The 144179-nt window shown below is 46.0% G+C and overlaps 1 protein-coding gene across 1 annotated transcript; it reads right to left on the reverse strand.

The window, feature by feature from the left end:
* Positions 1-18789: 18789 nt before the first annotated feature.
* Positions 18790-87505, reverse strand: SYNDIG1 (synapse differentiation inducing 1). Its single transcript, XM_068397223.1, has 3 exons — positions 87026-87505; positions 73182-73319; positions 18790-19076 (listed from the first exon to the last, which is right to left on the reverse strand). Exons 1-3 carry the CDS (start codon positions 87503-87505, stop codon positions 18918-18920), a joined length of 777 nt encoding a protein of 258 aa, XP_068253324.1. The 3' UTR covers positions 18790-18917.
* Between the last annotated feature and the right edge of the window lie 56674 nt (positions 87506-144179).

Below are 144179 nucleotides of genomic sequence, written 5' to 3' on the forward strand. Positions count from 1 at the left end.
GGGGGGGGTGGGTTGCAAAATGCGGCTGATGCAAAGCAGCCAAAGGGATCTCCTCTGGAGAGCTAAGGTAGCAATTTGGCCAACAGTCGCTTACTTCTGCGGGTCGTCTCTTGCCACCTTCTAACTCTGACCTTGTTGTTGTAGGCACCTCCAGCTTTGCCTCCAAGCAGCCCCGAGTGTGCGGCAGACTCCCTGGGGCACCCAGAAGAGCTGGCGAGACTCTCAGAGGACAGAAGGTAAAATGAGCTTGCTGTGGTTAACATCAGAACTGAGTCCAGTGGCTCATGCCTTGCCCTATCTAATAGCACTGTGGGGTGGAAAGGTTTGCAGGGTCTCCACGGGACTTGGCGAAGAAGAGAAACCGCAAGAGAAAAGAGGCCTGGGGAGAGGAGAGTGAGGGCTGTGCAGGAAAGAAGAGGAGAAGGAAGAGCAGAAATGTTTCTGGGGCTGGGCCAACGCAAAGACGCAGGAAGGTGCAGAAGGTCAAGAAGCCCAGGTGTGTACCAGGCTCTGCTGCTCATATTTGCCAACTCTCCACACTGCTCTAAGTGAGTCCAGCTGGCTGGCAAGGGATGGTGATGGATGGTGCTGCGTAGGGCTTCGGAAGAACTCTGTGGCAGCTCTCTAGGGGCTCCCATGGAGCCCTGCTGCGTGGCACAGGGGCACTGTGCACTTCTGCACATGCACAGGTCTCTGAGGGCACTACCCACGGGGACAAGGCATCAGAGCCATCCCATAGTCGACGCCAGCAATAGCTCTCTCTTCTGGGCAATAAACAACTCTTTGTAAAGGGTGCTCCCCAAAAAAAGGGAACCAAATCCTGCCTCTTCCTGCCTTTCTGCGTTTCTCAGAGCTTTCTGCCTCTGTCGTTGCAGGTGCTGATTCATTTTCAACAGAGGAACTGCTGTGACTCCTTGGCGGCCCCCCCTGCAGTTGGTGTTTGGAATAAAATGATCTTTTCTCTCTTCTGACTATGTCTGCCATAGGCTGTTGTGGAGTGAGGAGCTGTTGTTTTGGGATGAATCCTCGGGGAGGAATTTGGGATCATCCCTTGTCCCAGCATCCCTTTCCAGCGGGCATCAGGGCTGAGTTGAGGTGCTTTAGGAGGGAAAGCAAAGACCAGAGTCACACAGGAGGGTGGAGGTTGGAAGGGACCTGTGGAGGTCATGTGGTCTGAGCCCTCTGCTCAAGCAGGCTCACCTGGAGCAGGTTGCACAGGACTGTGTTTCCTTGAGTTTTTAATATCTCCCAGGTTGAAGACTCCTCAACCTCTGTGTGCCAGCTTTTGACCACCCTGCCAGGAAATAGTTTTTTCTCAAGTTCAGCTGGAATATCACTTGATATAATTTGTGCCTGTTGTGTCTGGTCCTCTCAGCGGCCGCTCGTTAGGAGATCCTGGCTCTCTCATCTTCGTTCCCTCCCAGCATATTGTTTTATATATATTCATAAAACACACACCCCTCAACAACGCCCCAGGTTTTCTCTTCTCCTTACTGAAGTGTGCCAGCTTAAAAGCACCAGGGAAAATTTCACTTCCTTGAGGCTTGTTGTCTTTTCTGTAATTGTCCTGGTTTCGGCTGGGATAGAGCTTATTTTCTTCTTAGTAGCTAGACTAGCATTTTGTTTCGGATTTAGAATGGGATTTGGTATGAGAAGAATGTTGATAATACACTGATGTTTTTAGTTGTTGCTAAGAAATCAAGGAGTTTTCAACTTCCCATGCTTTGCTGGTGTGCAGGTGCACAAGAAGCTGGGAGGGAGCACAGCCAGAGCAACAGAACCAACTTGACCAATGGGATATTCCATACCATGCAACATCATGGTCAGTATATAGATGAGAGTTGGCTGGGAATCTCGCTCTCACTCTTCTGGGATTACGGTTTCAGGATTTCTCTCCTCCAGGATCGCTAGCCATGTATGGGCTGGGCACTGGTCAGCAGGTGGTAAGCAGTTGCACTGCGCATCACTTGGTTTTATATTATTATTATTATATTATTTTATTTTATTCAATTATTAAATTGTTTTTGTCTCAACCCATGAGTCTCTCTACCTGTCCAATTCTCTGCTCCATTCCCCGGAGGGCAGGGGAGAGTGAGTGAGCGGCTGTGTGGTATTTGGCTACCTGCCGTGTTAAAACCACAATGGTAATGTATGTGTCGCTGGTGTGACCACCATCGTACATAGTCCCTGCAGTGCTGCCCTGTCTGTGGAAATGGCTCAGAAAGGGAAACGAAGCTACAGACCAGCTTGTGCACAAAGAATAAACTAACTGGCCTAGATCTTTTCAGCTGGGTGAAAAATGGCTGAGGGGAGACATGCTAGGAATGTGAAGAATAATGAATGGCAAGGAAAGGCTATGAAGGGACTGACTTGCATTTCTATTTCCAGCAAAAGACCCAGCTGTTGTCTAGGTCAGAGTGAACACAAAGAGGTGGTTCTTCATAGACCATGTTGGGCAGGAGTGTTGATCTGCTTGAGGGTAGGAAGACTCTGCAGAGGGATCTGGACAGGCTGGATCAATGGGCCGAGGCCAACTGTATGAGGTTCAACAAGGCCAAGTGTTGGGTCCTGCACCTGGGTCACAACAACCCCCAACAACCCCATGCAATACTACAGGCTGGGGGAAGAGTGTCTGGAAACCTGCCTGGTGGAAAAGGACCTGGTGGTGTTGGTTGACAGACAGCTGAATATGAGCCAGCAGTGTGCCCAGAAGGCCAACAGCATCCTGGCTTGTATCAGAAATAGTGTGGCCAGCAGGGCAAGGGAAGTGATCGTCCCTCTATACTCGGCACTGGTGAGGCCGCACCTTGAATACTGTGTTCAGTTTTGGGCCTCTCAGTACAAGAACGACATGCAGGTGCTGGAGAGAGTCCAAAGAAGGGCAATGAGGCTGGTGAAGGGTCTGGAGCACAAGTCTTATGAGGAGCTGCTGAGGGAACTGGGGTGGTTTAGTCTGGAGAAAAAGGAGGCTCAGGGGAGACCTTATTGCTCTCTACAACTACCTGAAAGGAGGCTGTAACGAGGCAGGTGTTAGTCTCTTCTCCCAGGTAACAAGTGATAGGATGAGAGGAAATGACCTCAAGTTGCACCAGGGGAGGTTTAGATCAGATATTAGGAAAAATTTCTTCACTGAAATGGTTATCAAGCACTGGAACAGGCTGCCCAGGGAGGTGGTTGAGTCACCATCCCTGGAGGTATTTAAAAGATGAGTAGATGTGGTGCTGAGGGACATGGTCTAGTGGTGGACTTGGCAGTGCTAGGTTAACGGTTGGACTCAATGATCTTAAAGGTCCTTTCCAACCAAGCCGATTCTGTGATTCTATGTACTTAAACTATTTGCTGCTAGACACTGTCAAACTTAAATGGTGCACAATCACAGCCTTTTTTGTTAAAAATCCTCCCAGGAAGAATTCCTCTTAACGGTAACCACACTCAGGAAGTGTGAGCCCCATTCCTCCACCTGATTTGGGAGAACTGCCCATCTCTTACTGTGCAACAGCCTGGGGCAACAGTTTTTTTCTCATCCAAGCTTGGCGGCTCTTACAACTGAAAAGAGAAAATGGGCTCATATTGAAACATGAACATTTTAATTTATGCATCTGATTGATATTATGCTGTAATTAAATTATATTCCCATGGTGCGTATAACATCAGGGTTGCAGTAATACAAATAATTAGTAATTAACTCTAATCAGTTCAGTTAGCAAATGGCAGATTCCAGATGAATAAGCTGGCCAACAGTGTGTGTGGTGAGGAAAGCCAAGGAAGAATGAAGAAAAGCTAATTTGTGCTGATGGATAAGGAGAGAAGTGAAAATAACAGGAAATTGATTTTCAGGAGAACTCGCCTGCCAAAGAAAACAAGCATGCAATCTTAAAATATCCTCTAGGCAATAGTCACCACCCTACAGCTCAGTTCTTGGAAGATACTCCACTTTGACCTGTCACACCCTGCCCCGAGTCCCTCTCAAATGCTCATGCCTCTTAGTATACTTTGGTGCTGAAGTAAACGAAGGGCCAGTAGAGCAACACGCACAGACTGCCTTCAGCCAAAGGAACCTTCCTAAGCTGCTTCTTAGCTGACAATCCCTTGATGATGACAAGTGATAATGGCACTTCAGTGCCTCCTCAGCATGTCAGCATCACCTTGGCATGGGAATTTGGGAATGGGTTCTAACCAGTTGCTCCCACTAATCTCCAGGTAACTGCAGTGCTGCAGAGGCAACTTTGAGCTGCAGAAATGGCTGGAATAGGAAGGCCCAGGCACATGTGATGGGAAGAGCAGTCTGAAAACACACTTGGGCATGGGACTCGGGAAGGACTACAGAACAGGTCATAGGAAATGAGAGTAAGTATCTTGATGGTGCTGCAGATGCACAGAGCCTGACTTGAGCACAGTAGAGTATGTTTCCCAAGGCTTCCTCTCTAATCAGCAGAGAATCACAGCCCTCCAACATGTAATTCAGAGCATTAATCTCTTGCTCTGAATTGCCCTCAGGAGACACTGATTTGTCTCTATTAACTGCTGCAGGAGTCAGCAGAGACTGGCCCTGTGGGCTGAAGCTGGTTGTCAGAAATCCCTTTCCCTGAATGAGTCAAACAGGAGTTCAATGTTCTGCTGCAGTACAGGCCCCAGAGATACAGTTGTGATCTTCATCTCAGCTCTAAAGATGCTGAACCAGCTCCTGAGCAACAGGAGAGCTTAGCAAATAGTTGCAAATACTTGTAGTTCAGGGTCTGGCGAGATCCCGAAGGCAGGAAAAAGGCTGCTGCCTGTTGACCTTGCAGAAACAGATCAGCTGAGGGCCTCATGTCTAACCTTCAAGAAGAAGATTGATGGACTGGATGGGAGCCAGGGGCTTGGGCAGTGTACGCTGCAGAGAGGGAGTGTGTGTCTTGGTGCAGGCAGCTTCTCTTCTGAGAGCACCAGTGGGGAGCTGCTCCACTGTGTCCTCACTGCCATGAGGCCCCAGCTCTGTCAAGCGTGAGCCCCATCAACCAGCACTGAAGCCTTGTTTCTCTGAGCTTCTGTTTCCACTCCAGATGTGTGGGAGCAGCCTGTGTGAAGGGAGACGATGGAATGAGAAGAGTAGATGAGGAGAAGGACATAACCAAAGGATTCAGATCACTCTCATTCCCTTGCTGGCAGGGCTAGGTCCTCCTCTTCAAACTTGGGGAGTCTTTAGGGTAGGGGAAATTTGTGGAAGGTGTATGATAGCAAGCAAAGAGGCTCTGCCATTGCACACACTGGGGAGTCTTTCCCGGGCATAAGTAAATACTCCTGGAGAAATAGGTAGCAGAGGCCAAATCCCAGCACAGGAAGCCTTCTCAGTGCTTCCCTCACACTATTGCTGAACAGGGTCAGCTGATGCTACCTCAAGATGTGTTTTGGCTTAGAAGTAGCCTGATTCCTCCTTTACATCTTCCATTGACTGAGAAACTCACCCCATTGCTCACTCTTTCCCTCCTGAGTCCCTGCCTGTCTTTCCACCAGGTGTAGGCTGAGCCTGGGCAATGTGGCTTGGCCCTACTGCCAGCTGTGCTGTCTTTGCTTCCCTTCCACAGTTTAATGCACAACACAAGGAGTTAGGAGACTATCCTGCTGACCACACCACGGTGGCACAAGGAAGGTAAAAGCAGACAGGTCTGCCTTTGCATCTGGCTATAGCAGAAACACAGCTCCACGTCCCTGCTGAACAGGGGCACGCAGCACACCCAGGATCTGACATAGATGACTAGGGACATTCTCTCCTTTCTTCTCAGTGCAACAGTGTCTGTGCTGGTTCAGCATGTTTTACCTGTCCTCCTTCTGCCTGAGGGCATCTGTACATCAGTCTGCTAGAGTGTCTAACTCCAGGATCATGATCTTCACTGCAGAAAAAGAGGAGTATGTGCTTCCAAGGATAGATTATTCAGTGCAGAGAGCTTAGGACAGCTATTCTTCATGGGGCCAGGGAGAATTTATCTGCAGATCAATGAAGTATAAAATGATCTGGGAATGGGACTTCCTATGTGGTAGATACTACTACAATCTGAATATCTGTTTCTGGCTCAAAACAGAGCAAAATATTGCATTTTGGCAGTTTCCCTCCCAAAAAAGTAAACAAACAAAATATTTATAACAATTTCAGTTTGGATCTGTCAAACAAAGTTTCAATGAAAAGAAAATTCAAGATGCACTCTTGTCAGCTGGACTGCAGTTTGATCAGTATCAAATATTTTATAGACAAATAATTTCAAAATAAAATACTCTGTGTTACATCTCAGAAAGGTCAGTGTGAAATATTCTGCCATTGTGAAAGGGTTTCACTTTTTATTTTCTCAATTATAAAATGTCCTTGAAACCAACATCTTCCTGCAGCCAAGTTTTCCTTTTGATTAAATGGCATTTTCTGATGGAAAATGTTCTAAGCAAACATAAAATGATTAGAAAATGTAACCAGCTCTAATTGCTGCTGTGTGCCAAGAGTATGCCAACAGGTCCTTTCTTGGAGGGTGGCAGAAAAAGGGAGGTTGCTTGGGCTTCTTTTTGTTTGATGATTCAACAAGTGGCTGGCTGCTCGAAAGTTACTGGTAAGAGTTCATGGACAAGGCTCCATAAATGGTCAAACGAACTAATCAATCAAATGAAATAATGAGGGAAGATGAGGACAGGTCATAATGGGTAGACTCATTTCAGTTCATTTCCAGAATACTACAAAAATATGAAGAAATGGGAGAAAGAGATACATTTGTGTGTAGCATTTAGGGTGGGAGCAATGCTCTACAGGCCCATATAACGTTATAGACAGTGGTTTATTGAGGTGTTTGCGCGTAATGCAAAGGAGCCTTGCAACAATGTGTATATGTGCATTTCTCTACCTGAACATGCAAAAGTTTATTGAGCAATTTTTGCAATTTGATGAACCAAGGATTGCCTGCATTTTCATGTCTGTCTCCTTTCTTGGTTAGAGAGGGTCTCCACAGCTTTTATGCGATGAGCAAAGTTGGCATAACAGGTATCTGCAGTACCCCAGTCTGCTGCTAGATTCAATGCCAGTCATTGTTCTGAAGGCTCAGGTCACCTAATTACTTCCAGATATGACTTTTTCTGCAGCTTCTACTTAAACCGACTGTTTCCAGAAGTGCCACTGTTAGGTGTCATCTTAAAAGTTCTTTTCCTCTTGCATGCAAGCAAGTGTTCAGCCTTCATGAGATGTTTTGGGTTACTTATTTCATGGTTCAGTTTTGTGGGTTGCCACTGGCTACCAACAACGTTTGTCCCTTGCATACCTGTGGCATGGGAGTTTCTTGGGGCTACTGGAGCACATTGTCCCTGGGACCACTCCTCATGGGCACAGGGAACCAGGACTTGGGATTCCCAGCCTTCTGACTGAAATCCAACAGGTCATCCCCTCTGGCTTTCCAGTGTTTCACAGAGGAGTAGAAACCAACAGTAGTGACAGAAAATTCCTGGGATCATCCTTCCTACAGGGATGCTGGTAGACTTTTTCCTTAACCACGCATGCCGCAAGATCCTGAGGAAAGAAAATGGTGCAGTAGTTCATACTCACTTTTTCCTCAGCGATGGACCACCAAGCACTCAAATAAAAGGTTTCCTCCCATCCCTAATCGCACAGGGGTTGTATCTGTCACCCAGGGAATGGAATGGGGCACACACAGCTGGTGGGGTCCCAGAGACATGCCATGGGGTTTGGCTACAGGAGACGCAGGTGATAGGACACTGGCTCTAGGTTGGTTCTCATCACATCCAGATTGGCAGATTAGCATCTGTAGTTGATGATATTCACTGTTCCTCAAAAGGGCTTGGGAATGGGAGGAGGAAGGAAATGCCCTTTTTACTGTGCCATGGACCAAGGAATTCGCACCTTCCGTGAGCGCAACAGAGCATTGCACAGCTGGGGAACAGCCTGTGATCTGCAGCCAACCCAAATAAGGACACAGCTAAAGAAGAAGGGAGTGATGTACAGAGCCAGACCTTCACTGTGGGAGACCATAGAAGAATTTTCTACCAACACCAAGGGACTGTACAGACCTTGCTGCAACACAGAAAGCTGTTGGATGGAGGCCAAGAGGAAGAGGAAGGTCCTGCCCTACCTAGACATTGGGAATGGGGATGATTTTTCTACAGACCATTTTATTTTAACCTCTCGTGAGATTTTCTTGTTTGACTAGTCCACCTCTGCTAGTCACAGCTAGGGATACCCTCAAAACAGCTTGTTGTGGACCAAGGAGGCGGTTGAGCACAAATGCTGTGTGACTACATACATGCTTAGAGACCTCTCAGAGTGCCTCTTTGAGACCCAGTTGCTTGCTGTGACTGTCCAGCAGTATTTTTGCATGCATGCTACTTCCTTTATGTCAGTGTAGCAGTTGTACCTATGTCTTTTCTGGTCTCCAGGATGGCTCACTTCCTTGATGAGGCTGTTACGTTGCTTATAACCAAAGCACTTTAGTAATAATACAAGCTGTTGCTTCATTAATCTGTTTTTGAAAGAAAATCTATATTACTTAGCCTGCATATTGGCTCATTTGAGCTTTTATTTATTTATTGTGATCAGTCTTGCATCTTGGGTATGTCTCAAATGAGTAGAAAGTAATGAATATGCCAAGACTAGAGCAGATGTTCTTAAAATACAATGGATAAACCAATTCTAGGACAGAATGAAGAAATGTGATCCCAGTTCTAAATGTGAGTCAATCACAATCCCCTGGGTGCTCAAATTGTCCTTCAGTTTGGGGGAGATTCAAAGAGAAGAGTTGCAACTTCTTCTGTATCAGCGAAGAGCACAGCCAGCAGTGTGAGGTGAGTGATTAGAGTGATTACAGTGATAATAGTGACTATAGTCCCCTGTACTTGGGACTAGTGAGATCCTGCCCAGTCTGGGGCTCTGCAGTACAAGAGATGGAGGAACAAAGTGGAGTGAGTCTAGTGGAGGCCAGCAAGCTGGTTGGAGGCTGAAGCACAAGGCAGGAGGCCAGAGTGGAGACCTTCAGAAATCCCTGTGAACCTGAGTTATTCTATGGTCCTATATGCAGACCACCATCTCTAATTCCTAGAGATTTCAGATGACAGGATGACTCCAGAGAGTTGGTAGACAGCTCAGATGAACTGCTGGTCCCTGAAGTGTAGTACAGCCTCTATTAAGGCTTATCTAAACACACAGAGGAAATCCATGGCCAAGCTGGATCGAGACCTGCCTTCCTATAGGGCGCGAGTCCTTTCTGCTGCAAAATAGTGGGCAGCATGCTGCTAAGGATGTGTCAGTACCACTTCCATGCACGACCATCAGCTTGTCCTCACCCAACGCTAGCAAAAGATGCATTGGGCAAAGGTGGCAGGGAGAAAAAAAGCAGGCAGCTACTGACTCAAAATCATATAGCAGGGAAGCAGCAAAGTCTAGCTCTCATGACCTATTGTCCGTTTTGTAGATGATTATTGATCAGTATTGTTGTTTTTTTTTCTTTTCCCCTGTTGAAATCCACTGCAGCGTTCCTCTTAATAGAGAACAAGTCAATTGATTTCTCTGTGTCTTTCTGTTCGGTATCTCACATATACATATATGTGAGATATGTATATATATATGTATGTGTATATATGTATATATATGCATGTACACACCTGTATGTGTATGTATATGTATGTGTGCAGTTGTTTGTGTACATATATGGCACTAAGAAATGACATGAGTCTGAAAGAGGGGGAATACCTCTGAGTTTCCTGGAAGGACAAACTGAATCTGAGAGGCATGCAAATACCTGACCTTGTGTTGGGAAGGGAAGGTTACTGTAACCCACATGGTGTTTCACTTCAGATGCTTTACCTTGCACAAGCACAGCCTGATACTTGTCAGGAAAGTCTGTAGAGGGAGGGTTTTCACCACAGCAAAATAGCCCATCATAGAGTTATCAGCCAAGAGAGGGTGGCTTTCTCCCCAGGCACGTGGCACTGTGGTTGTGTGCAATTGTATATTGGAGGTAGTAAATTACAGAGTCTCACCTACCTCCCATCTCATAAAATATGTCTTCCAGAGCCCTTTCCCATGCCTCTGCTTCCTTCCACAGACAGCTATACCCTGAAATGGCTAGAGCAGCCTGTCATAAGTACACTTGGACATGTCCAAAGAAGGAAATGTGATGGCATGAAGGAGTAGCAGGGTCACCAGAGCTGCCTCATGATCAATAAATATGAGACATATGTTGTCCTCACCATATCATCATAAACTGCAACAGTGTTGGCAGCTCCTGCTTTCATTCCCTTGACACAGCTGTGATCCTGATGTCTGCAGCACTGACTCCCACCCATGATGTCTGAAGCAAGACCCAATGTTCTGTGTTGCACAAGAGAAGTGGGACCATGGGCTGGGGTGACCAGACTGCCTGACGAACCACACCGTGTTGGCAATGCAGCAAAGCCACACAGCTGGCAAAAAGCATCCTTTGTGCTGGCCTGATACAGAAAGCAGAGTTGGTGCAGAATGCTGAAAAGGGCTGGATTGATTTAGTTGAGAAAACTGACACTGTTCTTGTCCTCCATCTCTGCCTCTTGTCTTGGATTTGAAGTTGTCTGAGCCCAGGACTAGCTACTTGGGCTGCATCTTGCCCTGAAGAAACCAGGCACATAACAAGGTCTCCTAGGTGCAGCCCTGCTGCAAATATTCCCCCTATCGTCTGGTATTGCTAACAGACAAGTGTAACAAACTCTGAGACTAATGAAACCTGTCCTCCTGCAGACTGTGTGTATCATGGCCTGGTGTGCACTCTGACAGAAGCTCCACCACTGTCTGGGGCTTTTAGCAGCCTGAGTGTGTGTTCTCTGATGTCTAATACACAGTGCACTCTCTCTCTGTGCCCTTTCTCTGGGGACAGTGATTGGGTACATCTGTCGCACTGCTCCTTACCATGAAGTTTACAGGCACTTAATTGCATTAAAGATATCCACACCCTCTGTTCTGTTGAAAATGGTTACTAAATTAAAAAGTTGCTCAGGTTAGAAACACCCTCCAGCCAGCCACCATTGTATGCACTGATGCAGGAAGAAATTAAGGGGAGATTACAGAGGAGCACCTGGTTGTTGGCTGCCTGTGAATTTCCTTTGCAGCACACCAGGTGGCCTTTCCCAAGCTGTGAAGAGTGCATGGCAGCCAGCCCAGAGAAGGTGGTTGCCACTGCCATGGGCAGGCAGGCTGGTGTCTGCTCCCCGTCTGTTCCAGCCTTAGTGTACAGTGATGCTCCCAAGCAACCTCAATATGGCCTCTTCTTGCCTCAGCAGGGAGCTCTTGCAAGCTAGCTGTATGGTGGATGTTGTGTGGAAGATAGGAGAAATTAATTTCAGACTGACAGAACAACAAAAAACGCTCAAGGCTAGGAAGAGTCCCAAATGAAGGCACCGAGAATCAATGGAGGTATCAGGGGGTTATGAAATCCCGTCAGATGGCAGATGTAATGTGTAATTAGTCTCTGACCCAGCACATTATTTGCTGAGAATCTCTCTGTTCCTTTGAGCTCTGAGACTTTCAAAAAGAGGGTTTTATTTTTCCCTCTCAGTGAGTCTCCAGAGCCCCCCATGCATCTTTTGAGGTTAATCCACAATGACATCCTACGTTATATGATTAAGTTGGAGCCTTCGAACCCTGCGCTTTACAGCTTGATGTTTTTCCTTGTAATAAATCTTAGCTATCACTACAGCTTGTCATCTGGTAAAGATATCAGTGCCACTTCTTTGACACCTTCTGATTGAGCCAATATGCGATGAAGGTCTCACTTCAGAGAGGGAGAGAAGCAATGAGGCAGCTGTAGTCTTTGGGAGACGGGCTTCTCTCCTCTCTCTCTGGGATGGAGGAACTCTTTTGTAAACTAAACAGGATCTCCCTGTGTCCAAACACAGCAGTGCAAAGCACTCTGCTACCCCAAAAGTGATGTTTATTAAAAATAAAGTTGCCTTTAAGCCTGGAGAGAGCATAAAAGGAGCAATGGCTTCTGAATAACAGGTAATTTTAAGGGGCAAGTTCAAGCTGAACTGAATAAAAAACACATTAACTCAGTTTCAAAAAGCTACTTTCAAAAAGGACAGCACCCAGAGTCATTTTCTTGGTGTCCCTCTATAGATAAATAAGCTTTCAAGGGTCTCTTTACCTGCCAGTACTTCCTCCTGACTTCTTCCAATTCATCATTCACAGAAGATGTGGGATCCCTCTCTCTCCTCCCTGGTCACACAACCCTTCCTTTCCCAAAGGAGGGATTACAAACAGAGAATAACCATCAGCAACAAGCAGCCAACAATGAATAATGATTGTCTGCAGAGTGCTTTCTTAGTTCAACAATTGCTGACAACATTTCATAGCCAGTCTTGAATGGTATGGCTCTAAACAGCAGGAGTAATTGCTGTAGCAATTTATGAAGATACTCCTCTATCTGACCGTGATTTCCCAATTCATACAGGTTTATACACTGTGGCATCACTCAGAAATACCAGCATCATCTGGGTAAGACAAATGCACGTACTGGTCTTTCTGCCAAATTTGCGTGAGCATGCACAATAGGAAGTTCATGCCAGATTTATTCTGGCTGGGGCAAGACAGGTGGGACCTGCTCTGACACAGAGCTTATATGTGGAAAGATAACATGACAGCTTATTTTGTGATACATCTGAACCAGTGGAGCTGGTTGTCGGCCCATGGCCTGTAGCGGTTTGGAGCTGGTACTCAGAAGGCAAAAGCTGGTGGTGTGGTTTCAGTTGCAGAACACAGGCTGTTCTCTGGGAATAAAAGGACATGAATCTCACATGGCTGTCCAGTTTCAGAGCTGTGTTTCTAGCTTAAGCAACAGGGACTTGTGATTTCATTTGCACACAGATCCTCCTCCCCCTTCTGCTGCTGAAAATGGCTAGAAATCCCCCCATGTGTGTTTGAAAAGATGTTTCCCGACTTTGCCAGCCGAGGGTTTTCATCAACATCAAACAATGTCATAGGCAGCCCAAGGCATCACTTTTACCTTTGTTTCTTGCTGTTCCACTTGCTCTCAGATATCTTACAAGAGCCCAAACCACCTTTCTCTCAGCTCTTTCTAACTGGGCCATCAGGATGGCAGGACTTTACACACCTCCCAAGTTGATGCAGAAAGAGGTATTGGTATGCAGTAGAAACATTTATTTCCATAGCTGGCATCTTCCAGGAGCATCACTGCAGATTGTGAGATACACAGCCCACCCAAAACTGGGGTGAGCCTCTTTTTTCAGAGAGGCCAGGTATGCATGCAAACCTGAAAGTGTTTGACGTTCCTTGTGTGCGTGTGAATGTGCACTGACTTCTTGTGAAACCATATGTCTTTGCAAGGTCACCCCAGTCACCTGCCCTGCTCCTCCAGCTCTTTGAGCGTCAAGCCCCTCTCTGCCAGGATGGCCCCATTGGTGTGCTGGCCTGAGGCTGCTGGCACAGGACACACCACAAACCTACAAGGAAGTTTGTTTCAGGTGCTCAGCTAAAGCAAAGATAGATCCTAAAGTCTGTCTCTGCAACAGGCTGCTTCAGTGTCTCAGATGGGTGGTAGTTTGTAGCTGCCTCCTCAATCCAGTGCAGTGAGGTGACATGGACAGTGTTTTGAGAACCAAGAAAGGCAGCAGCTGAAATGCTGTATCAACTCCTCACAGCCCACCACAGACTGAGCAGAAGATACTCTTGCAGGAAGAGAATGTGAGGCAAATGCATCCTCCTGCAATCTGTGAGACAGCACCAGCACACCCCATGTGGTCCTTCTCGCATGGTCCTTGTTGCTCTTCCACCAGCTGCCCCTGCTCAGAGGTGGTTCCTCTGCTTCAGCCACATCACAGCATGTGGCAACCCCAAAGCCTGAGCTGAGGAAACCCCTAGTCAAATGCTACCTCTGCAGTATTTCCTTCAAATTTCTCCTTCCTTCATCAGAACCTTCCTGACACTGAGGAGCAAACCCATCCCACCCAGCAGAAGCTCAGAGTGTAGCACTGCTTTCGGTGGCACTTTCTAGTCTTCATGCCATACATTTTTCTTTGGAGGATTATATCTGTTCTACCTGCCAGAGATGTTGCAGTGGGCTATGCCAACATCACTTACCTTAGGAAGAGACAGGTCCTTGTTCAGCTCCTGGCTGACCCACAGCCTAGGGTAAATATCCATGCTGTAGATATTCAGCAAACTGGACCCATACTAAGGCATGAAAGCTATCAATCACTGGGGGCTTTATCCCCACTTTGGGCTGCAGTGAGGCCCAGGACTACCTCCCCGGGACGCAAGCCCCCTTTAGGTTCCCTGCTCACCTCCCTGGACTGCCATACCAAGTATCAGCCTCATGTTGCATGGTGAGTTGCTCCATCATGCGCAGCACAGAAGCACATCCTCAACTTTCAGCCAGGTGACGCTCTCAGGAGTGCTCTTCCTAGGCAGGTCTTCCACACAGTGCTGCTCCTGTTTACTGTCCCTTGGGGGTTCCTGGAGTCATGCAAGCCTGCACTCCCCAGTTTGGGATGCTACTTTTTAAGACTAGGTGCAAGGGCCTCTATGGCATTTTTAAGGCTGCTCATTTGGGAAAGTTTCTTCTAGCTCCGCAGCTGGCTTTTGCCTCTTAGGTCAATATTCAGCCTGCACAACCATAATCAAAAATCATAAGCCAGACCCCTCAACCATAAGATTGGTTTAAAAATGAAATTATTGTTATTGTTGGGCATGTGTAATGGCTTTAGAGTCTCTGTATTTGCTTTCTGATTTTTTGAACTCCAGGTTAAATTCAGATTGGGGCTAGCAAATATTAGTTTCTTTCTTCTTAAATGAAAAATCTGAGCTGCTTCTTCAATACCATGTGCTCCAAAGTTCAGGCTTTAAGAGAAAGAGCTAATTTCCCACAAATCATGCTGACATAAGGGAAGAGCACGTTACACACGGCAATCCACTTCACAGAATCACAGAATCACAGAATCACAGAATCACAGAATGTTAGGGATTGGAAGGGACCTCGAAAGATCATCTAGTCCAATCCCCCTGCCGGAGCAGGATTGCCTAGATCATATCACAGAGGAATGCGTCCAGGCGGGTTTTGAATGTCTCCAGAGAAGGAGACTCCACAACCTCTCTGGGCAGCCTGTTCCAGTGTTCGGTCACCCTCACCGTAAAGAAGTTTTTCCTCATATTTATGTGGAACCTCCTGTGTTCCAGCTTGCACCCGTTGCCCCTTGTCCTGTCAAGGGATGTCACTGAGAAGAGCCTGGCTCCATCCTCATGACACTTGCCCTTTACATATTTATAAACATGAATGAGGTCACCCCTCAGTCTCCTCTTCTCTAAGCTAAAGAGACCCAGCTCCCTCAGCCTCTCCTCATAAGGGAGATGTTCCACCCCCTTAATCATCTTCGTGGCTCTGCGCTGGACTCTCTCTAGCAGTTCCCTGTCCTTCTTGAACTGAGGGGCCCAGAACTGGACACAATATTCCAGATGCGGCCTCACCAGGGCAGAGTAGAGGGGGAGGAGAACCTCTCTCGAAGCCCACTTCCTTGGCTACGTGGTTCTTTGGGCTGATCTGTGTGTCAGGGGCAAAGCATAGGAGCCCATGGTGAAAGCCAAGTCCTGTCTGAAATGTGTTATCTTGCCCAAATTCAAGCCCACTGAGCACCTGCATGTTGCAAAAGCAAACATGTGTGCTCACAGGTCTCACTGCACATCTTGCATGCTGTGGCATTTAGGGCCCTCACACAGGGGTAGGGTGGTGTCCTCAGAGTTCTAGCTTGAATCCCAATCATCATTTCTTGTGATGAACCATGCCCAAACACACTTAAATCTGAGTTATTTACCAATGGATTAGTTGTTGATGTGTGGTGCTCAGCGTTGAGGTCTTGGATGGGGCTTACATGGCCCCCAAAGACTCCCAAGGTGGTGATGGATAACAGGAGCTCGTGCTCCCCAGCCTGGATGTCACCCATGGGCTGAGTGACAGAAGAGCTCTTCTGGCAAAGCATGGGGCTTTTGCTGCGAGTTGATCCCTCCCATTGACATGTAGCTCCCAAGGACCTCCAGCGATGCACATCACCTACCCATCTGACTAGCACAGGGGTCACCACGTGGAAGGGCTGTATCTCTGCCCCGTAACAGTGCGAGACCTTGGCCTGGCTGCTGAGAAGCATGAGGCAGAGGGAGATGCCCACACCTGAATGCACAGCACCAGCAAGCTCTGCTGAAACTCTCAGGACCCTGAAGAGCTCCTGTGCTGATGTACCCCATACTGCTGCATCTCCTTCCCCCCCCCCCCCCGCCCCGCCCCAGCCTTTGTGCTTATTTTAGATTAAAAACAAATGGGAAAAGGCCCAGACAGAAATATCTTCATTTAAGTTAAAAAAATAACCAGTATTTCCAGTTCTTGTCTTTGCTTGTTCAATAAAGGCTTTCCTAGCCTTAGACAGGGGCTTTCCTAGCCTCAGACAAGGTTTTCTCTCAGACAGTGCATTACTACATTATGAACTGAGATAAAATAAGATCTGGACTGAGATATATGTTTGACACAAGTCCCAGCTCAGCGTACATAACCTTGTTGTCATCCAAGTCTAGCAATACTTCACCCTTAAAAACAACCAAGAAAGAAACTTCCTGTTCTTCCTGAATGGGAAGAATAGTTTGAAATGGGGCAAATATGAACCAAAGCGATCACAGCCATCTGATTTCCAGAGCGAAGTGAGGCAAAGACTGCAACACACAACCCAGGTTGGTTTTTAAAGCCATGACACACCGCTTTGGAGAGCCTGCTGTAAGTACTGTAGCTGGAAACCCTGTGCATCCTCCTGGAAGAAAAACGAGGCAGCAAATTGTGCCCTTGTCCCTCACTTACCCAAACCCAGACACTGCCCATTGGGGCAAATACTGAGGGGGGACTCTAACTTGCCCACTCACTACTGCCTTGCTTCAAAGGGAAGGGGCCTCCATGGCAGTTGCTAGGAAAAAATGTTGAAGGGGAAGAACCACAGAATTGACTTTGTCAATGATAATAGGGCAACCTGGGCAAAGACCTGCATTTACTGTGCCCTCAGCTTTAGCAGTGGCTGAGAACTGATGAAGATGACTAAGAGTACCTTGCTAGTCTCCAGGCTGTGTGAAGCCCAACAAATCAATGCAAAAGAAGAATTGTCAGTGAGTGCAACAGGCTTTTGGGTCCAGGTACAGTATGGGATGATCCATACAGGTATTTCTCCAGGTAACTGAACTCAGGGTACTGGGCCAATTTTCACTCAGTCTAACGCTTCACATCCGTCCAAAGAAAGCGTCACACGGAGCATCAGCAGCTGTATACCATGTGTTTTAATAAACTGTATAACTAGCAGAAAAATAGTTTTGGATGTGTTTGTCCCCCTCCCCGCTAAAATAAAAAAACTCAAGTTGAAACCAAAATAACGCCAACCCCAAAACAGAAGAAAAAAATTGTCCCAGAAAGAGCAAAGCTGACACACAATACAGAGTTGGAAAAAAAGGTCTTTGATGACATTCTTGGGTAAATAAATTATGTTTGTAAAACACAAGGTAGTGAATAATAAAATGCTTATTCTTTTGTTCGGTTTCTCTCTCTCTCTGTATATATATATATATATATATGTGGATACATATATATCTATGCTGATGATACACCCTTGGTGGGATGAAATGGTACATCTTTAAGACAAAAAAAATAAAAGGGTGACTGTGGGGGAGGAGTAAAGAAGAAAATAAATGTTATCATTTCAGTCAGTGAAGTAGGGACAATGCTCAGTTCCCTTACAATGTACCATTGCGCTGCTCATCAAGGGACATGCTTGTCTCTCCATGGCTATGCTGTGTCCCTGGTCCACGGATGAGCTGGAGCTTGTAATCTGAGTGGTTTCCTTCACTGCTCTGTGTATGAGCAGTACCTCAGAAATGTATGAAGCATTCCTTCCCCTGGTTAATTCCCATGCTTTACCATGATTTTTAATTTAAAATTGATTAGTATTTCAGTTTGCATATTATCCCTCAGGTTTCTTGCATTGACTGCTATGCAGGTCTCCACAGTAAGGCAGAGCAACCCAGACGAGCAATATGCCACAGGAATGTGCCATTATCATGATGTGACTGGATGGGGGAATTCATTTTACAATGGATCCCATGCTACTTCTGACCTCACACTCAGTCTTCGGAGCCAAGTCATGCAGTAACCTCAGCTGTTCTGCATTGGATGGGCCTGTAGGTCATATCTTAATCCAAAAACAAGGATAGGAAAGAAAAAATATTTTTTATTTCCTTTTTTCCTTCCATGGAAACCTACCCACACAAGAAGAGTAGGAATACCATTCTACGCTGAGTTCTCTGCTTCATTCCTAGGCAAATGAGTCCTGCATTCAAAAAAAAGAAAACATATTCTTCCTCCTGTTGTTATACTGCTCTTTCAGAGAACCAGCCATTGTCCATGCTTTCCCAGATCTCAGTGCTGTGCTTAACAAGAAAACTAAGCACAAGCTCTTGCTGGCTGCAAAGTTCAGGCGACCAAGAAGGTATTAAGAGAACAGCTCAGTTTGCCAGCTTCTTGTAAACACCATATTGCAAAGAAGGCAAAGGCAAAACACCCCTCTCCACACCTCCCCCAACTGCCTTCCTTCTGTTTTTCCACCCTCCTTTCTTTTTCTCTTTTTTTTCTTTCTCTCTTTCTCCCTTTCTCTCTTTCTTTCTTGTACAGGGGTTCATGAAGAGAAGCAAGACTTGTGCATCACAAATGATGGAACTATCCCCACCCCAGCCAGTTTCCCACCCTACAATAATGCACAAGCCCATCTTACCCTGTACCTGCCCCCAGAAGGTGTTTGTTTGTCTCTTGATCTTTTTGGAAAATCATGCAGTCTGATCTGCTGGGGAGTTCTGCAGTGCAGGCGTCGAGTGACTGGTTCTCCCCCTTTCCTGAGGCTCATAAGTGATTGTTTTTGGACAGATAGGCAATAAGAGCCACAGCCACCCCAACGTAGATGCCAGTTCCGATTGTGATGGACAGCACAGCCAGGAAGAGTGCTCGCCGGGAGCTGGAGCTTGCATGATGGAAGTCCCCCTTGGCTACTGCTTTGTTTGTCTGCAAGATATACAACAACAACAATAAATAAACAAATATTTATTTGTTTCATCTGGAAATAAAGATGTGATGCTCATTTCTTGGCTGAAACATGATCCTGGGATATGGCAGTAAACTGGCTGGAAATCAAATACTTTTTTTAGTCGAATGACGTTATTTGCACAATTAGGATGATGATGAAACCAACAGGATCTCAAGTGGTACTTTTAAGTGCCTTTAAGCTTAAACATGTCCTAGGATTTAATACTATGTATCATCATGATGATTTCTGAGATGGCTCAGCCTCCCCTGAGAACATGGACAGATGGGCTGTGAGCCAAGGGTCTTCTGTGTCCCCTCCAGACACAGCTACAACCCTGCTTCTGCGAGGTGGCTGGATTCCACCCTGGCTGGGAAAGGTAACAAGGGAAAAGCCCTTTAAACCTGTCACTTGCACAAAAACATTCTTCCAAGTCAGGTGAAATGTTTGATCTGTTCTTACCTGGACAAGGACAAGAGGGGCTGAATTTTCCTTTCCAGTGCAGTGCATTTGAGCATGCTAACTAGGTGGAACAACTGGCCCAGGTTCATCACCACAGAGAGGCCAGGCACCACCAGTTACCTTGCATCCACCTCAAGCCTGAGCTTTAGTGCAGGACAAACACCTAGGAAAACAGAGCTAGTAGACACTCTTTCAGCCTTGATTCAGAGGAACACTTAGGCATATGAGCAGGGCAGTTCCCTTGATTATCAGAGGGATGACATACATGCTTAGTGTGGTCATTGGTCTTCTCTCTTGGGGGTGGTGCATTCAGCTGGATGTGTCAGCTGAAGGAAGAATTTCCATTTTGATGGTGTTAAAGTGGCTTTCGTGCCTCTTGCTATGGTTCCCAGTAGCTCAGAAGACTAATCCAAAGTTCTGGCAATTGTATCACATCTTCTGTGTAGTTTTGAGGACCCAAGAGGGTGCCTTGAATTCAACCTGATCAGCTGGACTTCCCAAAGTTATATGCAAGGCATTTAGGCTTGAGCACAATGAACCTCTCAAAGTTACAGCTTGTTATTACAGCTGTCAATAATGAACACAGAAAGCAAATTTCAGCTGAGTGGGGATTGTCTCCTGTGATGATCCCACAGTCACACTGACATCAGTGGGATGGCCACTGTGGAAAGCTACAGCTGGAGTTTGAGAAGTATTCAAATATTGGTTCTTCTAACTCACCTTCCAGGCACCTTTGAGTCCAGGAGCCAAGACAAAGCAAAATCCCTGCTCAAAATAGGCAAAGGAAAGCTAAAATTGGACAGGACTGATCTAGCCATTGACAAGACCACCTAATGCCATTTCAGTGGGTCTCAGTCTTGCAGTGTAGTGGAAGGAGAACGTCATTTTTATAGACCGTGGTGTGATATCAGCAGGGTCTCCTGCCAGCCAGTAACAGATGTGTCACCTACAAGAAAGGTCTTGTAGAAACATATGAGGTCCATAAGTTCTGAGACAGTCTTTGTTCCCTCCTTACAATGATTGAGGAATTTGTAATGCTTTAACTGTATTTCTCCACAAATGCTCAATTTTCTGGGACACTTTCTGCTTTAGTGTCATCTATTGCTCTATTTTTGTCTTTTTTTACAATCTTGCTACTCAGAGCAATTTACAGCAGCCAAATGACAAACTTCCATGCTGAAAAAAAGGCTTCTGGCCTTTCTGTCAATGACTTTATTAGGAGAACCAACTCTTCTCATTCATCAACCTAATTTTTAAGTGTAATGCCTTATAAATGTTTCAGGCAGAAACACTGTCAAACAATACATATTGAAAGAGAGAGAGACAGGCTGCAGGCAGGAGGAAAATGCTGATTACAAAACAGCAACATATAAACAACTCCCAGGTTTACACCTAGTGTCATGTCCTTTAGTTTAGATGGAGAAGGCATCCTACTCACTTTTGCTGAGCCAGGCCACTCAGCAGGGTGACCAGGGATTTCATGAGCTTCATTGTCTTGGACCTCCAAACACGCAAAAGAAGAGCCCTTTCCAGAAAACTGCAAGGGGCTTGGGGAATAATAATAATCAAATAATCTGAAAACTTCACAGCATGTCTTGATTGGATTCAATAAAAGAGGTCGGGTTTACCCAAAATGATGTGTTGAGTGACCCAAAGGGATTCAGCAGGCTGATTTGTCAAGCACTAATAGCCTTTTTTTCTGATAGGATCTTCAACCTAGCAACAAACCTGCTCACAAAGAACAGCTTTTTTTCTTGATGAGCTCTTTGAGGACAGCCCTGACCTTTGTGAAAGGACTGGACCTATGGTGAAAAACAAGCTTCTCATTAAAATGTTCAGCCCAGCCAAAACCAGATGTCTTGTATTAGTCACTTGCTGCCACAGAGTTGCTGAATTTTGCAGCTCCTGTCATTAAGATATAGCTTGATTTTGCTTGGGGAGCAGACCTGCGTTTTCACAGAAGTTCTAGTTTCCAGCAAATTACCTAATCTGAGTGGGTTTCTTTTTCCTTTACCCTAATGCGTATTTTGTGACTTAGCAAAATCAAATCCCTCCTATATTGAATTCTGAATGTAGAGTGCATTGGTAAGGGCACATGGGAAGGACAATCTTATATTCCTCCTTTATTCCATTCAGAAAGGTTTCCATTGAGATGAAGAAATCACCAACACAGAAACCATCCTCCATCAGTGTAAAACTAGTCTGAAAGGATTTGCTTATCACTAAGAAAAATCTTTGTTGCTATTCCCTAATTAGCAAAACCATCCCATTACTCCCCGATATCACTATATGCAAATTACAGCACTTCCGAAAGTTTAAGCTAAACAGATCTGGAAAATAGTTACTATACAAAATGCAACTGAGGCCAATTTTAATAGGTTAGTATCTGGCAACTAATAAGCAGTTTTTCTTGAATTTTTTTTTTTAAACAAGGATCAGATCTTTGGTATCTCTGTGCACTTTGAGGAAGTCCCTTGGTTTTGGTGCCCAACCAACAGCTTATGACCCAGCCCATTTGATGCCTAACAGATAGAAGTGACACTAAGTTTGGGGGCTTCCATGCCAGGGATGCCTGTGCTCCAGCAAACTCCATGTGGGAAATGAGGACAAGAAATGTCTTGTGTAGATCAGAGAGCCCAGTCAGACCCAGTCTCACCAGCTTTTCCTTGACATGGTAGAAAAGGTGAAAACAATGGTCATTAAACCTAAAAAGAAACCAAGACATCTAAATGCAGCCAGTGCTCAGGCTGTTCGATTGTCTTCATAGTGTCTGTACCTCAGGTACTGTGAGCTGAAAAATAAAACTTGTCTACTTAGAAGGACTGGCCACCTAAGCCCACAATCAAACACCGCAGACAGACAAGCAGACACAGCGATTCAAGTCTCCAGAGGCAAAATAGGTACAAGTACAGAGAACGGTATCTGTTGTGGACCCTTCTTGGTAATTGCTGCCAGCCACAACACTGGGACCTCAGGCATAAAAACAAACTCAGTCTTTGCTTTCGACACATATTTTTGGGTCAAATGATAAACGAATTCACAATGCCACTGTGGTTAAAATTCCTCAGTAAAAGAAAAAAAAATCCATTTTAGCTAATTTTAAAAAAATAATGTATTTCAGATAAAAAAGTTAAGCAAGAAAAATACTCCACCAGATTTTGGTTAAAAATGAGATCACATTTATGGTCTGCAACCAACTGCAAGTCAGGATGTGTTAGACTGATGCTGTCTCCACTTCCACTAAACAGCCCCAACAGATGACCACAGTGCCTGTGATGGACATGCTCTCTGCAGCCCTGGGTGCCACAGGCGCCCTAGTCTACACAGAAGCCTTGCCTGAGATGACAAATCCCTGCATCCATCCAGGCTTTTCTGCTCAGTTAGAGGTGGGGATGGGATAACGTGCACCACCAGGGCCCTTGCCAGGCCCCTGGGGCTGATGTGCCAAATGGTATCAAGGCACTGTTTTTCCAGCCACTCATACCCAGCCTGGAAATGGATTTCCGTGCCCTACTCTTCACAAACTCAGCTCTGGACTCACTAAAGCAATATTTACTTTTGTTACTTCTTTTTTCTGAAAGGCAAAGCCCCAGCTATGAATATGACTGGGCTGAGTATTCATTATCTGATATTAACGAGCCCATTATGTTTGACTCTGGAGGGTAATGCAGCCAGGGCTGGTGCAAGAATGAAGATCCAATGCCCTACTAACAAAGGGCTTGATTCACTACAGCCTCTTCAAGCTATGTGCCTTAATTTAAGTAGTAAGGAATACAAACAGCTGTTCTAATGGGCTTAAAAGTGGCTGCAGAAGTAAGCACTTTTCCTAATCAACATTGTATGATCTGTGGAGTCTTACTGTACTTCTATCCGTTTGCTTCTTCCTTTCCCAGGCAAGACTGTGGCTGGCAGCCAGATAATTGATGAATCAATTTAATACAGTCTCTGGGCAGCAGTGGGACCAACAGGTTTGATAAACAGAGCAGGGGACAAGTGCAAGACATGGGATGAATTATGAGTGGGGATAATTCATCGCATAGCACCAGGCAAGTTCCCTCACTTGCACAGTCAGAAGATGAGATACTTTCCTTGCAAAAGGTTTGTATCCCTGGACTACCCCTGCCTCCTGGTTTTCCCTTGGTCTGTGTCCTCTGGATGCCCAGATATGACTATCAACTGGCCAGCTAGTGGCAAAGGTTGTGATGAAGGCTGGGTACTTCAAAGTTGAAAACAGGGCCTTGAGCAAATACCAGCCCCAAATCAATCCTCTCTGTAGAGGCTTTGGAAGTAAGCCAGGAAAGTGAGGAGGGGTGGGGGAAGAAGGAGTAAGGAGATCTGGAAGGTTTATCTTACTTTGTTTAGCTAACAAAATGAATGTCTTCTTGTTTAGAAACAAGCAACTTCCCTGGAGTTTCCACTTGAGCTTCTGCAAAACATATTCATCATGTCTCTGGGCCGCATGTTTTATAGGCTGGGAGAAGATGAATACTATACCTCCACAGCTTCAAGGCCAAAAAAAATCTGCTGCATCCCACAGTGACTCATATATCATACTCACAAAATACCTTCTGGTACGCTGTATCTGGAAACAAGAAACACATTGATCACAATTATTAATTCTGCCTCCTCTCCTTGAGGCTGGAAAGCAGGAACAGCTCCACGTAGGAAGAGAAGAGGGTATCCTGACCCCTTTGGTCAGGTGATGGGAGGATTTCTTTTCACTTCATGGGAAGCAATGGCCAGCAGGAAGCAGGGATGCACAGGCTCCATGCAGCCACTGGCCAGACCCTGAGTCTTGCTTCTTCAAGTGGCATGCAAAAAGAAAACGCTTCTACTCCTGTATCTTCTCCTATCTTTCTTCTAGTCAAAAGCTCTGGCTACTGTTTTTAACTCGCCCAACTTGTATTTCTGTTGATCTCAAATTTCTGGGCAATATCTTCCACCTTCAGGCTTACACCACTTATTTTCACTGACAGTGAGAAAAAGACTCCAGAGTCTTTGCTAAAGATACAGATGGGAAAAGGCTGAAGTCAGGATTTGCCTCTGAACCATGAATGACAGCAGGGAGGTGCCAGTCAGCAGGAGAAAGCATGGGGCTGGCAGACACCTAGTGTAGGGGTTGGGATGTGGCAGGAGAATTTTCAGTCCTGAGGAGAGCATCAAAGGGACTATGGAGTCCCAACAAACAGATCCACAGGCAGAAATAGAGATCTAAATAAATGACAAATGGTTCTTTGCAAATTCCATTGTGCTCATAGTGTAATAAAAACTTCGGCCTGTGGCAACTTGCCTTTCAGGTACTGAAGAGCTCTTCTGGAGGTTTCCATCATTTCTGCTGGGAAGTTGGCCCAGGAAATGGACATGAGTCTCAAGCAGCCACTCCCTGTCTGGAACTTGCTGTGGAAACAGTAAGGAGCAGGCACCACCTGAAATGCAGGCACTTCTAAACAGATACACAATCCTCCTAGTCTCAATGCTGTACTTAATCTCTGCTGATGATTAAGTTTCTTTTCCTCTTCAAAGGAAGGCATCCAACCTAGTCTAAGCTAGCCTTCTGACTGCAGTGTCCAAAACCAATTGCTGGATCATCTTCAGGGAATTCCCATCCACACTCCTGTGTTAATAGGTAGAGACTAGATAACTTGCTTGGGATTGATATCTCCTTCAGTGAGTGATCAACCCCACCCTCAGCATTTAGAAGATAAAAAGCATAAGATCTTGACCACATCCTGCTCCCTCACTGTCTGGTAGCACTGAGATCCAGTTGGGATGGCTGATAAGGACCTTGAGACAGCAAATGCCTAGCCCACATGGAACCTCCCCTGGGGCAATGCTGAGGTACTATGAGTACTTGGATAGCAGTGACGAAAGGATGATACAGGGATGTCACCAGAGTTCATTAACACATGGAGAGGGGATAAGCTGGCATATGCAGCTTCTGCGTTGCTCGAGGCTTTGCCAGATGTCCTAACTGCTCTGCTGCACCTCAAAGTGACAAAACAAAATCCAGTGTGAAAACTTACCCCTGAAGGATTTCTTTCAACAATGAATCCTCATTCTAGTAAACAGGCTTGTGCCCTCAGTGGCCAGAGCATAGCACTGAGTACATTGCAGCGGGCACTTGCTGCTTCCCATCAGCAGCCCCTCTGACTTGCCTCACCCCCTTTGTTACCATGACTGTTCAGCAAGGCAATGACACAAACAGGCTCATCACAGTGCAGCAGGCAGTGAAAAGGACAGGCTGGTGGCCATCCTGTGTCCAGAGTAGTCTCTTGTATTGAACTTCAAGGACAAGCGTAGTTTAACCAAATGTTACTCCAGCAAGCCCTTCAAGTGGCATTTCCTTCTTTGTGAGCATCACCTTCTTTGCACTGCAACAGCATAGGAACTTCCAGCCTGGCCAAAACCCCACCAAGCCCCTGAATGGTGATGGGGCAGATGAAAACAAGTGGCCTGAATAAAGGGATTTTTGCTGTCACCAAGTAAAAGGATTTCTGCTGCCACCAAATTAAATGATGCTGTGTCAGTGAAAGGAGACGTACTGGGATCAATGTTTATTCCTGGAAACCCATGAAAGGCTCAGGAGAAGAGAGTGTGAATGGGAAGAAGAGGGTGTAAATGGAGACCAGCATGAGTCTACCTCTTCTCCACGATCAACTTGCATAACATCTGGGTTTGAGCCACCGGATCATTTTGGTATCAATGTTTTCTGCTGGAATTTGAAAATATGATGTAGGTAAGGACGTGAATCAGCCCCTGGCTGGTGCTGCCTGTGGCGTTTGATTGTGTATTCAAGTGCAGATAAAACTATAAATGTCCGAGTGAGATTTCGGCACTTGGAAAAACAAGAGCATAATAATGAGAACAGCAGGCGCAAAAGGCCTGAATGAGCAGAATGCAGAGAGATGTTTTTAGACAAGTTCCACAGCAACAACAGTTCATTTGATTGCACTTGAGAGAATGAGACCTCAGCCTGTGATAGGATTCCTGGTGTATATAGAAGTTTGGTTGTTCATGATAAAGAAGATGATTTCCCCCCTCTGCTTTGCTTCTTGCCCTTAAGCAGATGTTGCCATTTTGTGATGAAAGAGAAGAAAATTTAGGCAAGGTGACACGTGATGAAGCCTAGTTTGCACACATACAAACATGTGCCCACACAGACTTACACACAGCTGACATGGGTTTGTGACCACACACATAGACATACACATGATCTGTGTAGAGGCTGGATGCAGCTACCTAGGTACCACTTAAGTTTATCAACCAATTATTAGTGACCAATTCAGTCCCAAGGGGTTCCTTTATTTTTCCCATTTAGATGGCTGTTTGTTTCTTCTTTGTTTGAAGACACAGAGTTTAAAATGTGAGCATTACTTAGGAAGGGAAATCTGGAAGCGACTCCTCGTTTTCAGATTCCTTTTTGTGAGTGGCAAGAAGTTGACTTCAGCTCAGGGGACATCACAAGGTACTTTTTGCCCATGGTGCCCCTACGTCTGTCGCAGGATCTGGATTGGGACTGACTGGACAGTGCCACAGATGAGTTTGCATTTCAGGACTGTCAGAGTCTCCTGATACTGTATCTGGTGTGTGGTCAGCAACAGAGGTCACCAAGAGGCTGTGGACTCTCAGTTCTTGGACATATTCAAAACCCCACTGGACATGGTCCTGAACAACCTGCTCTACCTGACCCTGTTTGAGCAGGGAGGATGGTCTAGATGATCTCCAGAGGTCACTTCCAGCCTCAACCATTCTGCGATTCTGTGATTTTTGTGAAGACTTGACAGCTGTACAAAGTTGTGCAAGGTGTTATTCGACTGTCAATTTTCTTATACACAAATATGCCTGGAGAAGTTCCTCTCTCTGTTTCACAGGCAAAAGCAGGGCTTTTAAAGCCCTGTGATAATTTTGTTTGGGCTTCTCTGAAGGACCTGCTGGAGGTAGGTTCCTGAAGTTGGAAAAAGCTGCATTCATATCCTTCTACCTCCATCTCGTTATATAAGGTTGGTATACAGAGTGGATTCCCTCTGTCCACATCCAACACCACTGCCCCATGACTCTCCAACTCCATTTGTATCAAGGTGCAGTGCATGGTCCCAATCTGTGTAGCTGTGGATCTCAGACCTCACCGTTGGGACCTTTTTTGTCCATGAGGACGACCACATGACTGCACACCAAGCCATGTGGGTATGTGTCTCATGTGGAGCAGTGGCATCAATCCCCAGCTCCAAGTTCGGGGCTCATCATTTTGGCTCAATTTGCTACGCCTTGGGATAGATGAACAGGCCATTATGCAGTATCCTTCCAATTCAAAATATTCACAATACTAAGCAAGAGGGACATTGTGAGGCACCAGCTTGGTGCCATTTGCGGTGACCTGTCTTTATTTTGCTCTGGTTCCTTCTGTCTGCCTCTGGTCTTGTTCCTCATTTTTGACAGGAGGAAGACCATGTTTGTGGATGCTTTACATTCACTGTAGTGGCCCTCACCTCTCTTCCCTCCAACACGAGTTACACAGCAGAAGAAAGGGTAGAAGATGCTGCCAGAGAGGATCTCAGCCCCAGACCCCCACCTCCCACCCTGGGAACAGACAAGAAAGGGGTGGTGGGACAGGGATGTGATGGGGGTTTCTGCCTTGGGCACCCTGAGCCACATTTGGGGAAGGACAAGAATGAGAAAGAAAGTCAGAGACACTGCAGGTTTAAAAGTGTCTCTGGGGTGGTTTCTCCTCCTGACAGAAAGAGATTTGTTCAGAGAATGAGTTCTTCCAGTTCTGAACCCTTAATTTTCTCACCTGCAGGTTTCCCTATTTGAGCTGAAACTAAATCTCTGGGTTTTAAGTGAATTATACAATCTCCTATCTAATAGGTCATTAATGACTTTTTGAGGTAAGATTAAGAATTCTTGAGGTAAGATTCACCCTTGTTTGTTGATATCAGTGGCTTTCTCAACTTTGTGTCACAATCAACCACGATTTCTCTACATGTAATCTGTATTACATTGTTCTTTATCTACTCACAATTTCATGTGTTGATGACATTAATATTAGCTCTGTCTGATCTGTTGTTGGCAGAGCCTGGTTTCCTTGGGACAGGTTTTTTTTTTCTCCCAGGTTGGTTCCCAGCACATGGGGTGGGTACCACACATCAGTTATATGGAAGTGTCTCCAGAGGACTGTTCCTTGGGGTACTGTTTGCCAGGCAAGCCTGCAAATGCTGCAATTCCTCTGGTCCTCACTGATGCTGTGGTAGCATCTTTCTAGGCAGGAGACCAAACCCAAGCTATTTCTGAGAAACATTTTGTCATTTGAAATGTTAACTAGTAAGGTAAGAAGTTATCAGGTACTGTGGACTCTGCAGCATCCGACAGTGAATGTGAGGTAACTCGCTCCTCTTCCTTCAAGGAACAGGTTTATCTTGAATGAACACAACTTTTCGATAGGGTACTTCAGGCACATCCAGAGAGTCATCAGAGATCAAATGATGAAGACTACCTCTTTCATGTGACAAGACCCTGTCTCCTCTTTCCATTCCTTCCACTTTCTCAAAGCCCACAAGAAACACAGTATTGGGAACAAGATCCCAAAATTGTGGGGGTTTTTTGCATCAGTTACTTGTTGTCTTTTTTAAATCTTAATCCTCTTTTCTCCTCCTCCGTTGCACCAAATGTCCAACAAGGGTCAGCTCAGTCAGCTGCTGTGACCTGTGGTGGCTGAGGATTTGCATCTCAGTAGGTAGACGGTGAGGCTTGATGACAAGGAGACTTGGAAATCTAGCCTTACTTGTTGATGAGGAGTGCTCAAGATAGGTAGAGACATAGCATACTGTTGCACGGAGCCTGGATCACTCACTGGCATTAACCAGTGTGTCTCCAACCTCTCTATTCTTCACTCTGGTCCCTTGGCTTGATTTAAATTAAAGAATAATGCCCAGTTTTTATTCAGATTTTTAAATCAGCCAAACCACCTTCACGTAAAAACAGGGAAACTGAGGCAGGGATGCAGAAGTGGGGTGTTCCTGCAAGGAAAGGCAGAAGCTGCAGCAAACCCAGGCCTCTGAAAGGTATCCCAATGCCACTAAACTTCTTTTATTTTAACATCAATCAGAAAGAAATCTAACTAAATAGCAAAGAAGGACTTCAGAGAGTGTCTACAGAGAATACCTGCTGGTTTAATTGTATTGCTTTGAGAGGCAAATCAGTTTACACTCACAGAGCTTTTTGTATCAGCCAGCTCTGCAACAGGTTAACTTCCAGAGTATGAACGAGGCTGTTCTTCCCTGCGAAGAAAGACTTTGTTTTTGAAAGTCTTTTCAAAAGGAGCTTCATTTAGGAGCCCCCAGTGGAAAGTGACTCTGAATTAATTTGTGGTGTGCTATTAGAAGGATGCATCTGACACAGTGGGAAATCCTGAAGGGACCCTGCCCTTGCAGGAATGCCAGGTAGCTTGTGTATCCACGCAGCTTGGATGGAGGGGGAGAGCTGCCCAGCGTGAGGAATGGGATGGGTTCAGCACCCCTCGCCTTCCCTCCTGCTTATCTGGACAACAAATGTACGTAATAATCTATGGGAGCCCTACTGCTCTGCTTACTTGATGAGCAAAATTGGCCAATGGATTGAAAGTTGTCATTGAGGTCTGACAGACAGACGGACTGGCAGACAATTACTAAGGCCACAAAAAATAATACAAGCTGCAAATTTCCCTAGTGTATGAATTATGTGTGTATGGTATCAGCAAGGAAACACCTATGCTTGATTTGCTATTGATTGCATCGGGAATGCCCTTGAAGGTGATAGACCTGTAAGACAGCTAAATAGCAGCAAGCTGTAAATTCAATTCCTGCAAACCACTGGTGGTCTACTTTCCCAAGGGCAAGTAGGAAGTGCCAGGCATGGCCCTCCAGAGCCCAGGGGAAAAAACAGGACCCAAATTTCAATCCCATCTCTTTCTGCCCACCACCCTTCCCTGACACCAGCAGCAGCTCCCTGCTCTCATAGTCAGGAGCCTGTCTCCCGACTTTGGCTCCAAACCCAGATGACAGCAGCAAACCCAGAGGGGTGTCATGAAAGTCTTGTTTCAGGTGTCTCAGAGCTCTGGGATTCCCTGTGAGCAGTGACAGAGATATAAATGGTCTTGGGTAAAATTAACTCTTTCTGGCAGACACTTACATGTCTTGCTTTGATTTTAAAAATTTGGTATGTTGCCTTTCTCTTCTGATTAAAATTATTAACATCTCTTCCCTACATAAAACAAAATGTCTTGGTCAAATAAAACATTTCATTTAATTGTATATACTTTCATTTTTTTTGATGCTTGATTCCCTGAAAAATGTTGAAGAAGAGCATAAAGGAATCTGCCATCTCCATATACTGCTACCTCTGACACCAGAGATGTGAAACTGTATTTTATTTCCCTATTGAACTCAGCAGCAAAGTGTTTTCTTTCAAGGGATTGTCTCAAAGGGGAAATTCTATTAGAATCTGTATTTCTGAATTCATCATTGAAATTTTACCAATGCACATATCGTGGATATTATTTGGGAACAACATCAAGAAAGTATTACATAAGTATATACTTGCTCTGTTCTTAAAACCCTCTCTTCCTATCTCCTTACAGCACCACCAGAGACAGGTTATTGGGTTGGATGGACCTCTGGTCTGACCCAGAATTTTCATCTATTCTTAGGAGGGTTCAACATCATTGGTTTATAATGCAGGGTGATACACTGAGTTAATCCGTTATGTTAATATGCTATTCCTATATTTATTTAACAACAGACTGTTGATTTTGCTGACATAAAAAATGCACCCATTTAGTGTAACAGCTAAAGTCACCGCATTTTGACCAAAAAAAATCTGTTTATTCTTCACTGAAGTATGCAAAAAGCACTGTGAACTACTGACTCCCATAAGTTTGCTGCTCAGACTTTTGTTTCCATTTTTACCAGAAAATTCTGAGCTGATGACATGTATGAGAATAAGGCAGTGGGTTTCTGTCTTTCTAATAGACATACTTCTTTTATAACAAAATTTAATGATTTTTTTCTCTCTTTCTCTTATTTCCTCCAATTTTTTCACTGTTATCACTGCTTTTACAATAGGTTCTATATTTACATGGCAAACAAAAATTTATTAAAGTCCCATGAAAGATACGACTGTGACATTTCAAATGGAAACTCAGGAGGAAGGTTTTAAAAGCTCTGGAGGAGAAAAGAAGAAGGAAGAGACCTTTTAACAGCTTTAAAATAATCCAAACTGCATTTAAGAGATACAGGCAAGGGACTAAGCATGAAAAGTGACATTTCTTTCTGACCAAGGGCAGAAAACAGTGTTACAAAATGTGTTGAACACAAATGTGTGCGAAGAGAATTTTAAAAAAAAAAAGGAAATTAATTTAAGCACTTTATATAGATAGTTTTGAAATATTTCACATTGCTTTTGAGCTTTTCTTAGTTTATATATATATATATATATATAATGAACCAAACTTTTCATATGAAAAATTTCTTTCCAATAGAAGAAAGGGATTTGTTCTGCTTGAAAATGTATTGATATAGGATGCTCCAACCTTTTCAAAATGTTTTCTGAAAATCTTCTGAGACATGAACGTTCTCAAAACAACTCTTTTCTGAAATGCATACTATATATATACACACACACACACACAATATCTTAACAAATCAAAAAAACTTTGGGCGATAAATTCTTATTTGGCTCCAATACCAGTCATTATGCATTAAATTTTTAATTGCTTTTCAGTAACCAACACATGTTGCATCTTCATAAATGTGACCCTTTCTCAGGAAGCTGCTCCTCTTGTTTGGGCTGGGATGGCCTGAAGTGAACAAACTCCTGTGGAGTAGTGACTCCTCCGAGAAGACATGGTCTGGACCAATTAGGTATTTTGTGCCTGCTGCTGGGTGCAGACCTGAAGCTGACTGCTGCCTTGGAAAACACCTAGAAGGGTAATACTAAGGAAGTTATTCCTGGCTAGGCTGTTCATATTGTGGGGGAGACCTGGAAACTGCAGTTTTTTGGTGATGTGATCACTGCAGTACGAAGAAAAGATCAACCATCCTTCATGCCTAGCCCCCAAAACCGTCCTTGGATGGGAAAAGAATGAATAAGGAGAAAAAAATGTGCTCTACGGCAGGCATCTTACCCAGACACCCACCAACATCTACTAATGCCAGCAACACCTCTGCACAGGCTGAAGAAACTGGATGGCATGCTCCTCTCTTGACTCAACTCCATACTCAGTAGAGGAGGACTCAACAAGATCTCATTTTTTACTACAGGAAAAGTTCATCATCTGATCTGAAACAACTCATCTGTATTTGTCACTATTGCTGTTGGCATGGAAATGGAAGGTTTAACCTTGTATTAAGCTGTCAACACCCTGAAATGACTTCTCTGTCTTTCCTATGACTCAGCGTCTGCAAGACAAGAACTCCATGTTCTCCAGTAATAACACATCGCAGTGCTGTCATGCCAGCAGATACCAGCCCCTAATCTCTTGTGTACAAAAGTCCTCTTTCCTGTAACTACAGTACTCCCAGGCAGACGGTCCTGTGTTTCAATGGTGCAGTGGCTTGCATGTGTGGAGAGCTTTATCTCAGCTCTTGCCCCTCCCCTGTAGACTTCTTCCCCTTTGATCTCCTGTAACTCAGTTCTGCTTCTCTTGTTGTTCCTCTGTTCCTGGTTCACTCTCTCTTTCTTCTAGCCAAACAGCAACCCTGCTTTTGCATTTTGTGGACACTACCTCCACTTTTTTAAATGGGTGCAGGCTGTCTGAAGGGTGGAAGGTGTGGTATGTTGCATTCTTATGCAGTTTCAGCAGGAAAAGAGCTCTCTGCAGAGCTTGGGCATGGGTATATAGAAGACATCCAGGCAGCACCACTACCTTCCCAGGGGTGGGCAGTTGGAAGGAGCCCAGCAGCAGCCAGAGCGAGCTGGAAAGGCTTTGCTCATCCTTTTGCTGCACAGTGACAGGGAAGAAAGTCGGTGAGAGATCAGGAGAGCTCTCCAGAAAAGCTGCTGCCGAGGAGTGAGTCACCTGCCTGAGAACTAACAACAGCCTCTCCCATCCCAGTTTGTCTGCTGGCATCACAGAAAGATCAGCGAGACCCCACACCTACAGTGCCTTAAGCAAAAGAGTAAGTGAGTGAGGGACCCCTGCAGGTCTTGCAGCACAGAGCTGTTGGTTTCACCTCCATGATGGCAAGAACATCCTGCTAATATCCCTTCATCGTGCCTGAGTCAGCTCTTATTCCTGCCCTCAGGAAGAAAGCAAACTGGCTTGAGACATGTATCCCCAAGGATTCTCTAGCTTTGGTACTCTCTCTTCCTCCAGCATCTTACTAACACCTGCAATAACCACCTTATAATATTGTTTTCTTGCTGCAGGCTTGCTCCCTGAATCTCCTATTGCCATATTAAGAGAAAGGAGCAGGATGGAGCAGAGCTGAAGCAATTCTTATATTGGCATGTTGGGACCATTTTATTTTTGATTCATGGGGCCCCCAGTCAGAATATTTGCTGCTTTGATGATAACCGGTGGAAGGAAGAGACCATCCCAAAGGTCTCTTCTCCCTTTAACAAACTGCTCCACAGGGGTAGGGCTCTTCCTCGGTGGAAACACATTAACATACAAACATAAGTCCTGATTGTCCAACAGGGACAGCACAGATTGCTAATAAGGATACTTCTTAGTGGCTCTGAGGGGTCATCAACAACCTGGCCAAGATTTTTAATATCAAATTGTTCTAGAGTGTACAAACAAGAACATGAAGTCTACTGCTTTTCTCTTTCCCTCTCCTTCATCCTGTTGCATATGTACAGCAAATATCTCGCTCTGCGCAACTTAATCGACATTCCTGCGTCTGCCAGAAGCAATGAAAAATGAAAATCACAAGCTCCCCTCTCCAGCCAGTTGGCTTGTCTAGCAGCAGGCAGGTCAAGCTTGAACAGGGGCTGCTGCAGGTGCCAGGTGCCTGTCAGCAGGAGGACGGTGTATTTGTGTGCACTTCCCTGCCTGCACATCCTACGCCCAACGGGACTGCTGCGGAGAGGCAGGGAGTGTACAAACACATCCACTGCGGGAGGACATGACCCATGTGCCACACTCCTTCTGTGAAGAGGGATAAAAGCCTCGACAGGACACCCTGGTTGAACAGAGGACTCGTTCTGTGAAACGCAAACCTCAGGAGTCAGAGCAGGCTCCCTTTGCTTTGAAAGGACTTTGCTTCTTGCTCTCCAGTCCCTTCTCTTTAAGGTACTGGGACCAGAGTGTGCTGCCCTGGGCATCTGTCAGGATGACAGTTGCTACAGAGAAAAGTCCCTTTAGTTTGGCCATCTCGTGTCCAGGACTACTCCACCACATACAGCCAGGCAGAGGAATGCTTTTCCTGCAAAACCCAGTTGAAAACCCTTCATGACTGTTAAATACAGGATGCCACTTTTTGTGGTAGGGATCAGCGTGTCACACCACTGCAGCATGAGTTGCCATCGATCAGTTGAGCTGCTGACAGCACCCTTAGGGGGGGTACCCTCAGCGGGGGTACCCTCTGCAGGGGCACCCTCAGCGAGGGACACACTCAGCGAGGGTACCCTCAGTGCCCTCTGCCTGCCCCAGCCTGCAATAACCACTGCACAGGGGCAACAGCCTGCATCGCAAGCTGAGCTCTTGGGCTTCACCTCAGCCTGAGGCAGGCTAGGAACCAGAGCACCTTGGGATCTGACAGCTCACAGGCCACATGTCTTGAATCTACTCACGCCAGGCTTTTCCCAAGAGCTCAGCCATCTGGGGACAGCGCGGAGGGTGCAGGCAATGCCAGACTTGTTTTAAACCTGCCCCCTCAGTGGGTCCCTGAGTAAGAACAGAGTAGTGAAGAAGATCTGGTCTGCGCCTGGGGACCAAGTCTTCAGAACTTGCTCACAGTTATTTCAACCACGTGGTGAGGGAGATGAGGAGCAACAGACCCATCTCATCAATGCAGCAGTAGTTTTACACAAAAGGATATGGGAGAGGATGGGCCACGTCCAGAGGTGGTAGCAAGTGAGCAGGGTGAAAGTCTGGATGCAGATATAAGCTGGGTGGATGCTTAAACATCTTTCACACTGCAACAGTGGAGCTACAAAAGTAGGGCTGCGCTAGTAAGGCATAAAGACTATCCTGGTCTGATATCTCTCTCTGATTTGTCCATCAGAAGATTTCAGCAGGAAGTCATTCACATGGGGAGGGGGTTTGATAATTATTTCAGAGCTTGCTCACTCTCCTCTCGTCCTCCCCCTTCTCTCTCTTTCATCTCTCCGCTCCACTGGGCTAGTACATGCTTCATGACTGAAATACATCCTTTCTGAAAATATTCTGCGAAAATATTAATGAACAACTGTTTTCATTATTTGCTCAGTGCTAAATGACTTCATGATAGCTATGCAGCCTGAGGTCTAAAGCAACCATCTGCCACGGTGCCCAGTGCTCGCCCCACCGTCTCCTTCTGCTCCCCCTCTGTCTCTCTCTCACTTTTTTTAAGCTGTAAGACCTCAGGCACAGGCTCATGCATTTTTCTTATCATTTCCAAGGTGTTAGCTTTGATTTGTAGAGCACCTAGCACAACAGAGATCCTTGTCCTGGACAAGTGCTGGTGGCAGTAAAAAAGATACTGACATTATCAAGAGCATCCTAGCGACACTAAGTTAATTGTCCACACTTTTCCCCTCCACTAGAAAACAGCACAAGGCCAGGTTCTAACTCTTTTTGGAACAGGGTACAAATGTTATTACAGAGTGCTCTCTGAGCCTTTGTTCCCTTTCAGTTCAGAGATGGGGTTCTCACAGTATCAAGGATGCTAACCACAAAACCACTCTGAGTATCAGGTGAGATATATTGCACTTTTGCTTACATTTCTATCTCCCACTACAGAAAAGCTGTCTGCTGATGAAGAAAATATTTCTTTCTAGTATAATTATAGGCAGAGCTATTCCTGCTCAGTGAAGTTACCTTGTGGTTCCTCTTGCAAACTACAGCACCATATGCAAAACTTTCAGAGATGGGAAATCACTCTGACAGGGCACAGCTCCACCACTCCTGATGGGAATGAGTGCTGCATGACTTTGTCCCTGACTGCCTCAGCAAGTATCTCTGTGACATTTCAAACCTCCAGCTGAGACAGATTTAAGATGTGCTCTGTGGTGTCTGCATGCCAGAGGGTGAACAGCAGTTAAGAGAAGTACCCACTTGAAGGAACCCTTTCAAGGGGTGTGAGCAAATATGTGCCACAGGCTGGTACTGAGCAGAAAGAGGGACTTCAAGTGTTCAGAGACATCTGGGATGATGGGGAAGGACTGGAGTGCCAGGAAACAGGAGGTTTTGAAGCCATAAGGCCTCCTGATATCTCTGGAAGGTGCTGTGGAACAGCCACAACTGTCTGTGATGCTGGCAGCCTTGGGCAGCAGGACAGATTGCTAGTGGTGATCACACCACTAGAGATGCCTTGGTCTGTGTGCCCCTACATCTCCATTGTGCTGCCTCCCTTCTTGCGCAGGACAGCAGATTGAAATTTCCTTTCTGCAGTTCAGTGTTGGGTAACATGGCAAAGAGCCCTGGGCAGGGGAAAGGGGATGTTGTGGAGACTGGTGACAGTAACCTGCAGAAAAAAATGTTCTGTATAGCTGCCTCTTTAGTGCCTAACACAAGGGGGTTCTACACCCAGCAGTGAGACATCAGTGAGGTCATGTCCCTACTGCCAGCAGATGACTTTCATGTGCCCATACTTGGCCCATGTACACAAGGATATAAGGGAGACCTTACAGCAGCCTTCCAGTACCTGAAGGGGGCCTACAGGAAAGCTGGAGAGGGACTTTTTACAAGGGCATGTAGTGATAGGATGAGGAGTAATGGTTTTAAACTGAAAGAGAGTAGATTTAGATTAGATATTAGGAAGAAATTCTTGACAGTGAGGGTGGTGAGACATTGGAACAGGTTGTCCAGAGAAGCTGTAGATGCCCCTTCCCTGGCAGTGTTCAAGGCCAGATTGGATGGTGCTCTGAGCAACCTGGTCTAGTGGAAAGGTGTCCCTGCCAGTGGCAGGGGGGTATGAACTAGATGATCTTTAAGGTCCCTTCCAATCCAAACCATTCTATGATTCTATGACTCTATAAGGATGATGAGGGGCCACCAGTTCATTTGATGGCAAATGAACAATCACAGTCAAGCATGGGCTGCCCTGTTCACCCCTGAGGAGGGAGATATGTGTCTGCGAATGTAGTTCCCCTGCTCACTGAAGGATTAGCTGGGTAAAGGAGCATAGCATTGTGCTTTGGGGCACATCTTTGCAAGGAAAGGAACTTGGTCTCCCTCCCAGCGCTGTGTCCTGACTCAGACCCATCAAAATTCCTCGCTCAAGTTCTGTGGTGCTTTTAAGTCGGGCTAGCCACTGGAGCTGTTGACCTATCATCCATTGGAGGCTGCTAACAACATTTCTCTTGTTTCTTCTCCTGAGAAGGCCCAGAGGGGCAATATGTTCCCCTGGTGGGAAAGACACACCTGGAGGTTCACCTTAATGGAGCACAAACAACCGGAGGAAGTGCTCTCCAGGCTTCTGGGAATGCAGACAGGAGACTCAGCCCCAGACAAGGCCAAGGATGTAGCGATGGGTGTGAGTGATCAAGGTTCATACAATAACGTCTTCTGCTGGCTAAAAAACTGGATGAGATGTTGGGCGTGCAGGATCTTCACAGGGAATGAGAGAACACGTGCATGGTTTTGTGGATCAGCCCAGGCAGCAAAGGTGCTAAGCTGTTCACTGGGTGATGAACAGGGCACCTTTAACCCCATATATGTACCAAAGCAGGGAAGCTGCTTTCTGGAACATCTAGGTGGGTAATTCTCTGGCCATCACCACTTTTGGGCTGGACAGTGTGTGAACTGTGAACCAGATGAGACAAAGGCAGTGACATGGCTCCACAAAAAGAAAAACATCAATACTGAAAATAGAAGAAGCTGTGTCAAATGAGCCCTTCACTATGGAGAAAAAGTGTTTTTATTATTTACAAGCATGTGGCTTGGAGCAAAGCATCACGTCATGACAGCAGTCCTGACTGTGTTTCAGTTGCCATCACTGCTGTTGGAGCAATTAGGCTGAGTCACTTCAGATTTAAAAATCATCTTGCTTTCTCTTTAACTTCATATGAGAGAGAACTAAGGTTCTGGTCCTTGACCACAGTAAGGAAAGTAATGAAAGGGATGTCTACAGCAATTTCAGGCCACTTTACTGTCTGCTTTCAGATTCCCGGTGCTGTTGGAGAGCCTTAAATTATTTCCAGAGGAAAACACTGGCTTTCTGGAACACTGGAGTGCTAGTGCAAGGGTATATCTTCTCAGACAGTCCTTTGCTTTGTTTCTCCCTCTCTCTTGGGTCCCTAAACGTTTCCATTTTGCAGAAATGCCATTGGGAGGGTAAAGCAAGGGAGCTGTGCTTATCTGAGTGGAACAAGGCTGATATTTGCATCCATCATTGTGTTGTCTCTCTGCCTTTCATGCAGCAGCATCTGACACCCCTATAACATTGTGGCCCTGCACACAAGTTGGATGGAGGAGTGTGAATCTACATCACCAGTCTTACACCCTTTGAGGGATGGCTGCTCTTTGATACTTCTCAGCAACAGGGCTTGTGAGGTCCACTGACTGGCTCCAAGTGGGGTCCTGAGCTCAGGCCCTTTCCCCAAGATGTTCTGTTCCCTTCTGGCTTTTCTGGGGTCTGATCTGAAGATAGGTGAAATGGATGGGACACTTCCCAGTGGCTTGAGCAACTTTGAACAGGTTCCTTAGAGAAGCTCTTTAAATCTGATCCCCTAGAGAAGTCCTTTAGATCTGAACTCCTTTATAGGTTTGTGCTCATTTTGAGGCTAGCTCTTTAGATATCTCCCAGCTTCAGTCCGGAAAATCACTACTTAATCTGGCTGGGGTGGCAGAAAGGAGCTGGCTGAGTGTACACAGGAAATTATAATCCTCTTGAAGCTGTCCATGTATGACGTCTTACAGTCTAGGATTATATGATTATGAGAATGCCTTTGGTCTTCAGCTCTAATGCTAATTTCTTCCTTCTTCAATTCAGCTGCTCCCTTCTAACACTGGATTTCCTACTTCAGCAACTGCAAAGACAGACTGACTAATTCAATTACAGACAAGAGCAGTGCTCAATTCTCCCCTTTCCTTTCATAGTAGGAAAGTGCTTTCCTTTCATAGTAGCAAAAGCAATGTGAAGCTTATCCATAATTGAGCCTTGCTGGAAAGGTTATTCCAACGGGTTATCAACCTTTTCATGTCACAAGGATATTTACCTAGGGGTAGCATTTCTCATGCTCAACTTCTTTTTTTACTTCCATTAACTTTTTACTGCGATTTACTGTTGTGTGTGCAATTTCCAACAAAAATTCTGAAGTTCTCAATGCCTCGTCAAAAGAACAGAGGTGTTTGGGAGAATATGGGGGGCTAGGGAGAGGGGACCTGACACAAATGCATGAACACTTCCACTGGGCTAGAAGTGTTCATTCACAAGGAAGTCTCTTTTTGAGCCCCACTGAGCACTTTTTTCTGTAGCGTACAGGCAGATGAGGTGGGACATGCACATGGTATTGCCAAGGATGGGAAGCAAGGTGGAGTGATACCTACAACAAAGCATAAAAGCTGAAATGCATCTCATGGACTATGTGCCACAAGGTTCTGTTAGCACTTAGAAAATAAATATATATTTAAAAGAAAATATAATAACTATAGAAAATTGAACATGGGCATTGCTGAAATGATTGAAATCCAAGCAAACAAGGATATGCAGACTTGTGTAAACTCAAAAGAGGTAGGTGACAGTAGTGGCCTTTATGGCCCAGTGCCCCCCTCCACTGGCATCCCTGTCCTTCGTGCACTAGGTACTCTGCAGAGCAGAGAGATTCTCCCTCCTTGGAGCACTCCCTATCAACAGCTATCAGTTTAATTTTGCTGCCAGAAAGTCAGGAAGGAGTTCATGCCTGAAATTCCAAGGGCAGGAGCCATTTCACATTTGGAAGAAGGCCCTGTGGTTATCCAGATCTGATTCAAAGCCACTTTGCTTCAGGATGCAAATGCAGGACACCACTAGCACACCCAGCGTGGCCTAATGGCAAAAGAAAGGTGAACCAGGTTTAGTGAGATAATTATAGAAACTAATTTTCAAACTGTGAACTGAAATGTGCCACTCTTGACCTTGGATAAAACATCCATATTCACATTCCGCGTCAGTTCAAGTCTGTATGTGCTTATAATGGGATTTAAGTTAAACAACAGGGAAAACTTCTCCTATAAAAAAAGAAGCTGCCCTCTCAGTGCTGTCATCCTAAAGCTGAGTGGCAAAAGATAATTTTCCACATGTTGGAGGATGGGGATGAACTTGGAAAAAGCAGCTGCACAATACTTTATTGAAACATACTGAACAGCCAACATACGGCCACTAATACCTGGCAATATTTAAATATATGTTGTGGTTTAACCCCAGCCAGCAGCTAAGCCAAATATTTGCAAAATCAGGACTTGTTCATGTGTTTTATTAACTGACTGTTGCCACCATTCTGTGGCTGGCTGAAAGTTAAGATAATTTCTGCAGTTTTGACATACAGACTGATCACTGTGTAGAAACACCAGTTTTAAAAGCAGCAATTTTTAAGAGGAGAGCTCATGATTCAAATTATGGTGAGTGGATGGAATTTCAGTAGTTTATTTTCATCTTTTTTTTCCCGTTTTTACAAAATATGTGCATTTGTATAGTTGTGGCTTTCAAGGGTAGAAGGCATTTTTAACCAGTGCTGGGCTTCAATTGGTAGAATAACTGCATCTCACAGAGTATTGAATTCTGGCTACGCACAAGAGTAATGTTAGGAACATTCCTAGGACTGTATCTTAATTAAGGGTCTCACGTTTTATACTCACTTGCATTACATTGAAATGAATAATGTATCTATTGAAAGAAGGAACAGTTTTGATCCCTCTAAAGGCAATGCCTACTTTGAAGTGAGGGGATGAGTGACAGATAAATCAGCAGTGTAAAACCGGTGTCACTGTAAATATTGGGCAATAGCTTTAATAATATAGTTGGTTAATAATACATATTGGTTTCTTTCTTGAAAAGGATATAGTTATTTAAGTTGCAACTGCTGCTAAAATTTTTTATTATTCTAATTCCCTTATTAATTCCAGGCAAGCTCTCTTCTAGCTTGTAAAGTGCCAGAACACAATATGTACTTTTCTTTACATGCTACAGGAGCACAGGTGAGCAGGCAAGAAAGCTCTTGGAAGGGTTCCCCAGAGTCTAAAGATACACAATCTGCCAGCTTTCAATGTTTCTGCTATTAAAAATAATGCTAAATTACCTCCGTAATAACATTTTTTGGATGCCAGGTGCCACGAGATTGCTGAGGCATATAAAGTAAGTGGCATTTTTGGAAGATGCATGCCCTCTTCCTCTCTCAGCAAGTCAGGCTTTTCATGAGCTTCTGAAAGCAGGGCTGTATGATGGCTACAAAGTCATGCTTCAGCAACACAGCCTACCCATGTGGAGCCAACCTGAGCATCCAGGACATATGTCTGCAAACCAAAATCATGTGAAGGTCCTCCAAGGAAATTCAGGGATGTTTAGGCTAGAAATCAAGGCTCATATCCTGATGTGGGAAAGCAGAGTCTTTGTCTAGTGCCAGAAGTTCTACTTCTGAAATCAGATGGATGAGTTAATATGCTGGATGGGTGGTAGTTACTGCATTGGCTCATGGGCTTGAACCCAAAGATGTTTAAAACCTGTTGCCTTACAGGCATGTGAAGATTTTTCTGCTGCACAGGGATACCTGTCTAGCTCTGAAGTAGAAAGGTGGATGACTGAAGAGCAGTCTATTCTTGACAATGCAGAAAATCTGTCAGACAGATCTCTTCATTGCCAGTCTCTGAGCGGATCTGGATTTATCTGTCTCCATGTGCCAAACCTGGATATTGCTCCTTGCAAGTAAAGAGTGGAAAGGAGAGGTTAGAAATCTTGCCGACAGATATCCCGCTAACTTGTTGGTTGTCTTGCGCTGTTTACTTCACTCTTCTGGGACAAACAGGGATTGGAGTTGAGTCTCTGGGAGAAGAGCCACCAAGCGAGAGAAGTCAAGGATGTGCCCTGAAGACCAAGTCTGCATTTATACCAACTATTCAGGAGATCAGTGATACTTCCTCTTCACATGCATCTGCATGTTAGGATAGCATTGATATTTTTATTTTACATGTAGCTGCTTATCTGGGAGTTGAACAGTGTCAAACCCAGAGAGGACAGAGGTGGCTAATTGCTTATGCCAGTCAATATTTTAGTGAAGGAGAGAGAAAGTGAAAGAGAGGAGGGGGGGAGAGAAAGACAAATCAGTCTACGGAACCGTAGCATAGGGGAAGTACTCTGTAATTGCAGGAGACTGAAAAAAATAAAAAGCCCTGCTGCAATTAAAGGCCCAGAATAAATTGCAAGAGAACACGAGCAGGTCTCTTTGGTGCTGCTTAACTTCTCTGGAATTTGAAATCTATTGTCATTTGTATGTTATATCCAAAAATCTCCTCCTGGCAAATTCAACAGAATGGGAAGGTCTTCACATCACACAGTGGACTGGCAAGGGTGCTTTGATCCAGAAAAGCACTGAGCATTTGGTCAACTCTGACTTCTACCCTGCCCTACAGCAACCTTCTCAAACCCATGGGAATGCCAGCACTGAGTCTGTCTCACCAGCACCAGGGGCCAGTGGCAGGGGTGTTATCCTCCCCTCCCTTTCTTCCTGCTTCACTGATGCATCTGAAGGCAGAGGAAAGAAAAACAGAGTCATATGTGCAACTGGGTAAGAGCATACAGACAAGCAGAGGGAACACACAGTGATGATGAACTGCTCTAAGAACTACCCACTGACCAGCAAGAGACTCAGGCACCATCAAACAAGGGCAACAGCAGCCAGAAACCAAATGCTCTGCACCTGTAATAGCGTTAGAAAGTCCGTGTTAATGTTCTGGCACTGGAACTTGACTGTTCACACTTATAGATAGTTAGAAAAATCCTTAGTGTGGTTTTGGTTGTGCCAGATATCAGTGTCCCAGACGATGCCTCTGCATGGTGAAGGAGTTAGAGCAGAGCAGGACCACGCCTAATGTTCATCTCTGATGCAATGACTCTGATGGAAGGTAAGAGAGCAGAATGGGCCTACGCCATTCCTGACCACAGACTTCAGAGCTGGAGAACAGCCCTTGGCAAATTCAATTTATTAGCAGAGATGTAGTTAGTGTGGTCTAATCCACTGGTTCCCACTTCACTGGATCATGGACCACCACCTATCCTCAGAATTTCTGGGAAAGTGCCATGCCAAACTCAACAGTTTAGTCATCACTGGTCTCATGGGCAGAGTGATCTGGGATACCCAGGTCATGGCCACATGCCAGGTTCAGCAACCACTTCACAGCTTTAAGTGTGGATAGCTCCCTTCAGCTCTTCCTGTGCTTGACTCTTGAGACCGGGCCATGGGACATATCCAACCCTTGCTTGAATTAATTGCAAGGGGACATCTTGAGTGCATACAAACTTATGTGCACTTGGACACATATCTCTCTAGTATCTGCTGTAAATAAAATCACTGTAAATCAGATGCCAGCCTTGAAAAGAGTTCAAAACCCTTTGGATCAAGTTTTGAGTGAAGAAATTACAGCTTTCCTGCCATTTTCAGCCGATCTCTGTGCCAAGTGGGGGTGGCATTTGTGTTTTGCAAATGCGCCTGGGCTATTTGCATGGAGCTGCAGCTCTTCTCACTGCTGTTAAGCTTCCTTTGAAACTTTCTGAAACAGTTTTTTTACACCCACCCACACAGAGAATGACACACTCCCAGGGCTGTTCAGGGAACTTAGCAACACACTTCTGCTGGGAAGCCACACAGGCAGCAGCAGCCAGATCTGAGACATCTCTTGATGCATGCACCAGCTCTTCCCCCCTCCTTCCCTTAGACAACTGCGAGGACACTAACACACCTTCTCAAACAACGGGATCTACCCTTTGCATCAGTAATCTTAGTGTGCAGTGCATGGAGGGAGGGGAAAGCAAAACCTCAGGTCACACAGCAGAACCGAGAACAGCCTTGGGTTCGTTAGACCCAGCCTTGAGCTGGGGTGGCCTGCTCTTGCTCTGGTTGGTGTTTGAGCGTAAACAGGTGGAACTGGCGGCTCCTCAGAGCAAGGATACTTGGTGATGAGGCACAGCTGCAGCTGGGAGAGGATGCAAATATGGTAAAGCACCAGTCTAAAGTGCACTGGAGTTTGTCCATGTCTTCGGTGCACAGTGCTACCTTTGCTTGCTGCAGAGGCACATGGAGGGCTTCCCAAGATCCTTCCATGCACACAGAATTCAGGACAGGCTTCTGCAGGAGGGGAAGGGATGCAGAGGGCCAGTGTGTGTCAAGGCTTTCAGGACAAATTGTGACCCAAAAAAACCTAGGATCCCCTATAAGCTTAAGCAACATTGGCAGCAATATATGAGGGAGGTCCCTACCATGGGCCCTTCTAAGGGAAAGCAATAGATGAGTCCTTGTGGGATAACAGAAAACTTACAAGAGGTTTGGGGCAGAGAGAGGCAGGAGAGGTAGACTTCACAGGTGCACCAACCATGACAAACTTTGCTCTTTCCCCAGGCTCTTCCCTAGGGTCTCCTCTGGCATCCCCTCACCCAGTCTACACAGCTGGTGGAGTGAATGCCTGCCTCTTCCAAGCAGCAAGCTCCTGGAGACCTCTGCCAGCGCTCCCCCAGTTTCACCAGTGGTACAACAACGATGTGCCATCTGTGGGTCAGACCTGAGGTGGCCCAAGGACAGGATACTTCCAGGCAAGTTTGATTCTGTGGTTCCATCTTATTGAAACAAAGTCCAAACAATGTTCAGGCTGCTTTTTTGGTACCCAAGAACCCAAGTGAGGATTGAACGTAGTGCTCTCATTTTGTGTGTATTGATCTGAATCCTTGGAAATCTCATCTCTAATGCTGCCAGGCTTGGAGGAGAGACTGCTCTTTGATATACAAAAAAATCTGGAGATCACTGCTTACTCCGTCAGCAGTACTGCTGTCTCTCAGCAAGTCTGAACCAGGAAAAACTAAGAGCTTGCATAACATGAAAGAACAGTCATGACAAGTGAGGCAAGGCTCCCCTGTACATGGTCTCCAGCAGTGGGAAACAACTGATGCCCTGGGAAGCATAGAAGTGCAGGGCAAGGACATCATGCTATTTCCCCTAAACAGTCCTCTAGTTTTCAAGGAAGGTTGCTATGGAACAGGGGTGATTTAGAGATCTCAGATCCCTTTGTTCATTTTGTTCCTTTGTTCATTTCTTTTTGCAGTGAAGATCTCAGCAGAACCGTCAGCCTGGCTAATACAGTTGCTGATAGATCTTAAATATTAATAAACATATATGCCTTCTGTAATTCGAAGCAAAGCTCCAGATAGGGGTGCTGCGAAAGCAGCTGTTTGCTTGCATGATCTGGTTGAAGAGGACGTGCATGTCAAAAGGGGGATGTGCAGAATGCAGAATTTGCAAAAGAGGGTGACGAAAATAGCTGTGGCTGCTGGCGGAGCACACAGTAAAAGTGCTCCTGTTGTAAGTGGATAAGTTGCAACAGAGGAAATAGCTGTCAGCTGGCATAGATATATAACCCCAACAGCCCGGAAAAACAGACCCCCGAGGGGGAATTCGTCATAGCCCTTTCTTCACCAGTAAACTTGCAAGGCAGATGCCTAGATTTACAGAAGCAAGCAGCAGGGCCTGGCTGTGAATTTTCTCCCAATGTGTTTTCTGTTTATTTGCCTGTATATGGAATTTGACAGAACATGACTGCTCTCTGTGAAGTTTTTCCTGGAGGTGTGTAAAAAAGTGCCAAGAAAAGGAAAATACTTCATTTCCAATACTGTGCTGCAGTGCTGCTCCAAGGCAGCTACGGTCTGCCTGCCGAACGTCTCCCTCATCCAAGGACCAGTGTCCCCACTGGGACTGCCTCTCCACCATGATGCACCATGGCCAGGAAGCCCCAGGATGCTCCTGCAGGGAGTCCTGTCAACACTCAAGAACAGGAATATAAAGTAGGATAGTAATTCTGTACGGAGACATGTAGCCTTTCAGCTGCAAACTTGGGTTTTCTTTTACAGAATCACAGAATCACAGAATGTTAGGGATTGGAAGGGACCTCGAAAGATCATCTAGTCCAATCCCCCTGCCGGAGCAGGATTACCTAGATCGTATCCCACAGGAACGCGTCCAGGCGGGTTTTGAATGTCTCCAGAGAAGGAGACTCCACAACCTCTCTGGGCAGCCTGTTCCAGTGTTCAGTTACCCTCACTGGAAAGAAGTTTTTCCTCATAAGTATGTGGAACCTCCTGTGTTCCAGCTTGCACCCATTGCCCCTTGTCCTGTCAAGGGATGTCACTGAGAAGAGCCTGGCTCCATCCTCATGACACTTGCCCTTTACATATTTATAAACATGAATGAGGTCACCCCTCAGTCTCCTCTTCTCTAAGCTAAAGGGACCCAGCTCCCTCAGCCTCTCCTCATAAGGGAGATGTTCCACTCCCTTAATCATCTTCGTGGCTCTGCGCTGGACTCTCTCTAGCAGTTCCCTGTCCTTCTTGAACTGAGGGGCCCAGAACTGGACACAATATTCCAGATGCGGCCTCACCAGGGCAGAGTAGAGGGGGAGGAGAACCTCTCTTGACCTGCTAACCACACCCCTTCTCATACACCCCAGGATGCCATTGGCCTTCTTGGCCACAAGGGCACACTGCTGGCTCATGGTCATCCTGTTGTCCACTAGGACCCCCAGGTCCCTTTCCCCTACGCTGGACTCCAACAGGTCTGCCCCCAACTTGTACTCATACATGGGGTTGTTCTTGCCCAGATGCAGGACTCTATACTTGCCCTTGTTATATTTCATTAAATTTCTCCTCACCCAACTCTCCAGCCTGTCCAGGTCTCTCTGAATGGCTGCGCAGCCATTGTTTTTCTTTGCCTAGTGCATTCTCACCAAAGCATTTTTTCTTGTTGTTGAACTCTTTTTTGCAGGGAGCTAAAAAAAAAGAAACACCTCTGCTTTTGGACGAGCTGTCAATCCCTTTTTGGTGTCCATAAATATATCAACACAGCCTGCTGGTACGAATTGATAACTATTCTTAATTGTTCAGTACGGGTTTACTGAATATTAAGAAACTCACATGATAAACAGTTTTCCTCCTGCTGGAGGAATCTACCTTTTATTTTCAGAGTATAGAGGGTTAATGTAATAAAGCATCAAATAAGTAAATGTTACTCAAAAAATACACAGTCTTGAACTCAGCAATCCCACAAAAGCAGTTAGCTCACTATCTAGGAAAGTCGCCAAAATAGTACATTATATACAGTTTCCATATGATGTCAGACCAAGCAAGTTACAAATGTGACAGAGCCAACTCTGTGAGATTACCTTCACCAATCAAAGGACACAAAACCTGCAGGAAGAAGTGAGACATAGAGTACCATGTAAAGATGAACACTATACTCGAAAGCAAGGGAATCAAACAAAGTATGACTGTGTAGATGGCACAAAGAGCAGCTCACAGATAACAAGAATAATTCAGAAGCAACCAGCCCAGAGCCCTGATCCGTTCCATTACTCAGAAACAGAGTATAGAACTTAAGTTAAAAACTAAACCCTAGAGTCTTAAATGCATTTTTTTATGACAAATGAAGAACTGTCACTTGGTAAGGCAGGGTCTCCAGATCTGCAAACTGATTTTTAATCATCAGGCTCACCTCTTTCCCATCTCTTCACGAAAAGCATTGAAAAAACTGGAATTTCATCCCAAGGCAAATTTTTGAAGTCTGGAAAGACCTCTCAGGATAGAAAATTATTTTTTTGCTCCAGTTGATGGAGACTGGTGGGAGGAGGCAGGCAACAGGTATTTACTGCAAACTCTACCCTGGTCTTTGAAGAAATGAGCTACTTTTCAGTCCCATGCACCTGCCTCTGTGGCTTGAAAGAGTGCTGCCATTATGCTTTCTGACAAAGTTAGATAGCAATCTTGACAGGAGTAGTAGCCCACTCCAGGATTTGTAAATAGGCTAGTTCAGAAAAGGCTGCGAACACACCAGTCATCAAGTAGCCAGTAAACTAATTCAAGACTGAGAGAGACTGCTGCTGTGAGAAATTAAGCATTATTATGCTTTTTTGTCACTGAAATTAGTTACAGAGTACAGAGCAGAGGCATGTTAATAAATCAATTCCAGTGCGTATCAAACCAGCATCAGAGAGGACTTTAGCAAAACCAATGATAAGCTTGTAGAAATCTTAAGCTCTGCCTATAAAAGCTGCAAAGCCATTCTTGACTGTTCATCCAAATTGTTCTCCATCCTCTGCCCAGGTAAAGTGATATCGTATTTTCTCCTCTTTACCTCTAGAAAGCCAAACCCAGACCCACCTTACTGCAATGTAGGACTGAGGTTTTTTTAGCCATCCTGGAGCGTATGTGGAGAAGAATTTATTCCCCCCTTGTTTGCACCTGCCTTTCGCACCTGCCTTTCACACACTTTGCGAGCATTCCTGCATTTCTCCCTGGTCTTCTCCAGACATTCTCCTCTGCTCTGATCCACAGCAGCAAGAAGCCTTAGCTGGCATTCAGGAGCTTGTAACACTGCCACACACTGAAAATGTAGGCAACAGCAAAAAGGAAGGGCTGGCACAGGCAGAGATAATAGTATGTATTATGCTGAATTTTATGTCAGGACCAGAAGGCTCTTTATTACACAATTTTCTTCTTTACAGCTCCCAACAGAGTAGCAAATGCATATATTAGACTGTAAACCTCTACAATGCAATCTATGTAAATCACAAATATAAAGCCATGTAATGTTCCCTCACGGTGATCCAACATCACCATCATCAGCACTGTCAAAGCCAAGGGAGACTCATTATTGCCTTTGCTGGCATGTCTTTGCTAGCAGAGACAACAGAAAGGACTTCTCCCTTGCTTGGGCTGCACACCCCAACACGAGTGGCCTAGACAGACACTGCTGGCTAAGGGACCATCAGCTCATTTTGTCACAGAGACACTGGCATGAAAGCTGACCCACAGGACTGTGTAAACAAAGCCCTGTTAAGTCATCCCAAAAAGTTCCTCTGCTGTCTCCTGCTGGAGTTATCTGGGAGCTGGAGACTGAGCTAAGCCCTGGATAGTGGGAATCCCAAATGCTTGCACAATGGTTAGCCAGAGCTTACTGATTGGAAATTTCCTCCCGGTCAGGAGAAACTGAAAGGGATTCAGTGAAAGGGATTTTCTGAGGATGGGGCATAGTTAGTGGAAGGGACCAGGGTATCTCTGGGCACAGCCATTCCCAATATAAGGAGACTTACTCAAGAAATTTTAGATGAACAAAGGAAGTGCCAAGACAAGCATTACCTTTGACTTGAGGGAGAATGAAGCCATGACAAAATGAGTTTAATGATCACAGAGGACTTGCCTTTATTCCTAGCTGGGGTTTTGCACGAGAAATTAGTTCCCTGCTCCCAACCTGTACACAATCTCCCAGCACTGCTATGTCAACACTACCATGGAACAGCAGCTGATGGAGTTTGTCACTGCACCATTGGCTTCCCCTCTGAGGTGCTAGGTCATCATAACCCAGTCTTGAGTTTTGGGGGGGACGCTACACTGGCCTTCAGCCCATTCTTGCTCATTTTCCCACCTGGGGCTTGAAAGCAGGTGTGCAAGAAGCAAAACAGAGGTATACATACCACTGCTTGGGAATGCTTGCAATCCAGGATGCAGGTGGCATTTTTCTGATGTTGGGGACATTTGTGCCTCTTGCAGCACCTGCAAGGAAACTGCTCACAGACAACTCTTCATTTCATGCTCACCTCTGAGGAATCAGATTCACTTGCTGTGAAAGATGCCGTTTGAAGATGTTTCACTGGAGGAAAACTAGCTTGTGAACCAATCATCAGGAGCCCTGCATGCCGAAACGATCACTGACATATAATTTCCTGTTAAGAGGCATTTGCCTCCTGAGGGCCATGTTAATAGAGTCCGACTGGGTGTTGATTTGGTTATCCGTCGCTGCTAGGTGTACAGATACCATTTTGCACAGGCAGGCAGGATGCATGTTAATGATCCTTCCTCGCAGGGGCTCAGAGGCAGCAAGCTCTCACAGAGATCCCTGCCACAGAGAGCTAATCAGAGAAGTCAAGGCATCCCCGTGGGGGAAGCTCAGCGGGACATTGGTTGTCCCAGTCACTCCTGCTACAGAGGGAAGGCTTAGCCCATGTCCACATACTGCTGAGGGCACAGCAAAAGTGATCCTGGGAGCTGAGGAGTGAACTCATCAAGCGTCCCCAGAGCAGAATAGATGCACATCATCAGAGATGTATTAGGTCCTCAAGTGTTGTCCTGGGGATAATGATTTCCAGTGGGTTCTCATGACATTAGAGAACACACGTGGCCAGAAAACAAGCCAGCTGAAAAGGTAACTGTCCAAATGGATGTGCTGGCATTTGCTGATGCAAAGCTGTATTGCCAGCTCCTGCAAAAAGGCTCTCGGGACAGCAGCCAGAGGACCTAGGCTTACAGTCAGTAGCAACAGCAGAGATGTCAGAACAGCAGTAATGAATGAATAAGAAGGGGAGCCATGGAGTATGACTGGCTTGTGTGTGATTTCAGCTCCTAACTGAAAGGTACTGGTGCAATAAACATACCACTCTCCTGTAACTGCACTTAGGAGCCCCAGATGTGAGTTGGGCCACAAACTTGTAGCCCTGAAAGATGGTCCCTGCCCCATAGAAAGGCAGTGATGTGCAGGTATTTGACACGCGTCCCTCAGCCTTTTCTCAGGGGCATCAGGGTCCAGGTATGCCAGGTTCTGTACAAAGGTGCAATAACAGACCCTTTCGCCTTCGCCAGCTTTTGTTCCAAGGCCTACCTCTCATTAGTCTGGATTTCCAGCAGATTGCCTTTTTTTCTAGTAGCCGTATTTTTGACTATTGAACCTGAGGCGTTTCCAGTCAGATGCCCCACACCAGGGATGCTCTGGGGCTTTATTGTTCCCAGTGAGTTTAACCAGTGGTTCATAAAAACCAGTAGCTCTGAAAATTAGACCACTAAATCTAAAAGGAAGTCACCAAAAGCGACACATGACAAAGCAGTTGTGGAAAGTGATGTAAGCAAGAAGACAGGGGGAAAGGAATGGGTAGGGGTGGAAACAAGCTCTTTCCCTGTGGAAATACTCAGCCCAGAAAGGCGAGATCTGTTTCAGCCTCATTTGATGACAGGTGGCATTGACTTCATCCACATTGACTTCATGGTCCCTGGTCTCAGACCCGGGGTGACATACACAAATGGCTGAAGAATACCTTAGTACTCCCATTCTTTAAGAGAACATCGTGTCTGTCTCTAACGTGGTTTTCTTGTTTACCATTCTAAATAACAGCCCAGTGGTGGCAGATAGATGGGCAAGATGAACTTAAAAGTCTTTGCCACGCCTAATGTCCATGATTTTATGAGTCATTTCAGTCAGAAAAAGAGGAGATGAAACATTTGCATGGAATTAAAAAGACATGACATCATGGTTCTGTTTCCTTTCTTTGGAATTAGTAATAAACTGAATTATGCTCAGCCACTTATCATTAACAAAAAAATCCTTAACTTGCCTTCTCCAAAATACATTTCCCCTCTCTCCTAAATCAATTCACCGGAGAAAAGCAAGAGGCTTTCTCTTGTATACGCAAAGCAGAACAATTTGGTCTTTGAGCAAGTAATAGAATTTCAGGCATCACAAACAAATCAGCAATGTCTTAGCCATACGTACATCCAAACAGCAACTGAAATACTTAACTGCAGCCTTTAGTAGCACTTTTTGTTCTGGCTGCTTAGTTGAACATCCAGTCCTGCTGGGCTGGCTAAAATGCCCTGGTGAGATCCTCTTGGCATGGTTCAGGCTACTGCTCTCACTAGCTTATTTCATTTTAAGGTGAGAAGTCAGGATTTTCCTCAGTGGACTTCAACAGCACAGTGAAACTCTCAGTGACACATAATTTCACATGTAGTGATGTTCACCCACAAAGGGGCCTGAGCTGGTTCAAGGACTCCATATCATTCACAAGCATTACACAGACAGGGGCTCATGCTCCTCCCAGCACATGCTTCTCCTTTCTCCACTCCCTTGGAGCACAGGAGATCTTCCTCCCAGCCTGACACCTTCCTCCCACCTCCCTGTCAGGAGGGAGCCTCCTCCCTCCTGACACCTCCTAACCCCCACCCTGCTCCAGGTCTTTGCTGCAGAAAATGAGGATCACAACCTGCCAAGAGTGACGGAAGGAGGAACACTGCCCACCTTCTGCTTCTCCCATGCTCTGACACTGGCTGAAGCACTGCCTGCTTACAAGAAGGGCTTTGAGACAATGACACAGCAGCAGACGATGGCAACCAGCTACGAGCTGCAGTTTCATCTGTAAATGCTTGCTGTCACAGTACAAGGATATTGGAGTACAATTCACCTCCTCTTGAAAGACCACCCCTTCATTTCCGACAGCTCAGTGACCCTTGGGACTTTACATGAGGAGAGAGGAGATGGAGCTTCCCAGTGCAAGCACAGGTTGCATGAGTTGACTTGCCCCTTTTAGAGTGATTAAAATGCTGGCAATGCAGAATTTCCCAGCTCTTATCAAGGTTGCTGCTTTGATTTTTCTTCTCTGCTTGTCTCCCAAAACAGTTCTGCTATGCATGTGGTGCAGAGAATAAATAAAAATAGTTACTACACATAACACAGTATTTGCTTCTGTAGCTGCAAGGCTGTAAAACCAACCCCAGAGATGTCACACCTAAACATTACATCTTACCTGGCTTCTTGTCTTCCCTACATTGCCAGAGCTTCCTAACCAAAATGGACAAAAATCCTTTCCCCACACACGGCCAGATTTTCCTTTTTCTCCTTAGAAAAGTCTCCCTTTGTCCTTCCTGCTTTACATCACTCACCAATGCCCTTCGCACCCTTCCAGCACTGTCCCTAGTCCATTAGTTGTTGCACAGTCTGACCCCACCTCCTACAGGTTTTCTACCACTAACTCTCCCATTCAGAATAAAAGAGCAATTTTTTTTTTCAGGTGTTCACAAGCACAGGCTGAAGGTAAGAAGTAGACACCAGACACCAAACTCTGCAAGGCACCATCTTAACCTACCTCCGCGATCAAGTATGAGGATATGCCAAAAAGGCAATATACCAAGCAAGTCTCCTGTTTAAAGGAGTAGATGGCCATTTGCTCCTGCTGTTGAATAACTCTTCTGAACTATTCATGGCCAAGTAGGTTTCAGGTCTTACAATATGTGTCATCTTGTGAAAGCTGAGACATTACAACTCACCTTATTTGTACCCCCTACAAACAGGAATGACTTTCCAAATCAGTGATCCGTGTCTCCTGGAGACCTCATGCTCCAAATATCATTTCTCCAGTCTCTGCAAAGGTAGAAGGGTAGGTACCTGTTGTCAGGGCTTTGAGTGCAGCAATGGGCTCTACAGTCAGGTGCTGTGGGACTGCTCCCTGTGATGATGAGGACACTGCCCTGCCTTAGTCACCCCTGGCTCCCTGTTCCCCTTCTCTTGTGAGGTGGTCCTGATCTTCCTGCTCCCTGATGCCTCTGAGCAAGGGAGATCACCGAGAAACTGTTTTCATGGAATGAATGGAAATTTGTGTAGAAAAGAGGTATTATATAGCCTACCAAAGTTTTACCCTCTGATTTACCTATGCTTGTGGCATCAATTTGAGGTTATTCTCAGTGTTGAGATTAGTATAATTCCCTGCTCTGTATGGTCATGCTAAAATGGAAGCTCTGGGATCCCTAACCTGGATGCCTGAGAAAGACCTGAACTAGAAAACATCTCCATCTCTGTTCAGCAAAAGAAATACCAGGCAGGTTACCTAGTCATCACTACTTGCAGTAGCACCGTTGCCTTCAATCTCCCAGTTCTCTCCTAATTAATCAGGCGGTCACTCAGTGCAAAAGCGGTTGTTCCCAGCAATCCATGCAGAGGTACAGAGCCACATCCCTGCAGAAGCAGGGAAAGCTGCTCCTGCAGCTTTCAACACGTATCCCCAGGCTGGACACCTAATAGGATAAGGAGCTCACATATTTGCCAGTGTTTACAAGAGGTGGCATTTCTACATTTTACCCTTGATCCTCAACATAGCAATTGCTAGGAAGAATGATCTTGCTTCCTTTGCTAACAGATGCAAACATACAGCGAAGGCTCTGGGTTGGTGAGGTATGGGCTGGTAGATTAAAAGAGAAGCTGAACATACTGGAAGGGTGATTTAATGCTGACAATACTGTCACCACCCTGTGCTCATACTGGAGAAAGCAGATGATGCACATTCTGCCAGAGATTTCACAGAGGTTGTGATTTTCCTTTGCACAGAGCTATGACAGCAATCTCTCAGCTTAATTAGCAATTGCTGAAATATGTCACACTTGGTAGGAGGTAAATTATTTTGGCCTTATCAAATAATTTTCAAACATGCTGTTTCCTTTGTGGTCACAAAAACATTACAACCTCAAATCCGCAAGGGAGCTGTTACAGAGAGGGGAAAAAAAAAAGGTTTTGTGATAATAGCAGGGCCCTGTAACAGAACAGTGAATGCAGGGAAACAGGAATCTCTGCTCCAGGTTTCACTATGACATTACTCTCTGTGAGATTGTTCAGGTCTGGCTGACTTCCCAAAATGAGTGGAAGTCAGCCACTCTCAAATCACATTATGGCAAACAGCAAGTCAACATAATCTTCACACATATCCTACTTCAAAAGCAAAACGGAACCCCCCAGCTCCAACTGGAGCTGCAAGTCTGACCTGCAACACTGAGAGAAGTTCAGATTCCCACTGCTTGATCCTTTGTTCCCTATAGACATCCTGAATTTATACACTTGATGCCAAATGGTGGCATCTTTAACATCTAAAGCTAGAAACCTCAGATATGACTCTGATGCCTGCATCGGCAAGCCTGGCCTGTACAGAGGAGATGGCTGTTTATCTTCTTTCTCACTGTTCTCCCCCTTGGCTTTTTTAAGAACTAGCTTGGACTTATGGTTGTTGCACTCCCAAGAAGGACACGTTTGAATTCCTTGATTGCCTTTGCTGTGTGGAAACTTTCCTGAATCCCTACTAAACACTACATCACCTACTGACTCTTTCCTCTTTCCTTTTCTAGGGGGCCTTCTCTGATGTGCCAGGTGACCAGAGAAAAAAAAAATCTCTCATCTTCAGTGGGTTTGCTTTTGACACTTTTCGCCTATGAAGTGGCTAATGAATACAAGGTTGCTTTTTCAATGCTGATGAATAACTCAGCAGCTTGAATCCCACTGGCTTTCAATATGATCTGTGTTCCTCTGCTTCTCCAGGGTTTAAAGATAAGCAGGAATGTCCCTGGCACCAAAAGACATGCGCTGGTCTCAGCACTGCAAGTGGCACACTTCCACTGACGTGCCCTGCCATGCCTGCTCCTCACAGGGCTCCTCAGGTCCACGGGGCTGGTCTGCTCATTTACCCTGAGAAAAACATCTTCCTGTGTGCAGCACATCATGAAAGGCAGATTTATTATTTCCCCTCTGACACAGCCACACTCCAGTGCCCCCATTCCAGCTCTTCCAGCACTGTCGTTTATATGGTTCTCACTCATCTCCTCAGCAGCATTCAGGACAGCACAACAGGAAAGTAAGTTCAACCTACAGATTGGCAGTGGTATAACTGCACCCAGCAGGATACGGTTTTCTCTTTCAAGCTAATTGTAGCAGAGCGTGTCAGTATATTTGTGCCTCCGGAAGGACAGATTACTCCCTTCTACACATCCTCTTATATCTGGGAAGATCTTTTCTGGCATAAAGGACATTGATACTAAGCCTGCATTACAGGGGTGAGCTGCCTGAAGTATGCTGCTTTAATTAAAACAGTGTAACTTCTGCTTGTAATTAATCCCTAATGGGTTTTAAAGATTGGATCGTTCATTTATCTTGGGCCACAGTAAACGGGAAATTTCCAGTCCAAGGAGTGCTGGACCCAAGGGCCAGAGAGAGCAACACCAAAGTGTTCAGAGCCTGACTGCAAGGACAGCAACACAGGGAAAGTGAGACTGTGCCATGGCCAGAGTGTCTTAGTCATGGTCCCTTTCCAAAGCCAACCTGTAGGTGCCCCTCCTTTTGTCCTCTGCAAATGAAGAGGAAGCAAGACTCAGGCTCAGCCCTTTTTGAGGCAAAGCTGTACCACAAGTCACCACCATGCCAAATCCAGCAGAGGCACAGGCAGCCTTCAAATGTACTTACTGCTGCTTTATGTACTGACAGGTAAAAGAAACGCAGCTGGAACTTGTGCCATATTAAATACATTAGAGGTCAAATCACCATATAAATTCAGGACAGTATAGGTACTTCCAAGAGCAAGTGAGTGCTGTTATTGCAGTATTCCTACCGCAGCTCGTTCCTGCTACCAGGAGGAGCAATGTCCCCTCTCAGCATATTGGCAAAACTGCTTGATGAGGTAAGGAACCTCCAGTAACAATGAAAGTCGCAGAATTTCACTGGTTTTACTCAGCTCCCTTTTCTTGAATACTGGAAGTGGTCATCTGCCCAAGCGTGGGCTGTCCTGGGTACCCAGCGGTTATGGACACAAGGGATCCTAGAGAAAGGCATCATCTGCAGAAAGCTGCATCATCAGGAGATGCAGGAATGCTCTTAATAACCCTTCCAAGATGAAGGCCTTTCTGCTCCTGAGACCCCGGTTCCCTCAATGAAGGGGAGCCACTGTTAAGCCTCATTTAGACATAGTGTGTATGGAGCAAAGGCTGAGTTGGGTCCCATGTTCACATAGGAACACAGGAACCCTGAACTGAGACACACCATCCCATGCCACAATGAAAAGTTGTTCCTTGAGCTTACCTTGGATTTTGCTTAAATGCCACTTCATTCTTCTCTGTTTTCAACATTTCTGCTAAATAACTTTAAGAAATGTACAGAGAACATAAACCTACCCTTGCAGTTCATGAGCAAAAATAGGCAAATAATGTTACCAATTCCCCAGGCTGAATCCAATGCCCCGAAATACTCTGAGATTCCTTGCTGTTAATAAAGAAATGAAGGGGAATGAATACTGCTCGTTCCTTTTTCAGCCAGAGTGCATACATGTGCTGGAAACCTCTACGATGATCTGTTTTCCAATCAGCACAAAGTGTGTATTCTGGTTTTGATGTTATTATACAACACAGAAGTCATTAGAAATGGGGAAGGGAGTCATAAGGAATCACTTCTATGACACAATTAGAATCAGAATATCTGAAGGCTTGAAACAAGGTTGACAGGGGGAAAAATGCTGAAGTGTTGACAGAACCAAGTGAGACACGGAAGAAAATGCCCATGTGATTTAAATATTCATTATCATTATGTGAATAATGAAAGCCCTGGGAAACAAGAAATTTGTGTTCATCACAATTTAGGAATAGTCACTGAATGTCACAGGACAAGGTGGTCTTCACCAGGAAGTAAGGAAAGCTTTCAAATATAAGTGAGACATCCTGAAGACACATCAGGAAAGGCCCAGATGATGCTCAGGGTGAGTATAGCTTAAGCTGAGCCAACCTGTCACAGCTGTGTCACCCTGAGTTCAAACTGAGACTAGGTGGATGCACTGAAACTTTAGCAAAGCAATCTGGACACTCTTTGGACAAATGCTATGGCAAGGTCCCATAAGGTCACTGAAGTTATTGCTTTACAATAGCTTCTATGTAAGTGCAAGCTCCTAATTAATTGCTTAATTAGTTGCAGTCTGTAGAAACCTGCTTAGAACAACACCATATGTGCGACAAGGTCAAGGAATGAGGACACATTCAGCACAATTACTGAGTGTGGTGTCTTGAATGAAATCCAGAAATCCCAGTCTGGGACAATTACTATTTAAATTAGTTCAAAGGCCCACATGTCTCTGGACACCAAATCCCATTTCCTGGGTTACCACACCTGGGAGGATTTGGAAGTTACTCTGCCTGCCATTATCAGCCCAAGGACCACCTTCAGCTTTTGTAGCATGTCCTTGCCATAGCAAAGGGAAGTGCTGGGAGCAGCTACTAGGCTCTGAAGTGTGGACAGGGAACCCTCCACCAACTTTTGGTCCACACTGTGAAGAGAGGACATGATCCCCCATCAGACAACTGAGCAACAAAAAGTCCAAATCCTGGCCACAGGTGGCTCCCTGAATAGACCTGGGAGGAAAAGATTTGGTCTTTCCTGCTCCCACAATCACAGTTCTGTACCTCTTGCTAAAGCCATAAGGAGAGGTTCCTCATGGTGATACACCTCATGATGCTGGGATGGACACTAACATCCACTGGCCATCTTTGGGACCGGGGTATGGGAAATCTGGGCAACAGCTGGTTTGAATTGCATCCTTTCTCTTGGACTTCATGATGGCAAAATACTTACTCCAAAGAAGGCAGGATGAGGAACATGGTCGAGCAGGGATTGACAATTCCATCTCTCCTGCTCAATGCTGTGACTTCTCTTCTTTTAACCCTGGCCTCCCTCACCCATTTGGAGGAAGCTGAGTCCCTCTGTGAGCATGCATGGACTTGCATTCACCCAAGCAACCATGACTCTTTCACACGTCTTGGAAATAATACAAGAAATGCCAAGATGTAGAAATGTCATTCATAACTCATTGCCCCATAATGAGTGTATTTTAATACTAAACTGGCACGGGGGAAGGGAGAAGAAAGATTTTTACAGTATGAAAAAGTTGATGTTTTTTCCCTCTAAGCACATAAAATACTACATTAGTTTTATTACCAACAATATATTAAGATCAGGTGTCTTGATAGGTGCATTTTAATGTCCTGCCTACCTCTGTGGATACAGCCGGAGGCAAAGCATCCAGCAAATGCTGTTGTTTAGATTAGGAAACAGTGTTTGGGAACAATGCAATAATATTACATAATTAACTAATCTTTAACTTCTTAGAGAAAGATTTCAACCATTTTAGGCACAAATGAACCAAGGGCTGGAAACCGGGTACCACAGAGACCGGGAAGAGGTACGGTAAAGACTGTCACGGATCAAGGCCAGAGCTATTGAAGGAGGAGAGTACCTGTCTACCTGTATGCACCTGGCAGCCTGAATTTCTAGTGGCTGCCTCAGGGAAGCTGCTCCTGCTGGGCTCAATATTTTGTCCAGAGTCATGGGAACAAAGTGCAATCTCTCTATCTACTTTAATGGGATGGGTTCATTTTTTGTTGGTCTTGTTAGCTCTCAAGCTTTCTGGCTGGCACAGAGCATAACTTTACAGAAGTCCCCTTGGACACTGCCACTAGCAACAGAAATCTGTCTTCTCCTGTGCTGCCTTCCAGGGCCCCATGATATGACTTCTTTATCTGTTTTAGCTTTAATTTGAAGAAACCCTTGTACTCAGTGTGAAAGTCTGTAGGCTCACTGGTGGGACAGCCATCTGCCCTGGGGAAAACCTCAGCACATAACCATGAGGGAGGTCCATGCTGCTCAGGCACAACAGCTGAAAACAGAGTCTTCTCCCTTCCTGTCTCAGATATTGTACCAGTTTATACAACAGCTGTGTTCCCTTCCCAGGTTCTGCCTTGCAGTGGGTCCCGAGACTCATCCATTTTGATACAACAGATAATTCAGTATTTATTTTAGTCTGAAGAGCATAGTCATTACTCATGAAAATGCAGTGTCCAATTTTAGATACAAACTGGACCATTGTAGGTAGGTCCTAGTCCCTTCCTTTTCAGCTGGTTCTTGTAGTTCATCCCAAACTAAATATATAAAAACTTTATTTCTTTTCTGCTGCTGGGAAGTCAGTCAATTCAATGAGGAATTACAATTGTCTGCAGGCATCTTCGGGTGCCTAGATCACTAGACTCAAGTCTTCACTTTTAAGTGTTTTTCTGCAGCCCATTTGAAATAGATATGTAGATTGTAATCAGAAGTGATCAATTCACTTTGCTGTGCATCCAAGTAAAGTAATAATTCAGTAGCCCTCACCAGAACAGCTGCTGAGAGATAGCAAGCTGAACATTCCAGATTAGAATATAGCCCTGGGTCTCTGGTACATGATGTTGATCTCCGAGAAGAAGAAAAAAAAATACCTGAGTATTCTGCAGACCGATAAAAGGTTAACCTTAATTCTTTGCTGTTGAAAACATCCATTCATGTACTGCTGCATACATTAAACTTCAGATGTGCGTGCCTTCTTTCATTTGCTTTTGTTTTGGAAAAGGGTGCCATCACAGTGCGAGATGAAAGAAAGGTCTATTATATAAACAGCACCCAAAGAACTGCTCTAGACACACACTCTGTTCTCCTAGCCACAGGAGAATTCAAGGGAGATCATTTACCACCTTGGATGTGAGGAGCTTCATCACGTCACCAGGCTTCTGAAACAGCCACAGTAGCAGCATCCAAAGGTTTTTGGCTTTTCTGACAACCGAAGCAGACATTCGGATGGCTGTAACAGGGGGACCATGCTCCATTCCCAGATCTGCAATGGGTCTCTTCTTCTCGCATGCCTCCTTCAGCAGGGTGACCTACTAGGGAGGTGCAAAATCACGTGCCCTGTTTTTGCCCTTGGACTGGGAGCATGCTGCTTCTGTGTCTTCTCCTGGAATATGATATGTCCTGGACACTCTACCTTTGCAGATGTGAAAAAATCAAGTATTTAGCTGGGACATGTGAGGATTACTAACAAAAGCCACTCCATGTGCCTGTTAACACTTCTAACTCCATGTCCCTGCTAACAAAATGCATCCTTGCTCTCTAAGCTAAAAACTACCAAAAAAACACTGCCTACAACTAAAAAGTTGTTTAAACTTAGTGAGAATTGCCTAAATGCCAGGGGGCCTGAACCTCCTGACAATTGCTATGGAAGATTTATTACCCTACTCTTCAGATGCCTACACCAGACAGGCCTCTGAATGATACTGTGAATACTACAGGCACACCAAGCTTAGTGGCAGGCGTGTTGAGGATGCATTATCCCTGCTCTGAAACAATCGTCGCCAACTCGTAAGCCTGTGAAATAATGAGCCAATAGATGAGCAACAAAAAGTAAAAGCAGGACAAAAAGAGGGAATAATGTTTTATATCCTTGGAGCATAACTATATTGATATGTCTCTGGGCTCTGGCTGGCTCAGCATAATGTGTGAGCCATAAATGTATGGCACAGAACAATTAGCATACAAAGTTTGCCATTGTGCAGGATGTTCTTGCTAATAAATAGATCCCTCATCTCCTCAAACATTTTGAGTTGGTCTCCCTTCTGTCCCAAAAAATTCCTTGTAATTAAACACCTGCATAATGAATTAAACTCTTCAGAGAATGTTATTTGTGAGCTACCTTTCCAATTACTTAAAATTAGCTTAAGGGCTAAAGCAATCTGGCTATTCATTAATCTAACCCCTTTTTGTAGCTGTAATTCGTGAGTTGGAAATGTGACCACAAGATCAAAAGGACAAAGAGGAATGAAGAGGAAATTATACAAGACACTTACAAAGTTCCCTAGCCCAAGACCTCACCCACAGCGCACTGAAATCAGCAGCTGCTGACACACAACGCACTCTAAATGGCCATTTTCTTGTGCGCACAAATATCTCTCTTCTCAGGAGATGCCTACCCCGAAGGGAAAAGTCAGCATGGCAAAGTCTACCCACACTCAAACCGCTGGCTGGGAGCCAGCTCCTGCCTGGGAAGCAGAGAATTAGAGGTGCTGGTAGTTACTAAACCCCACTTCAGAGCAGCTGCCACGGTCTTTCCCTCTTCTCTGAAAGGAGCACAAGTTGCAAACCTTGAGTGTACTGAACCGTGTGATGAGCTTTTTGCAAAGCCAAGGGATGTCACCCAAATGTCCCTAATCAGGGGCCAGAGACATCCATTTCAGAGCCGCTCTTCCAAGAACAAGAGATCCAGCACTCTCACACAGTGACATATGTTCCTGGCTATCTCAGCAGGTAGTTTCTCTCTGTATCACGGTTGAGAACAGCAGCCATGTTATTTTATGCTGGCACAGGCTGTGCTGTTCAGTATTCACTACCATCCTCTGCCTGGCAAATCTGCCATCTGCCTGATGGGAGCAAGGGGAGGGGAGTGTGGACAGGCAGCCAGCAGCGACCTTCCGCAGACCAGCCCTTTCGAATACAGCCTGGTCCGTGCCCTGGCCGTGCACATGCTCTGCATGCCCCATGGGCTCTGCTGGCCTGGGGCGTTAGCCTCTGAGCATTTGCCTTTCACTCTGAGCCTGCACGGAGACACTCAGTGCCAAGGGAGAGCTCCAGCCCCACACAAAGCTGTCCTAGTTAGGACAGAGATTACCATACCAACTTATTTAGTGCTCATAGCTGCAACCACCTGCCTCATGAACATGCCCACGTGTGTGCCACGGTGGCAGAGAAAGCCCCTTGCAGTATTTGTGCAATCTGACATTTAATCCTTCTCAACAGGGGAAATCTCTAACTTGCCTTTCTTCGAGCAAGAACTACCTGGAGGAGTAAGCTGGCCCTACTCAAGCTATCGCATCCCATGCCATGCTCCTAAGTTAACTCTACTCATCACAGCCTCTCTCCCACTCTCAGTTTCCCCATCCAACACAGCATATTTCCCTCTCTTTGATGCCCTTTATTCCTCCTCAGAAAGGCTGAAGGATCCTCACTCTCACTACTGGGCAGACTGGGTGCCTGAGCCCATGTACTGGAGTGATTCACATTATACAGATGTGTGTGTGTATGTATATATATATATATACATATATATATGTTCTCACTAGTGGCCCTCCATCCTGCTCAGAGAGAGGAGCAGGATGAGCCTGCTGGTGCTGTCTGCATTTGTGTGAGTGCTCTGAGTGTCCTTCTGCGATCTGCGTCGCCAGCCATGCACATATGTAAATATACAGTGTACACGGTGTATGTGTGCTCTGTGTGTGTGCTTGCTGGGAGTGCATCTTCAGCCTTGCCGCTGTTTGGACCTGTGGGCATGGAGCGGCAGCAGCTTCGCCCCTCTTGGGCTGCTGTATTTGGCATGACGTATTTTTCTCTAATAGACTCTGCCTCTGTGTCCTATGAACGTGCACGGTCGGCAGTTTACTGGGCTTGTGTCTGTTGCTTACGGACCAACTCATGCTGCGCAGTCAGGGAGACCAGTGTGCACAGCACTGCTCCCCCCACCAGGGGCAGACCCACCTCCGGGTTAGTGTCAGTTGTGTCTACAGACCTGCCAAGGGCAGGGTGCCTGGGTCACACACAGGCAGACCCTGCCCCAGCCCCCTGAGTGGACAGGGTAGACGAGGGGTGAAAGCCATCAGCTGAAAGTGATCAGCATAGGCCATGCTCCCCAGACCTAGGCTCAAATAGAGATGCAAGTCAAAGCACAAGCTACGTATGTCTGAAGAGCCATATGCAATTACAAGACAGCTGTCTTGTGGTAGCTAAAATTACGGTGTCATTCAATGATCTTGAAGTGCTTATCCTTGCAAGCGCTGTGTTTTAACAGGAGTGCACGCATACGCACTCATACACAGAGACAGTTTGCAAGCAAAGCTCTATAAGCAGTTTGCAAGCAATGTTCACCCCACATTTCCTCATCCAAAATCTTATTTTTAATGGTTTCAAACTCTGCCAAACTTCAGAAATCTAACATGCCAGTCCTCCACAGCTATTTCTGTGTTATGAAAATGGCTGGGAGAACTCTGCGCTTTCTTAGGGTGATCACTGAGGAAAAGCTCCAGAGCATACAGCTTGTCCCAGCGAGAAGCTAAGTCTTGTGACACAAGGGTCTGAGAGCCATAGGCACCTAGGGGTGAAGTCATGTAAGCGCAGATTGCCCCAGCATCGCTCAGGGGACCTGCACCTCCGTGTGAGTCCCTGGCTTGGTCCCCTCCTTGATAAGACAATCAGCAAATCAGACCTTCCACACAGAAGTGAGTGGAGAGGGGGTGATTTACACCAGCTGAAGAGTTGGCATGTCAATAAATAACAAATACGAACTCAACAGAATCTATATTCATCAGCTATTAAGATTGAAACAGGCTCAGAGGAACCCATAAGTCACAGTGTCTCCCATCTACCTTGCAACCGGGACACAGCCCAGTGAGTGGTGGACCTCACAGGGCCAGGGCGCTCACACAAGGACAACAGCCATACCATTGGCCTTTGGCCACCTCAGCAAAACACCGGCACAGAGCTCTGCTGGGAAGATTTCTGCCACAAAAGTCCTTAGCAGCTCCATATGAGGAGGAACTAATTTTGACTTATTTTGACTCATTCCTGACACAAGACAGTTTAGTTGTCCAGAAGTTTTATTCAGAACCTTTTACAGCTCAAAGACTACACAACTTCATCAGAAGGGTGCCTGAATGCACCTGCACTCACATGCACACACAGGGCCAGACGAAGAATGCAGAGACTTGCTTTTTGAGTGATCAGTACAAGCAGCTCAAAGCTTTGCATGACTGACAGCAGAGACAGGGCTGGGTAGCCTCAGAACACACCCGGTACCCTACATCCAAGCTGTGTGACCCAAAGCAACAGCCCAGCTTCAACTCAGGGATTGTGTGATTTGGTATCCTGGTCCAAGACACCAAAAAAAGGACTTTTTTTGTATTATATTTAAGGAGGTTAAAGCTCATCTTCTTTTGACAGTCAGGTCTTTTGTACAAGTGCTACTTAATCCAAGAAACGATGCAGTGCTGAAAATCAAAAAACCTCTCTTGAAAATGCAAAAGCCCATTGTCTGCTTTGCTATCATTGCTTTAGCAACGCTGACCAGCACATCCTGCAAGTATACAGCTTGGCCTGTTACTGCACATATAACAAGTAAAGAAAAATACTCCAGGTTTTAGGTTTTACCTGTGCCTTTTCATCTCAGGTACAAGGGATGCAGCATCACCAGTACAAACATATTCTCATGGCTGTGGATGTCAACTTCTTTACAGTCTATTCTATTCTGTTTTCTGATGGAAAAAAGTGGGGCAGAGAGGAAAACAAAACAGGGTGCGCTGGTAGAACATGGAAAGGTCTTACCAGCACCACCACACAGTTTGGAGAAGCGTGGCACATCACACCGCTGTCCTGCCTCACGGTTTTCCCAGTTTAGATAGGGACTATGAGCCACATTTCTAATGAATAAACAACAGATAACACCTGGCTGTTATTTTCCTGCCCTTTTCAGCAGTGGCTAGACATCAAAATCCGATGCAGAAAAGCAAAGAAAGTGAAATACATTCATGTGCGCTGAGTACCTAATCTCTGGTCTCTGATAAAGGTTAAGTTCATACTGCCTTCTCTCTCCCAGTGGGGACAGGAACATTATCTCTCTCTTCTCCCCAGTGACCACTGAAACATGTCAAAACACAGTTTTTTCAAAGCCTCTACCCCTGAAAACTGGATAGAAAATAACAAAATGGTTTAGAAGGTATGGTGAAGAAAGAGAAGCTACTCCTTTGCCTGATCACGTATGCCTCACGTCCGTATGAGAACCGGAGAAAATCCTTTTACCCACTGCGCAATCTCTACTTTTCTTTAAAGACAATCCCAGCGATGGTATTTGGACCCGTGCTGACTCAAGCAATCTACGGGCTGGGGACATAATTACAGAGCCGTGCATCCCTCAGTCACTGTGTGAGGGAGGTAATTATGGCACTGAGTAAGCGCAGCGGACGGGAAGCGATTGCTCTCGTGCGCTTGGATTGCAGTCTGCTGCCTGGCAGGTCTCACGTGCTGCCAGGGAGGAAAGCGGGTTTGGAGGCAATTTCACAGAATGTTCACAGAATCACAGAATCTTAGGGATTGGAAGGGACCTCGAAAGATCATCTAGTCCAATCCCCCTGCCAGAGCAGGATTACCTAGATCGTATCACACAGGAATGCGTCCAGGAGGGTTTTGAATGTCTCCAGAGAAGGAGACTCCACAACCTCTCTGGGCAGCCTGTTCCAGTGTTCAGTTACCCTCACTGGAAAGAAGTTTTTCCTCATAAGTATGTGGAACCTCCTGTGTTCCAGCTTGCACCCGTTGCCCCTTGTCCTGTCAAGGGATGTCACTGAGAAGAGCCTGGCTCCATCCTCATGACACTTGCCCTTTACATATTTATAAACATTAATGAGGTCACCCCTCAGTCTCGTCTTCTCCAAGCTAAAGAGACACAGCTCCCTCAGCCTCTCCTCATAAGGGAGATGTTCCACCCCCTTAATCATCTTTGTGGCTCTGCGCTGGACTCTCTCTAGCAGTTCCCTGTCCTTCTTGAACGGAGGGGCCCAGAACTGGACACAATATTCCAGATGCGGCCTCACCAGGGCAGAGTAGAGGGGGAGGAGAACCTCTCTTGACCTACTAACCACACCCCTTCTAATACACCCCAGGATGCCATTGGCCTTCTTGGCCACAAGGGCACACTGCTGGCTCATGGTCATCCTGTTGTCCACTTGGACCCCCAGGTCCCTTTCCCCTACGCTGCTCTCCAACAGGTCTGTCCCCAACTTGTACTCATACATGGGGTTGTTCTTGCCCAGATGCAGGACTCTACACTTGCTCTTGTTATATTTCATTAAATTTCTCCCCACCCAACTCTCCAGCCTGTCCAGGTCTCTCTGAATGGCAGCACAGCCTTCTGGTGTGTCAGCCACTGCTCCCAGTTTTGTGTCATCAGCGAACTTGCTGACAGTGCACTCTATTCCCTCATCCAAGTCATTAATGAATATATTGAATAGTACTGGTCCCAGTACCGACCCTTGAGGGACTGTCCGCTAGACACAGGCCTCCAACTGGACTCAGTCCCATTGACCACCACTCTCTGGCTTCTTTCTTTCAGCCAGTTCACAATCCACCTCACTACCCAATCATCCAGACCACACTCCCTCAGTTTAGCTGCAAGGATGCTGTGGGAGACTGTGTCAAACACTTTACTGAAATCAAGATAGACCACATCCACAGCTTTACCATCATCTATCCACCGGGTTAGCCTCATAAAAGGCTATCAAGTTGGTTAAGCATGACTTCGCCTTGGTGAAGTCATGTTGACTGCCCCTAATGATCCTCCTATCCTTGATGTGCCTAGAGACAGCACCAAGGACAAGTTGTTCCATTGCCTTTCCAGGGATGGAGGTGAGGCTGACCGGTCTATAGTTACCCGGGTCCTCCTTCTTGCCCTTTTTGAAGACTGGAGTGACATTCGCTTTCCTCCAGTCCTCAGGCACCTCTCCCGTTCCCCACGACTTAGTAAAGATGATGGAGAGTGGCCTAGCAATGACTTCCGCCAGCTCCCTCAGCACCTGCGGATGCATCCCATCAGGGCCCATGGATTTATGGATGTCCAGATTGCTTAATTGGTCCCTGACCCAGCCCTCATCAACCAAGACAGATTCCTCCTCTATCCTGACTTCTTCTGGGGCCTCAGGGGTCTGAGGCTCCTCAGGACAGCCTCCAGCAATATAGACAGAGGCAAAGAAGGCATTCAGTAACTCCGCCTTCTTTTTATCCTCTGTCTCCAGGGCCCCCACCTCATTCATCAGTGGGCCTACATTGCCTCTAGTGTTGGCTTTACCTGCAATGTATTTGAAGAAGCCCTTTCTGTTGTCCTTGACCTCTCTTGCAAGGTTTAACTCCAAGGAGGCCTTAGCTTTCCTAGTTACCTCCCTACATCCTCTGACAACAGACTTATATTCCTCCCAAGTGGCCAGCCCCTCCTTCCATGATCTGTACACTCTCTTCTTCCACTTGAGTTTGCCCAGCCATTCCCTGCTTAACCATGCAGGTCTCCTGGTACCCTTTCTTGACTTCCTACCTGTTGGGATGTTCTGATCTTGAGCTCGGAAGAAGCAGTCCTTGAATGCTAACCAACTGTCTTGGGCCCCCTTACCTTCTAGTACCCTGTCCCATGGGATTTCCCCTAGCAATTGCTTGAAAAGGCCAAAGTTGGCCCTACTGAAGTCCAGGGTTGTGATTTGGGCACTTAAGCGTGCTGAGAAGCATCCAGTGGGATTTTTCAGGTGTATGTCTATGCCAGCCTGGCACAGCTCCATGGAGGTTACACAGAAGATGGACAGAAGTGCTGTACATACTCTTGTTTCTGCTCTGGCCTGGCTGGCATCTCTCGGATACTTTGGTGGGGCCTTATTAGGGGTGAAGGGCTCCACATGACCGCCCACATCCCACAAGAGAGCAAGTACAAAGTGAAGTTCATTCACACTAGCACAGACTTAGGTTTCTGATAATGAATTTCTTTTTACAGGAGGCAAAGAAATGTGTGCCAAGATATTGCTCTCTTTCCTAAAAAGAGGATTCAGACTAAAAAGACCTTGCAGGATTATCAACCCCCACCAAGCAGAAATCCTGAGAGGCCCTGACAAATCATTTGGCAGGTTTAATGATAAACTTGACAAGACAAAAAGATTTTTTTAACTTCTTTTTCTGACTTATGAAGCTTCAGACTTGCCTACAATCTACAAAGCTAAAAACTTATATAAAAAATGGAAACTGAGGTACCTGCATGACTCCAGAGGGTGGAGATTTACCAAAACAATAAACGTAATGAGGGTTTTTTTGATCAGACATTGTTTGTGGAGGAGAGTTTTATGGTGAAAGGCATGCAACATTTACATTTTCCCCTTCAAAAGCACAAAAAAACCCCCCTCTGACTGAGCCCTTTAGCCTCAGCTATAAGCTGTTAGGAAAGCAGCTAATCCAAAAAATTGCAAGCATAAAAACTCACATGTCTCATCTGAAGAAAAGTAGAAAATTAGCCAATAAACACTGTCTACTGTTAAAAATCAGAGTACTCAGAGATGTTACCCCTCCTGAGAGGTTACCCTAAAGCAATAGCCCCTGGACAGGTCACCTGAATGGCTCATGTGTTCAAAGCTCCTGTACTTTAGCTGTGACAGCTCAGGCGAGACGGGGACCCAGACACCACTGAGCGTGATGCCAGCATAACCAGGAGGATACTTTGTGCCTGTGAGGCAACGGGAGTCACATCCCGAACTCACAGTCCAAAGAAGCAAGTGTTATGGAAGACGGGATTCACGGGGGAAGAAAATGGCCCAGTCCTGACAGTGATTTACTGGTAGCTTGACAGAGAGAGCAGGACTGAGCAGCCACAAGCAGTGGGTGTATGTCTTTTGTGGGAAGGAAAACACAGATCAAAACAGAAGCAAGTAAACAAGCAAGTATACAACACAGTGATGGCCTTGGGCTCTCTGTTTTACTGAGGGAAGATGAAAAGCAGTGAGTCTCAGCTTTGGTTGTGATAGGAAGATCACCAGGCAATGCCCTGCTTGTGAAAACTGGATGTGCCAATGGAAAGGAGCTGCTTTTGCTTTCACAGACTGCATTTCTGAATCCACTGCTCCTCCCTGCTGGCTCAGCTAAACCTGATGCACATCTTCATTTCCACCATGCAGGCAGACCCTGCACAGCTGCATCATTCAATGCAGTTGGCCTCCAAGAAGCCCTAAGTCAGCAGCGCATTGACAAGAGCCTTGGTGGAAACACTGAGTCCCACACAGAGCAGAAATAGCCCCTGCAGGAAGCACAGTACTTTTATGGAGCACAGGGAAAATTAATCTTTCTATTTGTAAAGAGCGCCTCTGAAACCTTACAACATCCATCCTTGTATAATTCTTTTGAACCGTGACATAGACATATGCAGTGCAAATGTACTGCCAGGTGCTGCAGGATTAAACTGAGAGCACCTGTCCCTTTGGATTAAGCTGTACTGCAAATATATCTTCTGCAAATCAGGCCTTCATCTGTAAATGCATTGCACACCTGGAGGAGACCAGTTTTTTAAAAAAAGTTCATCACAAGTGCTAAATTCTGGCACAAAGAATCCATCCCACGTTTCAAGTTCCTATGTGTTACATTTTTTTTCCTAGACTGGGCCTTTTTAGTAGAATTATCCAGGAGACTTTTGAAAACATGAAATTTTCAAGAGTTCAGGCAACTGCAAAAAAAGATTTGAATGCAAGTGCCAAGATTTTATCTTTAGTTAGAGTTCTGACTTTTGATAAAGGACGGGGAATGTTAGACTACCCTTTTGTATTAACAAGGGATCTCAAATGTTATTCAGGAGTTCCAGTTAAAAGACCTGTATAAATAGAAATTACATGCTAATAGGACATAACATTTTACTACCTTACATATAAGACATCATTCTGAATGGTTTATGCTCCAAAGCATGAGTTTACACCACTGTCGGTATTAGCTAGGTGCAGGATTTCGGTGGTTTATACCAGCTATTTTAGCCAGTTCTCAACCATAGGTTTTGGCCTTAATCTGAGCTTAATTTTTCCACTGGAAAATGCCAATTTGTTCGACATGGGGTTTTGCAGAAGTGCCAGTTTCAGTGGAAGCTGGTGGTTTCTCAGGGCCATGATGGACCTGCTGGAGGGGAAGGCAGGCAGCGAAGGTACCTGCCTGGGAATTTGGGGAGTGGACAGCCTGGCATGCCTGTACTGGACTTGGACGAGCAGGGACTTGACCATCTTTTACAAGAGATTTGGGAAAGGCGTTCTCAGCTGATTCAGCTGTTGGAGAGAGCTAAGAGGAGAGATGGGAGGAAAGGAGCATGCAGGGGTGGCGTTATTATTATTATCATTTTTTAGTGGGGAGAGAAGAAAAAGTTTCTGTTTCCAATGAAAAAACAAAAAGCAGAAGTTAAACTTCCTCAGAAACACAGTCCTTCCTCTTGGTTGGATTTAGCCACAGCTTGTCTCGGTGAATCCAAGGGATCAGTCAACAAAGATTAATTTACTGCCTCTCAACCTAATAAAAGCAAAGCACCTGCCTGTCCTTTCTTGCTGACAGCTCCTAGTTTTAGGCAGTCACATTCAGCATTCCCCATCATTACGCTAAACCAAACCAACACCCAAGTTTCCATTTTCCAGGGCCTAAATCCCTCAGCACAATATCATCATCTTTTGCTGCCTTTGTGTGACCTTTTCCACCTTCCGTTATGCTTCTGTCGAGGTAGCAGGGTCTTATGGATTCATGCCAGCCCCTGGGACCAGTTCACAGTTAATTGTGGATGCCCTGTCCTTCATACACTGACTCTCAGCACATTTAGTTTCTCAGACTTACTTCTTTTTAGTACTTAATTATGTTGTTTGTTTTGCATTTATTGGACTGTGCTGTGCTTTCATTGCCTAGATAAAACTAGCTAGCAAGCCCCAGGCCTCCTGAAGGAACGCTACTGCAGGAAATTAATGAACGCACTATTTTCCCCAGCACAGAGCAAACACACTGCTAATGGTGACAAACTCTCAACCTTTCCTTGGCTGCAGCATTAGTGAAGAATCCTGCCTAGTCCACGTGCGTGAAGAGACATGGCCATTGAAACTGCTGTCGAATAGCTCCGCCTGAAGGACCAAATGGCAGGATACTAAAGCACAAGCGGATCCCACCCGATGCTTTCCTTTTTGTTGTCATCGTCATCAGGCAAATCTCTTGACCCAAACTAGGGAAATCAATTGCACTCAAACAAGGAAACTTGTTATTTTCCACTGGACAAACTTTAATTGTCTCAGAGGCTTCCAAGTTCAATGACAGACACTTCATTTAAAGCAAAAACCAGCTGTGCTGTATCTCTTTCTTTGATATTGAAGACTAGGGTTCTTCAGATCTGAAGTGCCTGCTCTGTCTTGACAAATATCCAGTGCTGGTGAATGTTCAAAGCAGGCAGATTAGAAAGACAGGCGAGAGGGTGAATGACTTTGGTGCTATGGAGTACAGACTGTAGTTTGCAACAGGCATTGCTACCACCAGTAGATAGAAATATAAGCGAATGTTTCCTTGCAGTCACTGGTCAGACTTCCAGTGTGACTCCTTTTCTGTCACGTTACATTATCTGCCATGCTGGGAAACTCTGTAATTACTCTGCAAGCACTTGTGAAGACATACTTGCCGAAACAAATGATGGGACATGAGGTGATAGGCACAGGCTAGAAACCATCAAGCCCATCTCATGAAGGAAACAAACCAAAACACTGTCACTTCTCTGGTAAAAAATATTTCCATATTAAAACTGGACAAGAAGAACAGACTGAGCAGTTTTTCAGGGGGAAGGCTCCTGGAAAGCAAATTTGCTTCTGCAGAACAGAAATTATTTTTCTGCTCCTGGAAGGATATTACCTGGTTTGCTTTTCCAGATGATCAGCTTGGGAACCAATAGATCAGTTTTCCTAATGGAGATCTAAGTGAGATCGCAAGGGTGTTTTCCACTCAAAAGACATGTCCACAGAAAATCCCTAGCTGGACATTGTATAACCTGACATGGAACCTGACCACTGTCAGCTAAAACCTAAAATATTCTGAAGAGTCCTCCCTCAGCAAAGTATCTCGCAAGACAACCACCTCTATCACAGAGACATATCAAAGTGGGGAACACACTACCCTGTTTAACCACCTCCCACTACCCTGGAGAACATCTTGCCCACATTTGGGTTTTGGTGAACTTTCATTGCTGGTGTGGGGTGATGGCTACTCTGTGAATGCAAAACTCTGAATTAGCAGGAGACATTTTAACATACCTCATGAGACAGGTAAAAGGCAGCAATTCCCAATGGCCAGAAGCAGCAGAGCATGGAGAACACAGTGAGACCGAGATGATCTCTCGGTGGCATCATCAGGAAATTGTCTTCGCTTTCAGTATCACTTGAGTAATCACTCTGGAATAGCAAGGGAGAGAGAAATGTAGAGGTGCTGGTTAATGATATTGTTATTTCTCCTCTACCACGGAGCGAGGCTGTGATCATCCACCCGTAAAACTCTCCCCAGTCACACCAGGGCAACTCCTCAACATCAAGAGAGGCCTCCAGCACTCATGGTAGAAGGCTTCTGGTGACCAACCCTGGGGTCTCCACCATGCCGGGGTCTCTAGACAGAGACAGCTGTTTCTTAGATGCCCCATGGTCAAGCTGCAGCAACCTTGACCTAGCAAAAGTTTCTCTCACGGTGATTACTAGGACTGGCCCACAGGTGACCTGACTATCCCGCTACTGAGCGAGTACAATTCTCCAGCAGAGCAGGAATGGAAGAGAACCTGCTGTCTGGTGGCTTCCTCCTTGCCTACAGGGAGTCCACATGCAACAACAAGCACTGAGGCTGTGGTTATTCCAGGCTTTGGAGTTACAGCTTTGGTGCAAGATGGGTCCTGCAAAGCTTTTTAACTCACCCTGGGAGCACCTCCAGCCTGAGATGAGCTGGCCAAAACCCTTTTGTAGCTGCATGTTCTTCACTGTTTGTAGAGGAAATGTTGTGCAAAAATCTCACTGAAAGGAAGACATCTGTGTCAATGTTTAGAAACTTACCCTTTTGGGCATGGGTTTTGTGTCCCTCTTAGAAACTTAGCAGCCTGTTCAGGAGTTGTTGGCCTTTGGGCCAAAATAACTGCTAAAGTGACATTGCTCTATCAGTGAGCTCTAAGTGAGAAACTCCTGAAAAGGCTGCTAAATGTACAAGACAGGAAAATGAACCCATGCACAAGAAGGCAAGTTTCTAAACATGCCACTAGTGAGCCATGACTGAGAAGAATCTAGGAACTGCTGGCAGTCTCATGATATTTGAAAGACTTGGCACTGGGCAAAGGGATTGCCTCCCAAACTGACCCATTTGGGGAACCCATCAGGTGACATGACCCATCACTTGCTAACATGGAGACTCTGCTTTGACAGATATTGCCACCAGGCACCTGTCACAAACCAGACAGGTCCCATGCACTTGCATTGTGTGGTGCACGTGAACAGCGGCACATAGACCACCCCAGCCTGTGTCAGGAGCCTTGATGCCTCAGCAGAAGTGACACACCTCCACTTGGCACAAACTCAATAAAAAAAACCCCACATATATAAAAACATAAAAAAGGGCATGCAGTGATATGACAAGGGGTAATGGTTTTAAACTGAAAGAGGGTAGATTTAGATTAGACATTAGGAAGAAATTCTATACTGTGAGGGTGGTGAGACACTGGAACAGGTTGCCCAGAGAAGCTGTGGATGCCCCCTCCCTGGAAGTGTTCAAGGCCAGGTTGGATGAGGCTTTGAGCAACCTGGTTTAGTGGAAGGTGTCCCTGCCTATGGCAGGGAGGTTGGAACTAGATGGTCTTTAAGGTCCCTTCCAACCCAAACCATTCTATGATTCTATGAAAATCCCACTTCTGAGGGGACACCTGCTGATGCTGTTTGATGTGTTTGAGCTTGGTGACTTCCCTTTCTGCTTTAATTTTCAGAACAGGTGAGGTTAATGCTATAGAATACACTTGTGGGCCAGCCTGGGTCAGCTGCCCTGGCTTACTGCTAATGGCCTTGATACCATGGCTGGCCACAAACTGAAACAACATGTAACAGAAAAGTGATTCTATAAATTGTATCCCTGCAAAACCAGGACACAGAGGATGAAGAGGAGAAATTAACTTCGTTGGGATAAAGGAAGTGTCTACCTCCCAGACACAGAGTATGTGGGATTTTGCAGCAGCTGGAATTTGAGTGCTAGACAATTCAACAGGAAACCTTGACCTCTGTATTCAAGGGGGTTGCTTCTGACACTTCTCAGATGACCTGTGCAAGAAGTCAGCCTTGAACATAACCACAAATGTGGCCACCCTGGAGACTGATATGGTGAAGCTGAAACACCAATGAATTTTAGTCCATGAAATTCAACTAGCTGCTCCAGTTGATAGTAACGCTTCCTCAGCAAATGAGTGCAGAAGGGAGGGAAGAGAGAAGAGGTTAATTAAGAAGGGGTACTGAATCCTGTAGACACCTCATTCCTGAAAGGACCATGGCTTGGGAGCAGGAATCTCCCAGCACAGAACAAGTCTCTACACACAGTTTAATGTGGGGTGTGCACTTTGAACTGTTTTTCATGAGGCAGCAACCCTGAGAAAACCACTAGACCAGAGAGTTCAGTTAAGAGCAAGCTGAAAATAAACCTCCTCTGTGATGCACCACAGGAAGAACAAACGTGACCCATGGAGAGGGAAGGAAAGGTACAATACTACAGACACGTACATACTGTGTCTTGTTCTGGTACCACCATTTCCCAAGTATGTTGGAGAAATCAGGTATCAGAAGGCAGGTACATGAGTCATGCTGCAGAAAATCATCTACACGGGAAGAAAGTAGAGAAGCCAGCTTCATTTGTAAGATAAATTTAAGATGCAATTTCATCACAGTCTGTAAGTGCCTGCATGAGTAGATAATTTCTGATCAGAGACAGCTCTTTCATTTGGCAGAAAAGTGGAAGAAACCCCAGCGACTGAAAGCAGAACAGATGAAAAGCAGACACGAGGCGCAGATTTTTAACAGAGATGGTGATGAACACTTTTCTGCAGTTGTAATGGATTTTCTATTACACAAAGCCCTTTCTTAAATTGAGGCTAGCTATCCCTAAAAGCTGTGATGTGCTTTACCGCAACCAAGACATTATGAGTGAAGAGAGGCTCTGCAGACAGCCTACCGTGGGCTGCCTGCGACATACCAGAGGCTGGACTTGATGGTCACATAGCCAGTATTAAAATGCTAGGCACACTGGAAAAGTCAGACAACAACGTCTTCTGTGAACCACAGCTGCTAGCAACCTTTGATGGATATTCAGGAAACAGCCCTTTTGGTATTACTCCTTTCTTCCTTCAAAGCAACCAATTCAGCAACATGCACACACTGCATACAAAACTAATTTCTGGCACGGCCCTGTGGGATCTGCTTCAAATCCAGATGGTCCAGTGGTCTGTTTTTGACAAAGACCAACACACGATGCAACTATAAGATAATATGTGCTCTGTTTCCCTCCACACAATGCCTGTTTCTGTAATGCAGTTAAACATGATGCCCTATTCTGACCAGCACTCTGCACCCCTTTGCTCTTCTGCAAACAGTCTGAGTTCACCTAAACGCAGAAGATGGCGAAGGCAGCATGCTGGATGGCAGCTCTCCCACCACAGGGCTGTAGTTTATCACTGCTCTGCCTCAACACATTACTCGTCACTGAGCAGCATCTGGCAGATACTTACTTAAGAGGTGATGTCTCTGAAACCTGTTGCCATCATGGAGTCTTTGTCCTGGTGATGTATTATTTATTTATTTGTTTGACTATTTATTTCTTTTTACCATTTTGAGTTTTGCAGTTGCTCCCCTTCAATTTTAAAGGTATTTAAATGATCCATAATCCACTAACCCTGACCTGGTCCAAGCTCCTCTTGTTTCCCCAACTCCCAGTCTAAATTGCCTTGTCAGACGAGCAGCCAGTCTTCTAGAATGGGCTCACAGAGGTCTCTCCTTGCTTGGAAAGCTTTTCATATATAACTTTGCAAAACCAAAACGTATCAGGAGCAAAAAACCCTGCATGCAGCTGTCCAAGCCCATTCTCCCTCCTGTCCCCATGGATTTTGATCACCACTCACATTTTCTAGACACCCGCTGTCTGCCTATAGCTCATCAGTAACTTGCATTCAACATGTTGCCACTGGAAGGGGATTACTGCAGACAGCAATAAACAGATCCATACTAAAACAGGCCAGCTGCCACAGCCTCCTAAATCACACTCTTTCTCTGGGAGAGCAGTAATCACAGCCATAAAGTAAATATCCCTAATCTCTGTGTGAGTGACAGGGGCTCCCAACAGCCGTTTGCATTCATGGGGAAGGCACATGTGTATCGCAGCATGCTCATGCCTTTGCAGGGGGGCCAGCAGCCACCGCAGAGAAGTGGTTCTCAGCAGCTTACGCTGTCAGCTGTTGAGAAGGGTGAAGCTGTGGTGAACGCAATGCACTTCAATGTTATTCTTCATGGCATGGGGCATCAATTTAGGGCCCCCACTCAGGCAGAGAAAGACCTCCACAGCCTGCAGACACAGAGGTTCCCACCCGGAGGAGAAGAGCAGGTGGTCCCTGCGGGGCAGATGGACTCAACACTGCCTGTTGAGGAAGATTAGGGAGATACCCCCTCTTCACTGAGTCACTTCAGCAGGAAGAGTAGCAGTACACAGCTCACGCTAGGGGGGTGACCCTTCATTGTTGTCCTCTTTTTGCTTTAGAGCTGACACAGCTTCCTTTGTAGTCCAGTCCTCAAATTGTGCCCCATCCCCACTTTCTGCAAATGACAGCACGCAGCTCATCCAGAGCTCGTGCCACTTATGGGCTGGAGCCCAGGGACCTCACTGTGTAGTGTCAGTCTGACAACACAGGGAAGTGATGATGAAAAAGGGAATCGCTCTGGGCCCTGGCTGCTATTAACAAGATTCGTAGAAGGATACTTGGACACTGCTGAAGGTGACTTCCCAGCTATGTTCCCTTCACCTCAGGCTGGGTAATAAAGGTTAATAACCCCTGGCAGGGCTCAGTATCTCCAGAATCCAGTGGCTTATCCTTTAAGGGAGAAAAATAAATCAAACGCAAATGAAGTGTAATCACTCTTGTAACCTGCTAATAACGTGCGTGTGAAGGAATCCAGGGACATAAAGCATGTCCTATGGGGTCAGACTAGTGGTCCATTGAGCCCCATGCTCTGCCTTTGACAGCAGCAGCAGGACATGACATAAATCTGGACGCTTTGCAGTCCATCCCTTGTGCTCCCCCAGCACCCACAACTGTTGTGTAAGAAAGACATATTAGAAAGAAAAGCTTTGCCAGTTCCTTTTAATATCTGTTTACGGATTCCTCATCCATGAATCTGTCTAATCCCTTCTGCACTTGCTGATCCACCATAACCTCTTGTGACAGCAAGTCAGCAAGTGTTCACTACCCCGTGTGTGAAGAACGATTTTCTGTTATCTGTGTTAAACCAATCTTACTAGCTCACTCAAGTGTCCCCTGCTTCTAACACTGTAGGTTTGGCAAGCCGGGTCTGCATTCACCTCCTCCTTCACCTTCATGATCTTGTGCAACTGGCTCATACACCCCTTGGCCACCTCCTCTACAAAATGGAGAGTCCCAACCTTTCTCACTGTTCCTTGTAAGGAGGCTGCTACTTCCTCTTGATCATTTTCTTTGCCCTTTTCTACCTCCACTATGTCCTTAAGAAGTGAGGACCACAATCGCCCACCCCATTTAAGAAAGTAGATTGCACCGAGCTTCAATACAGCAGCAAAATGCTGCTGGCTCTCTGTCTTGTTCTCAAAACCGTTCTTTAAGATACTCAGCATTTTCTTGACTTAGTGGCTTGCCCTGCACACTGTTCTGTGGGACTTCACAGCATGGACAATCATTTCTCCATGGTCTCTTTCCTGAGCTGTAGCTCACAGTAACAAGCTCAGCATTGAGTTCACATAGATTAGATTATTTTTCCATAAATGTACTAGTGTCCATTTATTTACACTGAAACACATCTACCACCATTTTTCCAGTCAGTTTTGTGCAGTTCTTCCAGAGTTCTTCTCCACTGGCATGCCACCTGAGTCCCCAAAAGAAATAAACACGATCCACAAACTTGGACGGGTCTAAGTGTTTCCCAAAACAACAGCCCAAATGTCTCCATCTTTCCCTGTGACCTTATCCCATGTCCCTGTGTTCTTCTGAGCATGTGTCACAGGACAAAAGAAACCAAAATGTCATTCCCAGATCCACAGCACATCCCTAGGTGAGCTTGGGCAATACATTTATTGCACCATTTTCTTCAGTTCCCCAAGTGCAGAATGGAGAAAATAGTTTTTTCCCACCTCACAAGAGCGCTGTGACAACCATTGAATTCATTAGTGAAAACAAGGTGCAAGACCCTGAAGGGAAATGGCCACAAAAGCAAGTATCTAAAGCATGCACGACCTGCCTCGGATGTCATCCATGCTACAGCCTCCCATGTCTGCCCTAGACTGCCTCTTCATCCATGCTGCAGAGCTCTCTGGAAGGGAAATCCCACCATGCTCAGCTCCCCAGAGAGTGTCCAAACATGCTTTCTGGATACCTACTCCCAGGGGAGGCTCAGGACACAGCAGCTCAGCTCTTCTTAGCACAACGCAGGACTGTCCAAGTCTGTGCAAGCTGGCCACACTAAGAGACAGCATGCATGTCATGGGGCTTGACGTGCATAAACCCCCTCCAGAGCCTTCTCTTCACATCACAGAAGAGACACAGCCAGGAGGTGTTGGGAATGTTGAGAAGAGGGGTTAGAGGATGGAACAGGACATGGCTTAGGATCCACCTTCTGTCTCTACACTTTTATGCTCATGTCAAAGGGATGAGTTTCACAGCAGCATCCAGCAATTTGTAAGGGAAAAAAAAGAAGGAAGGTTTAGCTTGAAAGCACTACATTTCCTTTCTTCTTTCACTCCCCAGAACATTCTATTTATTTCGTTTTCAGACACTGTTTCAGACGTTGCTGGGAAAAAGAAAAAGGGTTTTAAGAGAGAGCCCAGATGTATTCTTTTATGCGACACATATGAATAATTCAATTTGCTGCCATCAATAGCTTAGGTTTCTCTAAATAAGCCATCTGTCTAGGGGTTAGGAGGAAAACTAGCAGGAGTGTAATATGACAAATGATGTTTCTGGATAAAAGATGGCACTGCATTTACACATGAACTCTAACAGGAGGGTATTACAGCTAGCAACTCATGTAATATTTCACTGCCGCCAAATTTGACAAGTGTTCTGTCCATTAGTTGTGGCGTAAAGAACTCATAAGATATTTATAAGCGTTCCAGAGATACCTAAATAGGGAATCATTTGATTTCAGGGATGGGCATCGAAAAGAGAAGTTTAAAGCTTTGACAGAACGTGCAGGCTTCTGCTTTCATGCCTGGTAATTGCTGGAGCAAAGTGGGGCTGTATATGCTAATGAGAGCTGCTTCAGAAATGTTCTTCCCTCCAGACAATTATGATTTTCATAGGTAATCCGAATAACATTACATCAGGACCTGAGAAACACTGCTAGTAAAAAAAAAAAAAAAATGTTAAACATGGCCACGTTGTTGCAGCAATGTGCAGGACCCCTACTCCTCTGCTAGATCTCTCAGGTTCTTCAGAGTCCCTGGGCTTGGGGAGGGAAGAAGGCGCCTCCTTCTAGGCAACTTGTCAGAGACATTGGTGAGCTGAATAGACCCATCCTGAAGGGGATGACAGGTAACAGAGCAGCAACCCCTGCAGCCTAGCTGGGTCAGCTCTTCAAACCAAAACCAAATCCCTGTCAGTCAAAATAGCTGGTGTTTTTCAGAAACTTTCTCTGTGGCGAAGTTTTCTTCAGGAAAACAACCACCTTTCTAGTTATCAAAAGCCCAACTCTTGAAAAAATGAAACCCTGGCAGAAACACTCTGACCAGCAGGGTCCATAAAAGCTCTTCTCTGCATGTGTCCATGGACTCCTGCAAGTATTGCACGGAGAGGATCACTACAAAGGGGTGAGTTAGATTTTTCTGCATTTCTAAGAATCTAAATACCCCGTCCTGAAAAAAACCCTAGGCAGGAACTTTGCAATAACACAAGCAGTGCCAGAGAGACGTGGGAGAGGCCAGAAAGGAAACAACTCACAGTCCCAGGGTTGTTCTGTCTCCCAGAAGGCATTTTACTGAGATGGCCCAGTTGGGAATCCACTTGCCTTGCCCTGACATGTGGAGAACAGGTGGAGGCCCCCAGTTTTCAAGACAACAGCTCTTCACAGAATCACAGAATCACAGAATGTTAGGGATTGGAAGGGACCTCGAAAGATCATCTAGTCCAATCCCCCTGCCGGAGCAGGATTGCCTAGATCGTATCACACAGGAACGCGTCCAGGCGGGTTTTGAATGTCTCCAGAGAAGGAGACTCCACAACCTCTCTGGGCAGCCTGTTCCAGTGTTCAGTCACCCTCACTGGAAAGAAGTTTTTCCTCATATTTATGTGGAACCTCCTGTGTTCCAGCTTGCACCCATTGCCCCTTGTCCTGTCAAGGGATGTCACTGAGAAGAGCCTGGCTCCATCCTCATGACACTTGCCCTTTACATATTTATAAACATGAATGAGGTCACCCCTCAGTCTCCTCTTCTCTAAGCTAAAGGGACCCAGCTCCCTCAGCCTCTCCTCATAAGGGAGATGTTCCACCCCCTTAATCATCTTTGTGGCTCTGCGCTGGACTCTCTCTAGCAGTTCCCTGTCCTTCTTGAACTGAGGGGCCCAGAACTGGACACAATATTCCAGATGCGGCCTCACCAGGGCAGAGTAGAGGGGGAGGAGAACCTCTCTTGACCTACTAACCACACCCCTTCTAATACACCCCAGGATGCCATTGGCCTTCTTGGCCACAAGGGCACATTGCTGGCTCATGGTCATCCTGTTGTCCACTAGGACCCCCACGTCCCTTTCCCCTATGCTGCTCTCCAACAGGTCTGTCCCCAACTTGTACTCATACATGGGGTTGTTCTTGCCCAGATGCAGGACTCTACACTTGCTCTTGTTATATTTCATTAAATTTCTCCCCACCCAACTCTCCAGCCTGTCTAGGTCTCTCTGAATGGCTGTGCAGCCTTCCGTTGTGTCAGCCACTCCTCCCAGTTTTGTGTCATCAGTGAACTTGCTGACAGTGCACTCTATTCCCTCATCCAAGTCATTAATGAATATATTGAATAGTACTGGTCCCAGTACCGACCCTTGAGGGACTCCGCTAGACACAGGCCTCCAACTGGACTCAGTCCCATTGACCACCACTCTCTGGCTTCTTTCCTTCAGCCAGTTCACAATCCACCTCACTACCCGATCATCCAGACCACACTTCCTCAGTTTAGCTGCAAGGATGCTGTGGGAGACCGTGTCAAACGCTTTACTGAAATCAAGATAGACCACATCCACTGCTTTACCATCATCTATCCACCGGGTTACGTCCTCATAAAAGGCTATCAAGTTGGTTGAGCATGACTTCCCCTTGGTGAAGCCATGCTGAGTGCCCCTAATGATCCCCCTATCCTTGATGTGCCTAGAGACAGCACCAAGGACAAGTTGTTCCATTGCCTTTCCGGGGATGGAGGTGAGGCTGACCGGTCTATAGTTACCCGGGTCCTCCTTCTTGCCCTTTTTGAAGACTGGAGTGACATTCGCTTTTCTCCAGTCCTCAGGCACCTCTCCCGTTGCCCACGACTTAGTAAAGATGATGGAGAGTGGCCTAGCAATGACTTCCGTCAGCTCCCTCAGCACCCGCGGGTGCATCCCATCAGGGCCCATGGATTTATGGATGTCCAGATTGCTTAACTGGTCCCTGACCCAGCCCTCATCTACCAAGACAGATTCCTCCTCTATCCTGACTTCTTCTGGGGCCGCAGAGGTCCGGGGCTCCTCAGGACAGCCTCCAGCAATATAGACAGAGGCAAAGAAGGCATTCAGTAACTCTGCCTTCTTTTTATCCTCTGTCTCCAGGGCCCCCACCTCATTCATCAGTGGGCCTACATTGCCTCTAGTGTTGGCTTTACCTGCAATGTATTTGAAGAAGCCCTTTCTGTTGTCCTTGACCTCTCTTGCAAGGTTTAATTCCAAGGAGGCCTTAGCTTTCCTAGTTGCCTCCCTACATCCTCTGACAACAGACTTATATTCCTCCCAAGTGGCCAGCCCCTCCTTCCATGATCTGTACACTCTCTTCTTCCACTTGAGTTTGCCCAGCAGTTCCCTGTTTAACCATGCAGGTCTCCTGGTACCCTTCCTTGACTTCCTACCTGTTGGGATGCTCTCATCTTGAGCTCGGAAGAAGCAGTCCTTGAATGCTAACCAACTATCTTGGGCCCCCTTACCTTCTAGTACCCTGTCCCATGGGATTTCCCCTAGCAATTGCTTGAAAAGGCCAAAGTTGGCCCTCCTGAAGTCCAGGGTTGTGATTCTGCTAGCTATTCTGTTCCTGCCACATGAGATCCTGAACTCTACCATCTCATGGTCACTACAACCAAGGCTGCCCTCAACCTTCACCTCTTCAAGCAGACCCTCCTTGTTAGTGAGGATAAGATCCAGCAGTGCTCCTCTCCTAGTTGGCTCATCCACCATTTGCATCAGAAAGTTATCATCAATGCACTGGAGGAACCTCCTGGACTGAGGATGGCTGGCTGAGTAGGCCTCCCAGCAAATATCAGGGTAGTTGAAATCCCCCACAACAACCAGACCCTGTAATTGAGAGACTGCTCTCAGCTGCCTGTAGAAGGCCTCATCACCCTCCTCATCCTGATCCGGTGGCCTGTAATAGACACCCACAACAGTATCACTCCTGCCAGCCTGCCCCTTAATTAGCACCCACAAACTCTCAACTCGCTCCTGATCCGCCCCTGGACAGAACTCAATACATTCTAGCTGCCCACTCACATAAAGAGCAACTCCACCACCTCTCCTTAGCGGCCTGTCTTTCCTGAACAAGACATAGCCATCCATGACCACATTCCAGTCATGCGAGGCGTCCCACCAAGTCTCTGTAATTGCCACTAAATCTTCTGAACAAAGCTCCCCTCTTTGCTAAAGTTTGCAAAAAGAGGCTATCTTTAGAGGTTTTTTCCCAGAAAGAAGTGCCAAAGTGGAGATTACGACAAAAAACCCTTACAAGAACTGAGCCCTGATCTGCTCTTATACTACGCAGCTCCCATCCCTCGATGAGCTGTAGCATTACAGTGTGGCAACATACTCAGCAACGTGCCATGCATCCTCGATGGCAGAATCAAATCCTTCAAGGCTCTCACAGTGGGGAAGCAAAACCTTACACCTCTGCACCTCTCTCTCACTGCTCCCCTTTTAACTTCTGCTCCCTTTCCACCCCACTTAGCATCTATAAGTAATTTTAAAAAGCATTTGCTTCTTGTCAGTAACTAGTGGGAAAAAAAAAGCTTTCTAGTGGGCCAGACTCGTGCTGCGTGATTCAGGTGCTGTTTTTCTCATTTGGACACATAGGCAAATTTTTGTGTAATTAACAATCTGGCATGGTCCGTTCCCCTACTCAGTGACTGCTGTCCTCAAGTACTTTTATTCCATTCCTGGAGTCTCAACACGTGAAGCTATGTCTCTAGTGAACCTCTGTACTAGCCAAGCCCAGGAGGCCCTCATGCATCTGGCAACATAGATACAGCATCTGTCCGGATGGGAACCAGAAGAGCACAACACAGCAGTCACCTTTTTTGCTGGTCTTGTGCTGTCAAATGCATCTCTCCTCTCCATCTTTCTGCACTACCAGATGCATGCACAGAATCTGGACCTTCTGGGATGCTGCCAGTTGCTCCCTGTGCTGAGACCTCTTATGCTAAGTGCAGCTGCTCAGCAGGCTGGTCATTTGGGTCTGGTTCATAGAGGAGTGTGAAAATCACAGCGCTGCAAAGGGTTAGCCAAGTAGCACAATGATGGAGACTCGACTAGAAGCAGAGGCTTCTGGCAATTCTAGCAATTCATGTGTTTCCAGTCAGGCAGGTTCTTTCCCAGACCTTGCCTCATTTTCTCCTCCCTTTCTCCATTCTCTTGGTGAAGAAGAAACCCCAACACAGAACAGAGGAAGATGCACACGTGAATACTTCGTGAACGTTGTCCTCCTCCGAGCACTTTCTACGTGTAGGTCAGGATGGCTGTCCATACACCTCTCTGTCTATTAGCACACTACCACCCAGCGCGTTTAAGTGAGGCTGGGAATCTGTGGTGCCATGTGCAGTACACCCATTTAAGAAGGGACACGTACAACGTTGGGAGGCTACAGTCCAGAGAAACAGGACAGAAAGAAGGAGGAGCCAGGGAAAATAATGTACACACTGTCAGAGCACGGTACCTCTCTTTTCTCCCCTTGAGATCTGGGGAAGGGAAGGATGAAGTCGCTTTCCCCAGACCTTCAGTTTTACAGGCGGTTTTCTAGAAACACATGTTGTCTGTGAAAAGCTGATCAAGCTTCTGCAGTACCACTTTGAAGAGACACCCTGATCGAGGGCCCAACATTGCAAAGGCACCTTAAAAATAACACCAAGAAAAGGGAAAATGTTTTTGGTATAAAATATTTCTCCTGTCCTGCATATTTTCCCGGCCTTTTTTAGCCTATCCTCCAACAGCTGGCAAAAGAAGGTCTTGCTGGATTTTGACTGACAAGAGGGAGACATTTTTTTTGCTGCCCAAATGTCAGGGCAGATGTGTCAATTACACCATTAGGCAATTACATGCCTGCTGCAGTCACTCGCATCACTACTGCATGAGAGAAACTAGGGAAAAAAAAGGCAGCAACTAGGGATTTTGTTTTGATTAAGAAAACGAGACTTCCCACAGCCAATTTTTAAATGCTGTAGAAGGGTGTGATTTGAGCTAATACCCTCACAGGCCTCAGAGAAAAACTTTTGGTCTCCCTGCGGAGGCATTGAATACAGCATTACAGGCACACACTGGGAAAAACACCTCTCTCTCCCTACCATATCAATACAGAGAGAAATGAGAATAAAAGAGAGGTTGGACTCTTGTTGGGTTGCCCCTGTGCTGATCACAGGGTGAGACACTGGTATTACAGGAGATGAAAATAGAAATTTTAGGACTTGTTAGGTCTTGGTGGAGAAAACTCCTGCAACAGAGAAACACAAGAAAATAGTCTCTTGATCTCATCTTGGACATTCAAGTTGAAGGTGTGCCTTTGCTCCAGACAGCCAAACAGTCTTTGCTAGGTTAGGAGTCTGTGTCCAATGCTGGAGAAAGTTTTGGGATCAGCAGCATTATGCACCCCCTCCATTCCCCCATACACACTGGCAAACACAAATCTGTGCTGCATTTGGACAGCTGGTTTCAGCCAAAAACAAAAAAGATTTTTTAAAGTAAAAAATGCATCATTTAAGAAAGAATGGAGTTGATTTCCATAGTCCGCCCCATTTGGAGAATAAAATATATCTTACTTTACTGTGAGCAATCAGTGAAACACAGGAACCTAAAAGAAAACATTGCATTTGGGATCTAATGAAGTGTTTCGCTCCATCAGAAAAAAATCTTTTATTTCAGACACACAGGATTCATTGTGTCTCGAAAACCAAAGACTTTAGGGTTTGTGTTCATTCAGAGACAGAACTGTTTCGGTTTTGGGCCAGTAGGAAAAACAATCTGCTTTATGCCCTGCTCAAGTCAAGAGAAAGTGAGAGATGATGTTCGTCTGCTGAGTAAGACAAGCTCCATGTACATGGACAGATGCTCATGGCCCTGACCTTGCACAGCATTTAAGAACATGGGTCTTTTTCAGTTTCTGACCAGCCCATTCAGAGGCAGGAGGGAAATGCTGATCCTCGTTAGGGCCAGTGGGAATTTTGTCATTAGTATCCACAGAGCTGGGACTTTATCCAGCAAATAAAGATGAGAGATCACTCACTATCCTGGTCGGAGGAGAGAGAGATATAGCTGATCCCATGCAGACCAGCTTCCAAAGCAGCTGATCCCATGCAGACCAACTCTTGGAGGCTGTACACTTAACCCCAAATATGCCCTTCACCCCAGCCCCAAATGACGTCTGACCTCCAGCTCCTGGAAATCCTCCTCTTCCTCCACGTCATAGGAGAGGGTGTGAATCCTGATGTCGTCTGCTGAGAGATCAATGAACTTGCTGTCCGGATACTCCAGGCTGTCTTTGGTGGGGGAGCGGTCCTCGATGAAGGTGGTTTCACAGCACTCCGAGCCAATGCTCTCGCCCCACGAGCGCAGCACATTCTCTGAGTAGAGGATGATGTTGGGCCGGTAGTGAGACTCCACTGTCTGCTGCAGCATGTTGGGGTCCAGGAGCTGCTGCACAGGGTCATTCCTGCCATTCTCCAGGCAGCTCGGAGAGGAAAGGCTCCCCGCTCGGTGGCTCTGGTACTGGGGGGTTGGGTACACAGAGACCAGACCATCTCGGCTCTCTGCTACTAAGTTCCTTGTATTAATTAAACCATTTCTTTTCCCAGCCTCAGCAATCTTACTGTGCATCAGCACACTGTTCTGCTCAACCAAGCCATCCATACTGGGAGGTGTCTGAGGGAGTGGGACAGGTGGTCTTTACTTTGTTGTACCTTAGAGGCAGGTCACAGTGGGGTAGCAGCCTCCATTTTCCTGGTGAAGAAAGGAAATAGATACCAAGGTGAGGACATAGGCAATGAATTACATATCAGAGCACCCAAAGCAGCTTGTCTTTGGTATCACCTCATGAGGAAATACAGCCCCGCATATGTGCACACCCCTGACCTAGCTCTCCAAATATATCCCCACTTGGAGAGGCAAAAGACCCCACCCAAATCCATGGGGTGAACAGGAGCGGATGACAATGTGTGGTGACAGAGGACTTTCTGAGATGTCTTGGTAATTGTGGGCCCTGTCAGAGAAGGGCTATGATGCCTCCTCCATCCTCCCACAGGTACACCACTGTCATTCTAGGAACAATGTCCCTTTGCTCTAAGGGCTCTGATAAGAGAAGTGGGGAAAAAAGCAAAGATAAAAGAACCGTTTTCAGTTCTCAGAATTGTGCAATTACGGAAGGCAGGCAGCTGGTGCGTTCAGCTGTCAGTCTCCGCAGCCACCCTTCAACCACCTGAAGGTGAGATCAGATCTGACCCAGAGGAATTAAAACCCCTCTGGACAGGGTCTCAAATCCCCTGTGTTGTCCTGGGTGCCCTACTTCTTCTGATGCCTCCGAGGCTGCCCCAGGGTGACAGATTAAAGGGCTATGACGGGGCTTGTCAGCAAGACCACCCCCATCCAGATTCACCTGGAAGACACAGAGGCACAGCCGCTTGAGCCCCAGGAGCTTGTTGTCTCCTTTTGCACAGGAACAACAGCTGTCCTCTGTCTCACCAGACCACCAGCCTGGCTCTGTTTCATGTGAGTTGCACTAAGGCGTGAGAAATAAAAGAGATATAGTTCAGAAGGCTAAAAGTACCTTTTTCCAGCCCAAACACTTTCTCACCAGGACACCAGTGCTGCTCAGCCAAAGGAAAATGCTTTTTGAATTGTGGATGCATCTGCCACAGCAACAACGAGCTCAGGGTTTTATTTTTGGGCCTGACCACAGAAATCACAGAAAGGTTCCTGGCTTAAAGAGCTTCATATTAGATCCTCTAAGGCCAAATTCTTCAGGTAGGATTACCTGTCCCCAGTGTGCTGCCTGGAGGAAAACAAGAATTACACATACAAACACACATACATATGTATTATTTTTACTTGATGCTTTCTCTGTATTTCCCTTGTCTGTCAGAGACCCTCTAACAGAGCAATGGCTAGCAAAAACCTAATTTTACTTTCGTCTAAATAACTCCAGACTTCAAACATACGCAGTCTCCCTTTTGGCTTGCAAGAGATGATATTTAAACCATTGCTAAGATCTGGTCTTCTGTTCTTACACTACAAATGAAGCAAGAATCTTGTTTAACATACATAAGAGAGCTTAACTAAGTACACTGCAACGTTTGCATTCACAGCGCTTGGTTTAACATGTAGAAAACCCATTTTATTGTGTTATCAAATAGTTCAGTGCTTGTCCTAAGTGAACTGGCAGGAAAGCTACACAAGTCAAAATACACCACGGAGGGATCCCGCGGAATTTACACGATACGGCTCTCAGCCCCAAACCTGGGTAACCTGCTGGCAAAATTAAACCAATTTGCAGATTAGCTTGGAAGCTTGGACTCAGTTTCGCCAAAGGGTTAGTCCCAAAGCTCTCCATCCCTTTGCAGTAGGTAAGACTGAGAGCAGGTGCCCTGCCTTTCCAAGGAAAACTCATTTCCATATGCGGCTATGCCTGTGCTAAATTAACAGAGAACCATGCCCTCTTCCTGCTCCCCGCTGGGTAACATCAGCCTGTGTCAGCACAGATATACTGGTGTGAGGTGGAGCTGCTTTTGGAGGAAGCAAGTGAAATTCAGCAGGTGAGAGTGGGCGGGGAGGCCAATGTGTCACACATTTGGCCACACTAGGACTGGTGCTTGCAGCATGGCAGTCTTCCACCTGCTGCTCCCCACTGAGCCCTGGCAACCTGCAAGACCTCCTGCAGGCTGCTAAGCTGTCCCAATTTTGCTGTTTAGGAGGCTTCAGAGGCTGCGTGGGACCCAGCCACAACCTCAGCTGGGGAACACCCTGTGCTTTACCCAGGTTGGGTGGGACCACTTGCTTAGGAGATCATTCCGCTGTGTCACCAACAGCTTGCCCACAAACCTTCCCCTCTTCCTCCCACCCCTCCCAAGGAAACAAAATGAAAGTACATCACCCCAGGCAGAAGCTGGGAAAAACTCAGCAATTAAAGAGTAAGTTGTCAGGTGACTTTGCTGGCTTGGAAAAAAGTGTAAGGCTCCCTGACATGTGACACCAACCATCAACCCCACTGAAGTCTGAGAGACTTCACCCAAAACTGTAAACCGCCTCAGAAGCATTCTTAGGCCTGCCATTTGTCCAAACTGAGGTGGCCAGCAGAAATACACCACAGATGTAGCGGAAATTGGAAGAAGATGCGCAAACAGATCCCCTCCCAGAAAAATGCATGAAGAGGTCAATAGTTGGTCACTGCATCAATGGCTGCAGCAAAGCTTGGGTCAGGCCTTGCACCTCCATGCGGTCATATCATTCCAACAAATGGGCATTGCCTGGCTTGAGCAGCATGGGGAAATGCCAGTTTTATCTCATGCCTTTGAGCTGTGCTGTCAGATTCCCTTCACACTGTCTCTGCACTCGCCTATCATCCAAATGACACTTGGGTCTGGAAACACAGGTCTTACCCCAGGCGTTCCTCTGGCAGCTGTACTGTCTTCATAGAAAATGCCCACTTTCAATGGGTGCAAATGAGGCTCTACATGCATAGTGACACCAGAGGCAGCTGGTAGGCAGAACGGTACATGTTCCTCATGCAGTTTTAGGTGGTCATCTTGAAAGGGACGGATTATGAGGAAGGGTCACTCCCATCTCTTTAAAGTTGATTTGCATGGGGACTCTCCAAAATCAAGGGAAATCAGAACTATCCGTCAGTTCTTCTCACACTCTTCAGGAACAAGAAAATAAAAGTAAGCAGAGGCCACAGGGGAAAATGCTTTAGTACACCTAATTGTCCTGAGACCCAGGAGCACTTCAGAATGTCACTGGGATGTCGGTGTTGTCAGGAGTCAGGACTGCCCCACGCCATCCCTTGCTCCTAAATGTTCATCACCCTACATAATGCAGAAGCCAAGTACCTTTTGCAAAAGGCATTAAAAGGAATCCCGAGACTCCACAATGTTTGAAAAAGTGATTTGGCTCCAAATTCTCTGGAGTGCCAACAGATAAGGTTCTGCAAAAGACCTAAACCAAGACTGCTCATGATGGCTTTGGTATGGTATGGCTGATATCTCTACCATCCCAAGGAACTGAGAACTACGTTACAGGCTCAAGCATCCTCTCTAACCATCCACACCAGCAAAGTGTTAGCACACCCCATAGCCTAGCTTCAGCCTGTGCCCTCTCCCAGACAACACCTACGCTGCAGTAAATAAGTGCCTTGCATGCTCCTGAGAAGCCCAAAGGGGAAAACCACCTAATTTTGGCAGGTAAGTGAGTTTAGCAGCATGGACACAGTTGATGTTGGACCATTCAGCCTATGTGCGACAGGACAGATCCTGGTATGCCTCATTTACTAGATAGGAGGGAGCCTGTGGTGTTGCTCAGTCCCGCCATAGACCTAAGCATCTGTCTGGCTGGTGCCTACCTGCCGTGCATTTAAACCAGTCTTGTAAACCAATCTTGCAGATTCTGAGTGACACTTTCCCCTTGGGATAGGGGAGGGGGGGACGAAAACATCCAAAATGAGGCAAGGACAAGACAGGGAGCATCCTTCCAACACAGAGCTCCTCCAGTTATAGTACTAATGCATTGCTCAAGACGTCCTCTCTGGAGTCCCATGTAGCAGTGCAGCTCGCATGCCTCGGGGTCAGCAGAGAGACGCGGATGGCAGCATGCAATCAAGGAAAATTGCTTAACCCTGGAGTCATTTCAATCTGTAGCTGGCTGGCTACCTTACCAGAGCCTGACTCAATGTTCTTGGCCCTGCAAGTGTATTGCTTAACGGTAAGGAGCTGGCGAGACTCTTATGCCTTTTTAATATAATATCTTAACAGAAAAAAAAAAAAAATAATAATAAGGTGGCATTGATTTTTCTTTTCCGGGTGAAATTCCTGAGTGGCTGGCCATTAGGTTTAAATCAATAGCACCTTGATTGCCAGCGCATTTTGATGCATAGCTGAAACAAGGTCAATTGTTGTCTAGGGAAACTGAGAAACAGTTGAGGTACCCAGAGATTCTTCATCAATAAAAAAGGCAGGATTAAGAACGTTGTCAGCCACAAATGAAATTTCATGTCCTCATGGATAAAAGAGAACCTCCCTTGGGCTTTTTTCTTCCCAACCACTGGCTAAAGGGAGTTAAATCAGATTTCCAAGACCTTTGTAATCTGCTGCCACCTCGGTATTGGTGGGAGAATTAGACTCAAAGACTAGACTTCATTTCACCTATTGCATGCACCTGAGGATGTTTCTTGGGATAAATTAATTGCAATTATGCAAGGTGCACAGGACCGGTGGGCTCAGTCTCCCTTCAGAGTAACAATACCCCCGTAAAATGCAGAGGAAACCCTCTCAGCTTCATACTAACCTTCAGATGAATGAAGCAGATGAAATGAGTCCCTGAGGTTCAGATGGAAGAGCAATGAACAGGGGCATGTGGCCGTGGGTGATGCTTAGGGGCAACAGGCAGCAAGTGCTTATGCAGTGGCTCAGATCCTGTATCCTCCCTGCTGGGACTCCTTGGAGGTAGAGGTGGATTCAGTCACCATCCTTTCATTGAGGGTTTTCACTGACCTGACCCAGGCCAGACTCACATGTCTGCAACTCACAGGCAGGTCTTAAAATTAATATTGCCCCAGTTTCCAGGTTAAACTGCAGCCCGGAGGATGCTGGATGGCAGCACGACTGAGCAGATAGACCTTTGATAGACCACCTGAGGCAACCAAAGGATGCCTTCTCTGCGGGGAGCCAACACTCAAAGTGAAAAAGAGCCACTCTCATTACCTAGGACCGCAGTGAGGTTTCAGAATGATGCTGACAGGGAAATGAAACTCATCAGAGCCCTTTAAATAAGAGAGCTGTTCAGTCTGCTCCAAGATGCAGAGTTAATTTAACTGGTTTGATTCAGGTTTCATTTGTCTTTGCACAGTTTGAATTTCTTCCCACCAATCACTCACTGGTACTCAGGCTAACCAGAAATAATTCTGCACTTTCAGACTCGAGGCTGGAACCAGAACAGAAAACCAAATTCAAGCTATTGACAAATACTAGATCAAACTTCGATCTATTTTTTTACCTTGGGGATGAGACATTTTTAGCCAGGTCTCTGGTATCAAAAGTGGAACCATTAATTATTATAACCTTCATTCTTTCCAATTTCTTGCACTTCTTTTTTTCTTTCTTTCTTATTTTAATCAGAAGCTGCAACCAGTGCCAAGATATTTGGTCTGCAATGCTGTGGTTTATTAAGGTATCACTTGTGCTACAGCAGAATCCAGCTACAGTAGCTGCAATGAGAGCTATGCTCTGCTGGGTCTGCAGACTCCTGCTATGATGACAGTGGCTGACAAACTAATTAAGCAATGGGTGTGAGACAGAGAAATGCAAGCTGTGGAGAGGGCAAGGAGAGAACAGCTAAATGCTCTGCCCCAGGCTCTGGAAGACAAGGAGGAGAAGCCAGCTCTGCTACTGCCCACCATCCTGAAACACCTTTGCTCTTCTGCAACCCGGTGGGACGCTGTTGTCCTCCTGCCTCCATGGGGCTCTACCTTTTGCACAGCTCTAGCACAGCCTCAGGGTGTTTCAGCCTTTGGGAGATCCCTGCCAGGTACCAAAATCCCTATGTGAACAAGCAATTAAATTTAGATTGGATAGCAGGAAAAATTTCTTCACCAAAAGGGTTGTCAAGCATTGAAACAGGCTGCCCAGGGAAGTGGTGGAGTCACCATCCCTGGAGGTATTTAAAAGATGAGTAGATGTGGTGCTTAGGGACATGGTTTAGTGGTGGACTTGGCAGTGCTAGGTTAATGGTTGGACTCAATGATCTTAAAGGTCCTTTCCAACCAAAATGATTTTGTGATTCTATGAAATAGCAGATTACAGACGAAAAGCCCCAGTCTTTTCCTCACAACAGATCAGAAAGACATTCATCCAGGCAGAACCACAACCTCAAGGTCTCACCTGGCCAGGCCAGACACCACCAGCCTAAAGGCCTGGCTTATTGGCAGGAAAGCTTGGAGATGAAGGCAAGCCATGGTGAGGCTGAAGGCTGAGTCCTCATATGTTACCAAGGCTTATGGCTGTACCCTCTGCCATTCCCTGCAGATCTTGAAAAGCATCTGCTTGGGGATCCTGGGTATAAAGGGAAACCTTTTCCCCATGAAGACAGTCAAGCATTGGAAAAAGTTGCCCAGGGAGGTTGTGCAGTCCCCATCCTTGGAGGTTTTTAAGACCCAACTGGATGAAACTCTGAGCAATCTAGTATGACCCCATAGTTGACCCTGCTTTGAGCATGAGATTGGACTAGAGACCTCCTGAGGTTCCTTCAACTTGAATTAGTCTGTGATCCAAGTCTCTCTGCGCCTAGCAGATTCTCACCTGTCTCCCATGCTCCCAACAAGACACTCACTGCTCTCACATCCTTCTGCCAACCCCTCAGAGACTCTAAACCTAACGCCCACATGGCAAGAAAGGACAATAACCACCCTTTGCAGTGCTGTGCCACCAGCAGAAACTGATGCAGCCTCACGACTACCAGGTTCAACAAAGTGCCTCTGGGTTTGATGTTGGTTCCTCCACTGCCAGCACACAGAAAGGAGAGGGGAGAAAGCTTTCTTGAAGAGCAGGCAAGCCAAATGGTGAGAGCTGCAGTCTGATAAAAACCACATTGTGAGAGGTTTGGAGGCTGTAGGTTTCCTGGTGCAAGCTTTCAGGTATGAGGGTGTTTTTAATGCATAATGCAATAGGCTTCAACATGGTTTAAGGTATTTCAAACATCTAGAAATCGCAACAACACATATGGACCTTTTGCCTGAGAGAAATCACAAGCAATGCATGGATCTGGAGAGGTGATTACAAAGTGAAATATTTAAGGAAAGAAAGGAAAAAAAACTTTCCCACTTGTATTTTTCTTCTTTGATGTAGCTGGGCTCATTAAAATAGGTTTTGTTTTAAGGCAATTGCTATTTCAGCAGCTGAAATTCCTTTTGACCTATTAAGTAAACTGCAGGGAGCTTCATAAGGCAATGCAACTAACTCACACTGGGAGAATTAGGAATGCACGCATTAGTGATAGCTAAATGTTTAATTGCTAATAGTGGAAGTAAAAAGACCTCCATGCTATTTTGGTATTACCAATATGCAGCAAATCCACTGGGAGACATGGGCCTGTCCTGCCCTGAAAATGAGGGACTTGAGAGTACAGTGAAACGCCCAAGGTCACGTCAGACACAGTAGCAGGACTGGAAATAAAATCCAGGTCTCTTGATTGCCTGTCCAGAGGTATATTTAAATGTGGAAACAATTACCATAGGCATATTAGATCTGCCTGAATAATTGATTGCTTGATTCAGCAGCTGAACCAAAGAACGGGGCAGGGAAGAAAGGAGGAATTACCTTGTGTTGACCTAAAACATAAAATGTTACCCCTGCAACAAAATATTTTCTTTTGAGCAGAAGGAAGCATCTTGCCTGAGCCAAAATTAAATGTAATGTTTCATTTATTTATTTTTAATTGAACGAAGGAGCTTTTAGTTCAATTTGCCTCAAGTTGCCTCCAATAAAAAAATGACACATTCAGGCTTTTCTAGCAATCGTCCTTCCTGACTAATTTTGACAGCCTCAACTCTTTCTTGAGTTCAGTCCAAACCCACAACTTTTTTCATTTGGTGACAAAACTGCACTTTCCAGCTAATAAATAACTGACCAGAATAACAGCACCTGGCTGTAATGCAAATAACCCTGGCTGTTGTGGAAGGCACCTGTATAAAAACACCTTGGCATCTGCACAACTTATGGCAATTATTTTCGAAAGTGAAAAGTAGTGAAATATAAGGCTCCATGCCTTTTTCAGTGAGAAATTCATTTCACCAACGCAATCAGGGAAAGCTCGGTGTCAGAAAGCTATTATCAGCTACCTAACTGCGTCTGGACACCTGAATGCTATGAATCAGCCTTGACTAAGTGGCTGGTGAGCTCAGTGCGAACCTACAAAACAGCTGGGTCCTGTCCTAACTTTGCACGTCCACACGAGCAAAGCCTTTTGTGCACGTACGCGACACACGCTTCTCTCATGCCGTCTCCTTCTCTCCTGGCTGCGAGTATGTGCCCTCCACTCAGAGCGTGGCTATCCAGTAGCATGCACAGCAAAGTATGCCTTCTCACCAGCTTCTGTCACTGGATCTTTTGCAGCACTGCTGTTCAGAGGGTCCCCAATACCACAGAACAGGACCATTTCATAGAATCATAGAATGGTTTGAGTTGGAAGGGACCTTAAAGATCATCTAGTTCCAACCCCCCTGCCACAGGCAGGGACACCTTCCACTAGACCAGGTTGCTCAGAGCCCCATCCAACCTGGCCTTGAACACTGCCAGGGAGGGGGCAGCCACAGCTTCTCTGGGCAACCTGTTCCAGTGTCTCACCACCCTCACTGTCAAGAATTTCTTCCTAATATCTAATCTAAATCTACTCTCTTTCAGTTTAAAACCATTCCCCCTCGTCCTTTGTAAAAAGTCCCTCTCCCACTTTCCTGTAGGCCCCGTTCAGGTACTGGAAGGCTGCTGTAAGGTCTCCCCAGAGCCGCCTCTTCTCCAGGCTGAACAGCCCCAACTCTCTCAGCCTCTCTTCACAAGAGAGGTGCTCCAGCCCTCTCTTCATGGCCCTCCTCTGGACTTGCTCCAACAGCTCCATGTCCTTCTTACGTTGGGGGGCCCCAGAGCTGGACACAGTACTCCAGGGGTCTCACAAGAGCGGAGTAGAGGGACAGAATCACCTAATTTGACCTGCTGGCCACGCTTCTTTTGATGCAGCCCAGGATACGGTTGGCCTTCTGGGCTGCAAACGCACATTGCTGGCTCATGTTGAGCTTCTCATCAACCATCATTTGACAACCCCAAATGTATCCAGCCTCATCATACCCCTCTGAGCCCCCTGACCCCATTTCAAACTGGGGAAATTGAGTCATGAGGAGTGACTCTTGCTTTAAAAGACGTATCTCTCCCAACAGAAGGCCAAGCTGACATTTCTTCTCCCTCCATCCATCCCAAAAAGCTGCTCTGTAAAACTCTCTGATTATGTCCAGTGCAGTAAAACTAACCTTCATGACATAATAAATAGAGAGACACATAATGAAACAGCTCAGGTCACTACCTTCTGCAGTGTGGTCAGCCTGAAGGATCTGTTTGCCAACTCGAAGAGCAGAAAATTGTGCTGCCTTTCACTTTCGAAGCTAGTGAATACAGCTGTTCTCTGGGGTGTATAATTGCATCCTTAATTGTTCAGAATGCCCTTACTGAGAAAAACATCTTCCAAAGTGAATCCTACAACTCTACCGCATGGAGTGGAGAGCACTCCTAGCCTCTGCCCAAGAGCTGCTCCAGCTTCTGGGGAAAACTTGACTCAAGACTCACACTTACCATGCCAAGATTGGGGCCAGAACTATTGCTCTTGTGGATTTAACCATGTCCCATGCTTTGCAGAGTGAAAACATGCACAGCTGAACTGCTTGTTTCGCTGCCTGCTTCCTTGATAGACAAGCCACATTCTCAGGTGAAAAGATGCGATGCCTCAGTTCTCTTGGTCCCTCTGCCATGGAGTCTGGATAGTTTTGGAGAGTCAATCTTAAGGTCTGGAAAGGACTGAGTTACCACCAAAAAAACTCTCTGCCTAATTTTAGTGATGCCTGGTGTTGCAACAGAACTAAAATTCTCCAGCCTAGAAGAAGCTACCTGATGCTCTGCCCTGTAGAAACCTGCAGCAAGGCAAAGTTCCTGCTGCACACAACAGAGCATCTCAATGAACCCCGAGAGGCTCACACAGGAATATCAACATCACAGCATCACCTGGCCCTCTTGGGCTGCCTGCAGGCTGACTCCAATGCCTCCCTTTCACATAAAATCCCTGGTTAACCGTGTTTGTAACCAGGCTGGCCCACAGACAGAAACACACAGATGTGGCTCCAGGACTGGCCCCACTAACTCACTCAAGTCCCATTCCCAATGGACAGCCAAGCTCCCATAGAGCCTAGTCCTTGTGTACACCCAGCTCATCCGGCTCTACTTGCATTTCCACATTGCATGCAGGAAGCAAAGCAGGACAAGACACCTGCTTCACACTTGTTCTGCATGTAATACACCAACGCTATGCTCTAGGCTGGGATTTGAGATATTCCTGAAGCAGGAATGATAAATAAAGAGAGGACAGAACAGGAAGAGCGCCTGGTGGTGCAGACTTGGTGCAAAATGAAGGTTTCCATGCTTCCTGCCACAAGCAAAGCACCCCAGGGCTGTAAGTCACTTTGCTAGAAAAACGCTTTGGTGATACTGTAAAATTGCTAGTGCCAGTTCATCAGGGTGAGAATGATTAGATTAAGCAGCCACTGCTGGGGCAATAAAATCAGCCTTGCTTCATCAGGCTCTAGAAGAATTGCAGAGCCAGGAACATGCTGTGGGACAAAAGCTTTACAGAATAAGTGATCTAGACATAGCGAGACTGGTAGCTGGAGGCAGACAGGGCAAGCAGGGAAACACTGAAAAGTAGCATCAGTGGGCGTAGACTGACCTTTACAGACCTTTCTTAACTCCATACTCATCCCTCCCTGCAGAAATCAGAGCTGAAATGAATAATGGGGCCCATTAGACTCAGGGCATTGCCAGAGGCTGAAGAAAAATCCTATAACCTATTCCCTCTGGGAAGAGAAGGGACATAGGACCTAGGAGATTCCTATATGGGAGGCACAGGCATTCGTCTGGCAGCATATCAACTCCACATTGCCCCTGTGATCTTGCAAGCCACACACAGTGGGGAGAAGGGAGATCGTTTTGTTGCAGAGAGCACAAGAATAGGAGCTGGAAGGTGGGTGGGTGGTGTGGGGACACCACGCACTGGGAGAGGACTGGATGAGCCGTTGCATGCAGCTGGCAGCTGCTGTGGGAGATGTCCTGAAGAAGCACGCTGAGCACAGCTGTCCTGCAGGATGTGACGCCAGGCTGCATATCTCGTGGGACCTAGAATGAGCAGGTCTCCCCTCAAGGAGCTGAACTCTTTGATTATGCCATGATTGTCTTCTAAGCAAATTATCCAGTTGCAAGCACCATTTCAGAGATCTTCGTTCTCCCTGGGGATTTTTAAGGGGTCCGAGCACTCAATCAAAGCACATAAACCCCATCAAACGTCTGCTCGAATTATGCCAACTTGATGTGAACAGTCAGTTCATTCTTCTTGTGCCTCAGTGAACTAAAGACTCAGAGCTTAAGGACAGAAATACTTTACAGCACGGATTTGGATGGATGGTTGATGAGGGAACTTTACACACTTAGGTTTTACATAGATACATTTACACAGATATGCGTCTACAGGGATGCCATGTATAAAACTGGGAGTGCTAAAGGCATGCATGGTCTCACACCTCTCATGTACTGCACCACTATTTTGAAATGCAGTCTTTGCTGGTGCAATGAAAATAACCGGAGTTTGTCAGTCTTGTGATATTACAAAACCAAATTCAAAGCACAGAATCTTTTGATTCTTAGGTGGTATAACTTGGACCAGCTCCACCTGAATCCTCAGGGTCACAGATGTTTACATCTGCTGAGGAGCATTTTGAGCGATGATCTCATTGCTCAAAGTAGTTTCCAACTTTTACTAGAGAAAGAGTATTCAGAAACATTTGATTTGATAGACAGAGGATATGTATTCAGACATGAGCAGATACACACTCACACACTTGCACACACACACACTATTTATTCACATTTGTCAAAGCAAAGTCACTGAACATGCAGAGTATTTTCCTCCTGCTTAAATATCTGCAATTATTTTCCATTTTTTCCCAATGGTACGGTACAAACAATAACCTGTAAAAAGTCAAGCCTTCAAAGTGAAAAAAAAACAAAATTTGGAAGTCCCAGTATGTAATCTACAATCTTAATAACCACATAGGCACTATTAAAAAGTCTCCTGGACAGAAGCATTTATAGCTGTCTGCAGATATGAATTTACAGTAAAGATAAAAAAACCTTATCCAACTATGTTGCACCTTTTCTCTAATACTATCCTCAGAAGCAAAAGCATTTTAAATCCAGAAGGCAGCCTTCATCAAATTAAATGTGTTGTGCTGGTGCCTGTATACACTAGTACTGCATTACATCTGCATTTGTATAACCAAGAGCCTTCCTGTGCATGTGAGATTTATTCCAGAGCGTATCGCACCAGCGGGGTGAGAAGTCTGCTTGCTCACTTAATAAAAGGAAACTTCATTTAATTCCTACAAATGCATTCATCCTACATACACCCTGGCATGGCCTGTAGTTACTGAACTGCCAATAAAATGTCACCTTGGCCAGTGAAATCAGAAGTGGCTTATTCTTTGGAGCAAGGTAATTTGAAACTAATATGGAGAGTATCTAAATGCAGCTACTTTGAAGATGATAGCTCATTAACTATAATTAAGAGCAAGTCATTTAAATACATGAATGTAGAAAAGTACATTCTCTGCTCTGACTGCATTTTATAATACACAATAATCCCCCTGAAAGTACCAGTTAACTCATCTTCTAGGGTTTAAGACTATCAAAGCATCTTTTAATTGTTGTTAATGCCCTGTTTACGAGAGATTAAAGTCTAATTATTTGTGATTTGAATATTGAATCTCCCTGGAAAGTTTAGATTTTTTTTTGGCTTCTTTCTCTCTCATTACACGCTGAGGCTGCAGCCTCCCCTCCAGTGATTTTGAAGACACAGTTCAACAGATTGCTCTCCAGAGCAACTCCTGCCACTAGGTAGCTCCGTGGTTTTATGGGGGGGAGAAAACCCACCACCACCGCCAGTCCTGCATAGACCCTTGCACCTCTCCTCCCGTGGAGCACTCTGGGCTGGGGAGTGCTACCAGTCCTGTTCCAGGAAGGCTTGCACTCCTGCAGTGCCAGTTCCAGAAAGGTCTCAAAGCTTTTGCTGGGCTCTTCCTACTGAAGGGTTCTCCTTGATCCCTTGCAGGATGCTTTAGTGACACCCTACCCAGAAGGAAGGGGCAGGCATGGGGGACTTGCCCAAGGTCACCCCTTTCTGCCCCTGAATAGCAGAGACCACCACTGTCTTCTCGCCTTAACCATCACTTTCTCCAACTCAGCTGTCACTGCCTGCAAACTAAAGGATGGGAAGGAAGAGAAATTCAGTGCGGTGCCTCTCGAGCAGGGTGGTGAGGGAAGAGGGCAGCTGTGGCTGCAAGGAGCCCAGCCTCCCTGACCCCGGCTCAGGCTCTGCCCCGGAGCCTGCACGGGGTCGTGCAAGCCCCCACAGCCCCTCTCCCCCTCGCCGGGGCAGAGGACTAGCAGGGTGGTCGGGTGCTGGGAGGGAAAGATGCTCTGCCACAGTGAGCTGGAGGAGATTTCCTGGAGAAGGGAAAAGGAGGACCCCACGCACGGTTTCCCTTCCAGTGCTCGCAACCCAAACCTCGCCGCGGCATTGGGAAAGCCAGCTCCCTCCCCTGACCCCCGCCGGGCACGCCGTGCAAGACCGGGCGTGCTGATTTCGGCTCTCAGCAGGGCACCGGGGAAGCACCGCTGCGGGCGTCCCCCCGCTGTCTGGCGCGGCAGGATCCCTGCCGCCCCGGCCCGGGGGCGGCCCCAACTCCCCGCGCTCCCCGGGGCTCCCCAGGGAGCCTCTGCGCCGCTGCCCCCGCTCCGTGCCCGGCGGCCCCGCTGGGGATTTGGTGCATCGCTCCCCGGAGGGGATGGGATGGGGCGGGATGGGATGGGATGGGATGGGATGGATGGGATGGGGCGGGACGGGGCGGGGGGGTCACTCACCTCCCTGCAAGGTGACCCGCAGCGCGGTGCTCCCGCCGGGGCCGCAGGAGGGGCGGCGGCGGCTCAGCGCCCGGGCGCGGCGCCCGGCAGCATCCCGGCGGCGGGGGCGGCGGCGGGGGGCGGCGGGGGACCGGGAGCGGGGGCCGGGCAGGGCGAGCGGCCGGCGGGGCTGCGCCGCCTGCACCGCCTGGCTGCACTGTGCGCTCAACTCGCGGGGAGGAGGAGGAGGAAGAGGAGGAGGGAGAGAGGGAGGGAGTCAGGCGGAGGGAGGCAGGAGCACCAGCCCTGCGTGGCAGCGCGGCCAACTTTCCTCTTGCAGCAGGAGCAGCCTCACATCCCCCGGTGTGTACCCCCCCGCCCGGGGGGGGGACACGGCAAGAGCCTCCCCTCTCTGCCCCCCATCTCCTCCTCCTGCCCCGGCCCTCCTCCCAGGCAGGGGGTCTCCGCTGCTCCCCACCTACCGGAGCTCAGCACCCCTCCCCAGGGCACCGGCTCTTCTCGCCACCCCCTCCCGGGCGCCAGGCTGCCCCCACACTTGCCCTGCCGCAGAGGCAGCCGGTACCGCTCCCCCTGCCAGACGGGCACCTGAGAGCCCAGAGCTTGACACACCAACTCCCCAAGGCGAGGGGGTGCTCCAGCAGGCATGAGGAACTTTATTTTATTTATGTGTTTTATTTTTTAGCATAGTGACGAGCACACCAGGCTGCATGCTGCAGCATTGAGGAGGTGTTCCCTGCTTTCCTAATAACTGTACATAATATGGGTAAGCAGGGTTCGTTCATTCCTCTTTCAATCCCCAGCAGGCCTGCTAGCCAAGTCATTTGCCTAAAAGCTTCTCTGTCACCACTTCTTTCTAGATGCTTCAACATCTATGGCTCAAAATGCTGTTGGAAGATCACATGCCCAGTTTAGATCACTGCTTTCCTTTGCCACTGCAGGGAGGGAGACACGAGGCCGTATAGACACAGTGCATTTTTCTTGCCTCCACCTCTCTACTTGAATTCAGGCTGTTTTCTCTCCCTGCTTGCTTATTGCTTGTTGTTATTCATACTCCCAAAATAACCCATGCCAAATCTTTGCTGAAGGAATCATAGAACCATAGAATCGTTTTGCTTGGAAAGGACCTTTAAGATCATCAAGACCAACCAAGGAGAGTCTCCAAGGAGAATGTTCAAGATTTAAAACATGCATTAATTAACTTGAGACCATCTTGGGGATTTTCAGCAGAAAATCCCTCCAGCCCCATTTTCCCCTTTCACAACGTTTTAGTTCTCTTCCAAACTCTAACTTTGTTTTCAGTATATCCTACTGACACTTGCAGAAGATTTTTCTCTCCATTTAAATAGCTGGTCCCTTGTTCATTCCTGACTTGCTCCGGGCTTCAGGGAAGTTTTGTGTCTTACAGAAAACAGTATCTTCCTTAATGTAATAGGCACTGGGAGAGAATAAATATGTAATCAGCAGAAAAAATAGCCCCAAATTATGATGACCCTGATTCTCCAAAGTGCTTTTCACCTTTCCTTTCTTGGGAATGGAAGCCTGTAAACCACATTCATTATGCCTTTACCAAGTAAGACTTTTAGGAAAAAGACTGCCTTTCTGTTCTGCTTGTACAGGAACGAAGCTGTAGGGGGGCTGGCTTTCAACCAAATGCCTTCTAGCTGCTTCAGTGCAAATTCTTATTGTCAGATGTTACTGCTACTGATTGGAGATATCAGCTGGCTTGGATGGATGGTGAATTCCTGGTAAAATACAGCTTCTTAGTGACCACAAGTATTTGTGAAATAGGAGGAAATGTGGCAAGATTTCCAAAAGGATTTTTTAGATTTTTCCTTGGAAGAAAAAAGTGGCATTTATACAGAATGGTGCAGGGAAGGGGTTTCTGGGTCATCAAGTCAAATTTTCTGGCTTCCAGGCAGCCACATCCTGTGATCCAGTTTGTTTCCTTCTGACACTTCTAAAATGGAAGTGTTTTCCTTGCTGTTATCAAGGTGAGGTTCATTGACGTCAGGGAAGTAAGCATTTTCTCTAACAGTGTTCCTCCACCTTTCCCACTCTCCCTGCACCAAACTGAGCATATTCTTCATTCAGTCTGGGAAGCCCATGGGCCTTTGTGCCCATGAGGAAATCAGGCCTAACTTGGTTTACTTGAGCTTTGCAGCAGAAAAATTGAATCTAAGTGGTGGAGCAATCACAATCCAACAACCACAGTGGTTGTAACTATTGCTACAGACCAGGACATACTCACCCTCTGTTGTCTTGTCAACCTTTTCTCTTGCCGAAAAACACCCAGGAAGGAGTTTACCAGTGCTCTAACTAGTGTTAATCATGCCACTTCCCCTTTTGCGCTAATCTTGCCATAAATTGGCCTATTCCTTATGCTGGGAAGCGAATGACTATGCCTGATATGATTTTGATACTTGCAGCTCTCACTGTGCACTCAATGCCCCACAGATTGACAATGCATCTTGCATTGCCCTTGCCACCTTTGGAGAAGGGTTTTCAAAGACCAACAGAAAGGGTTTTTTGGTGAGGTGAATTGCAGCAGATTAGTTTGTGATTTGGGGCTTTCTGGTCAGGTCTAGCAGCATCACTGAGAGTCCCTTTCAACACCAGGTAAACATGTGCAATGCATCCTTAATGCATTGTGCCAACACATTTCACAGCTTCTTGGTAAGAGCTGTGGGTGGGAAGAAATCGGGAAGATTCATGCTATGTGTCTAGCAATGGTAACTAACCCTTTCTTTAAGTTTCTAAAGGCGAGGCACTTTTCATCACTCCAGGGCTGATGCAGATGTACCACAGTAGGGAAGCTTCTGTGTAGACAGAAGCACAAAGCATTGAAGTGACAGGGAGCAGTATGAAGAGATGTTTGAAAGGGGCAAGGCAAGGGAGAAAGAAAAGTCCACCTCTCTTGGGTCTGATGACTATTGGAGGCTTATTGCAGCTGCTTGCTATTCTAAGTTTATGCCAGCAACCTGCAAGGACAAACTACATAGCAGCCAGGGACCCCGTCTTGCTTTGAGAACTGGGATCTGAGTAATTGCTCCCCAGGGCCTCTGAGCAGGGCTCAGCTGTGGCCTGAACTCCTAAGAAGCTACTCTTCAAAGACCTGATGAATAATCAGAACAAGAATAACCTTTGCAAAGAGGAAGAGTGGAAGGCAAGGCCACCTAGAGCAGAGGGAGAGATAGATAGAAGGGATGCAGGGATGGTTGGCCTGGGAGCCTCCACGGGTCCTGTGGTCTCCTGCTGTCTATGAGGAGCTAGGGATTTGGGAGCCATCAAGGCAGGATGTAAAGAAGAAAGTCCACCTGGACACAGAAATTACTGGAGACGTACAAACAGCTTTTCCTGCAACACGGGGTTTAGCAGAAGGTACGGAAGGGGTGAGACTTCACAGGCATATATCCTTATAGCTCCAGGGAAATCATTTCACCACTTGTTGCTCTGATCAGGGATGCTACAAGGACTTATACTGACCAAGCATTTGACCATTGACTTCAGTGGAAGCACTTCAGTAACAGCACCTGGCTGGAGAGTCACACAGTCCTGATCAACTGCCTGCTCTTTGCTCCTCTGGATGCTCTGTGCCACCCTTAGCAGTCACTCTGAGAGAACCCTTGGAGACAGAGCTGCTCTGAAAGCCTCCTGGCCAAAACCACCTGGAAGGCATTACAGCATGGGAGCAGAAGAGAGTCCCTGTCTGGAAACCACATGCCAAATACTGCAGGGAGTGAGGACGACCTTTGTGGTAGCCACGAGGATTTGTTAGCTGGTACATCTGTTGATGTGCTAAAATGCTCATGGGAGCAGGTGGGAGAAATGTTAGGCTGTGGTCCTCGGCCATCCAAACAAAATCTGAGGGTCTCTAGTGTGGTGTATGCTCTCACAGGCCCAGGACACCCTGAGTAGGAAAGTGGGAAAGCAAAGTGCATCCCTGGACTCTAGGAAGAGCAGCAGCACCACCTATCACCAGAGAAGGAAGAAGGAGGGAGGACAGATAAAGTGCTGCTCCTTCTCTGTTCCCAGTACAAGATTGGAGCTGAGACCTTCTAGATGATCAAAGAGAAACTTCGTTTTTCCAGCAGAAGAACCTGGCTTAAATCTTTCCCAGCAAACTTTCTGCTAAAGGCTCATGCTGGCTCTGTCCATGGCTCCTTATTTGTCTATGATCTAGCATCCTTCACTGCAGAGGAAACAAAACATCACTTAATGCCTCTAAAGCAACAGCTGGGTGGTAGACTGTCCCCTGAGGTCACCTCAAGCTCAACAGGAACTGAACCCAGTTAACATGGCAATGGTTGTTGGCTTAAGTGAGGTAGCCCAGTCAATGTGCTCTGCCTTAAGAACATGGGGGGGTGTTTATGGAGTGATCTTGCTGTCGTGCAGAGCTAGCAGAGGGAGATGGAGGGGATGGAAAGGAGAAGGTTTTGTGAGAGAAGGGCTGAGAGCTAGTATTTACAGTGATAATGAGCCAGTAAAAAAAAAAAACAACCAAACAGGTCTACAAGACTGCAAGAATTGTTTATCATTTAGAGGACACAACTGAACTCTAGGACCCTGAGCTCTAGGACCCAGTGCTCCAAAGTGTGCAGGGCTTTTGGCTTGCAGGTGGGCACATAAGGGTTCTGTCTGTCAAAAATCCTGGCACTATAGGTACTGGTGTGGTCTGAACCACATATCGCTTGATTATAATTCAGAGTGATGGTACAGAGCAATCGGGAAGTAACCCAAAATCTGTAATCTCTGCCTGCCAAAGGCAAGAAGAATCGTTCCATTTAATTGGATCAGACCCCAAAGGAGTAGCCAGGAGTGCTTTAACTTTCTGAGAAAGAAAAAAGGGTTAGCTGAGATGGCTGAGCTGTGTGGGTGCTGACGTTTGTGTTGATTTGTTTGCTGGTAGTTCTGAAACCACAATAAAAATGAAAGCTTGGGTTAACCCAAGCTGAGCATTTTTTTCTTATTCTGCATTTATGGCAAACGGAAAAGTAAAATATATAATTTTTTGGCTGAGTGAACCATGTAGCTTAGCTCAAAATCAAATGTTTCATTGCTTTGAACTCTTTACTCTTATAAACTGGATATGCACGCTTACCTGCAACAGAGGAAGAATATAAATGCAATTGCTACCATTCTTTGCCTAACCTGCACCAAGAAAGTGTGGCTGCTAGATATCACCTACTAGGAGGACGAAGCAAACAGGGTGTAGGACTTTACATCGGGTACTTAATTAATTTGGAAGGGCCTGTTAGCAAAAGTGAGACAGGACCACCTTTTTACATACATAAGTCTTCAGCCCAGTCTCTGGAAGGGGTTGTCTGTATCTCCTTTGCTCTAGACGAGTTACATGAATTCAGCTGAAGTGGCCCAGTTTCTCATATGTCCAGGAGCTGAGAGACTCAGAAGCTTGGAAAAAAATTGCATTGCTTTTATTTTTCCATCTGTGCCTCGGCTCACTGCATGCAGTTCTCATGTTTGAACTTTCTGGGATTCTTCCAGGAAGCCTTAGAGCAAGCGCTGGCACCAACGCTTCCCTGTTCATAAGGCAGCTCCTTGACCAGTATGGATGGCTGCAGGGGATAGGGGACTGTTCCATTTCTGTGCCTTCTTGCATTGCTGGCCTTCCAAGGTAGCCAGGAAAGGCATAGGTTAGTTCTAATTGAGATGTGGCCATCTGTCAGACAGGAGACATGCCAAGGCCACCTTTTGATTTTTTGTAATTGAAGGAACCAGTCATTGGTGACAATATTTAGGTGGTACAGACCTTGAACAAAGTCAGGCAGATATCTGAGATGATGAAGGTTCCCCTTGGATATGATTAGGGATCTTGTGAGTTGTTCAGCATCTCACCTTAAATACCTTTTCATCCCCTGTGAAACTGCAGCATAACCTCTTTATTTAAGACAGACACTTCTTTGGAGCCGAGTGCCATGAAAATGGACCTATTATTTGTGTTACAGTATTGCTCAGGCTCCTGGTATGGCAGGACACGTATATGACCATGGTAAGAAGCAGTTCTTTCCCAAAAGATCTGGTACTTCAAGTAGCCAGAACAGGAAAAGGGCCGGGGAGGGTGGCGTACCCACCAGAGGTCTTTGACCTAAATTTATATGGGCATGTTGATGCAGACATTAAGTTAAATTAAATGAATTGCAGATTGTCACATTACGTTGGTTCAGCCCCTTAAAGAGAGATGCCTGGGCCTGGGGAGAATCCCTGTGTCGTCCAGGCAGGGTCAATGGACTCAATGCGGGACATCTGGGAGAGCTGTACCTCTCTGGAGCAGTGGCTGGAGGCAGGAGGATGCCCCAACAGTTAGGGAGCTGAGCTGAGCTCTGTGGGCCTGATTTCCACCTTGGCAATTGTGATTTAAGGAGAGTACCAGGCCCTTTTCTTGCTGCCTGCAGCCTACATAGTGTGGATCAAACCTCATAACTTAGTACCCTCAACAGCAGATGTGCATGAAGGACATGATGGTTTCCAAATTCTCCATCATCCTGCAGATCTAAATGAGTCAGTGCCTGTCCTGTAAAATTAAGAAAGTGCTTTGGGATTAGCAAGAAACAAATGAAAAAGCCCTTTCCTTTCTGCACTAACAGGCCATAAGAACATAGAGAAGTTCAGATTCCTACCTCCGGTCTCCTGCTGCAGCTCCCCTGTGGCAAGGATGCAGTCCCACTGCTCCTCAAGATGCCTGCCAAGAGCGTGCTGAGGATGAGACCTTTTAAAGCATGCAGGCAGATGACAGGACCTGGCCTCAGGTTTGGCTACTGGGACAGATCAAGGGAAACGGCTGGACACAGCAAGAGAAGATGCTGAACATGAGATCTAACTGAGTGAGAAGCTGGTCAAAGTTATGGATAGCTCCATGAGAAATTATCAGATTTCATAGGTGGAGAGGAGAACGACGCTGATACAAGAACTTGTGGAAGGGGAAACTTGAGAAGACAGGCCAAAATGATAGGACGTTATGGTGAGTAAGTAGTGTAGTTATAGAATCATAGAATCATAGAATCATTTTGGTTGGAAAAGACCTTTGAGATCATCAAGTTGAGGAGAGATGGCTTGAATACTCCTTAATGAATGGTCCCACAAATATTTCACTAGATTCACTAAAGAAATTAATCTGTCTGGCTGATAAATACCTAGTTACTAGGAATGCTCATTGAATTGACTGATACCACCTTAAAATGCAGAGGGGAACATAAATTTATCTATCTTATTAAATTCCTTGTGCTTACCTGCCTTTTATAAATGATGAGGGAGCAGCTGTTAAAGAGAGAGGGCAGGTTTTTCACAAAGAAAATGTCCTAACGAATACCCTAGTCATGCTCTGGTGACGCCCTGCTTGCCCTGTGCAATGCAGGGAGCCTAGGATGGACTCATCCACATGCTGTGTTCAGAGCATCGTAGCTCACTGCCTGGCTTGTGTGGCACCCTGCTCTGACTGTGGAGCTGCTTTTGAGGTGGGCATACTCCTCTTGTCCTCAGCTAGCTGATGCTTTCAGGCTCAAGGCACCTGGGGGTGGATTGGGATGTGTACAGGGAAGCTGCTCAGGAAGTCTGGACCCTCAAAGACCCCTCTCATTTCAGGAGAAAAAGGCATGATCTCAAAAAAATTGTAACTTTTTGTCTCCTGTTCTTCCTGTCCATGGGAACAGGTCTGGATCTCAAACTGCTTGTCCTTTTCGCCTTGCTCATCAGTGTCCCCAAAATCCGATCTTTTTTTCCCCACAACAGTGAGGAGAACACTATAGCATATGGTTCTCTGCTGATCTCTTTGTGTATTCTTACAGGCAGGCAGAGTTTTGAGATCCCTTCTCACAAAAGAGATCTGTAGTGGAAAAGGAAGACATTTTCCATGTAAAGACAATATTAGAAGTAGTCAGGGACAGATCAGGCCTTTGGTGTTCAAGGAAAATCTCCCAACTGAAATCAGTGAAGGGTTGTGCTTCCAAATTAGTTGCAAGCTTCTGTCCTTAGCATCTGGGCATGGACTCAAAAGTGATGAGCCAACAAAGCAGCACTGAGCTGCTCCTGCAAACAGTCACCATCAATAATGAGAAATACTAGGAGAAGTACTCTTTGAAATTCAAATCACAAGAAGCATCATTTAAAAGGGAACTCAGGAGAAGCAGAAATACCATGCACCACACATTAATTGTCATGCATGTGACAAAATCCTCTGTATTGCTGTTACTTAGCAGCATTAAATTTATTCCTATATTATCAATGCCATACCTGGGATGAAGTAATTAAACTGGCAGCCCATTTCTTCTGAACTAGAGGCCAGGCCTTCAGCTGGTGTAAATCAGAATAGCTCTACTGCAGAGACTTGGATTTACAACTGGTTGGGGAGCTGAGGCATTGTTTCTAAAAAGGGAGAGCTGAAAATGAAGTCAAAACCATCATCACTCTGTGTTGTTCCTTCTGAGCGAGCGTAAGTGGGGCTAAAGTCCCTGCTGACCTGGAACCACTCTCAAAGCACACTGCAAGCAATCTGGAAACTCCTCCCAGCAGATTTAACAAATTAAATGTGGAAGGTTAAATATTTAATAACATGCTAGTGATTTCTTCCAAATGGGCACACTTAGTCGCTGCTATATCCTATTCCTTTTATAACCAAACTCATCAGAAATATTCACAGTTCTGTTTTGACAGAAATGCTATATTATGTGTGCAGGAAAAGAGCTGATATAGACTCCATCACCTTGTCCTCCCCTTTCAAGACCTCTAGCCACAGCTGCCTTCTGCCCACCTTCCATCCTGGCTTCCAATGTGCCCTGTGACAGCAGGTCAGCTCCACCTGCATCCACACCACCTTTCACATCATGACCCCAAATGGGAGGTCTGGCCCATGGACAGAAGAAGCGGTCAAGTGGATGACTGCAGTGGTAGCATGGCCCTTTCAAATTGCGGGTGTCCTGATGCTAGACACATCGTTATTCAGTGGATGGCACCTTGCACAGCATAAGGTTCTGGCTTTCCCCAAATCTCACCTGGGCAATCTAAAGCCTGTTTGAAAAATCCACTGAAGGTGAAGGAAGGAACTTACTGGGAAAAGGACCACATTTCTAGTATGTAGACTGTTCCTGCCCTTCTTGTGTATGAAGGGAATGAAATATGCCTTTATGTGGGCACATGGAAGAAAAGGGGAAGTACGCTGACTGAGCTCCCCAGGCAAGAGGGGAGCAGGAGGTGGGTTTTGGCATATAATTAAGCTGATTTCTAACTACCATAGCTGACATCAAATGAAGATAAAAAGTGCCAAGATTCCAAACAGATGGAAGAGGTTCTGTGTACAACAGGCTGTAGATCTGTGGAGCACCTTGCTGAAAGACACTGCAGATAGGACAGCTTACATGGGTGCAGGAGGACATGGGACAGGTTTATGGAAGAGCTGCTCAGGGAAGCTGTTGAGTCACTGTAGATGTGGCACTTAGGGACATGATTTAGTGGTGGACTTGGCAGTGTTAGGTTTAGGCTTGGACTCAATGATCATAGAATCATAGAATGGTTTGGTTTGGAAGGGATCATCTAGTTCCAACCCCCCTGCCACAGGCAGGGACACCTTCCACTAGACCAGGTTGCTCAAAGCCCCGTCCAATCTGACCTTAAACACTCCCAGGGAGGGTGCATCCACAATTTCTCCAGACAACCTGTGCCAGTGTCTCACCATCCTGACTGTCAAGAATTTCTTCCTAACACCTAATATAAATCTACCCTCTTTCAGTTTAAAACTGTTCCCCCTCGTCCTATCACTACATGCCCTTGTAAAAAGTCCCTCTCCAGCTTTCCTGTAGGCCCCCTTCAGGTACTGGAAGGCTGCTGAGCCTTCTCTTCTCCAGGCTGAACAGCCCCAACTCTCTCAGCCTCTCTTCATAGGAGAAGTGCTCCAGCCCTCTGATCATCTTTGTGGCCCTCCTCTGGACCTGTTCCAACAGCTCCACGTCCTTCTTATGTTGGAGGCCCCAGAGCCGGACGCAGTACTCCAGGGGTCTCACGAGAGTGGAGTAGAGGGACAGGATCACCTCCTTCGACCTGCTGGCCACGCTTCTTTTGATGCAGCCCAGGATGCGGTTGGCCTTCCGGGCTGCAAGCACACATTGCCGGCTCATGTTGAGCTTCTGGTCAACCATCACCCCCAAGTCCTTCTCCTCAGGGCTGCTCTCAATCCATTCTCCACCCAGCCTGTTTTTGTGCTTGGGATTGCCCCGACCCACATGCAGGACCTTGCACTTGGCCTTGTTAACCTCATGCAGTTCGCACGGGCCCAGCTCTCAAGCCTGTCGAGGTCCCTCTGGATGGCATCCCTTCCCTCCAGCGTGTCGACCGCACCACACAACTTGGTGTCGTTGGCAAACTTGCTGAGGGTGCACTCAATCCCACTGTCCATGTCGCCGACAAATACGTTAAACAGGACTGGTCCCAATACCGACCCCTGAGGAACGCCACTCGTCACTGGTCTCCACTTGGACATCGAGCCATTGACTGCAACTCTTTGAGTGCGACCATCCAGCCAATTCCTATTCCAATCTCTGTGATTCTATAAGAGGTTCAGTGAGGGATGTAGAATAGATAAAGATTATGTCTGGTTCAGAAAAGCCTGGAGCTGCAAAGTGCTGGGGTATAGGATAGGATTTAGAAGTGTCACCACGTTTGCCTTGTTCTTGTAGCTTTCCCTCAGCACCTGCTTTTGGCCACTGTTGGAGAAAGATCCTTTGGTCTGATCCAGGATGGCTGTTCTTAAGTTTCTGTGGCATCCCAAACTACTAGAGTTACTAGACATGCATCAACTTATTGTATGGGCACAAAAAAATGTATATACATGTTCAACAGCCACCTCTTCCAGATGACTTTTTTGGGCTTTTTTGCATTTCTAAGGTAGAATTTTCTGAGAGTTATATACCCCTCTTTAGTCAAGGCTGAGTTTTACAGGAACCATCTGGCCCTTAATTAAAAATGGTAAAATTTTCCATTAAAATTGCTTTTCAGCAGAAATTGTTTGAGGGATTTGTGGGTTTTTTTGTGTTTGTTTTTTTTTTTCAGGAGGTATTTGTTTTCCTTGAGGACTTTTGCTTTTAAAAGGAAAATTGAACTCCTCTCCACAATGTTTAGGTGTTCCAACTTTTCATATCTTCATGAATGGAAAACTGCAGTGTTCAAGGTTTGGGGGATATTTTTGGAAGAAATATCACAACTTCTGATGAAGAACCATTCCATCTTTCAGGGGTCTTCTGTTCTGAATATTGTATACAATGAGATACTGATGCAAATGATAAAAAACTTCATTCAATTTAAATATGTGTTCCAGGTAGGTTTTTTCTTATCAAATAAAAAGGAATCTGTCTTGGATGTTTGTACAAGGTTTCCTGTTGCTCTGAGTGGCACTGGTGCCCAAATCTCTTAGCTTTGAAATTCATTCCCAGGTATTTTGGTCTAAATAAAACAACAGAAGTCTCAATCTTATTGCTCCTTAATGTACTAGGAAAAATTTGTCCTGGGTTTGCCTTACATGTGTCTGCTTCAAAACAGCAACTTCTCTGCACAGTCATGAGGCTGACCAATTAAAGGTACTTTGGATGGATAACTCAATACTTCTGAACTCCAGATGTCTTATTCTTTGGTGCTAGATCACTGACAATCTTCTTTCTCTTTCTTCTTCTACTGACAAAATACCAATACATTATACCAGTTTTTATGGGTGTCTTGTAAATTTTTCTTTGCTTGATTAGTGCAGATTCTTATGTAAAAAATAACTCCATTAAATGCCTCTTGCCTGCACGCAGTTAGTCTGCCGACTTTATCCACCTCTTTTAATCTACCAGTTCTATAAATTACTGGATTCACTGGGATGGTAACACTCCTCTTTCTTACATTTCTGTGTAACACTTACCAGAAGGGAGGCAGAGAGAGTTTAAGCTTTGGGATTTATAGCAGCCATTGCTTCATGAATAATGAATCATAATAATATATAGACACTGACTTTTTTTTTTTAGTCCAAAAATCTCCTTTACAGAGAAATGCAGAGCAGGGTCCCGTAGGGAAATTTTCTAATGATCAGCAATAGGAAAACTGACAGCAGACTATGCTGAGCATACAAAATGTAGAAATCAGCACAGTCTGCTCAAGACAGTTGACAAAGCAGAGTTACTGAATCCACTGAATCCAAATTGGTATGTACAACTGCAGCTCCAACCTCAGAGCTGGTCACTCAAAGCTTCCTGGGGCGTGCTAGTGCCATCACTTCAAGCGATTGTAATTTCCAACTACAACACCCCTACAAGTAAGTCAAGGAAGACGACATTTGCATTTCATGTAAAACAACTTCAACTGGGGTGAATTGGCATGGCTGATGACATTAGACTGATTGTCATCAGGCAGTACCCTAAGGATCCTATGGCCCATGACCCTGTCCTAATGCTACTTTTTGAAAAGCATAAAACATAAGAATAATTGGCTTTACATTTACACAGAAAACAGATGGATGACTATATTTGCATTGTTCCATATGCCAAAAGACTTGGATGCAGACTGCAGAGACTGTGATTTTAGGTGGTTTAGTAAGGGTTTATCTTTTGTCCATTTTTCTTCTCTGTCTGAACACCTACTCTCCTATCATTATCATGACTTTCTGGAGGCACCTAAGGAATTTCAGTGGGATAATTCTCTGGGACACACTGAAAACCATACTGGCTCAGTTTTAGGCCCAATTAAAAAGGTGAGATGAGAAGGTATTCAAGCATCTTGCAAAAATCCTGAGGAAATCCTTGTCTTTCATCCCTGTGAACATCTGAAGCTTCAAGGAAAATGTTCACTGAAAAGGCAAATTTAAAAAAGGCTGAGGCGTTCACACTTTGATGGAGTGTGTGCCTTTGGTGTGTGTGAGAGGGTCTTTCTCCTCCCACTACTGCTTTGCTGCTAGAGAATGTCATGCCTTGGCTTCTTCAAACACAGATTTTCCAAGTGTCTCAAGTACCAGCTGGAGTACTTTCCAAAAATCACTCGCGAGCACTCCTTGCTGGTAAGGACACAGTCCTCCCATTGAGGGCAGTGGTAGAGCAGGATCATAAATTTCTTTAATTCCCTTGGACCTCGGGGTCTGCAGTTTGCTCCACAATGACCCGTGAGTATAGTTCTGTTCTAAATATAATCACCAAGGGAGACAAATTGTTGGCTGCTTGATATAACCAAGATAGAGAGAGATAACCACAAGGCCTCTGCCACTGGTTAGAACATCTCTTTGGGCTTGGTGCTGCTGGTGAGCTTCAGAGGTTTGAAAGCAGGGCTAGATGCACTTAAGTATGCATCATCCAGAAATGTGAGCTGCTCTCTGATCAGCACTTCAAACTCCTCAGGTCTTGCTGTGCGGTTTGCAATCTGGGTTAAATACAGTCATGCTGCTTTATAACCATCAAGTACTATTAGTAACTTCTGTGGTGTGTCTCCAGCCTAACTCAGTTGCTCCTCTGGCATTTCAGTGTCTTGGATCCACATAATCACACTGGGAAGATAACATCTGATAGATATTCATGTGTGATGCTCAGCTACAATGTATGCTCTATATACCTTTCACTGAGAGTCTGGGCATAGCGATTGTTCAGAGCCTGTATGGCAGACATTTGCCCATAAAACATTGCTTGAGGCTAAGATAAGTATTTTCCCAAATGGAACCTCAGCAAGTTCTGCATGAATTTTTCCTGTTCACCAACTTTTGAACCTTTGTCTGAGTTCAAGAAAGAGACCAAATGAGACACAGCTGTGGTCACAAAGCATTTGTGTGTGGATTCCAGATGCTGTGCCAACTTGCCAGAGAAATCTACATCATTTGCATCTTTTATGAGATCATACTGACACTGACAATTCTTGGGCTACTTGATATCTGTTCTAAAACCCAGCCCACACAGTAAAGACTATCCTCAAGTCAAGGATGTACCCTGCCTGTGTTCCTGTTGTGATGATGAACCCAAAGGGAAATCTTCTTCCCGTCTTACTGTCGTATCCATGTGAAGGTCATACATTATATGCAGCAGGTTATTTAAGCTGCTGCTGCCTTGTGCACTGCCTCTCTGCCTGTGGAATCAAAAGAGAGTTTCCTATCAGTGAAGGCAGCATGTAAAGGGCAGCTGAGTCGCTGGTGTCTCTCTGCCAATAGCTATAGGACATACAGCACCCATGGCTGATCAACCGGCAGTGAAACTGGATTGTTCTGGGTGGTATTTACGAGTCAGAAGCAGCTGAATTTTGGCCAGGAGAAACTGGGCATTGCTTTCCTGGGAGCAGATATGGCAGTGATTGGAGGACAGCTGCTGCAGTATAAGAGCAGACCTTTGCCTTTGGCAGTGAACTCATAGCACTCCCTTCCACTCTGCTGGGGTCTTGCCAGATCCCCCGCCTCTCCAAAGCAGCTCACAAAGTATGACTGTGGCTGATTTAACAGCGTAGGCTAGTAGCTCTGCTGAAACAGAGTCACACTCCATTGTTCAACAAAACTGAAGTTTCTGTAACATAACCTTTCCCACCAGTGGATACATCTCAGTCACTTCTACAGTGAAGGAGATTTTTTATGTGCAAGATGTACTCAGTCCATCTTCAGGTGCCACTTCAACATGAGAGTGGAGATAACCATTTGGCCTGTGGACTGATATGGAGTCATTGCCAACAAATGACAGAGGTAGCTGTTGTCTACAAGTCAGCTGAAAGACATGATGAACATGAATGCTATCAAACAGCCTTTTGTAGAAAACTTGTGTGCTTCACTTAGCTTTTCCTTTATAGTCTTTGTGGAAACTTTATTTCAGTCCTATCTTTGTCATTGTCGGTTTTTGTTCTAATGCATTGGTCAACCATAGCTAGGTTGAGGAACTTAGCTCGCGAGTTCATCTGCGGAGGTTAACATTATGATGCAGCATTGCATTGCTGAACATCACAGCATGAAGTACAAGGGCCAGTACATACTCCCTGAATGGGATAGCTCTTACATCTTCTGAGCCCCCAAGGTGAGCTGGAATTTATTTAAAATGCCAGGGCCATGAAAGATACAAGTTTTGTTGATGTCCCACTCGTGATTGATGTCCCACTGGTGATGACTGTCCCACATGATCCTTCTCCATTGAGCTGTAATTCAGCAGCTGTGTCCACTGGGGCAAGTCTACCTTTCTGAGCCAGGAACATGTGGTAGGAAACCTGTGCAGGAAACGCAGAAGGAAAGCAGATGCTTTGTGCAGGTAAAACTCCTTCTTCAAGCTGTTGCCCAATGCTTGTCCAGCAGAGCAAACACAGACCAGAAATTCCACCTCCTGGGCAGCAGCTCAGAGCAGGGATGTCTAGGATGAGCCATGGCCTCAGTTCGGTTATCAAAGCTGTACTTGCTTCCACCAGCTCTTTGAGGAAAATGTGCATCAGGCACTGAGTGCAACAGTGAATAAGTGTGTAAGAGGCAATATCCGATCCCATGAACCCTGCCTGTTTGCCAGGCGCTTTGCCTTTTCCATGACCGCCCTGTGATTCCCCCAAGATCTCAGCTATGGAGCCAAAAGGAAGCAATGGCAACCCCGAGCTGCCTCCTCAGCCTGCAGCTTGCCACTGGTGTTACTGGAATTTGCAATAATGGAGACCTGTACGTGGGAGGTAAATGTGAATTATAGTGGTTAAAGGGCAGAAGTTAATGAAAACTTCACCCAGGGAAGGTAAGATAATTTACATCTGCATATTTCAATCTTTCCAGCCCTTGGCTGAAGTCAGAATTTCAAAGAATCATAGAATAGTTTGGGTTGGAAGGGACCTTTAAAGGTCATCTCGTCCAACCTAGTTTAGGATGAGAGGAAATGGCCTCAGGTTGTGCCAGGGGAGGTTTAGATTGGATATCAGGAAAAAATTCGTCATCGAAAGAGTTATGAAACATTGGAACAGGCTGCCCAGGGAAGTGGTGGAGTCACCATCCCTGGAGGTATTTAAAAGATGAGTAGATGTGGTGCTTAGGGATATGGTTTCTTGGTGGGCTTGGCAGTGCTAGGTTTACAGTTGCACTCTATGATCTTAAAGGTCCTCTCCAATCAAAATGATTCTATGATTCTAACCCCCCTGCCATGGGCAGGGACATCTTCAACTAGACCTGGTTGCTCAGAGCCCCCTCCAACCTGACCTTGAATATTTCCAGGGATGGGGCATCTAGCACCTCTCTGGGCAACCTGTTCCAGTGTTTCACCACCCTCATCGCAAAAAATATGTTCCTTCTATCTAGTCTGAAGCTACCTTCTTTTAGGAAGGAAGTGTAAAAATCACCTCAGTGCTAACACACACCTGATCTGTGCAGGTGGGCTTTGCAGGAGTCCCAGGTCCAACTGAGATGCTCCTGCATCCTGCCAATGGACAACAGGAGGGAAGGTATTACTCCAGGAATTAATTCAGCCCCTGAGCAGACTGTAGCATGCTGGCATCTGTCTGCTCCAGGCTGAGAGATGGTTTCCACTGAGACATTGAAAGCTGTAGCTCCCAGGGCACCCTATATTCAGGGCCATCAATCATACAGGGACACAGAGGAGCAGTGGTTACAGCGTTGTAACTGCAGTGACAGCAGTTTGGCATGGACTGCTGGATGAAGTCAAGCTGAATGCTGAGGCTGAGAATCCAGTTGGTCCCTGGAGTCAAAACGGTCCTGGCTGAGGATGGGAGGCTGTGTCAAAGTGGTGGCTTGCTCTTCCTCACCCTTCCCACAGGTCCTGTGTCTGTCCGAGGCTGGCTGCTGAGAAGGGCCAAGTGGAAACACACAGCTGAGCGCTAAATGTTTTATGCTATTGCCTGATTGATTTTAAACTGTGCTTACTTGGCAACACGCCTCTCAGGACTTGTTACATAAGATTAGAGATGTTTTTTCCTAATGCGGCACTGTGGCTTGCAAACCCGTTGTGCGCCAGTAACAGCTTAAGAGCCTGTATTTGAAACTGGAGCTGCAGCAGCGCTTGGCCCACGCACCACCAGCTCTGCCTCTCCATCCCCACGGCCCGTGATGGGACGGCGGTGTGGCGCACTTTCTGCAGCAGTAAATCACTGCAGTGTGCAGTATCCAAGTCACAACTGTTCAGCTGCCATCCTTCCCCTCCAGGACTGGCTTGAGCAGGTACGGGGAAGGGACATCCGTGTTACGTGTGTTTATGTTAGTGGCCTCTTAATGTCTTCTCAGGTATTTCCCCACTTCAGGAAGCTGGTGCTCACTTGCTTTTCAAGTGGCAGGTGCTCTAGTCCACCAGGACCGTTACTGGGGGGGAAAAAGCATTACAGGACTCCTCTTGGGATGGAAGAGACCCATTGTTGCAGGAGTCTTCAAGATCACCTTCACGTGCTGAGAAGTGTTTCAAACCTGTGTGTACTCAAAATTATGTTCAGCTGGAAAAAAGTCCAAGTGGAGAAGAAAAAACAAACATCTCTGGTCAATACGCACAACGGGCAGTAAATTTTGCTTAGTTATCTACAATGGTTACACATATTTTTTTTTAATTTAAAAGGAAAGGAGAGAAATAAAACTATGTAACCATGATGAGATTGGTTGTGTGTGGTCTTGCCAGATTTTCAGAAGTAACCTCTGAGGAGGCTCAGAAAGGAGAAAGGATGGCACAGCAAACATGACTGAGTTGCAAACAGCAGCTTTGTTGTGCGAGATGGGAAGAGATCATTTATTCCAGAAAATAATGTGCTTTTTTCACAGTCCATTCAAAATGTGAAGGACTAACCATTACACCCAACAGCGTGTGCCAGCATCTCAGCTGTGATGGATGGCAGAGTCCATCAGTCAGGCCTCGGGTAACAGGCGTTTGCTTTTCTCAGCATCCTGCCAGGAGAAGTACCCTGGCCAGACAGAGATGTTGGCAGACTCAGCCCTTTGCACAGCTGCAAGGAGGGAACAACCCCATCTTCCCCGGCCCCTGTAGCCTACAGCACTGTCTGTGCAATTCTTTCAGGTTCCTATCTCCAGGAAGTAACATTTGTGGTATGTAGAAACCTGGAGTTACCAAAGGCAGAGGAAGTTTTGCTGCTGACCTGCCCACCTGCCTTTTGCCTTTATTAGTCTGCCTGTATGCTGAGGGTCACTTCAAAGAACAAATGTTTCCTGTTGGCGATGTGAGATTATCTTTAATTTGTGCCATGTATCAGGGCTGGAGTTTGAAGTTCCCTGGCACGCTTTCCCTTTGTAATTGGCTGTTATCTCTAAGGGGAGCCTAACTGGGAAGTTGCAATCTGATGACACTATCTACAGGGAGAAGAGGAAGGGCTGACTCATTTTGTGTTGGTAAGAGAGGTTTGGCTGTTTGGGAGATGCTGTGGAACATAAGAAGGCTTCTTAAACTTTTCCCATTAGCTCATTTCAGTAATTGAGACTAGTGCTGGCTGCATGCCTAAGGAGACCATCAATCTCAGCTCTGTATGCCACCAAATCTCTTACAAAAGGGGAGAAGATGGGCTAGGCTGGAATAGTAAATCTGCCTAGAAACAAAAATGGGAGCTTCTGCTGCTTGCATATGCTGAGACGTGGCTTGTGAGTGCAATGGGAAGACTTGATGACTGGATGTGATCTAGGTATGTTGACATGAACCCCCCAACACTCTCGTGAATAGCGCATCTAGCCAAAGAGTGCTTCTGGGCCCCTTTTCAGCCTTACTCTATTAGGATTCGAGGCAGATGATGAGTCTGTTCTGCCTTACTGTGTCCAGGAGAGCAAGAGAAACTCCCTCCTGCACTGTAACAACACTTGGGTTGTTATCAGGAAGCCTGATGGAGCAGTGGAAGTAGTCACAAGAGCAGAAGAGACAATTGTTTAAAAATCATACCTTACCCATATGGGTCCCTTCAGGGTCTGAAAAGGAGCGAGATCAAGGTTGGAACTGTTATTTCTTCTTTCTTTCATTCCCACTCTGTGTTCTTTAAGCACTGAAGAGTTTCTTTGTCCAGTGCATCTTAAGGTTAGTTTCACAGGACTGCAGTTATAAATCTGGTTAAGAAGCAACATTAAACAAGGAGCATTGGGAGAGAGTCTTATCCATATCAAACAGTATTTTCTGAGTTGTCTCAGTATGAGAAGCAGGGATGGGCAAAATGTGTATGTTGAAATTTTTACTAGGCAGAAAATTAATTTTTTAACAAGACAAAAACTTTTTCTTTTTTTTGTGTATTTGTGTTCCTTTTTTTTTTTTACATCACATGCTGTATTCAGCAATCAATATTTTCAGTGAAGTTATTTCCAAATCAGTTCCTTGTAACATTGCTCTTTGTGGGGCTCATTCTTTCAGCTCTCTTGGTATCCAGCTTGTGGCTGAGGGTCAAGGGACAGTAGAGTCTTCAGCACTTCTTTGGGAGGTGATTACCCACGTGCAAAAAAGTGTTGCTTAGAAGTGACAGGGACTCCAGCATAAAAAGAGTTAATTTTTAAAACAACTGGGTTGTACTGACTGGAACATCTGGTGAACTCTTCTGCTCCCCAGGGACCGTGTTGGAGATCTGGCTGGGCCACGTCCGTCTGTGTAGTAGTCCACTGAGGAGAAACCAGAATGTCTCTTTGGGTCCTGAAGGCATGGGGACAGCAACTTCTGTGCAGCCAAAACATGCTGTGAATTATCCTCCAGGCACCAAGGTGGATTTGGCTTGGCTCCCTCAGTACCAGCCTAGGAAGGCTCTTCCAGCTATACTCTGACTCCTGGTTCTCCCAACCTTTGGAGAGATGTGGAGGAGGAGGAAGGAATAACATTAGCTTATACCTATGAACTGTTCCCTTCACAGTCAGTTTTTTAAGACAGACATTATCAGTTATTTTAGTATTAAGGATTAACAGTATTTTTAAAAGCTGTTCAGACAAAAGAAAGCGTCTCAAATATAAATGTCTGCAGAGGACACCTTTCGCATGCTCTCCACAAAGTCGGTGGAGTTTGTACTTAACCGCAGGACCTGGCTGGCATTGCCTCCAGCAGCGACTGCCCCAGGTAGATGCCTGGAGCAAGAGCTACCTGACTGACAGGAGCGACCAGGAGAGCTGGTGAGGGTGCTATGACTGCTGGTGCTGGCTGGCTGTGGCACCTGCCTGGCACGCTGAGCTGAGCCGAGACACCGGCTGAGGCAGTGACAGGCACCACCATGTCTGGCAGATGAAGCACGGAGGTGGTGGGTGAGGCTGACGTGAGTGACCAAGTGTCCAACCTGAGTGGCAACTGCCCACTGAACTCTTCGGCTGGGCAGGGAGCCCATGAGAACAAAGCCAGTGACTGAAGCAAGCCAGTGCCCTGGGGTAAGCAGCGTGCTTTGAAATAGACCCTGCACATTTTTATAGATTAGCTATTTTCATTGAGTATTAAGAGGTCATTTAGCTTTTTTTTTCATATTTTAGAAAAAAGATCTGCAAGGAAAATTAGCCTGTGTGCAACACTCCTGGTACGCGTCCAGTCTACCCAGGCCACTGGCATACACAAGTGATTGGGGTGAGTGCTCGACATGACTAATGGAAGGAGAAAACACATGTGCCCAACTGGAACAAAACCCTGAGGTCCCTGATGGAGGCAACTCACTCACACAGTGGCTGCGGCATCTGAGTGATTCCCCTGCCTGACCTGAGTCACGGGGAGACAACCAAGGGTTACCTCAGCTGAGTGACGTGACCCACTCTGGAGGGATGCGACTGGGGTGACCTAGCTGAGAGGCTGCTTGCATGAATAAACTGACCCTATCATCAGCCCTGCTGAGCTGGTCATTGACATCATCTGAGACAATAAAAAAAAACAGAACCATTTTTTATATCCAAAGAAAGAACCAGGCTAAATTCAACAGCCTGTATCGGATATTTCTGAATAAATTGAAGACATAATTTTATTACTTTTTTATTATTTATTTATGATATCACCAGAACCATCTGGAATCCACCCAAAGTTCTAAAAGTACTGAAAGTGCTGAACTATTCACTCTAGTGTACTCTGAGTGCATGAACCAGCCTCATCCCAGAGGAATGGAAGGGGCAAAATAAGTTTGCTATAGTGCAGAGTGGAAATGGTAAACACAAGAACAAGTGGGATATGTCAGAGAAAAGTCGACCAAACATCATATCAAAACTATTTATGTTCTTGGGAGGACTTTGGATAACAGAGAGTCTTATCCGGTCTATTTTTCTTAAAAAATGTAGTAGGCAAAGCCCCTCTACAAAGATCTCTCGTAAAACCCATCAAGGAAAAACTGGGTCAAGCATGCTACAGATTCACAACCAGCTCAAGGCAGGGAGTAAGGGTCTGTTTTCACAGTGCAAGGAGGTTACTGAAGATGTCTCCCCTTCTCATTGACCTGTGCTACCCATCATATTCATAAGGGACATGAGAAAGAACATGAGTAGGGGAATTTCCAAGTCTGCAGATGATACAGAATTACCTAGGATGGTGATTGCAATTAACTAAATAGTGGCAGAAGCACCTCTTGAGTAAGTGGTTTACAAAATGGCAAAGGAAATCCGGTGTCAACTGGAAGGAAATGATAACACGGAAAAGTAATCCTTACAATATATGCTTACTGGCACTAATGGTGCACTAGCTATTAATGCTCACAATGCAGATTTGGAGTTACTCTGGATAGTATGGTTATCTGAAAATACAGGAGAGGTACATAGGTACATCTGCATCACTTTCTCCATGACCTGGCTTAGTGTACTTCAGTCCACTTCAACCCCAAGTATGGGTGGTGGGCTCTGTACAAGGGTCTGGGATCAGGACAGTGAGCTCAAATTTGCACGCTCTGCTCTAGCTGAGGAGAGAGGTGTACAAGTTATTGCTTGGTTGTTTGGCTTTTTTTTTTTCCACCCAAGATGATGAACCAACTCAGTCTATTGTGGGAGAAGATACTGAGAATAGTGGATCAAACTGCACATTTCTGCTTTGCTCCCTTGCTTCTCTCTGCCTCTTCACTTTCCGTAAGGGATTTTAGCAGCTCTCCTGCTCCTGTGCTATTCACTGTTGAGGGCCCACTACACCCCTCTTCTGCACCAATCTGTGGAGAATATCAGCTATTTCATCTTTCCAATGCTGAGACTTGACTTCTTCAGCCTGAGCTGTCACCCCTTATGTTTTAGTTCTACAAGTTCTTGGCTTGATCTTTGATATGTTAGGAAGGAAGAAGCCTTCCAAAACAGGGAGGTACCCAGCATGAGAAATGTGTTTTGTCTGTAACACTGCACACTGAATGACACTTGGTTTTGAGAAGTTGAGCCAAGAAGAGCTAAAGTTTGAGCATTAGAAAGAAGGACCAAAAATTAATAAAGAAATTGCTTTGCTTCCTCTTGCTGCTCTGATGACTTCTGCTGACTTCTAACTCCCTTCTCTTCAGCATCCAGAGCCTCAGAGGAAACATAGTTGCTAAGACACAGCTAACTTACACCAATACAAGAATGACCTGAAAGTGCTACTGCCTTCCTCAACATCAGATGGCTTCCCTGTCCATCAGTCTTGTATTTTGAAAGACCTGTGGTCTTACAATAAAGCCAAATTCCAATTTACAGAATGTTTTGACTCCCCAGCACAAAATCTCAGGACACTGCAGTCTTGCCTTTATGGACATCTTTGCACCTGCTAAAATTGTTCAGATTTGCCCATCATTTCTTACAATCCTGTGTGACCCGTGGAACATGTTCTTCAAACGGCAAAGAAAAGCTCAGGGTCAGGCAGCATCCTGCCTTTTAACAAAATCTTTCTTTTATGTGGGGGCCTCATATACATCTCATGAACAGTGACAAATGAAACATCCCATCTTACAGTCTGGCTTTTATTTTCATTTAATTTACTTGTGATCCTACAGTTTCTTTTTTACTTCTGGTCCTTATTTCTTGCAGAGCATCCCAAGTACATCAGTTTTGTCAGTATGACCTACTCACATATCTCCCATTCTGCCAATCATCTTTGCCCTAAAGAATCTCATGTTCACAGCCTGTTTCTTGTTGTACCAATAAGAAATACCTCTCCATCCTTTCTTTGAGAAGTAATTCATGTTTTTCCACCTTCTTCTTAGGAATCAGAGGAAAAAATATAAGAAAAAAACCCCATAGCTTCTCCTTATGACATTCTCTTTTTCCAACAGTTCTGCACTATGTACCTTGTTTGTTGTCTTTCTAATGTATCCCTCCAGCAGGATTATGCTTCTTCAACGAAGTTTTGGCCTGTCAGTTCTCTACTGTTTATATAGTTATCATTAAATGTTCCTGTCATATGTAACCTGCTCTTGCTTGAGTACATGGTCATTTGCATACACAGCATGGCTGCTGCTGTTGTTACTTTCATTATTACCATAATGGCTGGGGCCAGAAGAGAGAAGCAGCTTTAGGCATTGTACAAACACAGACAATCCCTGACACAAAGAAAAACCTCTAATGTTGCTCAAAATAATTCTGAAATAATTCTTGCGAGTATCCTAGTCTCCCTTTAAAATATTCATTTTTGCCCATCTGAAAGCCACCACCAAATAGGATGTGTTCAGCCCTGCAATTTTTTGACAGAGTTAACTGTTTTGCATTAGCTCCTCCTCACCACCTCACTTTCCAGCTAGTTTTAGTGACCCCGTTGCAGCTCCAACAGGTGAATCCCCACAAGACTTCACTTCCAGAGGTTTTCAATGTGCTTTGGGGAATCCAGCCATGTAGCAAGTACTGCAATAAAAACATACGGGTTCCCAGCTTTTTGAGTAACTTAGCCTTCATTTCATAGTTGTACAGTCGTCCATCCCTCTTGCCCACCCCTTATCCAAAAAAATAGCCCTGCTGGACTGGCTTTTGTTTTATGAGCATTTTGATCTTGTGGTCAGATCCTCACCTTGGAAATGCATTTACTTCCAGCCAGTCAGCACTGGCCAGTGCTATGCAATAAATCAGCAAGTTGAAGTCATGCACTCATTTCACTCGATCCACTGTCAGCAGAGGGATGTAGCACTGAGCCCCAATGAGAAGGATGTACTTTGCATTTTGACGTAGTGCCAGTACTCATCTACATAGGAGATCAAAGGCAGTGACTGAAACACAGAAACAGCTTGTACACAATCGGGCTGTGCTCATTAATACAGATTGATCACATTGTTTTCTTTCTGCTTAATTCATTTAGGAGATTGTCCATATTGAGACATCCTATAGAAGCGTGTATGGGCCACTGTAGCATAGAGGATCATGCTTTTGAGTCTTAGATGGTAATATAACATTGGGCTGGCACCCAGGGCAGATGTGAAAGCAGCATCAACAGGCCTACAGTGTAAGCAATAAAACACGAAATATGGATGGAGCATGTTTTCTAAGCTTGGGGATTAGAGGGCAGAAGTGCAGGTGAGAGGTCCCTGGCTGATTCCCAGAGAGACAGGCACCGGACCAGAATCTCCTGGTCCTTCTGTCAGCAGGAGCTTGGTACCTCCATGCCTCTACATGTCCTGGCCTCATCTGACCTCTGCATCACATCACCCACTTACAGAGTAGGCCAAGGAAGTCTTCATGTTGTAGGAGCAGGAGGAAAAAAGGCACTGAGCTACAGAGCCCGGGAGCGAAGCAGGACACCATCCCATCCTAACAGGGGGGCTGGAGACCTGTATGGACAGCACACAACAAGGCATGCTTGTGAGACTGGTGATGATAATGGACATTCAGGAAGGTCCCCAGGCTGTTCTGCCCCCTGGTAACTCTTCTGGGAGGTGATTGCAGTAATGCTGTTTGGTTTTATTGTCTTGCATTATAATATTTCGTTGACTGGGGCTGGAAAAAGGGGAGGACAGCAGAGTGGGGAAACCTTAGGATGTGGAGTTTACAAAACCTGGGCTCTGTCCCTGGTTGTGGAAGTATTCTCTGGCCAAGATGCCGCTTTTCACATCTGTAGAATGACAATAATACTCCTGGCTGGTAGAGGAAGTCTTAATTGATTAATATATGGAAGACACTATATTAATGCAGTGTTATCATCCCTGGAAAATAAAGGAAGGCTAAAAATGGTGTAGTACATTTTGACAGAGCTTTTGTTATTTTCTTTTATGTTCAGTTCCTTTGAGTCTGTCTTTTTCCTTGTTAGGAAATCCTAATTAACATTTTCATTTTCATTTCATTACCAGATCCAGGTTTTGGTACTGTGTGGGCAGCCACTAATCATTTGGCCCCCAAATGAGATGAAGGTTTCTTGGTGCGAGGCACACTACAGATATAGAGGGAACAGACCCTGCCCTCAATACCCTGGATGGAGGCAGGGGAGGGGAAGTGACTCGCCTGTAGCCAGACTGAATACAGGTCAAGAGGAGTCCAGTTGCCTACCCCCTATCACAATACATATGCCTGTCTGGTGGAGAAGAGACACAAATGTACACGTAGACACACTCTCCCTTGGGACCTGGCATGAAAACAGCTAAAAGATCCCAGCCGAATGCTATCTGTACTATAATTAGAACAAGGGCTGTCTGGGAAATGAACTTTTCATGACTGCAGCAAGGCAGAGCTCTAGGATCCCCATCATAAAGCAAGGCACAGGCTTTCTGAGGTAGTTTTCTCAGCTTTTTAATACTATCATTTTGGACTACAGTTTTTAAACTGTTTTGGCTTTCTATTGAAGCAACCCTGGGGTTGAAAAAGTGCGCTGAGCTCTGTGTCCCCAAACATCCAGATGCCCACCCCCGTGGCTTCCCATATTGGTGTGGCTGATGGAACAGCTTTATGGAGGCAGGGAAGCAGTGGACTGAGCAAATCTGACCTCCAGGTGCTCCTACATGAAACATAAGAATAACCAGCTGCATAGAGTCAACACAAACATCAAGCTCTGTACCCTGCCTTCAACAGTGCAGAAGTTTGGTGTTCATGGGAGGGTATAGACAGGGCAAATATAGAGCTACACTTGCCTAATACATTAATTTTATATAAAACATTTCTGAAGGTTTGTGTATAAAAGGTTGCAGTGGGAGAGGGGGTGTTTGGGAAACAGGACTGGAAGAGGAGGAGGAGGAGGGGGAACAGGAACAGGAGGAGAGCAGGAGGAATACCTCCTCCTACCAGCTTGGTTTCCATGTCCCTTCTCCCCAGACCTGCTGCAGATATGGGGCATGCCTAGCACCTTGCTAACACTGCCTGTGTCAATAACAGGCTCAAATTTAAGGTAACGGGCTTCAAAGTTAGGAGGCTGAACATGTGGCCTGGCTCCCCTCCTCTAGCTGGGGAGGCAAGTCCAGCATGATGGGGTGGAGATATCAGTTATAAATTAATAAGGCTAGAACAGACGCTCAAGCACTGTACGCTAGTCATCAGCATTAGCTGATTCTCCTGGCATGGCTTTGATGCATTTCCAAACAGCAACATTAGGGATACTACCCTGTTTTGAAGGAAAAGAGAAATTAGCAGTATGGACAGGGACTGTGCAATGCCACTTACCCTTTGGGCACAGCCCCTGCTTATTTACAGCGAGGATGTAGTCCTAGGAGCTCCCAGGAGCATAAAGATGGTAACACTTGGAAGACAGTCTTTACTGCAGCATTGAGACAACCTCTCCTATATTTATTACGGCAAGTGCCTCCCGACTTCAAAGTGCCAAACAGAGCTTTGAGCAAGACCTGAGATAAGGGCGGCTCCGGGGTGTGAGGTTCCTTCTCTTAATTTTCTTCTCAACATTGCAAAATGACAGTGTCGGTAATGAAGGCTGTTAGCACTTGCATGAATGACCTGACTGTCTTCATCAGACAGACACCACCACGAACGTTTTAAAAATACCATTAATAATTATATGTGGGCTGACTTATATGGGAGCCTCCCACCTTGCATACTCTCTGCCAAAGGAGCTATGTGAAGCAGGATTGTCTGTATATGAATTAGTCATGACGTGAATCTCTGTGGCTGGGCTTTATTCTGCGTGTGGTAGCGCACACTGGCTGCATATTGAAAGGCTAAAAACTTCACTCTCTCCCCTCCAAACTCCTGCAACTTGATTGGCAATAGGGAAGAATATCAATGCAGTGCTCTGCTGTCACCTGGTACTCCTGACACATCTGAGGACTCGTACTGCAGTACAGAACTCCTCGGGGAGGGCATGGATGAATGGGCAGATAAAAACCATCAGGGAATCTGTAATTCACATTTGCTCATGATTTGAAGCAGGGTTCTCTTTTTTCTTGCTTTGTTCTCTGATAGACATTTGTAAAGATCCTGAATTCTTTCTGAAAATGAAACCAGCTTTGACATGTCTAAAAGCTCTCTCTTTCAGAGCTTGTTCTGTTCGTTGTCTTTTACAGGCAACCACAGCTATGGTACAAGCAAACAAAACCGCACAGATCTATAGATGTTTCCAGTGACCTGAGCTTTAAGCCTAAAAGCCCTTTGGATTGGATATAAATGCTTTTGCCTTATCCAAAAATTGGCTTCTGCAAGAACAACAGAAGATGAAGTGGTTGTCCAAGTCCAGGTGCACCTTATAGTGATTAGTTTCCAGCACTCATCTGACTCTGATAACCACTGAAGCTCAAACTGAAGCCCAGTGCGGTCTACATGAATCAGATGGTGTATTTCTCATCCTAAATCTGCAATGGGAAACAACAGTGCTTTGCTCAGTGCCTTTAGCTGTGTAACACCCACTAGTAAGTTAGACAAACTGAGCAGGAGAACAGTTGTTCCAGCCCAGGTCAGTCCTCAGAGCTCTCAGAATTTGGCTTGTTTCTGATTTTTCCTCAACTCAGGTGAAACCAGCTAAACTGCTCAGCTTTTCCAAGGCATAAATCCAGTAACAAAGTGGAAAACACCTCTGCAATTCCAGTGGGGGTTTTTGAAAAGCAGCTAGTATTCTGATTGGTTTTCCTTTTTCTGCTTGTGTGTTTTATTTGTTGTTTATCTGGGTTTTGCTTTGTTTTCTAATTGCTTTCTATTACCATAGCTAAGGATTTCCTCTGGATGGTATGTTGCAGCTGATGATCACTATGTATGTTATAAATGCTGACGGCTGGATTTCTGGGGTTGTCGGTTTGTGTTATTTCACGTATAACTGCTGTTCCTCAGGTTTGATAGAGAAATGGTAGGGGTAGTTCTGACTGCAAAGCTTGCAAGCTGAGTTAATGGATAAATAGGTGCATTAAGCATGTGGCTCTTTGCATTATGGCAATAACCACGTGTACTGAAGAGCACATTACTTTCACTCTAGGCTTGTACTACTGGTGGTTTTTCAGAGCAATAGCCAGATATTCTTTGAGCTACTGCCCTCAAAATAGAGCCTAGCTTTCCAAAACTGGAGCATGGACTAATTTCTGGAGTGTGGTTTTCACCCTTGACCCTCAGAGCTGTTCTTAACTCCTGTGGCAATGTTTGCTTTGACTTTGATATGTGCAGGATCAAATCCAGAAGCAAGATGAAGCAAAAAGAAAAAAAAATTATTTGCATAGTAGAGCCTTCTAGCACACTTCCCTCTCAATAGCTTGAGTGTTTTAAGAGAGAGGTGCATTGAAGTGAAGTGAATGTGGGTTTTACCAGCCTCTGGCAGTAGAAGAAACAAGCTCTGCATATTTATTGATTATAGTGTGCTCTACGCCATTGGAGGGGGTATTCAGAGCTAATGGTGGGTGTATTTGTTACGTCTGGTTCAGAAATCAGAATGAATAAATTATAAGCAGTGGGATGCAATTGGACTGCTAACAATTTATTTTGACTTGCTTACATACGAGAGAAGGAAGGAGGGAGGGAGCCAAGCTGGGCTGTGAGCTCTCATGGGTACAGAGGGGCTGAGGACTCAGTGAAGAGCACACTGGACCTTGACATCAGACCTGTTAGCAGGTCACCAAGCAGCTGGATGAATAGATATCCTTGCAGATCATGCATATAGTCTTGATCCTTCAGAGAACACTGACACACTTACGGGGTTGGTCTGATGGGAATGTGGAGCTGAGCGGCTCCCAAGTGTGTCCAGCCGTGGTGGCCTCACACCATGCTCAGTTATCCTTCCTCAATACAAGTTGTGCATTAAAGTGACTAAGAGGGTAACAAAGGGGAAGGGAGACCCTTGCCTGTTAGGAATTACCAAAGCCATCCCAACTTAGCTCTCCTGAGTTCACCATTTCCTTGTAAATATATTTGTCTGTGTCCGTACCGGGGGTGCTTCTGAAGCTGTCCTCAAGGGAGTGCTTGCCTGCTTGGTAGACAGTGAGTCTGCAGTCATGGGTTTGGGTGGAGCCTGAAGGCAGGCATTCAGTGCCCAAAGAGCCCTTCAAACCTGATGGTATCCCAGATGGCACAGCCATGTCTTGCTGGTGGCACCTCTTGCGAAAGTCCCCTGCAGCCTTTCCAGTGCTTCTTGGTGGGCACCCACCTTGCTAGCAGAAAAGCACAGTAGCTTGGCCACTGCTTAAGCCTGGGTGAGTGAACATCTGGAGAGTCTATGATTGTGTCAGTGATGACTTCCCACTGAGCTTTGGCCTCAGAAAGAAAGCTGAAAATCTTTACCCTTACCTTCTTTCGTTCCTCTGGTATGAACACTCTGGCATGTCTCCTCCCTGCCTGAATACAGGACCAAGACTGGTTGGACATTTTACTGACTTCATGTTCCATGTAGACTTCCTCCAGCATTATTATTTGTCAGTGTAATGAATAAGTAAGTCTCTGGAGACATGGGAAGCCTTGGTAATTATTTTTACTAGTTTTTGTTTGTTTTGTTTTGGCATCTTTTCCCCCAGAAAAGAAATTGTAAATCATCTGTCAATACAGGAAAGTTGAAAAGGGGTCCAAATTTTTTTTTCCTAGTTTGCCTAACATGAGGAAAAAAAGTGCTTCCATTTGGATTACAGACACAGTGTCTAGTCTTTCATTCTGCTGTGGAAGGATTTGCCTGGGGAATACAAAATATTATATACCTACTGCTTGTGGTGATAAATTTAATCCTCTACCCAGCAGCAACATTAGGAGCCTAATTTGGATTTACAACAAAGCCGAGACAACAATTCTTTTACTGCAGCAGCATAAACAGCTCCCTATGTGAACAAGAATCAGGGCCAGTGTGTCCCCATAGATGTCAGAGGCCACTTGTGAGAACTAAGAATTTCATTCACTTACATCTTCATTTTCTTAAGGGTGTGTTGTTTTGTTATTGTCACATCTGAAGTTGGAAGGATGACCCCCAAAACACTTCAACCCCAAATCAGTGACTGGGAAGGCGAGTTGAGGTTTCTAGAGTCCTAAGACTCTTTCAGGGCATAGAAGGCAATGACTTTTCTCTATGTCTACTGAGGGTAGACTGGAAGAAAGTGGTCCTGTTGTATCAGAGGGTATTTAAGCCAGACATAGAGTATACAGGGGCATGAGAATTCATCGAAAGAGGAGGTCCCAGGGCACTTCAATGGAGCTGGCAGGACAAACTTCTCCCAGGATGGTCCAGATAGATTGGATTTTCCCTCAGAGCGGGAAGAAGTAGGTCTCCTGGAGCCTGACATTTCCATTTTTCTGAGATTCTGCTTCTTAGCTAACTACTGTAGCACCCTTCCTCATCCTCAACAAACCTTCCTTCCCCCAAATCTGATCTGCTGTCCTTCACCCTCTGCAGGTCCCAGTGGTCTGTCTCCAGGCAAAACCTGAGCTGTGCAAGGGCTGGGCTTCTGTCCCTCCACCCATCTCGCAGGGGCTTTGAGGCCTTCACCGCTGTTGCCCCATGGATCCGATCTCCTCTCTCCTCTCCTTCATACAAGAAAGGCTCTCACCTCCAGGGAACAAGGACCATCACTCAGGGGGCAGGCCCAGGACTGCCTGATGAAGATGCCTGACCTGGAAACAGTCTTGCTGTAGGCTGGGACTCAGTGTATCTCAGCTTAGCAAATAGGCAAAAACATCCAGTCCTATAAAGATGTCCTGTGTGATGGTTTTGCTATGCAAGAGTAGGATCCTGAGATGATATTTAATGATGAGACCTCAAATATCTTAAGAACACAAAATTTTGTTCCCAGTCCCAGAAACATAATCTGGAGGTGCTCCAAATGCATTGGACACACCTTATCCTCAGTTAGGATCCTTGCCCCACACCCAGGTGCCTTTAGTGGATCCCTGGGACAAGGTCTTGCATCTTCCAGGAGAAAATGAACTTTTTTGAAATGCACAGTGACATCTCCACGTGATATGCCAGCTCCTTTCTAAATATGTGGAAAACCCTACAGGCCAGCATGCTTGAAAACCCAGTTGTGACCAAAAGCAGCATAGAAAACCTGGGCCATGTTTATGGGCTGACAACAGCGTGCACCAGGACACCACCTAAGCTGATGGTTTGAATCACTGCGAATCAACCTTCAAAGCCTGTCAAACCAGCCATAAGCACGTCCTGCCTTCTAGGTAGGAGAGAGATAATGCATGTTGACCTCCAGACTACATTTAGGCAGGAGTGGAGACTTGCTCACAGCTGGTTGTTGCTGCTGTTTGCAACAAGCCCCTCAGCTAGATGTTGAAGTGCTACAAAGGCTCTGCCCCCATCCTTATGTATCATCTCTGACTTGGGGAACCCCCTTGCCCCACAGGTGAAAAACCAGCTCGTGCTTTGTTACCTCCCTGATCCTACCTGTGGCAGGTGTCAGTGACTGCAGTGATATCCCTACCTGTTAACCTGAGCTCAGGGAGTCCTATGGTTGAGTGAGAGCCATGGATTTAATTTCTTTTCAGCATTACCTTTCTAGCTCATTTGGCTGTGGGCAATGGTTTGACACAAAAGCCCTAAAGAAAATGAGAAGATACCAACATTTGTTCCATCTTTCAAACTCCTGTTTTTAAACTAATTGATTTTTGGAGAGCTGACTTCTGGATTTACAGCTCCTGAGGGAAGTAACTTCATGAAAGTCTCTGTGGCTTGTTTGCCAGCTGTTGTCCTTCAGTAGACCTCCCTCCAAGCTAGAGAGATGAAAGGCAAGACCAAGGGACAGCCTGACTACGAGCCCCTAAACATCCTGGAAGCCACCTTTCTCATTGAGGAAAGGTCTTGGGAGGAAAGGATTTCATGCATTGAGCCAGAGATACCCAGATAAGGCGCTACAATATCAGCATGGGCTTGGTGCTAAGTTGCAGACCCGCAGAAGAAGACAGACCTCTGTGCTTGTCAGCAGCTTAATAAGGGCTGATAGTTTCACTTGCCATCAGCATCACACTTTTTAACTCAGAGCCTTTCTCTCTCATTCCGTCTGCAAAAGAAAGGAAAAAAAACCACCCCACAAACCACACCTCCCTCCCCCTGTTCTAATTTCTTCATATAGGATATTTTCTGCCTTGACTTTGTACCATTTTTGCCAGTAACTCGCAGAAAGTGAGTCACTGAGCAAGCTGGAGATAGGCCAAGGGCAGGCAGAGGAAGGGATGTGAATGCTGTTTTCCCTGCTGCGGCAGATCCCTTATGCTGTGCTGCTGACAGGTAAAGCACTGCTCTTGGCTCTTGCGCAAGGCCATATGGTGGGAAGTAGGTGGGAAAAGCCTTCCCCATCCAAAGAGAAGTCCTCTTCTGCTGTGCACGCTTAGCGGGTGGTTTCTGTGTGTGCTGCAGCTTTCCTCTCCTCCAGGACGAGCCAGGGCCAGGACTTGGCTGCAGGGATGCTCTAGATGGGAGAAAAACAGTTCTCCCATTGGAAGTTCAGTTTGAAAAAATCCGTGGGACAAAAGGGGCAGGTGGATGCCTGAGGGCGTGGGTTTATATGGCCACCAGTTTCTGCTGGTTTAACCACATCAGTCTTGCAGACCAGCAGATATAAACTCCCTGACCTCTGGAGCAAAAGGGAGCTGCTGCATTTTGCAGAAGAGACTGGGTTTAGTCCTACAAGGAGACGGCAGCAGGCTGTGCATCTCTGTAGCCCTGCTTTATGGCCAGTCATCCGCAGCAGGGCACGGGGAGGGATAAGGCAGGGCAGTCCACCTCCTTCTGTGCTGGAAGCATTTTATGCTCACCATGCACTGGGTCACTGCATGAGCTGGGGCAGGATTGAGCCCTGAGCTCTGCGCTGCTGTGCCGAGAGTAGCTGGGCTCTGAGGAGGTGCTGCAGGCAAGATTTGTCAGGAAAGGTAATATTTTTTATGGAAGCAATGCACAGAGGTGAATAAAAGGGACAAGCTTTAGAGCTCTCAGGTCCTTCTTCATGTCTGAAATAGGAGCAGCAAGAGATAAGCTAGGGAACTGAAATTCATAGCTCTGGACACTAAACATCACGGGCTCTATAGAGCTATTGGTTTTACGGCACTTTATAATTCTTATCCCCTCCTCTCAGCTAACAGCTTCTTGTTCCACTGGCAATAAATTACCTGCCACTCTCGTTTTCTCTCTCCCTCTCTCTTTCCCAGAGGACTGAATGACTGTTTTACCTCTCATGCTAAAAACATCCCTCCCTCACTTACTGGGTACCAACTACCTTTTCTCACCAAGTTAATTAATCAAATTAAACCCTGAGCAGTTGTTCTCAGTTTGCATTTAGTGCTGCAGTTCACACATCTATCCTGAACCTGAAGACAGGTATGTGTACCCAAAAAGCAGCTCGTTTCATGCCAAATCCATTGGTTGCTGTAATAAAAGGTACTATGCTTAAATTGACTTGGTGCCACTGAATAAAGTAGACGTGATTCCTGTGGGTATGGTGACTTCGCAGTTGCATTGGGAGCTTTTTCTGGCGTACAGAGCTGCTGTGTGATGTTTGGGCTGGGGACTTTTGGTAAAGGCAATTATTCTAACCCCTGGGCAGCTGTGGGTTAGCCCTACATTGTGAATGGCACGTGTGCGGGGGATCATTTCCAAACTCGGGCACTTTGAACCGCAAAATTTAACACCCACTGCTGGATATTCCCCATTATCACTTCCGGGGCTTATTCACTGGGCACAGGCAAATTAAATGTACAGCATCCCTCTGCACTTCTCACTGATGAGTGACAGAGGGAGGCTCAGGTCCGAACCAGCTCCCAGCCTGTCTGGAAGGATCTCTCTCTCTTTGTTAAGCATCTAGAGTTTAAATTGAGTAAATATGGGACTCACAATTACTAAAAATAGGGATGGCTACATAGTCAAGTGAATTCTAGGGGATTGTTGGAGCCTTTTCCATCAAAGGAACAGCAACAGTGGCATTTCCCAGTCTCCAGCCCCAGCCAGCAGCCCCCCAGCCCAGCCAGGCATCCCACGGAGCCTCCCGCTCCTTGTGAGGATACGACTTTCATGAGAGATGGCAGCAAAATATGACCAGGCATTTGCAGATGCAATCAAATATGTAGGAGATGCCTCTGCAGCTTTTGCAGATGCCTAACAGGCTGTGCGTGATGAGCAGCCGCTGCGGTGGGTGCCTGGCTCCCTGGGTAGCACTGGCAGAGTTATAGTCACCTTGGTACTCAGGCTGGACAAGGCAAGGACCCTGCCAGACCTCCAAGTCCCTCAGCCTTTGACTCCATGGGCTCCCTCAGGGGGAAGAGAGGATGGATGGGAAGAGCAGATAGAAATGAGTTATGTTAAATGGTGAAAATGCACATTTTTGGGGCCAAGAGGGGCTGAGCAGACATGTAACCATTGCTGCATCTCACGATACTGATACAAGCCCGTGTGTATCACCCAGCACATCTCCCAGTACATCCACGACTACTTCCACCGAGGGCCATAGCCATGAGCTGGCTTCAGCCAAATGAAGGGCTTGCCTCTGAGATTTTCTTTGCCCTGGTAAAGGGCAAAAAAGAACAAAGTAACAGATTTTTTGGAAAAATCTGTTTTTCCAAACGTGGTGAATGTAAGCTGAGGACAAACTGGGGAAGTCTGAGCAAGCATTTTTGTGACGTGATTTCTGTATCATGTTAAAACAGTAGAGGTGATTGCTCTGTAAGGAAAGACCTCTGGATGAACAACACATCACGGTCTCAAGGAGTCACTCCAAGTCAATCTGTTTCTCTTTCCATCCCTCTTACCCCTCGGACTGCACAGTTTCTGGTTGTAGCTAGTTCTAGAATGCCTTCGCAAAAGCGTTTTTGGGAGATGCTAGGCACAGCTGGATGGCAGTTGTTTTGGACGAGCTCATTCCGCTGCTGGGGAATGCCAATTGGGAGTGATCATATTAAGTGTGAATTTGGTGAAAAAATAAGCCAGAAAATGGCAAAAGAAATAGGACAGCCAGAACTGTTAATTTGAACACTTCTTTTAAGAGTTCTGTTTTGATTTTTCCCTTCAAAACAACCTTTTAAGGACAAATTTAGCTCTGTGCATTTAAAATAAATAAAAAGCAATTAAAGTGAAGAGTCACCATCTCATTTCAGTTAAATCAAATATTTCTGCTCACTGAAAGTATTTGAGAAAGCCTGAAGTTTCATTTCAGACAACTTAAAAATATTTCTACAATTATTATTATTTTGGTTTAGCTACTGAACTGAAAATTTATTTATTTGCACAGCTCTGATTAAGGCAGAGAGAAATTTATTTAAGCACTTTGATTAATTATGCCTCTATCCCCAGTTGAGCAGAAGTGGGAATTCCAAGTCAAAGGAAAGTATTGCTTCTCTTTTCTTCATTACTTTGGTAAATGGCTTTGAATATGCATGTATTCCCTTCCACTAGAGTAGGTTTCTGCATGCTGCAAGGAGCCGCTTCAAGACTTAAGAGTCATTTACTTTTTGTCTGCACCATGCCTGTTGTGGCAGGGGCTGAAGCCATTTGTTTCTAGGTCTCAGTGGCATATTAACATTAAACAAAAATAACAATGTTGCTTTTTGATATTCACCCAACTGTTTTCTGTGCTTCTCACTCTCATTCCTAAATGTTTTATTGGTGATGTACTACCTGGGGGTCTGGAATAAGGGGGCAGGGAATAAAAGAAGGGTGCAAATTTGAATACTGATAACATTTCAGCTGAAAATTGTGATGTTTTGGTTAATAACTGGCACGTTCCTCCTTGGAAACATGCCCTGTGCTTCTGTTCTCCCTGCCGTGGTTGCAGGCCCTTTGCTGCACCCTCCTTTCCCCTCTGTAAAAGGAGCAGCCAGGGATCTCTTGGAGGAGCACAGCACATGCAGGCTGGGGAGTCTGGACCAGCAGGAGCCTGGACCACGGGGAGCCTGTGAGGAAACCAAATTACAACTCCTCGGAAGCACTAGTGCAATGTAACCAGAATGGGAAAAAAAACAGCAACTGCTGCAGAAAGTGATCAGAGGTGGGGGGAGAGGGGAGAGGAATCAAAATGTTGAATTTCAGAAGTGTGGATGGAAGTGCTCTTCCCAGCTGTTGGCACAGCTGGCTGTGCTGCCAGTCATTCTGCCTGCAGGTACTGGGGTTCATCAGAGAAATGGGCATCCATTTCCCATACCCAAGCACTAAAGCTATTCTTGTCTCCCCTGCTTTCTTTAAAACACATTTCATATGATAAATGGCCAATCAAAACAGCCATGACTTTCTATTTTTTTGCTCAAAACATTGATCAATAGATGTTGCAGCTGTCTGCTGTCAAAGATTTGATTCACTGTGAATCTTACAAAAGCTGAACCATTCTGAAGTCATTTCTGTTCTCCTTAAATTGCATTTGAATCTGCCTCGAAACAGCTCAGTGCTGCCAAGGGCTCGACAATTTCTCACAATCAGAGTTTTCTCCAATAAGAAACAAAAGTGTCTTAAAGCCCTGCAGTCCTTTCTGGCCCCGATCTCAGCGATATCCCTGTGTGTGCATAATTCCACGTTTTTAGGGACAGGCTCTAGAAGAGCAGCCCATTGTCTCAGAGAGCCAAGAGAGAGCAGAGAGTTGTCATGGAGAGCAACACATTATCATGGCTTTTGTTTTCAGCATTGACTAGGCAAAACATTTTTGGCTGGCATGAAAGGGCATCACCAGCTCCTTATGCACTTCATTGCCCCTGGGACCTTGTTGGGAGAGCAAATTCCCTGCTTACTGTCAAGCAATCTGCTGCTTAAATTCTTGTAGAGCAGGAATGCGTAGTTTTCCTTGAGATCGTTGAAAATAGGCATCAATAAGTACTTTGCAAGAAAAACGCAGCTTTATTTTCTGGATATGATTGGTAGACGGTCACTACAATAAGTATTAGCTCTTCTCAAAGAGACATGTCCAGCCACTTTGGAAATGTTGTGAAACTAAGGCAACAAAATGACGGAGGTGGCCATTAGCACATGCCATGTGAGCAACTCACAAATCCTCCTGATCCACCCTTTTCACCTCTCAGCCAAATTACTATTGTAAGGCACCTGGTCAATAAGACATTTTGTGACACTGAGCACCTTTAAACCCTTATCTCACAAAAAGACGCCAGAAAAACTACAAGCTTACAGCAGTTCATTGCCTCCCTTGCAGGGCTGTGGCCCCAGACTCCTGTCCTCTCTTCCAGCAAGAAAGTGGGGTGCTGTGTTTGTAGTTGAGGAGCCCAGGCAACAGGACTCTGGGGATTTAGCTGCTAATATCCCATGGGGAAAGAGGATCTCTTGTTTACACTAAAAAGCTCACCACTAGACCCAATTCCCCGTCCTCCCCACTCCCTCTGTGCAGTCCAGACAGGGAGACACATGAGGAAATAACAATAGGATCAAATGGAGGGAGTGGCTGGGTATAAATGAACAAATGCTTTAGACAGCTGAAGGAATGGGCCTGTGTTGTACCTTTTTTAATACATAGTGGTCCTGGACATTGTTCAAACAGTATGTTTTAGCAATTCACTCGTAAATTGTGAAGTCTCCAACAACTGCAGTGATGCTCTGAAAATTTGTAGCATTTTATACCACTTAAGAGCAGGTTGGCCCCAGTCTAAGAGATGAGCTTCATGTTTCTGCTGGCCTGCTTCGTGTCTCAGATGTGGGAAAGTAAACAGGCTGAAGCATGAATAGACACGTAATATTGAATTCTGTACTGATCCCTCTGGGTCCCTGTCCTGGTGATGCACAGATGGGCTGACAGACAATTTCAGGTTCAGTACTGATCTCTGCAGACCTTCATCATCTAGCCAGCTAGATAAATAATTCCAGTTTCTCTGCTGATCCCTCTGGGTAAACAGCTATTTTCAGATTCTGGCCCAGTCCCTCTAGCAGGCCAGTAGATAAGCAAACAGAGGGACAATTCCAGTTCTGTTTTGAACTCTCATGTCCTTCCAAATTTGGATTAACAAGAGGCTCCTCATCTCTCTTTTTCCATCCCTCCTGCCTGCCTCTTGCCTGGCTTCTGCTTTGCCATGCAGCTTCAGAAAGGGTGAACTGCAGCTGAAACCAGTAGTGAAACCACGGGGCTGGACGGAGGTAGGTCCTCTGTGCTACCTGACTGTGACTCAGTGCTACGAACATCTGGAATGAATCAGAAGAGGGACTGTGAGTCGGGGGACTAGACACGGATGCAAGCAGATGATTTACAAACCCCACTACTGAGCACCCCAAGCCACAGGATACTCAGCTCTGCTGGAGCAAGCAACAGGAGGTGAAGGGGCAGATACTAGCTGGCTTTTAGCTGTGGTTGGCATTCTCTCCATTTGCCTAGGTCCACTGTTAAGCTCGGTTCTACCAACCAAGCCAGTTGCTTTTTCGTGCTGCCCCTCCTCCCCATCCAGGATACCCCAGATGTGCTACCCACAGCTTTGCCCTCCTCCTGCTTACTGCGGCCACACCTACAATGGTGCTGGAGGCTGCATCCATACTGATGCTGCTGGGACAGCAGTGCTTGTCCTTTGTCGCTGCCACCAAAGTCAAACATGGGGTGATGGAGAGGTTAGAGAGGTAGGAGGTGATGGAGGTCTGGATAACAGGGGTGAAAATCCCTGCAAACAACTCTTCTTCCATGGGAGCAGTTAGAAGACAGTGCTACATTTTTGATGAGGACCAGAGAAGATTGATTGAGGGCCTGGATGTGAGCAGATCCTGCTCTTCACCCCCTCCCTTTGCTTCAGTGCTGTGAAGAGACTCCCTGGCCCTCCCTCTTGCCCCAGCCCATCTCCACAGTCCCAGCTCGCCTGAACCTACCTCCTCACGCCCCAGAGCTTGGCTCAGGACTCTTGGTAGGGTGTGTGGTTCATGGACTTCTCCAGGGACTTTGATACTCCAGTTTGGAGCAGAGCCTGCAGGATGGCAGTGCAGGTGCAATTTGGGACTGATGAGACCCAGCAGACTCATGGCTTTCAGGTGCCACAATGTTCTGAGGATCTGTGCCTTGGAGTTGCAGCCATCTTAGAGCCTTGTGGTCATCTTATCTGATCAGCATCTCCCTCAGCCTTCTCCATCTCCTCAGTCTGGACTGCTGGCACTGTAGCGGGGGGAGGCTCTGGTGCTCACGGCATATTTCTTTCACAATGATTTTAGCATCTTCTGCAAGTGGTTTGCCAGCACAGACATATTTCCTGCTCGTCTCACACTGCTTCATTGACAGGGTCTAGCAGAGAACCAAGGCATCCTGACCCCTAGTCCTTCCCCTCTTTTGCTATCATCCATCAGTGTAGAGAACTGAGGTCTCACAGTCTTCACAAACCAGCTTTTTCGTGAGACGGGAGATGAACCCATGTGTCCTGGCTCCCAGGTCGTGCTGCCCACAGTGAGCTCTGTTACTTTTTGGATTGCCTGCTTAGCTGGAGAAATGCTGCCTGATAAAGAGTGGATTTGGGGAGGGATCGAAAGGGGTTTAATGCTACTACTTTCTGTCAGACACAGAAACCTCAAAAGGCTAGATGTTTTTTTTTCATTCCTTTAAGGCTGGTTGCGCGATTTCTGTTTAAAATGTTTTGTTGAGATAGCACATGTACTTCTTTTCTAAGGGGATAAATTGGATTTTTGGCTAAGACCACTGACAAATGCAATGCCTCCCAGGAGCCATGATTTGCTCCTACTGTCCCATTCTCTTCTCTTTTATGTTTTTATAAAGAGTAACTGTTCCCTTTTAAAATAACTGTAATAACTGTAATAAACTTTTGGTTAAAAAAAAAAAATCTAGATTATTTTGGCTGAAGACTGTGGGATCTGTGGTGACCATTGGAAACTGCAATTTGACCTCATGTGCCTTTCTTTTTTTCCTCTTGGGGAATTCCCTGCTATACTACAAATCTACATACATATAACACCTCCTTTGGGAGGGAGAATAATGAGCAACACAGAGTTGAAGTACACAGTGCTTTCTGGGATATTTCCTGAGATCCTGACTCAGGACATCTTGATTCAAGAGCCGGTGCAGCTTTTGGCTTTGGCCAAGCCCTTCAGGTTGTTTCAGAGCTTTGGACAGGTTTTAGTGTCAGCCTATACTCTGGTTATGGCTTCAGTTTTTTTATGGGTCCCTCCAAATAAGCATAGAGCTCTCCTAAGCTTCTCTGAGTACTCGTAACCCCAATAATAATGTCAGCCTCTCTACTAGTGAGGTTAATTTAACCAGTTATGAATTGCAAAATAAATATATTGAAAGGCTGAGGTCTTCTATGCATCTTCTGGATTTGTGGCATCCAAGGAACTGCCTTTTCATGCCTGATTGCCTAGACAAAGGCTGGAAACACATTATTTGGTTAACAAAAGTTGAATTAGTTCTGTCATATCTTTACTGTAGGGACTGGGCCTTTATGAGAGAGACTAACAATCAGATGAGTTTATTACATGCCAGTGATGCAGTGAAATTCAATTAATTTGTTTGCTGTGCGTCCCAGAATGAGAAATAGACATGCCATAAATGTGAAAGATGCCATCACTCTGGTTCTGTGTCAGTAAACAAATGTAATCCGATGATGTTTTGTAGTCTCACCATCCTTCCTTGCACACCCCTGGCTCCCCTGAGGCTCCAGACAAGATGGGAAGACACTACATGAACACACTTTCCCTGGCACAGTTTTGCAGACCACTGCTTTAGCATTGAGACCATGTACGACCCTGTGGGGAACAATGAGATAGGAGGCCCTACCTGGGGAAGAATTCCTTGGCTGGCCTGTTGCTTTCCCAATTGCAGCATTTCCATGGACACAGGAGTGAGATGGGACATCTGCAAGAAGTCAGAGAAACTTCCCCATGCAAAAAATGTTCTTCAAAATGGTACAAGAATTACTTAAAAGCACTAAGCTTGGGGGAGCACTCGGCCTGAATTACTCCATCTCCTTCTCCTCTAAGGCATCTTTTTGGGACCCATGGCATAGATCACAACACCTATGGCTCCTCAAGAACTTTGTCCCCTGGCCTTGATCTACACCTTGGATCTGCACTGCTTGGATGGAGAGGTGGTCCCTGTCCTTGTTACCAGATAACCTGCACGAATGAGTGAGGGAGCATGGACTGGAAGCTGAGGAAACTGCCATGTCCTTGGTTGAAGGTTTTTTTGGGCTTAGCAGGATCAGCCACTGCCTGGGACTGGTGTTTTACTGATGTGAGGAGGCAGGGAGATGGGAGGCTCAAAATGAAAATTCCCAGGAAGAATCAGGTGAGCATGGAAATGTTTATATTCCCTCTACCAAATTCTCCTCAGGAAAAAATATCTAATAAATTCTTCTCAAAGGAGTGGAAAGCTCTGTCCTTATATTCATCCTAAAGGGGATGACAGAGAAATCCTTAATAGCTTTGAGAATTGGCAGGTCATGACTTGAAGGTGTCTGATAAAATTGAAACAATAAGTCCATCTGCAGCCCATGGAGTGCTGGCAGTTGGTCCAAAGTAAATGATCTCATTCCCTTTTGTTCAAGTCTTTTTGATAAGAGAGAAAGAGGCTCAGCTACAGGAGAGAAGGTAGGAGAGAGGTGGACCAAGTAGTTGAAGGACAAAATAACAGGAGCGAGGGGACTTCAGCATGCATTCTCTTCCCTACTGTTCATTGCAGGTGGGGCCTCAGAGCATCTCAAGGCTGGTCAAATTCATGCAGGGACTTCAGCACAGCCGTTCTAGTCCTTATCACAGCACTGGGTGGTAGCTTCAGACACAACCTGGAAAAGGCATCCATCAAGTCTGACACCTGCTTTGAGTGTACCATTGAGGTTTATCCTGAATCAAAAGATCCCCAAGAGAAACCAGCACACCTGATTCACCTGTGAGTAGGAGCTATGGAACTAGTGAACTATATGACCTAGGAACTAAGTACTTCTTTGTTAAAAAGTCAACAGGAATAGTTGGCTAAACTTTTGTCACTGTGTGGATACTGTTAGGTTATGTGATCAAAAGCTTTGTGTCTTCACACACACAAGGGAGCACAGGGAAGTAATGGCAGGAGGGGGAGCCCAAGTAATACCCTATCTTGGCTCCTCGTGGGCCCATCCCAGGGGCCATCAGCCTACCAAAGGCCCATCTGCATGAGCCCAGCAGATCACAGAGTCCCAAAGGCAGGGGGAAATCCAAATTACAGACTCAGAGAAGGCAACACCCTGTCTGAGCTCCTCCTGGACCCTCAGCCCTGAGGTCCAGGTGTGACACCCAAGTCCATGGCAGCAGCTTTCTGGAGCACCCTTTGGACTGAGCAGGGTTACAAGACACATTATGGGCATTAAACTCCATTTATAGCTATTTTCAGCAGCAAGGAGGTGCTCCCTATTCTGTGTACAAGTGTGTGTTTGGGGGTCTGAGTGCAGCAACTGCAGTCAGACCATGGGTTGGAGGATCTGTGTATCTGTGGTGCAGCAACTAGAGCAAGTGTAGGTGTGCGAGTGAGTGATCCCTGGTGAATTTCAAGCCAGACCAGCCAGCAAGTAGGTGAGGCAGCCTGGGAGT

This window comes from Nyctibius grandis, chromosome 1, assembly GCF_013368605.1.
Source record: "Nyctibius grandis isolate bNycGra1 chromosome 1, bNycGra1.pri, whole genome shotgun sequence".
Lineage (NCBI taxonomy): Eukaryota > Metazoa > Chordata > Aves > Nyctibiiformes > Nyctibiidae > Nyctibius > Nyctibius grandis.

Bases quoted from the DNA above. Each gene is read 5' to 3' on its own strand.
- SYNDIG1 (XM_068397223.1), bottom strand. From the start codon at position 87,505: ATGGATGGCTTGGTTGAGCAGAACAGTGTGCTGATGCACAGTAAGATT. The intron at 73,320-87,025 runs GTCAGACGTCAT...TTGCTATTCCAG, and splicing joins AGGATTTCCAGGAGCTGGAG to AGTGATTACTCAAGTGATAC. The intron at 19,077-73,181 runs GTATGTTAAAAT...TATATCTTGCAG, and splicing joins CCTTTTACCTGTCTCATGAG to ACAAACAAAGCAGTAGCCAA.